The sequence below is a fragment of the Struthio camelus genome, chromosome 1 (assembly GCF_040807025.1).
Source record: "Struthio camelus isolate bStrCam1 chromosome 1, bStrCam1.hap1, whole genome shotgun sequence".
In the NCBI taxonomy this organism is placed as follows: domain Eukaryota; kingdom Metazoa; phylum Chordata; class Aves; order Struthioniformes; family Struthionidae; genus Struthio; species Struthio camelus.
The window spans coordinates 201,161,097-201,299,781 of record NC_090942.1 but is presented as its reverse complement, the minus strand read 5'-3'; the positions used below and the strand labels follow the sequence as shown (position 1 = coordinate 201,299,781).

The 138,685-nt window shown below is 40.5% G+C and overlaps 1 protein-coding gene and 1 long non-coding RNA gene across 12 annotated transcripts; both read left to right on the top strand.

The window, feature by feature from the left end:
- The first annotated feature begins 37,094 nt into the window (after nt 1–37,094).
- LOC104151597 (uncharacterized) lies at nt 37,095–43,807 on the top strand. Of its 4 annotated transcripts, none has more exons than XR_011138691.1 (4): nt 37,095–37,284; nt 37,431–37,524; nt 38,486–41,261; nt 42,446–43,807. It is a non-coding gene; the product is annotated as an uncharacterized lncRNA (long non-coding RNA). The 4 variants fall into 4 exon arrangements; XR_695816.2 differs by having other exon boundaries at nt 37,431–38,576; nt 38,775–41,261; XR_011138690.1 differs by having other exon boundaries at nt 37,431–39,461; nt 41,166–41,261.
- A 2,268-nt stretch (nt 43,808–46,075) lies between these two features.
- On the top strand, nt 46,076–127,467 carry WASF3 (WASP family member 3). 8 transcript variants are annotated; one of them, XM_068930191.1, is made up of 12 exons: nt 46,076–46,181; nt 69,670–69,767; nt 76,473–76,684; nt 76,774–76,834; nt 96,347–96,489; nt 104,804–104,938; nt 110,121–110,274; nt 112,562–112,679; nt 118,513–118,688; nt 121,684–121,947; nt 123,611–123,981; nt 124,738–127,467. In XM_068930191.1, the coding sequence occupies exons 5-12, from the start codon at nt 96,357–96,359 to the stop codon at nt 124,893–124,895; spliced, it is 1,509 nt and encodes a 502-aa protein (XP_068786292.1). In that variant the 5' UTR covers nt 46,076–46,181; nt 69,670–69,767; nt 76,473–76,684; nt 76,774–76,834; nt 96,347–96,356; the 3' UTR covers nt 124,896–127,467. The 8 variants fall into 8 exon arrangements, with proteins under 8 accessions (XP_068786292.1, XP_068786294.1, XP_068786291.1 ...); XM_068930193.1 differs by lacking the exons at nt 76,473–76,684; nt 76,774–76,834; nt 118,513–118,688 and adding an exon at nt 120,634–120,800; XM_068930190.1 differs by lacking the exons at nt 76,473–76,684; nt 76,774–76,834.
- Nucleotides 127,468–138,685: the final 11,218 nt, after the last annotated feature.

Genomic DNA, 138,685 nt, shown 5'->3' with positions numbered 1-138,685 from the left:
TTAATAAGGTATTTGCAATGAAGATGTAGCTTATCAACTGATTATAATAAAACTAAATTATACTCTACATTTAGTTCTAAATATCCTGCTATTCCATTTGCAGTAATTTCCTTCTATTCTATTCTATTCTTAGTGGCTATATTGCAAATTACTTCAACAAACAGAGATCCCATAGGGAAATCAAGTCTTAATATTGGAGTTGCGCTAATTTCTGAGTCAGCTGGTGGTTTTAGAGGATGAATTTGAGCGTTCTTTCTCTAGAACCGCAGGAAAAAAGGGGTTTCAGTGCTTGGTGTAACCTCTGATATGTGGCAAGACTGCGTGTGTTTCTACTGCAAGTAGGGAGGTTTGCCTTGGCAGGTGACCGACCACATGGGAGCCAAGTCGCTGTCCTCACATAGCAGAGCATTTGTTACCAGATTCAAGAACTTCAAAGCCTTTCATTTTTCACTAACAATTATCTGGACCAATCTGAGCATATCTCAAAGAGCTGGAGTCCTGGAGCCCGTCTCTGTTACGTGGATTAGAGTACCAATAACTTTTCTAGTGTAGCTTTATGTTGTCAATGGGCTACAAACTTAACGTGATCATAAGTATAAATATACTAGTGCACTTTCACGTTGGCATTCATGGCAAGCCTAGCTCCTTATTACAGCAGAGCTCATGGTAGGTCTGAAGTTATCATGCCTGATAAGGACCCACTATTTCTTTTGCAGTGACTCCTTTTAAAGAAGGTTTCAGCATTAATGGAGGTGGGAGGAGCAATCTGAGGAAGGAAATAAAGGACTGTGTCTATACCACGAATAGAAGAGTACTGATCTCAATAAACTCACTGAATTGCCTATGGTAGTGCCCAAATAATGCCCTGCTGCAGAGCAGGCCAGCATTCAGCTAAGTTGTTTTTCAGTTTCCTTTTTCATTCTGGAGTTACTGTGGGGCTGAGTCTGCTGTGGGTTTGAGATGATTCATTTGTGAAAGGCAAACTCCTCAAGTCCGGCATCAGCAGACCTGAGCAGGAGAGGCATGAGCAAAGCGAGCTCTTTAGATTCCTCTGTCTGTGTGTAATGCAGAGTTTTTACTTGGCTTAGGTTTCCATGCCTTCCCAGAGGAGATACTTAATGCAGGTAGCAGGTAAGTGCTATTGTCTATTAAAATGGTATTGGAGTCCATGGTGTTTTGCTTGCGCTAGATGTGCTGCTTCAAAAGAACAAGAAAGAGCAGGTTCCTTGTTACTTCATTGCTGAGGACGCTTAGCAGCCCAAGTCCTGTGTGGCTCATCGGCCCCCTTGTCTTGGGCAGCTTTGCACAAAGCTTTTTGCACGCCGTGGAACAGCGTGTTTCCGTGAGCCTCTGCTGCTCATTGACTTCCTAATGTTATTTTGCCTGAAGCAATGTAAACTAAACTCCTCCCTGCTAACTGCAAAGAGAAAAAGACAGTGAAGTGTGAGTAGAGTGTGCAGGAGTGAGCCACAGTATATTAAACAGCCTTAACTTCTGTCAAAAAGGACCTTGGAAACTGTTCCTATCATTTTCACCCTATTTTATGTCTCTTGCCGGTGCAGCCCTAAGCACAAGTGGCCAGTTAGTGAGCATAAAGGCTTGAGGTCTGCTGCAAAAGAGGATTTTATGTGAAGAAATTACTTGTGCTGTTCCCCAGTGTCCATCAATTTCTTTCTAAAATTGCTCTTTAACCGATGAGCAGCTTCTGTTCGACCCCCCAGGCCCATCTTGGCTTCACTGAAAGGCAAGCTGTGATCTCTGCCTTTCGTGTATTGTGGCTGTTGATAATAATTTTAAGAGCACGATTAGCCCGTTTCACTGCCACTGCGCGGGATAATTGGGGTGGGACGGAGCCTGCAGGATCTCCTATTGATTATTGTGTATCAGCAAGGAAAGGCACGGATTATTTCTTGGAGCCAAGTCGCGGGCCTGCTGTTGTAAGCTGAAGATGATTTCTGTGGCAGGACTGATCAACATGGTGCCTCCCCACATGCTATTTTAGTTACACCTCTAAACAAAGGAGCCCTTGGAGTCAGGTAGCGTAGCCATCTCAGCATCTCCTCAAGGCTCAGCGGTAACAGCTTCAAGAGGCTGGTTCGGATCAATAGCCAGTGTGCTTTGAGACCAAGGTAGGTAAGCTTAATTCAGCATAATTTTCTTGTCAGAGCTACGGATGAAGAAGACAGGATGAAATAATATTGCAGATGTCCAAATGATGCTGTGCACAAAACGCTGTTCTAGTAGCATGGAGGTCAAGGAAAAGGTGCCTCTCCTTCGAAAGCAAAACAGAAACAAAGCTGCTTCTTTCACCAGGGCTCATGATAAGTTCCTCTTCTCAAAGGTTTTAAGCAACCTTTATCCAGGCAGTTGGCTTGGTGGACAGCGGCATGGAGGTTTCTCCAGAGGACTGACCTTAGCTAAAAGGCTCCTGCATGCTGGAGCTTGGCGCCGGTGCTGATGTTACGGCAGTGGCTGCCCTGGTGTGACGCACACCTGCTCCAGCCCAGGACAGGAGTCTGGACAAGCTTCGTCGTTCCCTCTCTAAAAGCTGCCCTTTCAGAAAATATTGAAAAGCACTTTGCAGCCTGCCACAGTTAAGGTGGCTTTCCTTGGCTCTCACGCTGAGCTTAACTAGCCTTTGGCATTTCTGTTCCTGCTTAAGTAGGTGGGTGCTCCCCCTGAGCCAGGTGAGATGGAGAAAATGTCAATGCAAGAGTGCTTGCTATTTCAGGAGTGCGGTGCGCCAACTTGACACACAGCTGTGCTCCCAGAAAGTGAATATGCTTTTGGAAAATATTTCTTTATTTCCGTAAGTGGGGATGTGAGAAAGCCATTGTGTGCTCTGAGCAAGCCCATATTTAACAGTTGTGGCAGCTTGGGATTTGTTCAGTGCTTCACCTATCATGTTTTAGAAGTAGCAGCCTCTTTGCCACCCCACCAGATCCACACAAAAGGCAACTACCCGCCTGAGGAAGGAGGGCAGAAAAAGACAGGATTTGCCCAAGGAGAGAGCCCACTGAGATTAGAGTGAAAAGCCCCAAGCAAATGCATAAGACATTTAGCACCACTGTGCCCAAAGGCTCTGTATGAGCAGGTGAGGAGGTATTGCCCCACTTGAAGGGGCAAAGAGCCCTCCACCTTTCATGAGAGGTTGCTCCTTCTCAGGTTTGCTGTGCCAAAATCTTGCTGCTCCCTAGATGTGTGCTTTCCATGTCTGCAGGGTCACCTTCAGTGTCTAGTGGCTGTTCTTCCCAAGAGATGCTGGCGATGTGTGCATAGAGTAGTGTTTATTGATCAACTCTTTTTTACCAAACATTTTCTGCTATTTATAGTGTTCTTCAAATGTACATAGGGATCTGTAAGGCTTCCTGCACCAACCCAGCTCCACCCTAGTGAGTTCTTCCTATTAACTGGGTGAGAAAGAAAACAGACAATCTTTTGTCATGCTTCAAATTTGTTTCAGCCGTTTACCCCTATTGATTTAAATTGGAATAATGGGATACCCAGCAAGCTTCGGGGAAGAGTTCCTTAGGGAGAAATTGTGCATTTGGGTGCCAGGAACGGTCACCACGCGATCTGGGTGCCTTTAGGTGTGTTTACCTTAGTGCGGATTGCTCATATGAGGCTCAGGCCCTCCCGATGGCCTTTGGGCACAGGCTTTGCCCTGGCTCTCTGCTCCAGGTTTTTCTTCAGAAGAACGGAGAGGGCTAAGTGGGGTGTAATGCTCCAGCCCAGAAACTTAGAAATTCCTGAATTCACTGAAAAACCTGGCAGAGCATGAACAGAGGGCAAACTCACACATGACAGTGGACTCGCAAGGGGAGATCGAATAGCCCAAGGTGGGAAAGAAAAGAGGAGTCAAAATTACGGAGTACACTTGCCTCATATAGTGCCTACTTGCTTTACGTTGACTGTGTGCCGGGAGCCACGATCCTCTTCTCTCAGCCCTCACCGGGATTTGTCGCTGTGCCCTTGCACTGCAAATTTTGAAGACTGCACAATTGTGTCGCACAGTGAAATACAAGCACTTGAGAAATTGCAGAAACACATGCTAAACCACTGCTTTGAATCAATGAAAGCTGATTCGTTTACATACAAGACAGACAATTATGACCAAAAGTTTACAGAGTAGGAGATGGCTCTAAGAATGGTTTTATTCTCTAACAGAAGAGAAGAAAGTGAAAATATGATCGACATAAAACACAAACATGAAAGCAACTCTCTTTGTTTTTGTCTGTCTGTCTTATTTGTCTGTTTGTCTACATCTTTTTACAGAATCAAAAAAAAAGTATTAAATCCATTACACTAGAAACAGGAAGAGACAGTACCGCAGAGGTGTGTGTTTTAAAGAAGTAAACAGATGCTGCAACCTGCAGTATTTTTAAAACCGGTAACATATACAGACCTCTAAGGAAGGGGAAAACCGCCACACGTTTGATGAAAGCAGCCTCAGCCAACGCTTGCCCCGAGCAGCGGCCGGTTTCGCCAGGGCTGGGCGCGCGGGGCCCGCGGGGGCTGCGCGGGGCGCCTGGCTCCCGCGCGCGTCTCTGGCTTCCCCAAAACACTGCAGAACCGGGCGGGAAAGTCCCTTCTGCAAACCCGCCTCGGCAGATGCCGTTGCCGCCAGGTTTACAGCTTGGTCCTTAACTGAAGGCGTCTCTGGAGCAGAGGGTTAAACCTCCAGCCGGAGAGCAGGTCCCCTGGCTGGAAACCTCGTTCATTAACCGTAAACCTAAAAACCATTTCCCTTGGGAGAGGCAACTCATTTAGGGGAATTTATGCTCACATGTCTTTAACAAAGTCACAGTTTATAATGTTTATCATGTTTACTATTTAGAAAATTGTAACTGGTGTCCAAGAAGTGTTCTGAACAAAGCCTTGAGGACAAAGAGCAATGATCCAACTTTTCGCCAGCAAATGTGCGTTTTCCTCTGAGGCTGCTAATCCGTGTGGTAACGCATCAGTGCAGACTGCAGTACACCTTAAGGTGCTTTTTCTTTCCATCTTCACAGTTCGCCTTTTCATCAAAAATAATTTAAATCTCTGCTCTACTGAAAATAGTAGAAAATAGTAAGGAAAAGAGGATTTCTGCAGAGATTTTTGTCCGTTTTTCAGCAGCTGGAACAACAAACTGAAAGCATCACCACTTGTTTCATAATTACAGGAGCGATGTCAAAGGAAGCTGATAGTTACCGTCGAGTGCTGTACCTGAACATAACGCACAGAAGGGACGGTGATTTTGTACAGCTTTCTCTGCAAAAGACTGACACCTCCGGGAGGGAGTCTGTATGCTTCAGACAAAGACACAGGGAGAGGTTTTGCGCCTGCAACTCACAGGTCTCCGGCTGAAGCTCAGGCAGGCGATTACCGCAAACGGCCAGCGTCGGCAAATCCGAGCTGACCGCTGCTGTTTGGAGTCGGGATCCCCCAAACAAACCAGCACCAAAACCCCTCAGGGTCTGAACTCAGACGGGATGTTGCAATAGGAAACAAACCAAACCAAACCAAACCAAACCAGAAAACAAACCCAAACCTGTAAAACCACGAGGCAGAGAAGGAAAGATGCTGCTATGATGTTGATTGTGCAAGCAGCAAAGGTGAAGCCACAACTAGAGAAGGTAAGAGGCAGGGGCCGAGCCACACGGTGGGGGCAGCGGCGGCAGCGCCGGGCCGAGCGGGCGCCCCAAAGAGCAGCAGCTCCCCGGCTTGGGTACCGCGGGAAGGAAGAGGGGAGCTGCGGGCGGTGAGAGGGCCTGGCGGGAGCCAGCTGCCGGCGGCTGGGATTCCTGGCTCCCAGGGTGAGCAGCAAGCGGGTGGCCACGGCCGGCTGGGAAATCAAGACGCTGCCTTGCTGATGTTTTAGGAGGGCCCATGAGAAACTAGGAAGATGGACGGTGCTGGATCAAGCACGTGTTGCCCCCATGCGCTGCCGGCTCAGCGCTCCCCACCGTGGCCACGGCCGCTGAGCCACCACCAGCCTGGAGCCACCATCTCCCGGGGCAGGGCCAGCTGCCCGTGCGCCCCGCTGGGGCAGGCATGGCTGGCCATGATGGGCGGCCACCGGTGGAAATGTGTGAACTCGGTTGTTTGTGACAGTCCCTTGGGCTCCCGTGGCTCTTGCTGCAGTCACAGGGGCTGGACACTTGCAGGCACTTCACAACCTCCAGGTTAGCCTTGAAGGCCATGTGGGGCAAAGCCAATGCTTGCTTGGTGAGGCTTGAAAATTCACAGGCAAGCAGTCATTTTGAGGTGGGCACATACACGGTGGGGTCTGCGTGGAGGTGTCTGCTGTGCAGGGTCCCAGCTCCTGGGGAGGCACATGGAGACGTGTTGGTGCCGGCAGCGGGGCCTCGTGAGCCACCAGCTGGGACAAGGCAGCGTTAAGGAGCACCCGGCACCTGAGGGCCCGCTCACTGGTCTGACCGGGGTACAGTTCAGTGCCTAAGGCACTGGTGTCTCTTTCCTTTGGCAATAGCCCAAAATACGTGGGTGGCCTCCAGGTGCCACTCCATAGCTCCTATATTTTTTCCTTAGTGGGATCCAGCGCCTAGGTTACCTTAGGGCACTCCAAATGGCACTAGAGGTCTAAGTTTAGGAAACCGAATCCAGCTCATCATACCTTGCACCAGACCCGGGCACCAATTTGTGTAATTCAGCAAGGCTTTTGACACTGTCTCCCATCCCATCCTCCTAGGTAAGCTCAGGAAGTGTGGGTTGGATAAGTGGACAGTGAGGTGGATTGAGAACTGGCTGGATGGCCAAGCTCAGAGGGTTGTGGTGAATAGCGCAGAGTCAAGTTGGAGGCCTGTAGCTAGTGGTGTCCCCCAGGGGTCAGTGCTGGGTCCAGTCTTGTTCAATGTATCCATCAATGACCTGGCGGAAGGGACAGAGTGCACCCTCAGCACGTTTGCTGATGATACTAAACTGGGGGGAGTGGCTGACACACCAGAGGGCTGTGCTGCCATTCAGAGGGACCTGGAGAGGCTGGAGAGTTGGGCGGAGAGGAACCTCCTGAAGTTCAGCAAAGGCAAGTGCAGGGTCCTGCACCTAGGCAGGACTAACCCCAGGCACCAGGACAGGCTGGGGGTTGACCTGCTGGCAAGCAGCTCTGCTGAGAAGGACCTGGGAGTCCTGGTGGACAACAAGTTGAGCATGAGGCAGCAGTGTGCCCTTGTGGCCAAGAAGGCCAGTGGTCTCCTGGGGTGCATGAGGCAGAGTGTTGCCAGCCGGTGGAGGGAGGTGATCCTGCCCCTCTCCTCAGCCCTGGGGAGGCCTCACCTGGAGTACTGTGTCCAATTCTGGGCTCCCCAGTACAAGAGAGACATGTCACTCCTGGAGAGAGTCCAGCGGAGGGCTGCAAAGATGATTAGAGGGCTGGAGCATCTCTCCTCTGAAGAAAGGCTGAGGGAGCTGGGCCTGTTCAGCCTGGAGAAGAGAAGACTGAGAGGGGATCTCATCAACGTGTACAAGTATCTGAAGGGAGGGTGTCGAGAGGATGGGGCCAGACTCTTCTCCGTGGTGCCCAGCGACAGGACAAGAGGCAACGGGCACAAACTGAACCACAGGCAGTTCCATCTGAACCTGAGGAAAAGCTTCTTGACTGTGAGGGTGACAGAGCACTGGAAGAGGTTGCCCAGAGAGGTAGTGGAGTCTGCTTCGCTGGAGATATTCAAAAGCCGTCTAGATGTGATCCTGGACAATATGCTCTAGAGGCCCCTGCTTGAGCAGGGAGGTTGGAGTAGATGATCTCCAGAGGTCCCTTCCAACCTCAACCATTCTGTGATTCTGTAATGCAACAAACTAGCACGTCAGAGATGTGGCAATTTCCACAGCTCAAGAAAGGACAGATTGCTATCCTCAGATGTCTTTCGTCTCTTGTGTTCTGGTACAGCTCAGTGTTCATATTGGTGTTTTGGAAGTCCTATTTTTACTACTAGAAATGGCAGTAAACAGCAAAATAGAAAAACTCATCTACCAGTGTAAAGTTTTCCTTCTTACTTTACGTGTGCTCCTTCTCATTTTCCGTAGTCCCTCTCTTTCTCCTTTCCTTTCATACATTTTGTTTTCTCTCCTCTTCTCTCCCTTCCCTTCCCTTTTGTTTCCAGCCCTCCTCCCCAGCATGTGTGTGCAGCTGGTTCCCCCCTGGTGGAAAACCAGCTGCTTTCCTGGGGTCTTGATCATAGCCTTCATACTTCACATCCCCTTGCCACTACTCTCCACTAGCTTCAGAGCCTGACCCTGCCCTTTATAACATTTTCAGGAGTCCATTGCTCGTTAAACTCCCGAGTCCCCACACCTTTATTCCTCTTTGCTCCTCTCCTTTAATTCCTGTTTTTAACTTCTTATTGTCCCTGCATACCACAAGCATTGGACTTTGGTGGGATGCAGTTTCTTTTAAGATCCACCCTTGGGGAGGAGCGAGGGTGAGGCCCCACTGCAGCCGTTCCCAGGAGGGTCCTACCCTTGTGTTCGGGCTGGAGTAAGGCAGGAAGGGGACCCCGAGCAAGCATGACCGAGTTCCCCCGGATTTCTGGATTTTGGACCATTGCCGGTCCCGGGGAGATGCTGCTGCTTCTCAGCAGGGACTTTGGGCTGGCTGTTGCAGGGGCAGCTCCCTGGTCCCAGGGGGCTGGTTTTACTCTGCACGGTCAGTAAAAGCCCTGGTTCTGCGTTTTGCTTTGCCTCCTCAGCAGCTTGACTGCAGGCATTCAACAGTAACATGAGAGCTAGACAGCACACATATCCACTCCTCCCCAGCCTTTGTGACAGTAAATAGAAAATGCAACACAAAGTTAGCCTATAACAAAACAGAAATATCTGCTGGTTTCCCTTGCCACGGCTAGGCTTGCTGCTGTGGAGCAGCTGGACCTGGCGCACTCATTCTGCATGGGAGCGGGACCCCTAGCGTCACGCCACGCGGCAGCTCTGCGGCAAGCGCACTTGGCTGTTTCATGCTGCACCACATGAAAGAGAATCCAGTATGAACAAATGTACTTTAAAATCCATCTCAGGCTCTTACCTTTCAAGCCTTGCACAGAGGATGTTATTTCTAATAAATATTTTAGACAGCAAAGCTTACTTCAGAGGCAGCTGCTGCACTCCCATTGCGTGCTTTGGCTCTGGAAGAAGCCTGCATTAGCTACTTTGAGTATTCGCACACTTGATATACAGTGTCTGTTATACGGAAAAATGCCTCAGGGTGAAATGTGTTTAATAGCGAGAGGCTAATATGTTAGTGATTTATCTCATTTTGGTAAGTTCATGCCTGTAATTCAATAATCCCATGAGCTACACTTAACTATATTCAATAAAGATGATCTAAAGGAGATGTTCATGCAGGTGAAGGATTCCAGAACTGGAGGAAAGAATATTATAAATAAGTGGACTTGAAGTAAACAGGGTGCTCAGACAGAGCCCTTGCCTGTGATAAATGTCCTGAGCTTCATTAAACGAGCACAAATTACTCTGTGAGATGAATAGATTTCTTCCTCTGAAAGGAAAAAAAATTGTGAGGGAGACTTTCATCAAAAAGAAAATACCGTGCTATGCTCCAGCCATGACCCAAATCCTGCAGTGATACTTCTGCAAGCTGTGTTCTTCGGGTGCATTCCTGGAAGATTGTATTGTATAACCACAAAATAAGGTTAACCTTCCAAGCATTTCTTTAGGTCATTTTCATGACTTTCTAAATGTTTTGGTAACTTTTTTTTTTCTCAATTGGTTTAAACAAAGAATAGCATCAACGTTTTTCCAAAAGCCTTCCAAGCGGGTTTCAGAGCAGGGCTGTATGGGACCAGGAGTAGATTCTGCCCCCAAAGGCAGACGGCTTCTCATCTGTGTTGCACTTGTTTCTCAGCCTTCACAGAAAATACCTCATTGAACATTTTTTTCCTTTGGTTGTCATTCTTTTTGCTTGTTGAAATGTTTGTAGCTCCTATTTATGTAAAGCATTCTCATAATGTTTGTCACAGCTGGCTTTTCACTCAAAATCCACAGGAACAGTATGCATTATATCAAGCACTGGTCTACCACTTCTGTGAACTCCCTCCTCTGGATACTTTGCAGTCTTCTATTTACTTTGCATTTATGTTTGCCATTTTGCTTACAGATGCTGTAACTATTCTGTACCTTGTTTACCCCAGTTCCTTGCTCAGCCCCAGATCACTGCTGGCTGAGCAACATGGCGCCACACGCACGCTGCTCCCTCACTGCTGCTGGGCAATAACCGTGGCCATTTCCACTGCTGTTTGGCATCAGCACATGAGAGCAGTTTCTCCAGCAGGTTTTTCTCCAGCCGCTGAGCTGACACTGTGACGGATTGTGTGGGGGGATGAGCACAGTTGCTGGGGACGGACCAGGGTGCTGAGCTGAAGCTAAGGAGTGTGTTTTACAGTGAGTTTCCATGAGGGGCTACCTGAATTGCCCATATTCCCCACCACACATGCTTGTGCGGTCCCAACAAGCTGCGGCACCACACCGCATCGAGGTGCCCGTGTGCGTGCACATGGAGCCCAACTGTGTGGCTCTCCCACACCGCACTTGGCCCCATTTTGTCTTAGCCCTTACCACCAGCGAAGAAGGCACCGTATACCATTTCACAAACATGCAAGACTTTGCGGAGTGTAGCCAGCCACATGGTTCCCCCATGGCTGCTGCACTGGGGCGTTGAGGCAGAGACCCACGCTCCCCCGGGATGCACACGGCCTTTGGCCCATAATAGGATGCTGCCTACCAAGGTGCCCTGAAAGCTAAAGCTTGACCAGTAGTAATAACTGCTGCTCCTGAAGTACAGCACAAAGCGAGGAAAAGGCCTGAGATAACGTGAAAGACCCAGTAAAAATGACAAGTCTCTCTCTCAACGGATCTAAATAAACTAACTCTTATAAATATTCAGAGTAATAAAACCGTTAATGCGGCATGATTAAAAAGTTATGGTTCCCCCAGCAACCAGAACTCTGCTGCATCGCACATGTGGAAGGTCTGAGATTACTGGCTATGCTATTAAATTTACGCCTTCATCTATCTCTGTGCAGTGCAGCAGGGTTAGGGTTGCCATGGGAATGGGAGGTCAGATTTTGTGCTGTTACACTGGTGTGAATGTGAAGAAACTAGCTAGTCCCCTAACTTAATATTTTAGTGCTGTTACTCGCTGATGCCTTGATGGCTATGAGCTGCCTACTTCAGCAGGCTGCTCAAAACACTGCAGCTAAAAGCATCTTCTTCTCTCTTCACCCCAGCCCTGCATCCCAGCATGGGCTTACCTCTACCTTGCAGCTCAGCTTCAAATCTCTCATTTTCACCTCTTCCGAAGCTACTGTCAGAGCTCCCAGAGAATTCACACATTCTAAAATGTGACTTCTTTTGCTTTTTTAGTCCTCATTTCCTGGTGACTCGTTGCTCACTGCCTCCAGTTCTCTCCTTAATAAGCCCTCAGTCAATCTTCTTCCTCATTTCAGCCTCTTTTTCTCTCTTTTCCCTGTATTCCCTTATTGGGGGAGTAGGGGCTCAGCAAATCATTTGTATTAAAATTTATTTGAGTAATATCATAAATATTTCCACGTTTCCAGATTGTGCAGATAATTCCACGCTCCCACATGGCTTTTGCTCCACATTATTTGTGGATCTATTCCACAAACATTTAATGGTCTCTAAGTCAGTCAGACTCCAATAGTTACAACGAATTATTTGGTTTGCTTTTTGCATGGGGGCTTTGTGAACAATGAAACTAAGGAACACTGTGGAGATGAGCAAATCTAAAGTGAGAAGCCAATATGAATTTTGAGAGGATAATTAGCCTTCAGAAGATCTTAGCCAGGATATATGAGTTCTCTATCACATTAAGATTTTAATCAAGGCAGAGTATCTTCATCAAAGATTCACTCCTGCTCAACCACAAGTTATTGCGTTTGATGCAGGAATTACTGACTGCGATTTTATGGCTTATGTTATATAGGAGGTCAGACTACATGATCATAACAGCCCCCTCTGGCCTTCAAATTTATGACTCTATGAATTTCAAACTGTTCATTCAGTTGTAACATTTGTAATTTATATCAAATTGAATGTCATCCAGTCAGTGACCAGAAACAATGCCACGTGACATCGTTAACTAGCCAAAGCAGCCTGAGCTCGAAAGAATGACTTTTCAACAGACAAGTCACAACTTATTGTAAGCAGCTTTCTGATCGCTCCGGTTCTGTTAAAAGGCCACTTTGAAGGAGCTGTTCGTACCAAGAATTCTTAAAGGCCTAAACGTTCTTTCCAAATCAGAAAGGCATCTGTAGTGGTATCTTTAGACTGAGAGTTCGAACAGCTTGAACAAAATATTTGGTGACTTTCACAAAACTCTTTCTTTACTAACATTTTTTCCTCTTCCTCCCTTTCCATCTCTAGCTTCGCTAGGTGTAGGCATCCTTCTTGCATTTCTCTTAAACTGTTCTTTGTATTTTCCATGTTAAAGTATAACTTCGGTAAGATATGGGCTATGTCTACCTCTGCTTGCAAAGTGCAGCCTATGAGCTGTACCACAACTACTTACGCAGTTGCACAACATCTCTATTTTCTCCCTTTATACCTGCAGATAGCATGTATTTTACTAAACCAATTAGGTGAGAGGTGACGTGAGAGGTCCTGCTTAAATTTCACCCAAAGAGCTTACCACAAATTGTAGGTGGAAAGGGGGCCTTTGTTCTATAGAAAACACGTAGCAATGAACACTCGTTTTATTGATCAGAACAGGGAGCCCTGAGACTTCCTTGCAAATGAGGTTTCAGGAATGAACTATAGCTATCTTCCACTTTCTGCCTTGTTCTTGTGGTGATTGATGCATGTCTGAGATGAGGAATTTCACATAAAAAGCCGTGTGGATGGTACAAAGCTCACATACCAGCCATAACAAACCTGGCTAATCATGCAGTTTCTTCTGGAAGCACTAGAGGGTAGATATTTGAACAATTTTGAAGTGATTTATTTCCAAACCATTCTCTATGTCAGTGGGAAGTTAGGGACTAGTCTGCTTTTCTTGAAGTTTTAGCTGTCAAAGCCATGCCATTATATAAGAATTACAGTTTTAACTTTTTTAGAAAGGGAAATATTCAGGGAAGACTTGCAAACAGAAGATGTCACATTCATTGCTACGCCCTTTGAAACTCCTTAGTTTTATTGCTGATTCAATGTGCAGTGTCAGGAGCCTTCACACTAGATGCAGCCAAGGGCCTCGACCACAAGTCAGAACAAACTTGGAATTTCTCATATTTCATCCTTTCCTCCAGCAAAGCCCATCCCCTTGCAGGTCATGACCAGACTGGCAGGCAGAAACTGGCAGTTTTTAACACCCCTTGTTTGCCTGTGAAACATGGAAGGCATGATTTAACCCAAAAACATCCCTTAGGGTATTCAGCCACTATTCGTGTTGGGCATTTAGTGAACAGATGGACACTGCCAAAACAGAAACCCAGCTCCAAGTGCGTTTGGCTCTCCCCGTTACTCTGACTAACCACAAACCCTGTGTGAGGAAGCTCTCCCTGTGTGCCCGTTCCTGTGGGGAAGGGCCAGCCAAGGCTGCCTCAGTCACTGCAGGAGGAATAGGCACGGGAGCAGTCTGGAAAGCCTGGCAAGCAGCCAGCTGTGTTGGCCTGAAGCAGAAACAAGCCCTGGATCACTCCCAGGACCCATCGCAAAGAAAGAGCGCATGACTGCTAATAATGTATTTTAATTAGCTGTCCCGTTAGCTGAGCTGCAGGGGGACATGGTCTGGAGGATGCCCAGGAGATAGGAAGTGGAGAAGGGCTCTGTGGCAGGGGAGCAGGTCTGCCACAAGCTGGGCAGCAGATGTGCACTGCAGAGCAAGAGGCTCTGCCTCTGTGCGTGCCTGGTTTTGAGCACGGTACTCTCACCTAAACACAACTAATCTAGCTCGAAAGTGATGAGGCAAGCACCTGTGACATTTCTTCGCCTAAATTAATGTGGCCACTTTCACTATGAATTCTTGTTAACCTAGGGTGGCTGTTCTCTTTTGTAGACTGAATATTTATCAGGAACCATGGCCGCTCCTGCCTCGAGCTCTGCAAGCAGCTCTGTCACCAGCACCAGAAAGTTCTTACGTTTCACTTTTAAGATGGATACACTGATATGATAGAACTTGCTCCACAGAGGTTTCCCATTTATCAGATTGATGAAGAAAATCATGAACAGAACTGGCCCCCTACACAAGACTGCTCTGGGATTGACACGGTGGAGGCTCTGTATGTCCAGTTTGTCAGAAGAAGCATGGGGAGAACCTTGCCTTTTGGGCAAGTGGCACTGGGCAGGCCCTGGGTGCTCACCAACCTCCTGTACGGCCTGGGTGCTGCAGGAGGAAAGCTGCCTTCCTAGGCTGCTGGGAACTGCGGCACCTTCCTAACCAGGTGGTTGGGCAGCCAGGGCCATGGGGCTCACCAGCATGGCTCAGTGGGTGAGTGCTGACCCAGCCTTCCTACAGCTCTAAGGATTATTTTAGCAAGTTTGGCTGATAACCTCTTGCCCTCTGAGCAGACATCAGGTGGAGAGCTACAAGAGCTACTTTGGTGATCACAGCAGGGAGATCCTGGTCGCAGGTTTAAGCAGAAACAACCTGAGACTTCCGATATTACATCTTGTATCTCCAGCTGTTACTCACTGCTCCACCTGTTGAAGCCCCTCTTGCTGTAAGAGCAACTGCTGCTGGACAGAGGGGCTCTGGCAAGAAGGAGTGTACAGCGTTTGCAAGAGTTTTGAAGAAGTGGTGACAGCAGTGCCTCCAGAGTCAGCGCTGATGCCTGCAAAGTTAATGCTCGTGTGTCCTGTAGGCAAATAGACCTATGCTGCTCACATCCCCAGCATCTTTTCCAGGACCAGAGAGCACACCTGGAGGAGGCAGCACATGCACTAGCATGGCCACAGTCAGTGTGAATTTAGGGAAAAGGAATATTACTGGGTTTTAGGAGAAAAAGACTGCCTGGAATGCTTCATCTCACTGACTCCAGTCCTCAGCGTCATGGGCAACTGCCTCCTCTAATTTCAGTCATAAACTGAACAACCTTGACATCAGTTTCTTGTCCTCAACACTCCCTTGAGAAAATTGTTCAGAGCTTTCTCCCCCTAGTGACTTTACATCTTCTAATTTCCAGCCCATGTATAGCCATGCCCATTTTATATCCCTTCATTCTTGCATCAGTTTTGCTCACACGTTTTTTTACCTAACTCCGTGCTTACTCCCTGATGAATTAACAAGAGCTCCCAGATCACCTCTCTGCTTCACAGTTCCAAGCATCTGTACAGTAAATGTTGGAAAGCTTGGAAATAAGCACTGCAAGTGTAGTACGAAATCACACCATAAGAGGGAGATGATTCCCTATGGATTTTCCGGGGGACCTATAACCCTGTCCTGACCAGTGGGTCTCAGTGACAAGGTGGAAAAGACTGGCCACAGAGGGGTACAGAGGTCTAGCAGGAAACCAGGAAGGTGACAAATTTTGGGAATGTGTCCTCATGGACAGTGATGTCCTTGTAGTAGATGAAGCTTCCACTGGAAACACATCTGTGGAGAGCATATTTTTTCAGGCTGTTAGTTACCTTTTAACATCGACAAGAAATAGCTTATGTTTATTTTTCCCAGGCACTCCCGTTATTCCCCTTCACATACAGCATCATTTCATTTCCAGGCTAGAGCTACAAGCCCTGGGATGGTCAGAGCACAAATGAGCTCTCTGCGGGTGAGGAGGCAAGTATCTCTACAAGAAAATAGAAGGCGCTATAGACAAGAAAAGAGAAGGCGCTATAGGAGAGCAACAGCTACTGGATAAAAGTATGGAGCTGGGAAATCCTGCTTTCAGGTCTACTTAGTGCAGCTCCTTTCTTTCTCGCTTATTAAGAATGCTGCTAGGGCACGGGTAGACCAGGACAGAGAAAAGGCCTCTCCAGGGAGCTGGAAACAGGGGATCTGCCAAGCAGCTACTGAATCAAAGAAACTCTGTGTGGCTGTGTGTATGCATGTCTGTCTGTCCTGATTTGGCTCCCTTGAAATAAAAGCTAATGCTTCCCTGAATCTCTGGCAGCTAGAGCTGTGTTTATCTCAGGAGGCAGGTTTTCAGTAGGTATGGGGTTTAAGAGAGGCTATTACACCTGAAAGAGAATTTCAGGTATTCTAATACATTTCAATACAAAAGGGGCTACAAATCACTTCCAACCAAATCGTTTTACATCTTATTCTGTGTAAAGCCAGTTTCTAACAGCATAATAGAAGAAAGAGTAAACTTTGTCACGAAACTCAGTTTCTCCCTTTGGCAAGGAACATTTTTTGCAGTATGTGAAGTACATAATTATGCCTTTTGACCATATTTCTAGAACTGCCTCAAAAGAAGAGGAAAAAAAGATCATGCAAAGTACATACCAGTGAGGGTATCTTGCATTATCACTCAAGCCTGTCTCATTCATCAGTGTTCAGCTGATGTTTCATTCATCAGCGTTCAGTTCTGGGACAGATTTGGATTCAGGCACAAGGTATGAGATATTTTGAAAAGTTTTCATTCAAATGCTGAGCTATTTCACACCTCCTCCTTGTCACACCCTTTTTTTCTTCTTTTTCTCCAAGTCTTGCTCAGGAGATTAAGCAGCAGAATCACATCAACTCTGTTTTCTTCCTGTCCACATCAGTCTCCTGAGCTTCAGGAATTATTTTTGCTTATTTGAAACTGTAAGGGATCTGAACTTGTAAAGTTCAGAATTTTCCATAACAGCCCTAAGAATAGACTTTAGTGTCAAATACAGCTCAGTAACCCCCTATTCCGCCTGCACTCAAACAGAGCCCTAGCATTATTGGCTTACACTTGGAACCACAAAAAGCTTGTTTGATCTTGCTGTTGTCTACTTTGCTCAGTGCGGTCTCACATCATGCCCACAAAAGGGATACACGTCCATGCTAGGACAGGGTAGAGGGAAGGGAAGAAATCTGCTAGCAGAGGCTACAGAGTAAGCCACGTAGCACCTCTGCTGGGCAAAGGCTTCAGGGCTGCCATGCCCTCTGGTGATGTGTGAGAAGGGCAAGAAGGAATCAAGAGCTGCCAGAGAAAGCTAGTGGGCAAGCAAGGGGTCTCCTGCCAGGATAGAAGCATGCTGACTGGCCTTTACAAAGAGGGATGGGAGCAGGGATGTAGTGGATGGATCCATCCAATCCCTTACTTCAGCATAGGACTAGAAGAAAAGAGTGGAGCAGAACTCCATTTAGGGTTGGTCACCCTCTTTTCAAAAAGTGGAGGCTGGTGTACCATAGATGGTAGCAAGTTTGCTGAGGGTAATGACGACAAACTCAGAGATTTCTTCCAAGGGCTTCAGATGACCCTGTAGTTCACACATGAGGTAATGGAAAAGATAGTGGGCCAGAAACACCAGGGCACCACTGACAGCACCTTGCAGTTCATCTGTTACACCTTAAAAAAGAACAATGTCGGGGGAGAGGGAAAACAGTAAACGAGAAGACGATGGGCAGCAGGACGGAGGGAACCAACCAGCAAAGGCTGCGTGACTTCAGCTCTCTCTTTCCCTGAGGCAAGATTGAGGCAAGTCTAATCTTTGCTAAGAGTTATAAATATTCCTGAAGCTCTTTGGCTGCCACCACTTTGACCCCTTGGGAAAGGTAAGTAGTTCAGTATTCATTAACTTATCAGTCAAGGGAGACTTATACACCATTTGCCGTTCTGTGGTATTGCTCCCTCCTCCTTCTTTCTGGGAGAGCAAAAGAACAGGAACAGAGCAGCTCTAGGAAGGTCCAAGGACAAACACTCTCCAAATAGGACATCTGGTTTGGCAGGAGAGCAATTGGAAGTTTCCCATGGCTCTCAAGGTAGGACAACTCAATAGGAACAGTAACGCAATTACAAATTGTTTAGAAACAGGATTAATCCACCTCTCTGCAGAAATCTTGTATGCCCAAAGTCTTTTCCTTCAGGAAAGACTTATTTATTGCAGAAATCATGGGCCTGCTTCTCCTGACTCCTTCCAAAGGCTTAGACACACATGTTGCTTTACATAGGTCAGTTGTTCCAGATTCTGCTTATGTTTGTGAACTGTGCTGGATGTGGCCTTTCTCCAAGAGAAGAAGTTCCTCCAAAGAAGAATCTTTCACAGCATGATCCGGGAACATCTATCAAGTCTTAAGGCAAGAGAAAACTCTTTGGCACCATATCAAAAAAACTCAGGTCTCTAGGCAGGATCCTTCAATAGGCTTCAAAGAGAAGAAGCTTACCTGGACCACTCTCATGTCCCTCAGTCAGCATTATTAATCTGTTCAGTTCATCATATTTCTCTCCAAATGGTTGTCGTCTCCCTGCAGGACTCCTTCCAGTTCATGAGAAGTTTCTGCTTCATCTCCCTGAGGACAAATCAGAAAAGGAAAGACTTGGACTTGCTTTCCTTTCACGACCACGAAGTCATAGAGTTGTGATCACTTATTCTGTAGAGCTACAAACTGGCATCACTAAGTGTGTAGTTAGAGACAGTGACTGAGTAAGCAACTGGAAGAAAGTTTCTCAAATGATAGGATCATCCTGTTCCTCTAGTAAGCATCTGCCTAAACCAGAACTCCATTATGTCAGGCACTTTACAAAAAAACAATTGCTATTCCAAAGAGTTGATGGTTCTCCTAGACAAGACAAAGTGACAGAAGGAAAAAAAAAACCACAGGACAAATGGCATTTCCAGACTTCCTCAGAGGTACTCCAATACTACTCTAACCAATATGCTGGCTTCCCTTGGCACATCGAGGAAGTTCTTGGGGGTAATTTAGTCAGTCATGTAGGGAGATATACCCTGCCCCTTCCAGATTATCTCAGGAATCAGAGATGAGGTGGTCTAAAATGGTTTGAGGAGTTTCCTTCCTTTCTGGAAGGAAAAATTAACAACTTTCCTCTTATTAGACAGTAGAGATTTTATGTATAAGAAAGATATTGAGAATCAGGATTGATTAGTTCCCTGGCTCACACAATTCTTTGATTTAGGTGATTAGAAAAATCTTCTTGGCACTCTTATTATCTGACTGTCTTTAGATAATACTTAAGTATTTAACTTGTACTAAAGTGCAAGTCTTTAGATAATGCTGACTTGTATTCCATTTCCATGGTCAACTGAGAAAATTCGCATTTTTAAAAAATCCACTAGTACTAATTTATTACGACAAAATGGAAAAAGACTTTGCATCAGTTGGTGTGTAATATTGTCTTCTTCATTCTTTCTTCTTATATTTCTTCTTATATTTCTTTTTGGGATTCCTTCTGAAAAGAAAAAACACAGCCTCATTATGCTAGGTGCTGTACAAATATTGAACAAAGAGATAGTCCCTATTGTAGGGTGCTTACAATCTGCATGCATGAAAAGGGACAAAACGTGTATGTGCAAGGGGCTTGCTGAAGAACTAGGAAGATGAAGGCTGTAGACAGAGCAGTTTGGGAACTAATGACAGTGCCATTTTTCTTTCCCAGAAATGTATTGTTTTCAAGGGCATGTGGTAAAGATGGAATTACTGATCCGAATTGTGGATCAGTAGAGCTTGCTTCAGTCAGACAGAGCTATGTTTTTTTGCGCAAAGTTGAATCATCTTTACAGAGGAAATGAGAAAAGAGGCTGATTGACCTTTTGGTGCACACAGTCAGAGCACTCACGTAGAGTCCCAGCATCAGCTTCCTCTGGCAAAAAGGGGGAAGAGGACCTCCTCCAAACCCCACACAGAAAAAAATCTAAAATTCAACATCCTTTGTCTTTTGACATTGATCTTCTTACTGAATGTAGGTTAATTTTCAGTGATGTTTTGAGCGCAAAGAAATTACATTTCTTTTGAAGAAAACATTTTCATTTTACTGTGCAGGGGAATACTGGATAAATTGGTTTCCACTGAAAATCTCTCTTTTCTGACAATTTTGTATGCAAAATAAAATGGAATGGGAAGCCAGCAAGCTTTCTCAGCAAGCTGTAGTGTTTACATCAAATTCCCCCTTCCAGCTTTGCCCTTGGCCCAGTTAAGGAATCATGAGAGTTGTTCAATAGTCTGTCAGCTGGATCGGAGCTCTGGTGACCCTGGGCTTTATCTCATGTCCATGAGGAAACAGTCAACTCTGCCCTTGCTTGAGTCGAGAGCCACGGCGTTCACAGGAGAAAGTATACAGCTTTCTAGGAATGACACAGCTATTTGTCAAGCTCATTTGTGATCCAAACTAAAACACTAGTGTAGACAGATCCTTTGCAGGTACTAAGCATCTAAATTAGCTAAGCCAAGCTAAACTAAATGCCTACTTCAAGAGGTGTTGAATTGCCCTCTATATCCACAAACTGTATTTGCTAGAAATACCTTGGCTGTAAAGAACATCAGGCATCTTGCTCACAGGCAGATCCCTGCAAGGGAACACACAAATATCATGAGTCCTTACTTCACTCTCATTGGAAGCATATTGCGTTGCCATGAAGAATCTGTTGGTGTGCCAGTCAAGGCAAGAAAGGTCCTGCAAGCTGGAATAGGCTTTAATTCCCCTTGCCATGCATTGGGAGCAAGTGTCTTGTGCCTGTGTTAGCTCTGCTGCAAAGAGATTGTCACTCCTACTGGGTGCATCATACTGGCTGGGGGAGAGAACCCAGAAGGATCCAAGCCTCTCCCCATGATCTGTTGGAAGCTAGAGACACATGCTGGCATGCTACAGGCAAGAGAAGCAGGGAAAACAAGTATGGGGAAGTAGGGATGACTATGATGGTTGTGTTCAAGGACAACCTTGAACGTCAAGCTACCATGGCAGTACAGTAATACACTATGTTATAAAATAACAGGAACGGCTTGGCTGCCCAGAGCTTCTGTAGAGGATGCTTTCTTCTGCTGTATCCGAAGCAAAACCATTGGTGTAGCCTATGTCCTTGTCCAAATAAAACCTTTTTCCTTGACTCTTCTTTCAAGACTCAGTTTCAAATATCCCACAGTCAAATAATTGTATCACAGAATCACAGAATACTTGAACTTGGAAGGAACCTCTGGAGATTATACACTCTCACCCCCCTGCTCAAAGTGGAATTAACTAGAGCAGGTTGCCCAGGGCCATGGGAGCCCAGGACTGGACGCAGCACACCAGACGTGGCCTCACCAGTGCTGGGCAGAGGGGAAGGATCACCTCCCTCAGACTGCTGAAAACACTTCTCCTGATGCAGCCCAGGATGCCGTTGGCCACCTTTGCCACAAGAGCGCATTGCTGGCTCTTCTTCAATGTGTTGTCCACCAGGATCCCCAGGTTCTTCTCTCCAGAGCTGCTTTCCAGCAGGTCAGTTCCCAGCCTGTACTGGTACATGGAGTTATTCCTCTCCAGGTGCAGGACTTGGCATTGCCCATTGTTGAACCTCATGAGGTTCCTGTTGACCCACTTCTCCTACATGTTGGGGCCCCTTTGACTTGCAGCACAACTTTCTGATGTATCACTCCCTCCTCCCGGTTTTGTATTACCTGCAAACTTGCTGAGGGTGCTTTCTGTCCCATCGTCCAGGTTGTTAATGAAGATGTTAAGGACTGGCCCAATATCAGTCCCTGGGGGATACCAGTACTGCTCTATCAGTGCTGCAGTAGAGGCAAGAAAGTGCATCAGTGGGGAGGCACATGTGTAACCAGATGACTTCCTCTCCTAGCTTTTACTCAATGGGATTCTTACCTAAAGAAGAAGCAGAAATGTGCTGGTCATTTAACCTATTGTGAGAGTTCCCGGAGCTGCCTGATTGTCATTCACCTGCTCATCAGGGCAGTTCCTTGTGGTGTTTCCTGCAGTTTTTGATTTCTGCATTAAAATCTGAAGGACCTGAATTGCAAAGAAGCTTCTGTCAAGAATCCTTCACAGTTCCCCTGTGTCACTGTGACTGAACATAAGTTTACATGAGAGTCCTTATGCTCTTGGACCTACAGTACCTTACAGAGTGGCAAAATACTCTCCTTGTCCAGAATGGAGCTTTGGGGGGCAAAATTCTTGACAAAACTACAAGTACATGATCTTGCATTGTTCCAGCTTTCTTTTTAGGGAGAAAAATGAAGCACTTCTTCATGAAATTCCCCAGACCCAGTTAAGCAGCGGCATCTTTGTTTTGCTGCCATGGGGGAAGCAGGGATTGGCATTGACCTGTCCCCTGGCTACCGTTTCTGCAGAAGGCAGCTGATAACTGCCTCTGGGCAATAGTGAGATGGGCCAGGTACTGCATCACAGACAAACTGTTTCAGGTTGCTGTGCCCAGCAGCTGGCAGATAATTATATTTCTGGTCTATTAGGATTTCTGGCATTTGAATGGAAAAAGACAAGAAAGAAAGCTTCTTTGCATCCTTTCCTAATGCTTTGCTGAACCCAAGCACAGCTATCTGGCAGATGAGCAGTTGCTTGCTTGACAGTTTGTCAAGATCTACACCTAAACGTCGCCACTACCATTCTGTGCAAGTCTCAGCTCATATTTGGGTGCGCCCATTATCCTAGGCCATCTCTCTCACACTAGACACTCTATGTCATTGCATGTGCCTGATTCCAGCTGTGTTTTCAACTCATGCTTTTGTGCACACCCAGAGCACCGACAACTTTCACACAGAATACTCTGAACAACTCTGACTGTGTGCCTGAAATGATGCAAGAGCAGAACAAAACATACTCTTCAAACCCTCTGAAGACACCATGCAAGGGCATACCTGTGCAAGGGCACTAGAATCTTTCCAGATGAGCTGAGCTCCCCAGGACAGTTTTCCTTGCCTCCATTCTCCTCATTTCCCATAGAAGAGGACCTTTTCCTAAATTAAGGTGTGTAAGCCTTTCACAGCCTGAAACTGTGGCTGTGATCCGGACTAGTTCACTTGCCCTGGGGATGGTGTCAGCTCCTCTTGGTGTTGTCTGAGCAGGAGAGTCTTAGAGAAACAATCTGCTCTATGTCTCTGGAGAAACAGCAAGAGATCTTGTCCACTGTATAAGACAGCCACATAGCCTAGTAAATAGGGAACCACCGTGTCTATCAGTAGGCCACAGGCTTTAGCAGTAACTGAACAATAGCCTTTGTCCAGACTAGCTGTAATCTGCCTGGAGCTTGAGTTAGCTTATTTAGCTGTAACAGCAGTTTTCTAACAACCAAGTGACTATTACCATCCTTGTCTGAGCTTTAGTTTCACTTTGTGCAAATGAGTGTAACATTTAGTGTTATCCTAAGTGTGACAGATTTCCCTCCCTAATAGATGGGACTAGCAAGTCATTATTCCATGCTGAGTGAACTCCCTGTGACCCTACATGGTGCTGTTTTGCTGGAGAGCTATTTTATTCTGTGTATGTGAAAGGTGTTTGTCTCCATAGCAAATGCTGTGCAGAAGTGGCAGTTCTTATTTCTTATCTTTTTATTATATAAAGTTTTTATTTAAATGGGCTTGTAGACAGAGCTAAACGAAGAAGACTCTCTGGAGTCCATTAATTAACAGCATTATGTCATAAGAGTGCAGTAGATCAGTGCTTTGCAAGTGTTCTCTCAGCATTACAAAGTCTCAAAGCACAATAATTTTGCTTTAGTTAAGAAAAATCCGGCTCTCTAGGATTGCTGTCTGCTAATAACGGTTCTGCTAATGCACAAAACTCGGTGATCTAGTTATTCCTGCCTTTTATTTGAAAGTTTATGTAACAGCAAGTCAGAGTTTCTTTTCAAAGTGTTTGAATGGTATCTCTTCAAGGGGTCAAGCAAGAAACTGGAGATAATAGAACAATACCAAATCAGAATCAGCTGCTTTCAAGGGCATCCAAGGGTTATAGTAGCCTGAGTGTGATTTGGGAACTGAGGGGTTTCTCAGTAGCCTGAAACTAGTGTAGTAAGAGAGGCAAAGATATAGGAGGGAACTTTTGTACAGAAATAATAGGGCTGTGCTGGCTGCTGCTAATATAGGAGCCTTATCCTTCCTGGTGCTCTAGGTTGGTTTATGCTGGAGAAGCTATCCTGTATATCTATTCACTGAAGATTATAGCTGTGCTGATGAAACAGTATTTCTGAAACCCTTCTAGCTGCATCAAGCAGTACAATATACTATATAACCCACATAGCCTCTCTTTTTCTAATACAGGTGTAAACATGTGAGTGCTTTTAAATTGTGGATGCAGTGTTCAAACTAAGAGGTGGGGGAGAAGTTCGCATCCATTAACCAACCTACAAAAATCAAAGTAGTAAAACTTACATAGACACTCAGAGCCTATAATTCTTTCAGCTGCATATTATCCAAGGGAATTTATATACATTTACCAGTGAAGCATCAGCCAGGAAATTTGTCTGTTAAAACCAGCCTTTTCAAAACATTATTATTTCTCTCTATCGACCATGCAGAGAGTTTGGGGCACGGTCAGATGGTACAACTGAGCTGCTGAGATAGCTCACCGCTGCTGAAACAAGAACTCCCTGTCCCCGCTTTACCTGTTCTCTGCTGTTGCACCCTCTAGGAGGATGGTGCGCTCTTGTCCCCTCTCCTTTGCAGCACCCATCTGTGCCCTCCCAGAGCCAGTTAACCTCTCTGGGCTGTCAAAAAAACATTTACTGCTTGCTTAGCCTGTGAAGACTGACTTTAGAACCTGGAAGATGGGAGGAGGTGAGGTCTGCATGCCCGACTCGTTTCATACTATCATTTTCAGTCAAAGTGGTCTAGAGATTTCACCTTGACTTGTTAACCACATTTGATTCATGTTTATTCAGCTGGGCTAACTTTCCTCCTTAGCAATGCCCTATAGCTGCAGCCCATTGATGTTATTTGGGCTGCTTCATACTATCAGAAAAAAGATCTTCAGGAGCTCTGACAGCGGGTTGTGATATTTGCTGGAGGAGAGAACAAAATAAGACAACATTAAAATGGATGTTTGAGTTGTGAGCATACAGCAATTTGCATAAGCTTCACAACTTTTTTGCTGTGATCAATGACAAGTAAAGTATATGATAGCAATGCATCATGTTATCTAACTGAGAGATGAGGAAAGACGATCCACAGACAATTAATGTGGTTTTCTTATCCAGACTGTTTCCTTTTAAATACTCTCCTCAGCATTTGCCCTTATAGCTCTGACTCCGGTCTATAAACCAGAGCTGTTCTGGGGAAGAGGTCTGCTGAAAGTGGCACTGTAAGTTTATCTTCTAATAGCCGAGATGATACATCCTAGGCAGCCTAGGCAGGAGCATCAAAGCACATCATTGTGCTGCAGGGGTGAGATTAGAAGTGTTTTTATGCTTTGCTGGATTATTTAGTTTACAATCTTTTAGCTAAAACCTAACCTTATCTCTTGCTGGATAAATCTTTCTTTGTCTCATTTGTGGTATCTCTGTTTACTGTGGAGGTAGGGTTGGCCATATGAGGGAGGGGTGCTAATTTGCAGATATCACAAACACTTAATAAGATAGAGGACAGATGAGAGGAAGCCTTAACCCAGACATGCGATTGGGTCCCTAAGGACTGACAAAATATCTACAGAAAGCCATTATTAGGGCTGGTATCACTTAATGCTGAGTTCTGAGGGGAAACTGTCTTTTAGTAGGTATGAGCCTCTTTCCCAGTTTCCCTTCTCCTTCCAGGAGCTATTAGCTGAAATGTCCCCTACTGTTAATGTTAATCCTGAAGTATCAGGCTATCTAATCACATTAATTCATGCTATGAGTAAACTATATTAAATGCTCCTCTAAGTCCAGAGCCTTGTGAAAAGAGGTCTGTGCACTTCTCTGAAGTGCATCCCAATCTCAGAGATTTGCATGGTGCCATTGTGAGAGTCAGTCTGTCTTTCATCAAGAGCTATTGTTTCCCTGAGGAGCTCTGATAGCTGCAATCTTTATCCACATAGGAGAAAGAAATCATTGCTCACTGGCCCTGGAAGGAGCTTTTGTGTGGCCGGTCACGCAACCAGGAAAGAAAGAACGGTAATTATTCTGCAGCAATTTTTTTTTTTTGGTGACATGTTTTTTTCTTGTAGGTTCCACGATTTCTTCTGTAGTTCCCTGCTGCTGCTGAGATCTTTCCAAGTTGAAGAAGGACTGGCAATAGCCAGAATATAGAGGCTGATGAAACAGAGCTAGCTGGCCAGAGATGTTTGAGGTACGCTTGGCTGCATGTGCCACAGAACTGAGAAGACTGTGACCACCATATCCTAAAGAAACCAAATAAAGTTATATTTTCAGGATATGTTAGAAGTACAGTAAAGTATATTGTATTCATGAAATTACTTTTACATGTAAATATTAATAATAAAAGGGAAAAAAAACACTCAGAGGACACTTCTTACTTCTGTTACATTGCAATGAGATAAGGCCTGGGTAACATTTTGCTGGATTTATTCCTGGCCAGTCACACTAAAATTATTGAAAGAGGTTGCAGGTTTCTTTAAGAACTCACAAAGCAAAGCAAGGATTTTCTGCTACTAGTTTTTTTAAGTACTCTCACAAAGTCTTAAGCACTTTCACAGTCTTGCTCTCAGTTTCTCTTTTTTATGCTGTTGAACTTCTTGGCCTTGCAAAACAAGATGGCAATACATTTTGAAAGAATTTTTCAGCCAAAGAATTGTTCTGCAAATATGACTTTTTCTAAATGAGACTTTCTCATCTGTATATTTATTTAATCCTACATATGTATAAAACAATCTGTCCGGAAAAGCATGTGGAAGGTTTTTATAATATTGATTAACTATGAACGCTCTTGTAATTATATCATTTCTGCACTTAACATCCTTAGGGTCACATTGACTTTACAATATCTTACCAAAATCATTCTTGATAAAGAAAGCCAAGTTCACAAATGTTATGTCAAGCAACCTTATTGCCCAGTCTAAGTTCATCCCACTCAAAGAAATCAGTACACTACAAGTCTTTATTGTCCTATGTCCTGTTGTTCAGCTAAATATAGCTATTAATTGGCAGCAAAAGTAAATCATTCCTACTGCTGTTTCTGTTTCACCAGCTAATACAGATTCTACCACTGTGGCCTCTCAAGAGCTCTGTTTCTTTTGATACTTGTTACAAGAGTTAGCAGAAGCTTTCATCTGATGAACAAAAGCCATGTTTAAGAGTACCACCCACTATCTACCATTTTGCATCGAAGTTCTCCATGAGGTCAGATGAGTGGTTTAGCTTGTATGACCCTCTCTTTGTCTTAGCACTAAGATTAGAAGAAAGACATGGGATATAAGGCAGTGGAGTTCAGGTTACAGTATAAAGTGTATTTTTAAAGCCAAAGGATAAAATCATATATTAGGCTCTTCAAAAAGGAAATAGTGTATTTCCATAGTACAAGAAAAATGGGAAGGATTGGAAATTATTTCTATAGAGGAAAAGTGTATTGCTGTTAGGGAAAAGAAGCAAGCAAAAACTATAGCGCAAAAGAGGAAAATCGTAACCATTTGAATATAACACTCCAGATGACATATTGGGTACTGATACGTTCCAGAAGTACATGAACAATCTGGGAGCCGAGTACAATTTCACAGATCCTGAGCAATTGCGTACGGTCTGTGAATAATCGCCTTGTAGCATAGCTGAGTGCTCCTCCTTCCTCAAGAGGCCTTTGATGACACAAAATAATGCTTATGGAAGGAGTCATTGATGGGAAAACTCAGTAAGACCAATATCACAAATCAAAATGAATTAACAGAAAACCTTGGATCTGGCAGATCTGAATCCTAGCTGGATTTGACCATTGTGGTAATTAGAAGCAGGCTTCAGCATCTAGCCTAAAGAAACAGCAAACCCCTTCGCTTTGAATACTATCTGCAAAATGTGATGATGCTCTTTGCATACCCCCATCCCTCCTCAGAGATAAGAGGCAATGTGTATCTTGCCTGGGAAAGCAGTGAAGTGCAAATTCTTTAGCAGAGAAATGGCTTTTGTTGTGAGGGTACACTTTCTGAATTTATTCGGCGCTGAAAAAGACTATACACTGTTAGCTGAGCCTTAGACTGCTTTGGGTAAAGACTGCCCATTTAATCCAAATCATCTCCAGACAGCTTTCTCAGGACAAAGCTTTGAGACCTGGAAAGGAAAAGTACATTGTGAGACAATGAATCACATATCTACATTTTCCTCACTAAAACAGCTTATATAGTTATTTAAAAGATGGCAAACAACAGGTTTGAGTCACTGCTGAACAGCTGGATTATAAAATTACTAATCTAAGGACTAATTGCACTGAGGGTTTATTATATCAAATTGTATTAAACGTGCGTACTTTATTTGTTGCCTAATAGAAATGAAATGATTTTTCCTGGCACTTCCCACTCATACCTTGTATCTACTACCGCTAGCGACATAAAAAAGAGCTGTAGTAATAAAATTTTAAATATTCTTACTGTAATCTCTTGCTTGCAGGGCTAACAGTGATAAACACAGAAATCTTTGTAAAGTATTACATGTCTTGAAGGATGATCTGCAAGAAAAGAATTGAAGTAACAATACCATTATCACAAATTGCAAACCTCTTCAGAATCATGTTTGGCAGCAAATTATAGACTGTCTGCAATGTTCTTTCTGCAGCTGTGAACTATTTGAACATGCAACCTTAAATGAAAGGGCAGACATAAAGATGGGAAACACAAGTAAAATATATATACAACATAGAGGCATTTACACTGTGCACAGGGGGTTGGCTCCTCTGTGGCCAACAACCATCCTTTCCTCATTCAAATTCAGCTTTGTTTCACTTCTGAAAAGGATTTAGGCTAATTTGCTAATGAAAACTTTTTTAAAAAATTAATAATTACATTTTTTCAAAGCAACCAAAAATCTATGTGGCAGATGATAGACTTTGCATCCTCTTCTCTAGGGGATACTGTATCTATCAGAGTTACTCTTTCATTTCATTTACTGTTATCTTCTCCTGATTGTCTGTAGCTTGTTGATTTTTCACAGCTGGACTTTCAGAGGCACTGAATTCCCACTGGAGCTCCTGAGATTAAGTGTGATTTGCAGGTAACAGCTTTGGAAATCCAGTGGATTATCTAGATGATTACAGAAGGAGATGCTGGAATTTTGTCTTCCACATTCATTCATTTCAGCAAAGGTCTGGAAATTTCTCAGCAAATGTCAGAAGTGCTGAAATAATCAGGGGAAAAGCAACTCAAAAGACTTAGTAGTAGAGGGAGGAGTATCTCAAGGAGCGTGGGGCAGTTTCGGTAAGGTTATACTTCCGTCTAGGTGCTCAAATCCCTTTCAAAGTCCAGGCCACTGGCTGCATTTCTTGGTGATGCTGTACCTGCTTTAAATGACTTTCCTCAGGCAAAATAACTATACAAATCAGCATAGTTAAGAACTGTCTTTGCCTCTGCGGGGAAGAAACTGGATCCTCCAATACCAATACCAGCTGGGGTTTTCTCGTGCTCTTTGATGCTTGGCTGAAGACTGTCTTCAGAAAGTGCTCAGTCACTTTGTCATAGTGCAGAAACAAGGATGCTAGGGGCTATCTCAGGCTTTTCAAAACCTACTTCTGTCATATGCGAAACTCGGAAAAGCAGGAAGTGCACGTTAAAACACATCAGCATAGGGCTGGTAATAGTCAATGGGAGTCACCCGCATACACTGCAGAGTCATGTGAAAGAGTAATGCTTCTGGCAGGAGCTGGCAATCCTTTATACTAATAGCGGTTATGTAGGCTCTCAGTTAAGGTGCTTCTCTGGGTGAGTGAACGTAATGGATGCTCTACGACTGCTAAGTGTCTCTTTCCTTCTCTTACTCGCATTGCTCTGGTAGAACAGCGATAATGTCAGTGCCTTCAGGTGTCTGGTGAACATAATTGTTAGCAGAGACAAATCTGAAATTGTCTGAGTCCCCAGATCATCATGGATTTATTACATGATTCAAGCTCAAAATCTTGTGATGGGCAAAAAGGAAATACACTTTAAGCACAGAGCTAAGAATTTATTGCTAGTATAATTGAAATCTTAACAATCCAATGAAAATTTTTCATTAGTTCAGGTCTAAATATTACAGAAAAATAAAGAAAAAAAAGCAAAGAATACTGTTAAAGAAGAAGTCTTAGTAATAATATTACAGCTAAAATGATTAAACACACACTTGTAGTATCTAGCCCCTTTTCCAGTGCTATGCAACGCCTTCCACTGCTCTTGGTCCTAACATGGATGACTTCAGTGTAAGTGAAGTGTTACCAGGATCCCCAAGTCGTTTGCCAGAAAGAGTATAATGCTGATGGTTTCTTCTTTCTCTCTCTAGGATCCAGGTGGAGTCAACTTTATATGTTTGCTTATATGCTTTACACCTTCGTTTGTGGTTCCACTTTACATCTGAATTTCCTATAATATGGTATGTATTACATATTTTAGATACTTGTTCTTTGCTCTCTTTGCTACTCCTAGAATATGCTTTGTCCAGCTCCCAGATCGGTGTTTCTTTAGCTGACCATTGGTAAGTTGTTCATAGCCCTCGAGTCTGTCGTGTCAGCCTGTGCCCTTCTTTTATCATCCCATGTCTGCACTCCTCTGTGCTGTGCGCTATGTCCCGACGTTCAGGACCACCACTAGCACGTCAGCCCTGTATTCCTCTGTGCTACATAACTGTTAGTCATAAATATGTCATTCTGAGGAAAATAACGGTTTGTTGTGACTATCAATGTAAACATTACGGTTGTACCATACAAATATAAGCAAAAGTAAAACAAATTAGGCATAGCCACTGGTCATCAGAAAAATTGCCAATATGGATAAACAAGCGAAAACAAAGTTCCAAGTGGATTCAGACAAGTTCAGATAAAGTAAGCCTGATGAACCTTAGTCCTGAGGCCTCATAAACTCAGTAGAAAGCCTGTGGTCTGCTACTAGCAGTTGACAATACTGCATTTACCGTGCTGCAGGGCTACATGTGGTGGTACTTGAAACGTTTAATCCTCTCAGGAAAGCTTAGTGCATGTGCCTCACTCTTCATCCTCAACTTCATCCTCCTTTGTGATACAGTCCCTCCCCGAGCTGTTACCTCACTGGTATATAGACGCTTGCTTTTTGCCACATTCTGCTGCCTCGATCCTTAGTGGCAAGGCAGATTTTTAACTTGGTAATACCAGGCTCGTTTCCTGGGCTTTTCCCCTTCTCACTCAAGTGGGCTCCTGGCTGCTGTCTTTTCTGAGTCGCCTTGCTGATGTCAGCCTTTTCCCTCTGCTCCCCATATTTGCCCAGGATTTCCAAAGTGTAGGCTGCAACGATTGTAGACATTTCCATGTGAATTGCATTCATGGTCATCCCAAATCCTGACTCCTTTGAAGGGTGAGCAGAGAAAAGAGCTCAGATCACATGTGGGGTGGAAAGACTACTTAACTCCTCACACTTATATGGGATGGACCACTGGAAGGTGATCCCGCATCTGCAGGGTAGAAAGGCCCTCGCAGATTTTGGCTGTGACAAGCTAGAGAAGGAAGTGGTATAAAGATGGGTGTAGAGCGACTTTGAAATCATCGCTCTCATGCTGCATTAACCTCTCCACGGCAGAAGGTGCTTATCAGGACCAGTTTGGTGCACAAACAGTTGCATACCACATGGATATAATATAGTAAGCTAACAGTAGCATAATAATAACATTTCCATTTCTAAAATGAAAGTGTGTTAGGTATACACAAAAAATCCAAAGAGGAAGGAAGGAGAAGCTGACTAGTCATTCGAATGCTGAAGGGGGAAGAAAGACAAGATTTTCTAACAGATAAAGCAGTTCAGGAAACACAACTGAGAAAAGGTTATTATCTTTTTGCCCATCGATCTGCATTTCTGAAGCAGCTAGCTGCTTGGATGTAGGAGTGAGGATAGCAGATGTACCACGGGCCATTAGACTTCTAGAAGTGGAAAAATAAGTGCCCAAGAGGTCTAGTCCACCAGCAGAATAGTTAATAAAGAAGTAAAAGTCTCTAGGACACTCTCAGAGAATTCAGATCAGACTAGCTTCTCTGTAAAGTGCACAGAAATGGCAGCAAAGGAGGTCAGAAAAATTCTGATCAAAATGTGACATTCAAAATTCATTGGATCTGCAACACTGGCTGGGAACAAATGTTGCACACATGAAAAGAAGGCTTCTGAGAAACTCTGGGAACTTGTGTTTGGGTTTAGCATGTGATCTTTAATTCAAATTACTTGCAGGAACCTGTCTCATTAAAACAGAATACTTAGAGGGGCTGTCTGAGACACAAATATTTTCTTTAGTCAGCTGGTAATGTAGGTGCTCAGCTGACAGAATAAGTTAAACTTCCTGAGAGTCACATTGGCAAAGCAGAAATTGTCAAACGCTCCAGGACCACTCCAGGTTTCAGCAGTCAGCTGTGCTGCCCCTCCGAGAGCTGGACTTCATTGCTACTGCTTTGTGCTAGAGATGCTGGAAGTCCTTTCAGGCACTGTGGGCAAGTCCATCTCACGCCTCTGCCCACGGCAACCTGTAATACAGCCCTGCCATGTCCATGGGGAGGAAAGGGAAGCTCTATTCAGCCCTTTCTCAAGGATGCTGGCAGGGAGAGGGGACCTAGGGGGCAGCCATTCTTCTGAAGACAAAAATAGCTATTGAAAGGGAAGACAATTACAAAGCTAAACTGGTAGAAGGAATCTGTGCTTCTGTGTGCTTTCTTGGAAAACTTTCAAAGGCTTTTTAAGCAACTGGCATGAAGCTTTCTGTTGGCTATGTCTCTTTTGAGAATCATCTCCCATTCGTAATTTTACATTTCATCCTTCTAATAGAAATATTGTACCCCTTAAAAGCACAGGCTTGCTTGGCAAGAGAATGGAATTAAGATCTGGCAACATTCGTAGGGGTCTGTGCATTATTCGTGCCCTGTGTGTGCCAAACTGCCTCAAAAAAGGTATCCTGAGGTGAAAATGCAGATCTGTCTGTAAGGTTGTTCCAGTCCTTGGCCTTTCTACTGGTCAGGTATGAAATTAATTTGGGTTGTTATCATGGTTCCGATACTGATATCTGTCTAGAGGGTGCAGCACATGGCCAATAACCTAATTTCACACTCACACTCGTTAGATAGTAAGATTAGATGACTATCATCCTTGGCTGAATTTAAACCAGCAACCATGACCATGATTCAGAAGGCATTCTTATTAGGAAACCATTTAAGTGTGTGTTATACTTTACATATGCTTCTGCTTCACTGAAGCCAGTGGGATTTCTGCCTGTACTTGAAAGCTCCTCTGAATAAGGATGGATTTAAGGGTGTGTTTAAGTACTTTTCCAAAAGTGGAACTCCAAGTTCTAGCTACAGAATGCTACTTGACACTTCCTCTTCCATTTCTTTCTTGATGCTTTGCACGACCTCAGAGCTGGAAATTTAGCCAGAATTTTAGCTAGAACTAACTAAATCTCAGAGGTGGTGAACTGGGCTGTACACCAGCACCATCCAGACTGGCCGCCTCAGCATATACTTAGGGTTTCCCTATGCTGTAGCAATCCCAGGTGCCAAATTGCCTCTGAAACAGCTGAAAATAAATCAGAGTAGGCCTGAGGCTTCTCTACTCTCTTCAGTCATCTTTTTAGCTAGCTAGGCTACATCTGCAATCAGCGGAGAAAGAGTAGGACAATAAGCTAGACTCCTGCTTAGGCTCAGTTTTGGGAGAAGCTGGTGTCTCTCCACTCAGTATAGCCAAAGTCTAATTAGACATGCTAACGGAGTTGCCTAAAATTGTGTGGTTGTGAGCATCCCTCCTGTGTTCCCAGTCGCACTTGCATGCCAAGCCCAGCTTGAATAATCTGGGCCTCTGTATTCTATTAACAATCGTTTAAGCTCTTCCATCTTCTCTTTTGAATGTAATCTATTTTTCATAATGCAAACATGAAGTACATAATTGAATGCATATGTTTTGGGAGTAGGGAGTCTATGGGAATGCCAAATAAATCAATAAAGGTTTAGCACATCATTTTTCATTTGCTGGGATACCATGAGGCATTTATGCATGCCTTTTGGTGGGGAAGAAGAAAAAAAGAGGAAACCCATTATAAATGTATAGCAAAATTTAATTCGAGAGGAAGAGTTTGCATCTGAATTTCATGAAGTCTATTAATATTTTGGTCTTCTTTAGGGTAATACGATTATGCCATTCCCAAACTGATTGTTTCCAAGCAACGATGCGGATCCCTGTATATGTTTGCTTATCTCTTTAGTTTGCTGCTGAACCAGAGAGGCTTTCAAAAATAGCTGCGCAACTGATGATATCAGGTGCCATACATAATTTCAAGACTGTGATATTGTTTTAAAAAGATGTTGCATATTTTCTGTCTTTGGAAGTTTTCTTAAAAAGTGCATTGGGGCTTATGTAAGGTATTGGCAAGTGATTTTTTTTTTCAGAATAAGGGGCATAGGGATATGATACCCAATGCCACCAACGTGGCATGATCCAATATGTCATTTTCATTTGGACACTAAGCTGTTGAAACTTTACTGTGGTCAGAGGATAAAATAAAATTGCTCTCTCAGAGGAACAAATCCTAAATTGCAGCTATGAATAACAGTGCAGGTCTTTAGAAACGGTGGTTCAGCAAGAAATTGCTTTTCAAATGTTCTCAAGTGTGACTGTCTAAAGGGCCAAATCTTCCACGCTTTGCTAATTGAAAGCTCCCTTCATGTATTATAAGGGAATGCACAGTTACATAGCTGTGTATAATAAATAATAAATAGCCAGTTGCAAATGGCATTGTTATTTTATATTCAGAAATCTACAAATTGTGTGGAAATTGTGAAAGGTGCATTAAGAGGAAATTAGAGTATTTTCCCCCTTTCATGCCTGCTTTTGGCTTTGATGACATCATGGGATAAATACGACTTAGGAGCCAATGTTTACTATTTTGGCTTTCAAAAAGGCTGCCTTAAGAGCTCAATTGTTAAATGGCATTAATGCATTTTCTTTAGAATAAGACAATTTAGCACTTACACATAATTTAATATAAAAAAAGGGCTTTATAGAGTTCTCTGATAGCTACATGAAGTATATAATGCAGCTCTCTGTACCTCTGAATTTCCGTAAAAGGAAACTGATCACCTCAGAAGAGAACTCTATCTGCTATTTAACAGTGCACAGCAATGAAGCACAAAGTTTAGGACTGGAAGTGAAAAATACTATTATTGGTAGAAATTTCAGAAAGAATTCATTGGGGCAGAATGTAATTACCAACTGGATGGAATGCTGTGATTTATATTTGTGCTCATGTGAAAATGCTTTGAGACGATTAATAACCGGTTCAGTCTGTTATATCCATAACAACACTTCTGGCAGGGCACAATAGCACTGTAATGATCTGCCACTCGGGCTATTATATTATTGGATACATAAGATCTCCTGCATTAAGCTAGCTTGGAGTCTCTGGGAAAGGGAGCAGGCAGATGCTCCTCCGATACTATTTGCATTGCAGTATTCTCTGTTACTATTTGCACTGGAGTGTTACCAGAGGTCCTGAGAGGGATCAGAAGGCTCTGAAGCCCTTGGTGGGCTAGACATTGTACAGTACTTGAAAGGAAAGATGCCTTTCCCTTTCAGAGTTCACGATTTAATTATATGATGGGAATCAATAGACACATAGAGCAGAGTAGGAGGGGTGCATCACAACAGTTGTTACACTTCCTATAATAAACGCCAGTCAGAGCCCTTCATCTGCCTACATCTCTTAAAAGATAACTGTTCGATAGAAAATGAAATTATCTTGTGTGTAAGTTGAAGAGAGATAATTTCTTCTCATTTGTACTTCTTTAGCAGCCAAAGATCTATGGAGCTCGTGCCGTTCGGAGGCAATCCTTGGCACAGTGACTTGCAGTCGAGATGAGTCAAACATAAAGAGAGAGGCCTTGAACATATCACGAAGAATGTGACGTTTTTCACCTTAGTTTGGCTCCATGAATTCCTGGCTGCAGTGAGGCAGTGAGGAAAAAGCTTGATAGGCATGATAATTTTCTGTTCCTTGGCTGGATTAATCGGGGTGCAGGATAACTAAATAGAAAAAACAAACTGAGAAAGACGGTACATATGTAAGAGACGACAGGGTAGCAGAGAATGAGGCAGAGATTCAGGTAAGGAGAGTGAAGCTGGGATGAAGACTTCGGAGGGGTTTGTGAAAGGCCTATGAGCAGAGATGGAGACCCTCCAAAGGGAAATTAGCAGTATAATGACACCCAATATCTGACCATCTTTGGAGACTCTTTGCGTTTGTTTCAGCCACCTTGGGTCTCCTGGCCTCGAGGCTGGTATTCCCTGTGCTGAACAACGGGACTTGACATCTACATGCAAAATTACATGGCTTCTCAAAGGAGAAAAATCACGTGCAGGATTTTCTCCAGGGCTAGGGAAAGAAACGAGTATCTGTCAGATAAGGGAACAATACAGCGAAAGAAGCAGCAAACATTTTGTCGTAAAAGCAAAAAATCTTTATAAAGTCACCAGGGTCACATTCGACCTGTCTGGCGCTGATGCAGATCTGGAAAGGGAGCCCAGCGATACCGAGCGAGGTACCTCCTTTTACACCAGTGGAACGGAAAGAAAAACTCGGCTCGATTACCGAAGTTCGCCCCTCACGGAGACAGCAGCGGTGAGCAGCTGGGCGGTTTGAGCGGACCCAGAACGGGCTTTATTTCGCGCGTGCCACCCGTTGAGGCCTCCTTCCTCGCCTGGGTGCACGCTGCCCTGTGTCTTTCCCTTATTTTTGTGCTTTGCCCATGTTCACGTCTCCTCCCTCCTCCCCCTTGGCCAAGCCGCCAGGCTGCAAGATGCGAAGCGTTAAGGGGGGAGGGGGGGGGAACCAAAGCAAATCAAACCAAAGCACAACCCCAAACGAATTTCAGATTGCCCTTTTCAAAGGGCACGAGAACAAAACGGAGCCTTGGCTGTAAAGGAGAGAAAGACGCGCGTCAGGAAGCCGGCTGACGCTCGCGGCGCGCTGCGGGGCCCGCGGCCGGCGGCGGCCCTGGCCCGGGGAGGCGCCTGCCGTCAGCGCGGCGGCGGCCGCCGTGAGGGGGGCGCCGCGAGGGGCCGCCGGCCGCCATTAGAGGGCCGCCCTGCCGCCGCCGTGAGGCGCCGCCGCCAGCCGCGCTGACGGCCGTTTCCCGCCGGCGGCGGCGGGCGGGCGGCGGGCGGGGCGCGCCCTGTCCGTGGTGCTGAGGCGCCGGTGGCCGCCGTCAAGAGAGAAAATCCTGGAGTGACATTTTCCTGCGGGCTACGTGGGCTTTCACCTTGAACTCCTGCGCAACAGATGTGTGCCAGCCTGGGTGTCCCTCTTTTAGCCCTCCTAAGAAGCCAGGGGGATTAATTAAAGCCGGAGCGCCCGCAGGTGAACGGCTCTGCGCGCGTTGGCGGGGGCGACGGCGCTTTTGCTGTTTTGCCTTTGTCACTTGCTCGCACCGGACGGAGGATTAGCTCAACACCGGAAAATGGCTTCTGTTTCCATTTGTTTATGTATTTCTTTTTAATTTTTAGGATAGCTGCAGAAATAATGAGAAACAGCAGGGACCAGGCAGCTGACTGAGACTGATCGTTATGTGTATTCGGCTGATGATGACCTTTGAGGAAAGTGGGTATTTAATTTTTACTGCTGTTGTAAAGGCACAGACAAAGTCCTGACCTTTCGGATGCAGGGTGACCACCATGAGCATCCCACCGAGAATTAATTACGATTGCCTGGAGCTGCTCCAAGAAGCATTTATGGGAGTACTATAAATGTGGTAAAAGCGATCAGTATGCCTGGGAGAAGCCATGCCATGTGCCCACTGTGATATCTAAAAGAAGCTCAGACTTGTCGGCTTGTTTTTTTGTTTCGCTGTTCATTAACAAGGCGGAAATAGGAGAGGCAGTGGTTGAACTGCAGGGCAAGTGCTTCCCGCCGTACTGCTCCCCGCGCAGATGCTTTTGTGTTAGATTAAGGGGCAATGGATAGAACTAGGCAGAATAAAAATCAAATGTCTCCCCAAGAGACAGGGCACGGTGCAATGCTCTGAGTGCACAAAGCAGAACGCGACAGCTCCTTCCAGTAGCCTCCTATACATGTAGAGTAGAAGTTAACAGAAAGCTCCACACAGGAACTCTGTACAAGCAGTTTTTTTTAAGATTCAAGGTATGCTACGATGCCTTTGTACTTCAGCATCCAGCACAAAGCTGGGGCTATTAGTCACGTGGGAGTTTGCAGTCCTTTCCTCCAGAGATCGGTTTAAAGATGGAAAATTGTATATGTGTAGAAAGTTTAGGCAGAAGTAATTCATATAAGAGATGATGAATTTGTCAGATTCTTTGCCAGGAGAACTGGAATTGAATACAAAGGTTTGAATAAAAATTGTAAAACCATCTAAATTTGTGTTGGAGAAGGATTTAATTAGGAATGATGATGAAAAAAACAGAAATGTGGATTAACCTAAAATGGAAAGAGCAGCCAAGTTACAGCAGATGGCTTTTTCTTGTTCTTAAAGTGCCTCATAATCAGGAAAATATGCTGTATAATGAAAGTTGTTTCTAAACTGATTTTTTTTTTTTTTGGTAAGGTTTCCCATGAGGCACGAGTTGAAAAGGAGAATCAAAAAAAACAACTGCAGACAGTCTGTATTGAACTGTTTTGGTTCCTGAGTTCCGGAGGTCAGTTTGATGTATGGTAGGAAAGACAGCCATCTCAGATTCCAGTTAAAACTAAATGAGCAGATAGCCTTTATTCCTCCCTTCCGCCTTGCCTCCCTGAGCATCTACATTTCATAAGGGCTCTATTGCTCTGCTTCTCTCATAGAGCTTCCCAATCATCCTTTCTGTGGATTAACTAAGATTTCTTTATTTTGACAGGTGTTTTGTGCTGTCCTGCTGAGGTTGCTAGTTCTTTCTCTCCTGTATCAGTTAAGGATTCCTTCTCTAATGTTATTATCCAAACAACAGATTTTTCTACAGTGCAGTATCTGCTGTTAAGATTTTCTTAAAATCTTCCCTTTACTCTATTTGTGGATTCCTTTCTACCCAAAATAGGAGGGGGAGGAGGGGGAAGGGAAGCAGAAGAGACAGCATATTGTATATGACATATGCTTGATTTCCCAGTAAAGCTTAATTACCGTACGGGGTTTTGCACTCCTGTTCCTTTTGATGCACTGAGCATTCTTAGAGTGCACTGCAAAGCCTATTGCCTATTCCATTTTGAATGCACTTGGGTAGGGTTTGCTTGTGCACTGGGGCAAATGAATGTGAATTGTATATGGGAATGGAGTTAGGAATGTAGTCGTCTTTCCTGAAGACTGTAGGCGTCTGTGCAGCTTTCAGGCACAGTTAAAACCCACAGAAGATGTTGTCTTTCCTGTTTTTTTAATGTAAAGATTAATCCTACAAAGAGTTGAGCATATCAACCCGGAAAGTACTGGTGAAACTTTAATCCCACAAGTAGCTCGACCAAAGGCCCTAAGATAACAGAAGGGCAAGGGAGCTTTGCAGTTAGCAGGACTGAACTCATGACTGATATCTGAAGAGATTGATGCCTCATGCTCTGTGAGTACACAAGTGTAATTGCAGTCAATGGGCGGCTTGGGATATAATGTGCAAGAGAGAGACCTAACACGGTGATTTATTTTCAGCTCCTCATATTAAAATGTGCATTGTGTTTTGAGGAAGAGAATGATTTCTAATGTAAAACATAGCTAAATTGTATTAGCTTCAGCCAAAAAGCGGTATAAAAGGTACAGAATATAAATGATAAAGTTATGTTAAGGACAATTAAAAATACACGTCACAGAACAAATCTGAGCAATATAGCAGTCTCAACTCCATTGCAAAGAAAGACTGTGATTTCAAGATTAAAAGTGTGTTTATTTGTGAAAATAAGCCCCCTTTTCTCTGTTTTCAAGCTCTATATTTTAAACTATCATCAGCTTCATCTCACCCTTAGCTAATTTCAATAACATTCCAGACTGCTGGGGAAGAGGAGTATCCTATTAGAAGAAGCAGTAGCAAGTAGCTGAAATATATCTTGTTAATTGAACAGTTTAGCTTTATATTTATTTGCTGAAAAATCCCCCAGTGGCATATTAATTATGCATAAAGCCTTGCCTTGTAAAAAAGTTGGTTGGTTTTCAAATACCCATCTCATCTCCTTTTATTTTTAGTAAGCTGTTCTTTCAAACTGACAGCATTTCAACTATTTTAATACTTTGATGAATATCTAACTTTCATTCTGATTATGGTTCAAAATTAATATCTAGTGTGTTTTTTGATCAAAACAGAATCGACGGTACTGCTGAAGCAGGAAATAGCTTTGCTGTTAATCTTGATCTTTATTCAGCTTTCCCTATTTGAGGCACCTTCTTTCACCAGAGCTGCTCAAAAGAGGAGTTCACTCTATAGTGTCTGGAGCTGCCAAAGGAAGAAACCTTTGGAGGGCTTATGGTGGAAGAGAATATTTAGAGTAATATAGCCGTTTGAGAGGGCTGGGGGAAGTAGTGAAGCTCCCTGAAGAAAGCTGAAGTCCCTCTCTTATACAGAGATCACTGACCAGTCCGTACTCCTTATGAAGTCTGAGCAAAACGTGGTCAACTAACTCATTGCGCATCTCTAAGCCAATATTTTCAATGAATACACTATTGCTAGATACATTATTGAGGTATACCAAGGAAGCATAGGGGAATGATAATATGGCATACAAGAGATGAGAGGGGGCCTTCCACTCTATGTATATTGATCCTCAGTCTTGCGGGCAAACACTCAAATATCAATTACTTACTGCATGCTCAAAATTGAACGGTCTTATGTGAATGCAAATTGACCTTTGCTTCCTGGTGTCCGAACTGCCCAGCTCTTTCACTGGCAATTCTCAAAACATCATTTTGTGTCTCTTGTACAAATATGTGTCATTTTCCAGATGCAAGAGAAAAGTAATCAACTTTAATATATCAAATACATGAACAATACAAAAGTGTTTAACTTCAGTTCCCTTGAAAATGCTGGCATAAATAAGAGTTTTACATTGCTATATGACATAAACAAGCTGGAGAAAACCTGACTAGATGACATTCCAAGCAAGCTGGAGAAAATTGGTCGGAAAACAGTAATCAGAGAATAATTGTCAAAGGTTTGCTGTTACACTGGAAAATGGTTGGCTGAGATTCTGGCTGGGATGTGTGCTGTGCTGGGTAATTTTTAACATTTTCTTCAGTGACCTAGATGATGAAATATAAAGTATATTTATTACTTTTGCAGATGTCACAAACCTGGTGGAGTAGCAGTCAAAATGATCTTGACAAATGAGACAGCTGGTCTGGAAAACAGGATGAACTTCAAAAAGGAGAATGCAAGGTCTGCATGTAATCTGGAAAAATCAAGTGCATTAATATAAGATGGGAAAGAGCTGACTAGGCAGAAGTTTTGCTGAAAAAGATGTTGAGGTTATAGCAACTCACAAGTTGAATATTTATCAACAGTGTTATACTATTATTGGAAAAGCACCCATGCTTGTGTCATCGCTGCTCTTCTGTCATATAACAGGATGTGCGCTTATCAGAGGACTCCTAAGGGGCCTCCTACATTGGGCCAGGGAAAGTTCGGTAGTGTTTTTGCTAGATGTTGTGCCCGCTTATACACACATTTGTCCCCTGCCATGAGAAGAATGTAATCCAATGGTAATCCTACAAATGATCATGCATGTTTAGAATTTGATTCCTATGAGAAAGACATTGAGGTCAGTAATTAAGATGTTCCAATGACAGTCTTTTTCTGATGAGTTTTGCATACTTTTATGGTTGAAACACAGTCCTTCACATCTGGCATATATTTTTTAATTTTTGATGGTACTCTCCAAGTTTCCTTGCTATAGAACGTGTGTCCCAACAATTCCATGAACGTTTGTTATTGGTACCTATTGTGATTTTTTTATAGTTGAGTAAAAACAAAGAGGGAAAATCTTTTAACATAGCTAACTCTGCCCTCACAGCTCTCTCTTTCAGTACTCTTCTTTCACCCTATCTTATACCATAGACTGTAGCTAATGTCCAAAGAGCTTGGACACTGCTGTGACATTGCAAGATCTTGAAAAAGGGTCTGGATCTAAAATCTTGCTGGATAAACCAAGGTATCTCTGATCCCTGTAGTTCCCTGCTGCACCTTCCTAAGGTTGTTCTGAACCTCAAAAAATGGCAATACCGTAGTTTTTGACTCACTTGACTGATAACTTCATTAGCCATGGCAAACCTAAAGCCTTGAGCATGCAGCAGAAAAAAGAAACAGAGAGAAACAGAGAACCACTCGATCCAGTTCTCAGAGTCCCAGCTATTTTTGTGAGTTTACCTTCCTTTCTGCATTTTCAGACTAGATCTTCAGTCTTTTTCCTTACTTAGCTTCAACCTATTAGTCCTTACTGTACCCTTCATACTACAGCTGCTAAATCATCACTCTCATTACTAGTTACAACTTTCTGTATTTCTTTTTTTTTAACATTCTCATGAACTTGGAATAATGTCTTTTGTGTGTTTATTTTTTAAAAGGGAGCTTCTTCAACTGACAATGTTGTCAAATCATTGAGAATCTATGTCCACTCGTGCTACAGATCACCAGTCCTTCTGATGATACCCTAACATACTGCTGTACCAAAGTGTCAGAGCCAGCAAAGAAAAATGAGTGTTTTACATGGCAAATACCTTTTATGACTTACGGTTAATGGACCTTACTATTAATTGGCAGAACTACAACTCTTGTTTAGTTGATGAAAGCAGCTGTCTTGAAAAGTCATTAGCCTTCCTTTTGTTCTTGTTTTTCTGCATTTTTTTCACAAGATTGATTACACGGAATGCTTCTTTGAACTTACATTGAATGTTTTCTTTGAGGATCTACTTGCATCTTTGTTTCATATATTTTGCTAGTTTTTCAGTATTCCAACAACACATATGTGTTAAAAGGAAAAACAAAAAAAAAAGTGGAATAGTTAATAGTCTCAGGAAAAGATTCCTGAAAAATATCAATAGTATGAAAATATCAATAATGAATATAATATTAAAAATATGAATAGTATGAGAAATACGTGCATAGACTTATGAAGGCTAACTAGTTATGCAGCAATGGAAAAGAAACTCCATTAACAGAAACGTAGTAACCCATAAAGGATCTTGTGTTGTGCATTTCATGTATCCTCTAACGGGCCTAAATCAATTACTTCAGTTAAGACATGGAGGCCTTTTTTATTGGGTGCGGCTATGGCTGGAGAGTAAGCAATTTATTTCAAAAGCTGATTCAGCAAGAAACTCTTCAGGGACCTATCAATGTTCCATTAATAATCAGAGATGCTGTAATGATTATCGGTGGCATTGTAAATCATTTCGCATAAGACTATTTATTTTAACATTACTCAGCAATGCTGTGTTTCCTAAAAGACAAAAAGATTTCCATATCATGAAGCCAGGTCTTCAGGAGTCAGCAACAATATGTGTAATAGACTTTCCAAATGCTATTTCTTCTTATGTTGTATTTTTTTGGTGGGAAGTTAAGTATTCAAGACAGGAAGGTCCTTATAAATTTGACCTAAGCCAGTGATAGCATGAGCAGATATTATGAAAATTTTATGCTGACTTCTGCTAATTCATCTTGACTTCAGTCTCCAATATCCCTGCATTTTCATTATCCTCTCAAAGCTGATTCTGTGTCCAAGTGAAATTAATAGGAGAAAGATCAATCCTGGACATTTCTTGATGTGTCAGTCCAATTCCGAATCCACTGGTTTTCCAAGACATGATTTCATTCAAAAACAATAACGGTTAAGACAAAAGTTGATTGAATTATTCATTACAGATAACAACCTTTTTTTTGGTCCCTTAATGTAAACTTAAAGCAGATTAAATATAAATGGTTTGGCAGATTTGCCTTATTTGCAAATTCTTAGACAAGGTCAAAATAGCAGTAAAAACTCTGTCTGAGTTCCATTTTTACACGACTTAGACATTGTTAAAATAGCTATTGGTGTCACAGTGTCACGAATACAGAGGAGAAAAATAAAGGTGAGAAGGGATCCAAGAGATTGGAAAGCAGGTAGAACAAAATAAATGTTCATTAATATATTGCATCACACAGGACACCTGTAGCGATGGAGCAGAAAAAAAAATTACTGGTAGTAATAGGTCTGTCTGAAAATAATATTTCTCAAACCTCAAGATCTCATTTTCAGTATGAAAAAGTATTACTGAATGAGTATTAATGCAGCAGTGTTTTAATAATGCTAGGTCATTTTCCATCAGTTTTATTTTACAGTCTCTGAAGAGAGATTGTAAGTCTGAAGAGAGACTTGCTACCTATACGTGTTAGGGAAAATAATCTCCTTTTGATTAGAATGGCTTTTCCTCAAAACCCAGAGACTATTCTTGCTTATGATTTTTGTCCTAGCAGGCCCTTATATTGAAGAAAAGACTGTTGCTTCCTTCTTTTAGGTTTGTGTTGCTTAATGATTTCTAATTTTCTGTTTGCTTTGCTAGTGATCTTAAAACTGTCACCATCTGCACTTAACAGTGTAAGAAAACCACTCTACTTATTGCTTTTTGCCATGAACCTTGAATGATTACAGCAGTGGTTTTCCACTGCTGCTTCTTAGCACTGTTGATATTAGTATCCTAAATAGAAATCATTTTTCTAAAATTAATATCAATATTGATTTTTTTGTGAAAAGGAGGTGATTGTGAACAAGCCTATGCCTTTGCTTTATTCTCCTATAAGGCAAAGTGTGCATAACTGAATGGAGGCCGTGGTACAGTTGGTCTTGAGTTCAGTAAACTTGCAGTTGCCAGACAGGACTGGGCACTTATTGACTTAAGATTGCGTTCAATGACCTCTATTTTCAGCTGTGATTACTTATTGAATCACCCTGGGCCACTGAAGTTCATTTGGCAATTGTTCCATTCCCCCCCCCCCTCCAAAATCGTATTCACGTGATAAAGTCCGAATTATTTTTTCAAAAGGGTTTGCGGCGGAGAAACAAAAGCCCCAGTTACAGGCATAACCACAAAGGACGAAACCTCGGCGCAGGAGGGCAGGGCACATTGTTCAGGCTATGTCAGCAGCTGCCGCTCTCACAGTGCAATCTGCCTGGGCAGGGCAAAGGCCCCCAGACCCTCCAGCCCCCCACCACTGTTCACCCAGCAAGTCGGGCTGATCTCGTGTGTGCATGTGTGCGTGTGAACCTATCTGGGCCCTGGTGACCAGAAGCTGGGTTCCTCAGTAACGGGGTTGCAAGGGTGGGCAAGGGGCAGAGTCATTGCTGTCGAGGGGAAGCCAGTGAGGCAAGGAGCTGCGGGATCGCGGCTGTCGGGGCGAGGCCAGCGAGGTGCTGTGGGATGCCTGCTTAGAGCTGGGCCAAGGCAGCTGTGGCTGCCTCCTCTGCGCGGAGCAGGGGCTGCCGTGGGAGAGCTCCGTGGGACAACAGGCCGCGGTACGCGGGAGGCGCAAGACGGCCCCTGTCACGGGGCGAGACTGCGTGTGAGGGTGTCCCTACCCCACTCGGGGTGTGGGGCAGGGCGGCAGGGCTGAGGAGGGCCCAGCGGACACTCAGCTGTGCCCCCCCGGGGCTACGGGCCCGCCTGAGGGCAGAGGCACTTGCCAGGGGGCGGCCGGTGGGGTGCCCCCGCGGCCCGGCTGCATCGCTGCGCCGCCTCTTCGGGAGCGGAGGCGCCGCCGGTGCGGCGGGAAGAGAAGCGCGCTGGAAGGGGCCGACGTGGCGTCGGGGGAAGAGCCGGAGGGGCGGGAGGCGGCTGCTGCCGCGGGGCGCTGGAGGGAAGGGGTCGGTGCCGGCGGCGGGCAGCGCCGCGGCGGCCGGGCCGGGCCGGGCCGGGCCGGGCCGGGCCGAGCGAATCCGGGGGCGGCGGCGGCGACGGCACTGAGGGCCAGCGGGGGCGCGGGCAGCTCCCTCCCCCCGTGCCAAGACGGCCTCTCACGGACCCCAGCTGGCGGCCGTTGATTGACAGCCCGCCCCTCCTTCCTGGCTTTTCTATTGGACGTTCTACACGCCGATCAGCAGTGCTGGCGGAGAGATACTGGTTCCCATTGGCGGGCCTCGCCCCGCCCCCTTGGCACAGGGAAAAGGGATGGGAGGGGGCGGGGCGAGGGCGGCCGAGGGGGCGGGGCGAGGGCGGTGGAGCGGGGCGCGGAGGCGTAGCCCGCCGAGGCGCCCGCGCGGCGGCGGCGGCGGTCGGCGCGGGATGGGACGGGGACGGAGCGGGAGCGGGAGCGCCAGCGCGGCGCCAGGTGGGTGCCGGCGGGCAGCGCGCATGGCTGGCGGCGCCCGGGGGTCGGTGCCCCGGCGGCCCCTGCCTCCCTGAGCGCCCGGCGGCCGCCGGGAGGGGCGCTGAGGGGAGCTGGCCGCTCTTGAGCGCTGCCCGCCGCCGGCGATAATCCCCGTCGCTGCCCGGCGGGAGCCCCTCAGGGCCGCGCTGGTGCCCTGCGGCCGCGGCGCGGGTCCCTGCTGCGGGGTGGAGCGGCGGCGAGCCCCGGCCCGCCGGGGGTGGGGGGGGGGATCGGCGGGGGGAGCTTTGTGTGGAGCCCTCGGCTGCGTGGGGGGCGGGGGCGCGGCCCCGCCGCCCCGTCTCCCTCGGGGGGCGGTTGCACAACGACGCCGCCGCCCGGGTCAGGCGGCCGCTTCGCAAAGTTGGAAATGTCGGGGCGGGGAGAGGCGGTTGGCGGCGGCTGCTCGATCCTGCGCGTGGGCCGTGGGCCCCCGGGCGGGGCGGCTGCCTCCCAGCCGCCTCACGCGTGTTTCCCTCCGCGAGTGGCCCCTCTCCTACCGCCCCGCGACCGCTGGGTGACACCGGCGCGTCTCCTCGGGTGTCCCGTAGCCTTCAAGTGCTGAAAAATAATCGTCTTTGGCTTTACAGGACGCTGGAAGTCCTTGACAGCTCAGGAACTTTTTTAGCCTTTTTTTTTTTTTTTTAAACCCCTCCTCGTGTGTTTGCAGAAAAATTTCTGTCAGTTGTTTTTCCCTTTTCTTTTTTACATGAACATGTCACAGGAAAAAAAGAAAAAAAACAGGGGTTTGAGTAACTGCAGACGTGGAGAGGCAGGGATTTGTCGCAACTCCTGAATGCCCAACGCAATCTGAACAGTGATTAAGAAGTGGGTTTTTTTTCTTCTAGTTTTTGATGCAGTTTAGTAGTCATTGCAGATAACTAAGGGAGACTGATATTTTCAGTCTGAGCAGCAATCTGTGTACTTGAGTGATGGGTTTTGGATGCAGTTTTGAGATTGCTTGATAGAAGGTTTAGTTTTTGCACTTTGTGCGAGAATAGACTAGCTGCAGTTTTTTGTGCTTTTTCTGTAAGCTACAGGCAATGAGGGGAAAGTATTCCTTTAGAAAAAGATGGGGGCAAGTTATGAAAGCAGCCAGAAACTTCAAGAGACTTTAAACCTGAGGGTAAGAAGGTCATTTTGACTTGTATGTCATGTAAGGCTAGCTTTTTTTTTTTTTTATAAAGTTTTGTACAGGGAATCAAAAAATACATTATGATTATACAAGGCTGACTGTTGTTTTGACCTTGCCTGATACTATATTTCCCGTGGCAGCTAATAGCATGTTTTTGAAGAAGGGAATGAAGTAATGAGACCAGGTTGTATTTCTTGTTCTCCAGTATGGTCTCCCAGACCACAGTAATCTGTTTTTCAGATGTTCAGTTGTGTCGCTTCTGATGTATAGAGGTTAACATGATGGAGAACAATACCCCAGTTGGAAACCTGTTAGCATAAACCTACAAGTTACAATGCTCGCAGACTTTGCGAATCAAGGATTAAACCTCATATTTGACTCAAGGAATTGTTTTGTTAGGCACTATGTTCAGTCACAGGTCATTTTGCATTTCCTCATTAGAGGAGGATAATGTACTAAGCTGGAAGGACGATTCTCTTTCTACACTAAATTAAAGACCCTAGGTCATTGTCACTTTGCAAGAAAGTGGCTTAAATAAGTCCACTAAAAAGGATGTTCTCTCTGCAGCTCTTCAGTTTGAGACCAGAACATCAACTTCCATATTTCTCATGAGCAGTATGGAAGCTAGATTTATTTCCAGCAGAATTTTTGAGATGAGTTGTTCAAAGCAAACTTTTGTTATTGCTTGCTGAAGGGTTAGTTTTGAGTTTCTGTGACTAGTGGAAAAGTGAATGTGGTTAGTGAATGTGGTGGTGAACGCAGAGGTTTTGTTGTACATAATATATGATTGAATCTGTCCTCTTTCTTCTTTTCCACAGCAATTTTCTTTAAATAAAGAAAAAATAGAAAACACTTTTTAATCAAACAGTTACTGAAACAATAGTCTTGATTATGCACAATAGTTACTGAAATACAATCTTTGCTAATCTTTCTATTTGCCCATGGAAGTAGTAAAAGAAGATTTTTGCAGAAATATTTTTTGTCAGAAACAGACATGTATGTGTCAGAGATTGATTGTGCTTTTAAAGAGGGACTTTCATTGCAGGAGTAAGTTATCAAGCTTTATGTTTGATTTCTGCAGTTCAACACTTACGACGTTCTACAGTTGATAACAGCATAAACCTGCTCTGTTTTTCAGTGTATGCCTTGTCTGTACAACCTGTAATGAAAGATTATGATTTTAGGAGTGATAACATGAATTTTCCAACCGTTGGCTCTTTGGTGTGACTGCTTTAGCTCAGGTTTATATAACATGTATCTTCTGACTGAAGAATGAGCTGTACCTCTGTATGAGCTAAGGATAGTAGTCTCTGCAAACAATATTCCTCTGTGGAGGAAAAAGGAAGAAAAGCCATCATATGAGAGATGTTACTCATGTTGCTTTGAAGTTTCTTGTGTACACTGATTAGCAGGACAATATTCCTAAAAAACCAAACCGAGCTAGAGTACACAAGACACTCTGGAGAAGATGCATAAAAGAGCTAATGGCGACTGAGCGTTTAACTCATGAGAGCAGTGACAGCTGGATAGTGAACTAGCTTTCATGCCTTTAGAAATCTTCCTTTTTGGATTAAGTTTCCTGCATGAGCAGTTAGACCTTAGTGTGATTCATAGTAACTGAAGTAGGAAACAGTCTTGAGAGCTCTGCATGGGGAGCTCATGATTTAAAAAAAAAAAAAAAAAAAGAGTATACATGCAGTTAAATCTTTGTTCTTTCAAGCCCTCCTATCGCACCATCTGCCAAAACTCTCTTGACTGCTTTTAGGAAAGAATGAGCAAGAAATGTTGTAGAAGTTCAGTTAATTGCACTCTGTTCTGGCAGGCCTGTCTTTTAGTTGGGGTCTACTTAATATGGTCTTTTAACTGAACCTGAATCTGAAGTAGATTGTATGATATATAAGTTTTTGGCCTTTCTTATTTCAAAGGTCAGTACCTCCCTGATTCACGCGCAGCACCAATTAAGATATATGGGCTTCTCGTGGTCATAGCTGTGGGTTTTTTCGTGGCATAGGACATTGAGCTGTAGGATATAGGTCAGATGAATTACACTACTAGTGTAAGTTCATAATTAGGCTGTGTGTATCCAGTGGGTGATTGCTGTAAAAGATACTAACTTTTGTTTACTGCTTCAGTAGCAGGAAGATGTCCTGGTGGGGAGCCCTGATTGGATCAGAAGTAATGATTGGGAGAAGTTGTTTTTTTCATGCTCGTGTTCCAATTCTGCAGTTTAAAGGATGTGTGAAGATCATTAATAGGATCAGCTTACAAATATGTGTTTTCCAGTGTTCTGTGCAGCTGTGTTTTGCATTCAGGAGCTTCCTTGTACCACGAGCAGTGCAGGTCATAGACAGTAACTGCCCCAAAGGGCTTATTCTTATATTAGAACAGGCAGAAAAAGAGGTAGAAGGTGAGTATTAATTTCTTAGCTCTTTGGAGGACTCAGATACAGAGTACCTGTAGTGAAAGAAAATCAGGGACTGGGCGAGGAATTAAACTGCGGCATCTTGAGTCTGAGCTCTGTGTAGAGCTGCTGTCGTATTTACGTTTGCTCTTGAGAATTTAGTGCATGTTTAGAGGTAATAATGAAAATAATATGAAGTTACACTGGATTTATTTGAGTTACTTTAACTTGTGAATAGTTTCCTTCACACTTACTGTTATTTAAAAATTGCTAGAAATTGCTAGATCTGACAGTTCAGAAACCACCCTATTATACAAGATGTTGAAATGCAGCATTTAATTATTTTTTTTTTTATTTGAGAAAGAAGTGGGGTTTTTTTCCCCCTCTATTTGAAACTCAGGTGCTGAAACATTTTTAGCTGCTGATAGAAGTCATTTCTTCTCTGCCAAAAGGAGGAACAGAGCATTTGGGAAGAAATTAAGAAATTTGTCTATAAAGACAGTTGAAGATCAAAATGGAAGTCTTTGTGCTCATTTAAAGTGTAAACTAGGATTGCAGCTTGTTTTATTTATTTATTTTTGGCAGATGAGGTTGCTGGAGAACTTTTTGTTCAAGGCTTGCTAATGTGGTAGCTACGCATTAAGTTGGTTTTTTTGAAAACAAACCCCAGCTTATTTTTGGGGGGGATTTACAAATATTCTTCCTTTACAAGCTTCATAAATCAGTTTGTTTGACATATACTGAAATATTCTGCCATTAAACTATTGTTACTTAATGTATTCTTTTATATCTAATGGTGTTTGCCAAGGGACTAGAGTCAATTACTGTATGTGTTTGGGTTTTTTGATGGACCTTTCTATTCGCTGGAATTTTTCTTACTCTTTTACAGGATTTTTGGAGTATTTATAAAGAAACCTGTTGATTATAAATACTATCTCTTTCTTGTCGTTGATATGCATGGCAGCCAAATTAAAGCCATAAGGACCAAGATATAGGACAAAGTGTGGTTCTATTAGGTATCTTTATACCAAGCTCATAAAACAATTTTTCTGAATAGCCGTTAATAGCCACTTGAGAAGGCATATTGTAACTGAGTTAATCATCTTTTATGTTTTAAATTGGGAGGTATTCAAGTTGAGCTTGATTTGTGTTGGTGTTTTTTAAACTCGGAAGGCAATCTGTCTCAAACATAAAAACATTGCAAAGCAGAATATTTCCTCATTGTTTGTACACTCCTAAGCAGATTATATTTAAAATGTGTAGGTTTTCTTCTGATCATTCATAATTGCAACTCCTGTTGCAAAAGATTTTTGTTTTTTATCAGAAGTATTGGAAAGAACCAGCACGAAGACTATTGAGTGCTGAGTTAGAAATTGGCTAATCATTAGTTTTATGTCTTGGATGTGGCCATTATACAAATATTTTTACTTTAGTTCTTGAATTAATCCTGCATTCTGTAGATATTTAGAGTTTATAATAGTCTTCAGAATATGATGCAAATTTAAAATGCTGTTAACTGGCATAGATAAAGTATGTATACATTTCAGTGGTAATTTGAATCTGTTTTAAGTTCATAATCTGTAGTTATCACGGTTGATAAAAACAGGAGTAGTCTGTGCTAAGGCAGCCTTAGCTTCCATTAATCTATCAAAGCCAAAATTTTAGGTTGACTTAAATGTGTTTTTTTTTCTCCAGGATAAGAGGAAGAAAATTAAAACAAAAAAAGGAGAGAGAGAGATGTTCAAACGTGCAGAGAATTATAGCCTTGACTTGTTTTCTAATTCTGTAAATCAAAACTCTATTTTACTGTTTTTTTCTTGGCGTGACCTTTTGTTGCAGATCCCTACTGCTGAAGACTGATGCAGAAGCTTTAAGATAATTTCTTTCACTCTTTGAACATGCCGAGCATTATTCACTTACACAGTGGTATGCACAGATACCTTCACATTAATGATAAATATTCGTCACCATTAAGTTCGAATGAGACAAATTTTTGAAGCTTATGCCATGGTTATACGTTTCCTGTTGTAACAGCAGAGTTAAGTTTTATTTGGCTTCCGTAATTATGAGTTTCTGTCCATAAATGTCTTGTGTCTCTGAATGCGCGTTTGCTTTACAGTTCTAGATACTACACTGACTCCCAAGTCCTCTATCAGCCTTGTGGTGTTTGCTGATAGAACTTCAAAACTGGGAAAGAAAGTGTATTGTAAATAGTGGAAATACTATTTCATGCATGATGTAAATGAAATTGATAGAATCATTTTTCCTCTAGCTTGGTAACAAGTATTGCTGATGGCTATAATTTTTCAGACTTTTGAAATTTCAATTGTTCTATATTTGATAATGTAGATAAAGAATACTGAAATATTTTCCTGTAATTTTTTTTTCTTTTTTAACTTTAACCTTTTCTTGAGACTAGTTCCTTCAGTCTTTCTAAGGTACTGTTGTCCTGTTTTCACCTGCCTGGCTCATCTGTGAGCACATTTAATTGTATTGTGTTTATGTTTAAGCTGTTTGTTGAACTGTTTAATATTAAAACAGACTGCTGTTCGGACTGGGGCTATGCTAGTAAGGTGCAGAGGCTGCTATGTCTTGTTAACTTAGTGTTCTGTTTGAATGGCCATGCTTCGAAGGATGTCTTGTGTATTCTTATAGCTAGGTTGGTAAGACTAGAAGCCCCTTAACGTTGTCCTACTGTAATCCTGTTGAAGAGATTCCATATTCAAGGAACACTTCTATGTGGTTGTTAAGAATTGGGCTGATGGCATATTTTCTTGGCATGGTAACCTGCTACTTCTGCTCCTGTCTGTCTTTGTTCTTTCAGAGTTTATTTTACTGTATTTTGAATTAAAAAAATGAAGTAATATATTTAAGATGTGTTACTTTTGAATATAGCAATGACACACAAGGTATGCAAAATGATCTTTTTTTTTTGTAGCAACCCATCACCCAGAGAAGGTAGTAGTGCACTTTCCTGAGGAGACTCTGCTAGCGGCTTATACACAGTGTATGGCATGGTGATAGGTGATAAAAATTAATAGAGCTCTGTCATGTCAGTCTGTAGAGTGGAATTGCAATACGATGGTCACAGGTGCTTAATACTGGGCCTTAATGTGCATATTAATACAGTGCATAGCTAGGAGCGCTAGCAGTGGGGCTGGAATTTCTGTGGGGATCAGCGAGGAGCTTGCCCTCTTCTGCTGGTGTCCACCAGTTGCTGGCACCATTTGTTCAGAAATGTTTTCTTTACTTTCTTGTCCTTTTCAGTTGCTGGGTAATTAGTGTGCTTTTAGTGCAACAGCAGTATTATGCGTAAAATTAGCTTACTTTCTTAATGGTGTATTAAGCCTGTTTAATGTTCTTAATGTGTTGGTAGAGAACAGAGTTAGAGGCAGAGGTTTCCAGAACTGTGCTGTGGTCATTGATGGAATAAGTACCCCAACAGTGGCTATTTAATGTCAAAGGTATTACATAATATCACTGGGCAGGCCTTTAGAGGTAAGCTAGAGTTTCACTGACTGTTTAGTGTGTGCAGTATGGATGATGATAAAATAATTTGAAAATCAGAAGTTTCTGATCTGGGACATATTAGAATCTTCTCTTTCCAGTATCATGGATGTTAGTGGAGTGTTGTCTTCAGCAGGAGGTTACTCTATAGTCAGCTGGCCTCACTTCTGCAACTGAATACCTGACAAAAGAAAGTTCAGTTTTACTCCAAGCAAGTTAAGACTAGCTTTTCCACGTGTACTTGGCCAATTGAAGACAGTGAGGGTTTCTTAAATGCTGCGGTTCAAACTGTCTCTATGTGCTGCATATAATGTATATGAAGAGAAGACGCCATGTATTTAGAAGTCTAGTATAGATAGCCATGCAATAGGACGTGGCAAACAGAAGAGCTAGTGGATGCTTGTGTCTCTACGTCCTTGAATTGTGAGGTTGTTTTCTGAGATCCCTGAAGCAGTACAGTGTGTTAATGTAACAAAAACTTATTTACCTATGGTAAAATCTGTAAAAATATTTTTCTCTTATTGTTCGTGTATTCATAGTTCAGTTTTAGTTTCTAAGAACCATATCAGTGAAGGCTGCAAAAAGCCTATTTAATCCTATCAAAGTGTTTCATGTGGGTGTAGTTGCCAGTGCAAAATGGACATAGTGTAAGGCTGTGCATAAAGAAAAATGAGCGTAAGTTGGGAGTAATTGGAGCACTGTCATGATTAATGCACGGAGAATGTTACATAAGCTGTGACCATAGGCACTTTCTTCTATGGACTGATTAACCAGTTTTCTGTTTATCACTGGGAATAGAGAAGGATAGCCCTGGCAGGGCCTGTTGGTAGAAGCTGGGGTTCAAAATGAATCTGGGGCTGCAGCTTGTTTGTGCTGATGCTGATGGCTGAGATGGCCAGCAGAAGTTTGAGCATCCCCTTATTTCAATGTTCTTTTTTAACTTGTTTTTTTAAAGTGTTAATTTTTTCAACTTGTTACAATACTTGTAAATTGTAGTTATCCTGCAGTTGTAATTGATATATGCAGCTGTTGCACGCTTGTTCCTCTCCAGTAACTTCACTTGCAGCCTAGAACTGCTCTTCTTGTTGCTACATCTTCCTTTGGAGGTTAGAAAGATAAACATTTGACAAAAGGGCTAAATAACCCTTATTTTCTGTTTTCTGCTTCTGATGCCCTGTGGTTTGGTTAGGACAGTAGTTTTTTGGTCAGTGGTGTGCAGTTGAGCAGAGAGGCCTTTTAAAGCAAGCGAGCGGTACATAACCCTTATATGCAATAACTCTTCTTATGAAAAAAAGACAGGGCAGGTGAAAACACAGTCTCTTCTGCATTCCTGTGACATGGAAAACTAAATTGCAGGACATGTGCTTTCTTCGTAACCTGAGCTCTCAGTTCTTTAGCTGATGGATCCCAGCAATCTTGTGTATTTTCCTGGTGGCAACTGCTTTATATTAGTTCAAAGTAATGTTCCGGAGCATGTTAATGGTGTTCCCAATGAATTTTGGGATTGGTTTATTGATTTTTTTTTTTTTAATGCTTATTTATTTTTAATCCCTTTGTGGAGAGGTCAATATTCCATGATGCTGAGGAAAAACATTCATCTGCCATGGACTTGATTCTCCTCACAGGGCAACAAGCACCACTGGGGACTGGTGTGCTACAAGGAAAGGCCTGGGAAGCTTTTGCTTTGTTTCGAAACTTGAAACTGCCTTTGGAAACATTTGAGTTGTTCTTCTGCATCATTACATGTGAATGAAGGAATTTGAACTTCTGAATTAAAAGTTGGGCTTTAGTGAGAATGTGGCTTTTTAGTTGTATGGCAGTTAGAGCTTGCTGCTTTGTTTTCTAGGGAATTTTGGACTCTGGAATTCATAGCAGCAGAGACTTATTGTAGAACTATTTCCTGGGAAAATCCTGTTTGTTTTGTTTTTGTTTTTTTGAAATTTGACTGCTGCTTTGAATGCTTCAACAGCCGCAGGCGTGGAGGTGATAACACATCACTTCATATGAAGCCTGTATTTGATTGTTTCAACTTTATAGCGAGTATGAAGGCGTTTTCTAACTTGTATTAATGCTTGCTTGCACACAGTTTGAATACTGAAACTACTTCCAACTCTGTGCGTGCCAACTGGGGCGCTGAAATGGGGTGGTAGTTGGCTGTGAACCATGTTTAAACAGGACCTCTTGCCACTGTAGTACGAGTGGTTCAGGGTCCATTTCAGGTTATCCAGCTGTGTGATAGGAGAAAGGTATTTGATAACCTATCATAGACAAGAAGACCTGTAGGTATAGAGAAAACCACATGCTTTTTGCCCGCCTTTCTTCTTATGGAGGAGTTGGAACTAGTGCTTTTCTTACAGATGGGTTTTTTCCTAGACGGAGGATCCTGTCTTCCTCCAGCTCAGCCAGCTTGCTTCTGCGCTCCCATACGTGACGCTCTCCGTCCTGCAGATCCTAATGATCTTGCCCAGTTTCGTCGCAGCAACCGCTTTATGACAAGTACAGAGTTGGTGAGCTTGTGTGTGGCAAGCGTGAAATACCTGTATGCTGAAGTGATGAGATACAAATGCCTTCCAGAGGAGAGTCTGGGAATGCAGTGGGGTATAGTCTTCTAGTCCTCACATGAACTGTAGCTTTTATGACTGTTGTATATGTTGTCAAACACTGATTTAGCTCCTAGTCTGGGGGAACCACCTATCTTGAAATTTCAAGGATCGTTTGACTCAGGCTAGGGATTTCTGTACAGGTATGTGGACTGGATAAGGAGCAGCACTGAGTGATACCTCAAGCTAATAATGCTGTAAAGACAGACCTATTTAGCTGCTGAATTTCTATGATGTATTTACGCTACTGGTGGCAGCAAAAAATTTCATTTTGGCAGACTAACAAGCAGCTGGGTTTTTATCTTCAGGATATTTATTAGCCTGAAATAGCTGCATCTGAAATGCTACTGTGAGATCTTTGGGACTGTGACCTTGTTTTTCTAAAGTTTGTCATGTTGATCAATGCTGTATTAAGAGTACTGGCGAAGGTAAAGCTTTACAATGCCATTATTCTGATTGCCATCCTGTGAATTCTGAGGGCCTCTAAATTCAGACCCATCTGCATCTTGCTGTCAAGTAGAATAATGTATTTTTTTCTTGGTCGCTCATAGCTGGCCTGATGCTAGAACAGGTTTGGCAGCCTTCAGGACTTTTTGTGTCGTAGTATGTAATGGCAGGATTCTGTTCAATGGGATTCATTACTCTATTTGCAACCCTGCTGGAAAACATTAACTAAAATTCTGTATTTAGGGAAAATTCCAGAACTTTCGTTGTCTTAGAAGATATGTCAACAACTAAATATTTTATATTACTTAGTAAACCAGTCCAGTTACTGTTTCTGTGAGTAATTAGTTTCCAGAAATACTAATGAAGGATAAAGTAAAATATTTTACTAGCTTGAATTATTGTCTTAAATTGTAGCATACTGAAACATATAGAGAACAATAGCGTTATGACTTATACAGTTCAATCTTTGTGAATGTTGCCCGTTCTGCTTTTAATCTGAAACTATGGAGGCAGCAGCGAAATAAGCACATTTAGGGGGCAGGTTATGTTTTTGTTGCCAGTGGCAACAGCAGCTGAAAACTCCAAATACAATCTCCTTTTCTCCCAGTTCTACATTTTAAAAAGAAGCAGTCTTGTTTTGTGTTGTTTCTTCGTTTGGATTTCTGTTTCACTTCCTCGTGGTGCAAACTCTCTCCTATATATTTCTTCTGAATTCTTCTTTTACTTCCCTTTCAAACTTTCTTTTCTATCCTAGTACTCCCCTAGGAAAAATGCATTATGGTAAACTTCTGCTTCATCTAATTCCTGCTAAAACCTATGAATGCTTTTTTTGGAAATGCTCAGGGTTATAAAATACTCTGCCTGCCACATTCATCAGTGCACCGTCACAATCCCAAAAGAAACTTAAAATGGAGGGAAGTAGATGTAAGACATGAAATTTCTTGCCAAACGTAAACCCCTCTTATCCTTTCAGCTCAGTGAACTGCCTATTATCAGATGTCGTTAAACCACAGAATGTTATTTTTGGCAAGAACATCAGAAGGAGTATTCTTTCTTCTAAACAGTTGTTGTTTGGAAAACAAGCATATGTCTGGCATCATCATGGATTTCTAAAAGGAGAAAAAGTGATTTTATTTTCAAAACATGTAGTAAAACTGTATTTTCAGCAGAATCAAATGTTAAATGCTTTTGGAAGCTTAAATTTAATGGCGTGTCATTACAGTTAGTTGTCAAGGTTGAAACAACAAGCACAGTTAGCCCTTAAGCTCCTCAGTGCTAATCATAGCATGGCAAGAGTTTTCCTCAGCTAAGTTACTGGCCTCTGGAGGAGCACACAATCAGTCTGTAGTAATTTTTAGTAACTTTCAAAGCTAAATTTAAATATTGAGACTCAATATAAACAAATAAGGCTTCATTTTATGGTGGTTATAATCATTAACTGGAAAACCAATGGCTATAAATCTGTAGTTTGAGCACCCCCGATTTTATTTAGTTTGGTTAGAACTATAGTTGTTAATGCCTTTGAAAACGAGATATTAGAAAGTATATTGAAGCAAGTTTTGTAAAAGATGGCTGTCTAAACAATGAACAGCTTTGGTTTGTTGGTCTGTTTTCTTTATGCCTTATTACAGATCTGTGGATACAGCATATAACAGTCTCGGATATCCAGAGAAGTTAGTTTAGGTTCCTTCCGTTACAGGGGTAGGATGAGAACGGGGAAAAATAACATGCTTTAGCACCAGGTAGGAATCTTAGGGAGATTTAACTGGGAAGAGAAGAAATAGGGGAGGAAATGTAGATGTTGAATCTGGAGAATAAAAACCGTGAAGTTAACTGAGATTTATTGGAAGTGGTTTTATTCTCTTTAAGAAGTTCAACCTCCTGGAATTAAAACTAAAATGGATGGGGGAAATCTTGCAACTAAAACTTGACAGAAATATAAAGCTCGAAGAACTAGTTTTCTTTTGTCAGAAGCGTATTGTTGAGTCTTCTAAGTCTGCTTTGAACAAAATATTTACGTAACCAAAATTGTAGGGAAGGATAAAATGGAAAAAACAACTGAATCCTATTATGAAATAGTTGATCTGTATGATATTAAGTGTTTTACACAATACAAGACTTCAGTGCATTTTTGCTCATTTCCATAGGTGTACCATTAAGTGTTGGTCCTGTTTTGTAGTTCAAAGCATGCAGGATTTACTGACTTTAATTCTCACAGTGTTAAATCTGGAAGGCTTGAATATGATGTTTTTCTGTGGGCTAGAATGTTTGCTTTTCTGTAACAGCTTTTGGTGATTTTGAGCAGTAGAACATATGACTCATGGAGCAGCTGGCCCATAAAGATCAAGTAGCTGCAGGTATCCTTCCCTAGCCTGCCTGCCTTGTTTCCCCCCTTCTCCCCCCCCCCCCCCCCAAGAATATTTTTTTGTTTTTAGCTGTATTGTGTAAGCTTGAACTTGGCAGCAGTTTATCCAGGAACAGATACTGATACTCTAGAGGCTTAGGAGAAAGCGAAGCTCTCTTCCCTGTCAGTGTCATCTCTGCCAGAGAGTTTCTTAGTAGCCAGAGAGAGACTTCATAAATCACTCAGCTGGGCTTGTAATGGTTTCTACCCACTCTTGCTATATTTTTAATACCTTTTGTTAGTAACCAACCAATACATTGCCCTAGGGCTAGTTACACTTCAGAATGAAAATTATTTCCTGTTGGTAGCGTAGTATCACTTCCAGGCGTGAAATCAGTGTTCTCTTCAGAACGCTGAATTCAGAAAGAAATACCAAATAATGTAAGTTGCAAGGGATCGTGCAGTCTGAAAACATGCTTTTGTGTGTGTTTTTATATACTTTTGTTTGAATTCTGGCTAATCTTTTATTTTGCTTCCTGTTTCTTCAAAAGAGCATCTGGTATCAATATTTAATGTTAAACTCATTTCTCGTAAGTTCCTCCGTATCATTTAATGAAGTAGTAGTATGTGGTAGAGAAATGTTTATCAAGTGTATTGTTTCTGTTGCAGGAACTTGGAAAGTTTAGTCTTTGGCCTACTTAATTGTATCTTAGTTTAGTGAGCCTAGTTTTAAAAAAGGCTGGGGGGAGGTTTTTGTTTGTGGGGATGGGTATTGCACGGGATCCCATTGCCACTTCAGTGCCGCTGTGTGTAGTAGTCTCTGTTTTGGGTTTTTTTCACAAGAACAAGTCCTGACCTGCCTTCTGGCAAATTCAGTTTTATACATAGCAAGAAGCTGGTGTGGGGAAGAGAGTTTTGTTTGCCCCTGGAATCCCATTGCCCACTTGTCCAAAAATCTGTCAAATTGCAGTACTATTTTGCCGTTATTCAAATGGTAATGTCCATTACTAGTTGTTTATTACTTGAACAAAATCAGAAGGGGAGACTCACCAGTAAAGATGAGATGCAGGGAGACTGATGGAGAAGGGGCTTTGATTAGTTGTATAATCCAAGCTAACTTCTTTCTTACAAATAACCCATGATTTATCTGCATGAAGAACAAAGCAAAAATGTGACACTAGTGGAGGGCTACTCCTAGTGGGTAGCGGGTTATTTATTTTGCGTTTGCTTTTATTTGTTTGGGTTTTTTTTTTGAGGATATCACTATTTTAGTCTTTGGTATGATTATATCTGGAAAGTTGTCTTGGGATCCAAACTGTAAAAAACTTCAGTTTTCCAGTGATTCTCATTAGTTCGAACATTGTTGTATGGATACTGCTTATTGTTACCCTGACTCTTTTACTGAAAAGATGCCTCCCCCACCATTGCCTGCTAAGCCTTGATGATTACTTGTTTTTTTGAACATTTGGACATGAGTCTGTTGGCTTGTACTAGTAATAGGTTAAGTTATCCTTTCTTGAGTGCACTTTAAAGTTGCAAGATGCCCTTTTAAAATAGTAGCTTTGATGCAGATTTTTTAATATTTACAGGCTAACCTGATAATGGGCTACCCCTGAACAGAAGTCTCTCTCAAGGGCAGAGCCTCTGTATGCTACTGTCATGCTTGAAAATGAACTCAGTGGAACATTTTGTTCCCTTCGGTTTTCTTTCATGTATGCCTGCGGCATGAATAAATCTCACTTTCTGGAAGTCACTTAAAAAAAATGTTTTTAAGACATCAAGTATATAGTTAGTGGACTAGTAAAACGTCCAGACAAGTATTTCTAGATGCCAATTGTAGTTTCCATTGGTATGAATGTCCCAAATATGTAAAGGGAGGAAAATTAAAGCTTAATTGTTTGCAATTCTGGGAGCTGCACTTGAATCTTTGCTGTGTGTCAAAGGAGAGTGAAAATCATTAATGATACTGGGTTGGAAGTTTTTGTTTTTTCTAAAGTAGACCTGCATAGCAGGAGTAAAACTGGTGAAAGAGGAAGTGTGCTGCCAGTCATTTATGTGAAAATACCATTATTTCTGCTTTCAGTAATTTGAAAACATGTAATTTTAAAAGCTTTTGGGGCAATAACTTAAAAAACAACAAAAAAAAAAGTAGAATTCCTGTGGGAATCTGTAACAAGACTGCTAAAATAAGAAGCCAGTATGCATCTACAGTATGTTAAAAGAAAAATTTATTATGTGGGATCAGGTGACACAGTACTTACCTTACGAAATGCTAACTTAAAGCTTTTAAAAAAAAAAAAGTTGAAATAAGGTTCCATAACTTCTTGGATAATCTGATTTAGTTCATTGGTCACAATGCAGAATTTACCAGAAATTTTATAGCCTCTGTGATACGTGAGGTCAGCCCAGATGACTGTGGTGGTTGTACCACCTCACCACATTTTAGTCACAGAGTGGGCCTAGAAGGAACTTTCTGAACACTTAAACCAAGATCACTTGTGACAGATGGCTGAAGATTTGATAAAGCATCGAGTTCTTAATTTGGTACAAGTTCCTGTGCTGGCATTCTCATAGCTGCACTGTGCGTGCCTGTGTTTTTGAGCAAAAGCTTAGCACGGTTGATATCAGCAGTTTTCAGACTTTTAATTGAACCTCCCTTCTTTTTTGTAGCCGTTTGTTCCTCTGCTGCTCTTCCTCCAACACTGAGCAGCTGTTAAACCAAGGGAGAAAGAGGAAGCAGGAGGTCGCAGCTGTCTCTCTGGCCCTGCCTGGGGAGTGGAGCTCTGAAGCATCCTGCAGCTTTTGCTCTCAGATACAGAGATGGGACGAGATAGAGCTGAAACTATGCTAGACTTGCTGCTAACTCTTCCCTCCCCTAGAGCGGAGTGGTCAGCAGTAACCAAAATAGCTGCTTGCTTCCACTCCCGAGCATAAGCCACACACTGGCTTTTGAGCTACCTGGGCAGGCATGGTATTACGCTGGATACTTGGGGACTTTCTTGTGATACGTTCTGTGCCTCCGCTCCTATCTGCATAATAGTAAAAAGAGTGGCTTTTGCTCTTCAAATGACAAAATAGTGTGGATTTCTTGAAGGCATAAGTCTTTTAGCAGCCAGTTGTCACTGTTTCAACAACTTTTAAAGGCTGTTTTTCCAAAGTCAGGATGTCTTGCATCTTTACATGGTGTAGGTTTACATTTAGTTCCTGAAAATCATCCACATTGTTGTCCTTTTTAAAACGTACGAGAGGAATAAAATGTGCACTGGGAACAGGATTTGAAAATGGATATTGTTATAGTGGTTGGAAGACTGAGGAAGGGACATAGGCAAGAAGCTGAGGGAGAATAGGATAGCATACATGGGACCATATTAATAGTTGAGCTGTGAGGAGAGTTGTGGACGTTTTAGGTGTTCTTTCCATCGGTGGAACATTAGACTTTGTTGTCATGTCCAATTTTTTCCCCATTATTTTAAATCTCTTTTTTAAATAATGCATTTGAGGCAACTAATTGCTTACTCTGGTATTTGGGGTACTTAAAATACTGGTCTATAGGGAGAAACAGGCACCTGAAAAACTTATTCTTGCAAAAAATGCTTAAAGTGGGGAATGAAAGAATAGCATTTGCTGTGATAGCTTTTTCTAAGTTTAAAATGTTAGCAGTTAGCTGGTAGTATTGAGGGATATGTAGTCAATGAAAATCTCCATTTGGTCCTGCTGGTGACGTGGATGACTGGTGTACGTGGATTATTCACAATTTGTACAGAAGGCACAAGATTCTTTATTAAAAAAAAATTGTCCTACTAATTAACTCTGGGTTAAATCATAATACTCTCCCTCCCCCATCCGTGGATTTGTATCAAGGATCTGATTATTTGCAAGTGCTGTCTTGGAAATCTGGAGTAAATATCCTTTACACAAACTTTTCAACAATACTGTCTGTAGACCCTGCCAGGAAGTAAAATTGCGTGAAGAGAACGCTTTTGTTTACTTCTGAAGTAAAATTTAAAAAAATGCCAAAATCTCCAAAATAAAATCCTTGGCAGTCACACTATAAAGGTTAAGAAATCACTTCTGGACTGTGCGTTCTTAAAGATAATTAGACATAGAGGATCCTGAGGAATATAAGGACTCAGTATTAATGTTGGTAGTTGGGTGATGTATCTTCCATGAATGTCATCAGTGAAATGCAAGATTAAAAGTTTGTACAGACTTTTAGGCATTTAAGCAAACTAGCTTTCAGATGAAAATCACTCACAAAGGTTTTGATGCCAGCCTGGACTGCTTTGTCACTACTGAAGAGGATAATGGAATAGAAAATACTGCGGGTTGTGAAAATGGTACCAAGTAACCTCAATGATAAAATTAAATTTACTGAGATTATGAAGATACTCAGTGGGAACGGGCAAATCTAATCTCATGGGTTAGTATTTGGAAGAGAACTGATTGGGGTTGAGGCTGATGTGAAAGCATCAGAGAACCTGGAGGGATTTGGTGATTAGGATAATGAAGTTCACAAGGTTTCTTTTCTGTTCTTCTCCTACTTTAAGGAGTGTAAAGCAGAAATAGTTTTAAAATTCATCTTTATGAAAACAGAGTTTTATTAAAACCGTAAAATCTATGGTAACAGCATACATGGCTTATGAAGCCACTTCAGTCATTTTACTGAAAGAGGAAATGGACTTCACCTCAAATACTCATGAATTTCTGTGATTTGTTTGATCTTCATGAACTGCATTCAATGAGGCTCTTGAGGCCATAGATCCATGCAAAATGGCTTTAGTTTAACAGGCTTATAATAAGCAGAAATATTGGTAATAAAAAAGGACCCAACAGAAATGAACAAAAAACCTGGTTCATCTAGCCCTTTAAAAACGGTAGTAGGAAGAAAAAAAACCTTGAGAAATGAGGATGAACTTGAACCATGTAGTTAATATTAGAGCGGGCTAATTTCTCTTTCAAGAATAGCTCTCTAGCTAGGGCGTAAAAAGAAAAATTAAATACCCAAATATTTCACCTGTTAAATGCTTTGATTCCTCTTCCTTCCTCCCTCCCTCCCTTCCCCCCTCCACCTTATTCCTCTACACAGTAGTGCCCTGAATTGAGCCGCATAGATTGACTCTAATGAGGCACTACCCGTTTTGTTCTGTTCGGATACAATCTTACAAGTGGTGGCTCTTTACTGATTAATCAGTATGATGCATAAGGCTGTTTAAGAACAATGAAGATCTTTTTCAGGTTGAAAATTTCAAAGAACTTCTACACTTTTCAGATGTCTTCCAGTGTGTCTTCTACTAATTTTGGTGCTAAATAATGATGTAAACTGTTAACAAAATTGTAGAATAAATGTAGTGAGGGAATTTCCAGAGATTTCTTTATCAAGGAAAATGTGTTTTAGAAGGCACTTATATAAAGAAAAGAGGAAAAGTAATGAGTAGAGATTGTTTGTTTTTTTTAAAACGAAGAAAAAATACTTCTTATTCTGATCTCTTCCCTTGTTTACTCATATTGGTGATAAATGCCGTTATAAGGTTTGTGCAGAAAACTTTTCTGCCTGCTGGGATGAAGGTTCTAGCTCCTGTTTTCCAAACGTTGCTGAAGTCTGTATGCTTTTCTGTTTTTTCCACTTCTTTTATTTCCAGACTATGGGAGAATTAGCCAGGGAGTGATATGAGCAGTAACTTTTAGCCAAATGCAGGTGTAAAAATGTCTCGCTCCTGGATGGGGCGTGCAAGGGAGAACAGCCGCTTTCCTGATGCGGCCTGTAGCCATCTGCATAATCCTGATTCCATGGAGTTGAAGCAGGCTGTCTTCTAGGGTGGTGGTAAGAAAGTTACAATGTAGTAAGACCGTTACCACCTCCTTTCCTGCTGCATTTCTTCATACATCTGACGATATTTAAAAATGAAAAATAAATATTGGTTCTGCTTTTTGGATTTGTTCATTTTGTTTCTTAGTCGTTCTGCAGCCTTCTGCGTTTCATTTGATGTTCTTATTTGCGAGGGATCTCATTTTAGGGGAACATGCGTTCGTGTCATGATGTTTTTCCGTGGGGCTCTGTGTCTTGTGCTGCTTCATGCTTCCTGTGTTCTGCCGCTTCTCTCCAATGTTATGCAGCAGTGGGTAACCAACTGCGTGACCCACTGCTACTTACGAAGGAGTTTGATCTAAACAAAATCTTAATTTTGGTGGGGGAAAAAAATCTACTGTTTGCTTTGTATGCTAATATCTAACTGTTTTCTGTTACTCATGTCACCATATCCATTACTTCTTTAATGGTGGATTTCAAACTTAAAGGCTTCTGCTCTTGTCTTTCCCAGCCAGTCTTGGACTCATTTCTGCAATGATCCCACAGCTTTCCGTTCTGGCTGGGGTACTTATGCCTACCAAGCATCTCTCTGCACGTTCATGCTTTGCAGCAATATTTGCTAACTGCAAGGTAGGAAGCTGAATGCTCCAGAAAGTAGAATTTCATGGGACTTTTTGATTTTAGGGATCATGTTCTAAAACCTTATTAACAGACAAACTGTGCTATGTAATGCCCTCACTTGGATGGAGAGGCAACAACTGATAATACAGAGAAGCAGACTGCCGAAGAGGATCGTCATCAGGGCTGTCGCTCAAGTGGATCTCCACTGTGGTGTAAAGCCAGCACTGCTCTTTTAAGCAGAACACTAGGGAGACATCTCTGGGCCCTGAGTGTGGCCCTTAGGGGGAACTCTTTGCCTTTCCATAAAGACACATACAACAGGTTCTCTGGAGAAGAAAGCTGGCTGTATTGACAGAAGGAGCAGGCTATAGCACAGAAAACTCATACTGTGAGGTCTGGATTTTTACCTGTGAAGATTTAGGGACAGTAAATAACTGCCAGTAAAGATTTTAGGTGTTTGAAAACATCTTAATATTGACATCCCAGCTGAAATTGTTCCTTCTTAGCGGTATTAGGTTTATTTTTTTGTAAGTGATTGGAGAATACTTTCTTTTTAGAACTAAGCTGATAAAGTAAAAGAGCTACTTCCTGCCTGTTGCGATTGGTACTAGTCTAGTAAAAGACCTGCAAGATGCTCCTGTTTGTGGTATAGCGTTATGGTTAGACTTGGCTTCATTCACAGCAAAGAATTAGTGCGGACTGTTAAGGAAGAGCGTATTGTCCTTGTCCCTTACCACTGAGGTACCAAAGAGGTGACATCTGGGGGCTGATGAATGCTGGTATGCTTAACATCAGGAATATCTGGCATACCAGGGGTCTTATGGGATGGTTTCATAGCCTTGGCGGGCTGTCTTTTGTAGATTGTGGAATCTTTGGAGATTGAGAGTTTAACCTCTGGTGGATTCCACAAGCTGTTTAGCTGTCTTCTGGTGTCCAGTTTAAACAGATCTCCTCAATCTAAAAGTTAAGGAATGCTATACTCAAACTGTAAATGTTTCTACCATAATCTAAAGAGTGAAAATGAAGAAAAAGGTTGCCAGGTGCTCCAGAAGTTGGATATTTTTACACTAAATTGTCTTCCTATGTTTTAAGGAAAAATTGCGGATACTTAAACTAGTTTGGAAGAAATTGGTGGATCAGCCACCCTGGATGCTGTGACCAAGTGTCTGACCAGCAAAGTGATTCTCTGAAAGGTGCAGAGTATGAAGTAATCCTTTGAGGGCTTGGAACAGTTTAGGGAGAGGGCAGACTGCTCTCTGCACTCCAAGGATGACGTATGCCCTAGCTAAGTCCTCATCTCTGCATGTCTGTGGAGCCTCAGAGCTCCACAGCTCTGAGGAGCTTGAACTGGACAAGAGAAACAGAATCTTGCATGAAAAAGCACTTGGAAAGCAGTGCAAAGGAACACATAGCAGCTCCTGCTACTGTGATATGTCAGAGTTTAAACCTGAGATCTAGAACAGGCCAAGTCTAGCGGTGAGGAACTTTCTAGCTGTCTTGCTCAATCCATGAAAGTTGATGTCAGACTAGACCAAATTTGACTGCTTTTAGACACGCTGACTACTGTTTCTGCTCCCCCTTTTTGTTCTTCCAGTAGGTTTAGGAAGGTAGACCATCCGTGCAGATGCTCTACCCAAGCCTGGATTCAGTCCCTTTAGCTGCTGAGAAGGGACTACCAAGAAGCCCCATGGTTCTGAGTAATTGATTTATGGCCCTTTTACAGAAGAGGTTCTTCCAAAAGCCCCTTGTCCCACTACAGAAGTACCTAAGATTGCAAGTGGGACCTAACTAATAATTGGCATATGGTTGTGCTCTTCAAAGACTCCAGCTTTATGTCCCCTGAATGAAGGGAACAAGACAATTCAGTATTATAGATTTAAAATGCTTCTTTTTTTTGTGTGCATAAGAGTTACTATTTTTAATTCAAACTACAATAGTAAGCTTTGGATCTCCGTATCTGAAACCACATTTTAAAAACCCTCCCCCCATGTAAGAAACCAGACCTTCAAATAAGTAAAGTCCTTTTTTTCACTATTTTGATGAAGAATGCCTATTTGGATATTTTTAATCCTCAATCTGTCTAAAAGTTATGCCTTGCATTAAATCCTGTATGTTTTTCCCCCTGTGGATTTCTGAAGTAATCCTCTGTATGCCAGATAGCTCATTCATTAAATTGCTTGCATATCATCTCCTTTCTAGGAGTCATGTTTAGAAAGTTTAAAAACATTGATTTTAAACAAAACTCAGCTGGCTATACATTTTTAACCAGACATGAGTGTTATACTTTCTGCTTTTCTGCAGTGTTATCCTGTGGAAAGTGTTCAGCCCTTCTGTTGTTTAGTCAGTGACTATGAGTCAAATGGGGCACTTGGCAGAGGAGTCAGTGATATACTAGGTAACAAGTGAGAATTATTTATTATGACTTTTGTTGAGGTTTCTTTCCTCATGAAGATTTTACGGGAAGGAAGGAATCTATTCTAAAGGGAATGCGTATATTCAGTTATGTCAATAAATAGGCAGTGCTTGGGTGTTAACAGTGAGCTGAAATTTTATTTTTGTTTATATCTCATGTTGCATGCATCTGCAATGTATTTTTCATCGTAGCTGTGTATCTTAAATATAGAACATGTGGTGGGACAGTTCAGCATTTCTCTTTTCATTCCCTCTCTGTGTTCTCTGGCTTATCCTTGGTTTTTATTTAATATTTCACTTAAAAAACCCAAAGATATAAAGCTGCTTGATATTGGCTATGTCTTGATGTCTGTCTTTAACTACCCTGACATATATTCCAGCGATCAATACAAATCCTTACATGGTTAATCTCATTTCACCACCAAAACTGTGCAAGATTCTCATCCGTGCTGCAATTCCTGTCCTCTCCGCGTCCCTGTGCAGGTTGTTCGTTGTAGTGATCTGAGTTAAGAGTAAGTGTCGCTTCTGCAGTTTCTTCATCACAGGATAGATTCAGTGATCCTGTACATCAAGGACAGCTGTTGTCTAGTGCAGCACTCCAGTTGTGTTTATGTAGTTGATGGAGGTGGTGAACTGAGAAACTCATGAGCTGCCTTTGCTGCCAAGATGAATGTAACATGTAAATATATCCTCAGCCTCCTGCTAGCATGCTACTAAGTGTTTGAGTTCTTTATAAGGTTCCAGTCCCCTTGTACTAGCTTCATGCTGTATGATATCTATTTTATAGCGTTTTTGATACAGTACTAATTGTCCTGAAGTATATTTACTGCCTCTTGAGCCGCAGGTATGACTGAAGAAATCAGAGCCTTGATTCAAATCACTTACGTTAATAGGATCGTGCCTGACATAATTTTAGTCAGCATTGGAAAGCTGCATTTGGAAGACGCCTTCTTCCTTGCACAGTGCACCTGTCCTGGTGATAGGATAGGCAGACCACTGAGTATGAATGAACTATGTGCCTGAGCCTCTTAACGTATTCCTTAATGATACTCTGTGTAAGCGTCTAAGTGAGAAAGAGCTTGGCTAACTGGTAAAGCTTGGTAGCAAACTAATTGGAGGGTAATATTATGCTTGGGATAGGTGACGACTGCACCAAGGCTTTCTGGAGTTGGCTCGGGGGCGCTGTCTTGCTGGAGTCCTAGTCTTCTGATGGACCATAAAGGAAATTTAGGGAGAGTGGGGACAGCTGCCAAGAGGTGTTGTTTAGGACCCTGATGTTTTCCTTTGAGAAGTCTGTGTGTGGTGACTTTAAAGAAGTGTCTTATTCTTCTAGATGCTTTGACTGTGTTTTAGAGCCTGTTTAATAAATTTGTCCTTGCAGTAGCAGAGTGGTGTGGTTTTTTTTTTTTTAAACTTCTCTTGTAAATTTGTATCAACTAAAGTAGGCTCTAATCATGTCATGTCAAGGCATAGCTGCAGCCTTTTAAAATGTGGCTGTACTGTTAAGTCTGTCTCGGTCAAACAGGATGTATTTTGGAGATGATCTTCCTGCAGATTTTTGCGGAAAGGACTGCTGTATTTAAAACTACTGCAAGGACTTTGTTTATAAAACAGTATATGACTAAATGTTCATCTCTAAAAATAATTATTCTCTGGATTAGAAATGTTACAGCTAAGAGCTGTAATATTTTTGTGGAGACTTGTCTCAATACTTGATTTTTGCCAGAGATTCTATTTGCTTTTTTAGTGGATTTGTTTCGTGATATTTAGTTATACTTGATCTATTGTGAAGTATCTCAGTGCGACTCAAACCTGATGCTTTATTATGCTTTACTATAGGCCATTTTCTTATGTTTTCCCCTCCCCGCAGTTTTTAAGTGGGTGACTGTTACCTTATCTGCAGATATTTCCAGTTAAAAGCAGGTGCATTAACTTAAAATTACATAAGCTTCTTGCTTGTCTTGAAAAACTATAATTAAGCTCTGACACAGTATTAACGTCCGTCTCAAAACAGTTAAAAGTGTGTGTAGAAACTCATGCATGTTTTTAGTATTTTTTTTTCTTTTAACTGGTCCCTGATCCTATTTTTTTTTTTAATGCATTTCGTCAGTTCATCATTCTGTTATTGAAGAGCGAAGCTGAAAATTCTATATTGATGATTTTGTCTTTCCGTTTGCAGATACGGCCACCTGAGTGTGCTGGCAAGTTACAGAACAGCTGTCTTCTCACACTTGTAAACAGGAAGGATATTCTCACCTCCCCCCCTTTTTTTTAATGGTAAGTTGTTCAAGGGAACCCTTATTCTTATTGCACATACTTTGTCGTTTAGTTCATGTTTGGGAATCTATCACGAATAACTTTGAAAAAAATTTTTAAGTCCCTAAACTGAAGACTAAATGATAAAGTTTGGAAACTGTCTAGAAGGTTTTGAGTTAGGATTTGGAAGGAGAATTCTATTTCTCTGAAGTTGAAAATTTGCTATGTTAGGCCCTGAAACGAATGTCAAAATCTCTGCTAGACCAGGAAACCACTATCCATTTAAACGCTAATCTTATTGTGCGGAAAACAGAAATAAATTTGTTTTATTCCTGGATGTTCATAATATACTGGATTAAAATCTGCATCTGTTAATTACTTTTGCCCTGTGTAATCTGTACTTTGCTGACATCTCTCCTTAGAGAGAGATTTGAACTCAATCTGCTGAGGTTACATGTTTGACATTTTGCTTCAAATCTCTTATTATCAGTTATACTTCTTACATTTATTGATATTAAATCAGTGATTAGGAAGAAGCTTTTTGTGGGAAAGTTTTCCCTCTGCCAGTCCCTCTTTCCACTGTGCTGCCACACGCACACCAGAGATTTGTAGATGGGAGAATAGCTGTTGTCTTGGTAGGAGAGTGAGAACAGCTATGTAGTGCTTCCATCATCATGTGACAAAAGACGTGCATTGCATGGTATTAATGGGAGTTCAGACAATTTAGTTAGCATTAGTAAATTTTTGTTTTTTGCTTTTTTCTTCCCCTGAAGATAAAGGGCTAGATCTTGTCTGCTTCTGCAGTGGAAAGGAGAGAAAACTTGTGAGCATGGGGAGAACCTGGAGAGCAGGTTTACTGTTCTTGCTTCTGAGAGAATGAGAAGGTTAAAAAGTGGTATTAGCTACTTGTAGGAGGGACTGCTTTCCTCCTTCACTGCACTACGGTGCCTTCCTTGGCAGCAACAGCAGCCAGCCTTACTTTCAAGGTCTCCGAAATAAGCAAAGTATGCAGTACTGCCTTAGGATACTGTTGTCTTTGTCTGTGTTTCGAGAGCTGACCTTGGCTATGACCTCTTTGGCACATTCTGTCCCCTAAGCTGTCTTAAAAATTCATGTGTGGTTATTTTGGTTTTGAGTTCTGCTCATATGCTTGATGATATTCCGATAGCAAATCAACATATGTCCTGAAAGTAGTTGAAGCCTAAATTAGGAAAAAAGCAAAAGAAAGGAGTTCTGGAAAACTCTTCTGTATGTGGTTGTATCTACAATGTCAAGTATCTGTTTTTGTGGGCATGCTGAAAGAAACTTTATTTTGAGGGGGAAGGTGTGAGGAAGCAGTATAGCACATGAAGAGTCATGTGGGCAACAGCTTTAGAAGGAAAAGGATGGAAGAAAACTCATTTGCTCTTGTATGTGTGTATATGTATATAGTTAAATAGTAAGATAACTTGACTGTTGTCTACATAGCTAGATAGCCAGGCTTGAAGTTCACTAGCAAATTAAAAACATGCTCAGAGGATTGAAGTTCTCTAGGGAAATACAGACATACCCTGGTCTTCTGTGATAGTCCTGAGAGCAGCTGAGTCTGGGTGCACTTATGTCCCTCATGAGGTTATTGGGGTTCCTCTGCTCCTTGCCAAGACGTAGTGTTTATTGTGATTAACCCTTGATCACATAACACTGTATTTACTAGCTTTTCTCCTTGATGAAACTGGGTTGCAAGCAATGATGTACAGAAATATTTCGTTGTCTTTTAAAAAAAAAAAAAAAAAAAAACAACTCAGAAATGGAATCTTAGAGAATGAGCTTTGTTGCAGTATTCCCTTCAAAGTGATGCACTAGATGGAAAGGTAAAAAAGAACATTAAAAACTAATTGTAGTAAACATAATAAATTGTAACTCTTAGTTGAATACTGATCATTCATGTATCACAAATGTTCTAATATGACACAATTTGGAAACTACCTGGTCAATAAAATGACAAACCTGTATTCAAATTAATTACTATAGTCTACAGAAAATAATCTGATTTTATTTTAATTTCTCCTTTGAAGCATTTCAGATAAATAATAATAATAAAATAATTTGTTGACTTAATTGTTCTACTATGCATGTATGTTAAATCATTTTCATTTTAAATCAAGCCCTTATCTGTGTCACTTGGATTATAATTGTTCCTAATCTTTTTTTGTTTCTCTGGATATCTTGGTCTGTTTTGGTATATATGAATATGACATTACTAATTCCTTAATATACAGTCTTACGTATGTCATATGCACTACTCTTTCTAAACCTTTATTGTAACTGTACAATACTAGACAACAAACGTCTACCTCAAAGAACGGTAGAGAGCGTGTAGTCAAGAAAGAAACATCAAATATAGGGCTTGGAAAATCACCCTGATGTTTACCAACCTGGAACGTCAATGTATTAGACTGGCTGAAAAACTCCTTTGTCATCACATAAGCAATTTGAAGGAACGCATGATTGCAGTTAGTTTGGCTCTACCTGTAGAGCCAAATGTTGCATATTCAGTTAAAGCTAAATTTGTGGTGGCTGCGTGGATAAAACTGTTCCAGTCTTTAGAAATATTTCTGTAATGAAAGCAAATTAGATATCTTTAGTCATGGTTAAGCCAAATTTATTTGTAGACTTTTTGCCTGTGTTATGTGACTGTTTAGTCATATAACCTGTATCCTTAGTGGCTGGCAGGTACATAGAATAATTCATTATCTTGCACCCATGATTTAAAACAAACAATTAAGAAACATTCCCTTCACGTTTTCTTCTGAGGACTAAAGTTTAGATTTTCCCGGAAGGGTGGAGAAGCCTTTCAGAACTGAAGAGAATAGATATGAAAGAAAGGTAAGGTAGGAGAGAGAAATAGGCTTCTAGAGAATGGTAGGAGGCTTTTGGACTATTCGGCCATCCAAAAGCTGAAGAGCACTGATTTCATAGGAGCGGGTGGAATAAGCAGGACAGGTATCCCAAATGATGTTCTGGTTTAAAAAAATAAAAGCCATATGAGAGAGAAAGTATCCCAGGATCCTTGCATTTTACAAGTAGTAAAGTCAAAATGCGGTGTAGCTACTTTTGGGAGAGACTGACTCAAAACTTGACAGAGAAGACTGATCTCTGATTCTAGTCTTATTTGAGAGGTGCATGCGTTTTCCTTGAGCGTGCTTTGCTGTTTCCTGTCTGATTTTTCGTATTAAAGAGACCGAGTATTTGAGTTCAACTATTGGCTGTATTGGATGAGAACTCTATTCAGTCTGCATTTAATTTTGAGGCTTGGAGTTGAGTGACTTTGTATTTTTCAGTTGCAGCCTGACGAAATGGAATTGATGGTAGTACACAAGGAGGAGTGATTTGGTAAATCTGGCATCTGTGCAGTGAGAGATTTCGTATGCCCATCCTTTTCAAAACAGCAGTATAAACGCATACAGAAATATTCTTTATTATGACTGTCTGAAGCTACTTGGGCAATTCAATGCCGCTTCGATACTGCAACTAAACACTGTCATTGGCCTCTTATCTGGATTTTATCTGTGACTGTGATTGGCATTGTAGTAATTTCCCTACTGAATTGTGCAGTCAGTGTGTAGGGATCTGTTTGAAGATGAGGTTTAAGTCTTGGTTATCTACAATGATTAACTAAATCAGTTTCTAAATTTAACTGATGTAGTTAAATTGCTTTTTGAACCGCATGTAGGTTAGTCTCTAATGGCTTGGTTTTCCATACATGCAGGATGTAGTCTGTAGATTACATCAACTGACTATTTTAAAGTGTAATTTAAAGCAATCTAAGTATTGATTGTTTTTTTTTTTTAATAATATGGAGGGGGGTGGGGAAGGTGCATGTAATCCTAAATAACTTTAAATAATGTTCTCTGTGAATCAGGGTCAATTCCTGTATGTGCCTGATGTTAATTTAGCAGTCCATGAAAACTCTGGTTGCCAGCGCTCAAGTTTTGCTCAGCTTGGTGTGATTCTCGAGCAGGATCCTAGGCAGGGTGCCAACAAAGCGCAGCCTTGCCTCCTGGAGCCTTGCTGCAGATGTGGCAGCAGCAATCGTCTTACTGCTCAGCAGCCAGCTGCTTAGAGCTGCTGTCCAGAAATTGCTTCCTCTTTGATTGTGGGGCCTCTTCAACTCAATGGGGTTTAACGTAATAGAGCATTTCCCATGGGAAAATTATGTTACTCTGCAGGATGACGGCAGTGTTGGGATGGAGGCACTCTCTATGCTTTGAGGCTGAGAAGTCAGCAATGCGTTGGTTGAAGGGGAAGAGGAGGACCTGACTCTGCTGCCTGTTGGTGAGCGGAGTCCTGGCCTCTGATCTCTGTTCCTAGAACTGTTGTTCAAGCATTCTTGTCTTTAGTAATGCAATGTTTAGATAAAGATGCTGAAGTAGCCTTGGAAAAAGGAGTGTGTAGGGGCTTTGTTTGTTTGTTTGTTTTTTAATGATTGAAAGGAGAGTGGAAGGCTGAAATTCTCTAATCAGGTAGTAAGACATGAAGTTTGTAAAACATGTTTTGCCCAGGAGATGAAGGTGGAAATGTATCGCTATTACAAGCGGTGACTAAAAGCAGCTGTTCAGAGGTTTGAAACATGGACAAGATGAGAGAATAGAGTTTGGGGGAAGTGAGCAAAGATGCACAATACAGTTAGAAAGTAGTGATGATTGTCTACGACATGTTATACGAAAAGAAGAAAAGGGTGAGGAAGGTGCTGATTATCATGTTGCATCATTTTTGGGAAACTTTTGTTTTGAAAGGCATGCATTTCGCTTTTAAGGGGAAACTATTTCTGCACTTTAATGACAAGTTTTCTGTTATAGGGTTTATATACTAACCCAAGCCATAAAGATGAGATTCTCTGAGTACTGTGTGCATCCGGTGGAGACTTTCTGTCTAGGTCAGTTGAGTAAAGAAAAACTGGGATATATCATATCAGATATGACTGAGTAGAGATTAAATATTTCTGGGCTTTGAACAGAAGACTGTAGGATAATATGAAGCTTAGACTTACAGGAATATTGATATTTTCCATTAACTGTATTTTTCCCACAAGTCTTAAATTGCTATTTGAGTGCTAGTTATGTTTTGTTTGACAAATTAATACAGTATAATGCATTTTTAAAAAATAGTTTGTCTCACTGCTTGCAGTGTCTAGTACTGAAGGCACAGCTAATTTTAAGGAGTTTTGAGATAATAGAAGTAAAGAATTTGATAGGCACTCCAGTGAATGTGTTTGGTTGTGTGTGTTTCTATTGACTTCTTCATAAAGCTACACAGCGGCAATGTATACTGTAATGCCCAAATCTGCATCAGCTCGTAAGCACAGAACAATCGAGCTGGTATCGATGCGGCAAATCAAACTGAAATGATTAAACATCTTAAATGAGAGCGGTTTCTATAACATGAAGTGGTTAACTATCAGAAGGAGAAAAAGTTTTAAAGGGCAAGTTTATAGCAAGAATGCTCACTTCATAATTTTGCCTTTTCTGTTGTTTTTGTTTCTCACAAAGTGTGGTGGTTTAAGAAAAAAATGTCGTAGACATCAACATTGTAGGATTTGATTTCTTTTGTTTTTTCAGTGTGTCACTTCAGCATGTTTAGATTCAGAATAATCTACTTACTGGTGTTAAGAATGAACATTTGTTTATAGGAAAACTTTTCTGTTTGAAACTGTTAAATGTCAGATCAGTATCAAAAATGTTTTGATGCAATATGGAAAATATTTTGAAGCAAATTCATGACAAACTTTGGAACTGACCACAGTGGAACTGGAGTGGGAAAAGATAGTCAGACAGTTTTCTTTAAGATCGGTGTTTGAAATTAATTTTAAACTACTTTCTTTAAGTTCCCAGGAGCCTGCTGTGATTTTTGAGATGTAGATGGTTCCTCCTTCCTTTTTAACTTCAGAAGCAAAATGTAAAATTAAAACATGTGTTTCATCAAAATTAATTGCAGTCAGATGTCTTTTCTTGTGGATAAAAAACTAACTTGTAAAACTTCCTCTTTTTTCTATGTAATTTGTGTTATATGTTTATAGGATTAAATAGATGCTCTTAAACTCTGTTGTTGATCTGATTGCGGCCGCAAAGCTTCTTTATGTAGCAGCCTCAGCTATACATTAAAACACGTTAAGAATAGGTGTTAATGAGTCCTATAAAAAATAAAAAAAGGATTAATTTAGCATTGAAATTTTACCGGGAAGCTGCCTAAACTAAAGTCTGCCAGTATTCAGTTAGCTGGGTTCATATGCTTTTGGGGAAAGGCTGCATCTACTTCTGCTTTCTCTTCCTTTTCTCTTTTGTGAAAAGAGATGGCATATATCATATGGCCTGTTAGAGGAGAATTTGTGTTTAAATAAGAACGTGGTGTTTGAACAAGATACTTCATCCTTGATGGTTTAAGGGGAGTTCAGGAAGGGTGTGGGGAAGGAATAGGAAAGGGAAAGGCAGGAGCAACTACCTATGTAACTTTTTTTTTTAATATGAGAAACAGTCTTTAGAATCAGTCTATGATTAGTACACATTCCCAATAAAAATTTAGTCAGATACAGTGCAAAGAACAAGGTTTTGAACCAAATAGGCCTCATAGGCAAGCACTGTAATATAAAAATACTTAAAAAGGAAAGAGCAGGAGGAGGTGAGGCTATGAAGAATCATTAGTTATACCTCCCGCCTCAGATAATATCAGCTGGGACTCTTGTTGAACCAGACAGCAACTTCTAAAGCAGTAGTGGGACATGACAGCGCCAAAAGCAGGATGTGCAAAGAGGAGACCGAGCTAGTAAACTCTGCCAGGTGGAGTGAAGAGGCTGTAGGACACAACAGCAGCCTTTCTTGTACTGGAAACTGGAGTAACAGAAGGCAGTGGTTGCAGAAGTGAAGAGAAGAGAAAGCGCTGTCAGAATGGCTCCTATAAAGGAGGTAAGTTGGACTATTACTCTAAAATGTGGGCCAGGGCATTGCAAGTTCAGGTACTAGAATAAAACTGATTGGCTTCTCTTACTTCTCAGATGTTCGGTTACTGAATTTGGATAGATGAGCGCTTCCCTCTGAAAGTACAGAATATGAAAGGTTTGATCAGTTCAACATTTAATACATTCATATACTATTTAAAGACATTTAAAGTTGAAATAATGGGAAACAAGTTGTGCCTAGGAGTATATGTAAAATGTTCTATTCTCTATGAATTGTAAGAGTTAGGACTTGAGAAATGTATACATTTCAAAACATATAGAAAGTGGGTTCCCTTGGATGTTTTTTGGTATGGTTTATCTTGTGGTTTATTCGATCTTACTCATTTGAAAAGGGAGAAAAAAGACCTTCTTGGGATGTGATGCTGCCTTTCATCTCACCAGTGACATGTTTCTGAGGAGCAGAGCATGACTTTCTGCTCTTCGTATCTCCCTCTTCTTTCAGAGCATTTTATATTTGTAAAAATTATTCTTCAGTGCTCTGTACTTTTAAAATGAGTTTAATCTTAAATGTTTGTATATGCTGCTTTTTCTCTGTGAAAGGAAGCCACAGAAACTAATGTATACCAACTTAGCATTCTTCAAAAGCATCTATTCTTATGGAAATGATGCGGTCATAAATCACTTGGGTGGCGAACAAATAGAATTTGTAATGCATGCATGAGAAATGTCATGTAATACAGTCCTTAAAACATGACAGATGTCTTTGAGCCTGAGTAATAAATATATAAGAAATGACTTTGTTTTGTTTTATGAGATTGATAGGCCTTTTCTGAGTTTACTGGGGTTTCTTGTCGATTTTGGGGAGGATGACAAGGAAAAATGCAACCGTGAACAATTTTTGCATGGTTTTGTGTTCTTGCCAATAAGATGGGCTAGACCTACAGCCTCTTTCTGTGACAGTGCTGATGCTCTGTTTCTTTCCTGCCGAAAGCAGCTATTAGTCTCCCAGCCCAATGTATCTTTCAGATCTGGTTACCTCATTTTAAGTAATTTCTTTTGCTTAGCTTGCTGGCTACCCACAAAACTAAAGGTTACAACTGACCATTTGCATGCCTCTATTTATTTAAGTATGAAGTGAGACGTTAGCGTGAATAACCATTATTCTTCCTTTATATTGAAGCAAATTGAATGCTTTCACTACCACTTACATGGTCTCAGTTATAAGGGCAGTAATTCCTTAAAAAGCTTTGAATTCTTTCCTCAGGGTTATATTTCTGCTCGTTTACATCTTATTCCAGTCCTGAAAGTACTTCAGACAGGACCAACAGCTGTAATAGCAGAAACGCTGAAGCGGGGAATGGGGAAACGAATCCATTTAATTGCATCAAGGAGTGGTTGGCTTACAGCTGAGTTAAAAAGCGCAACTTTGCGGAGTAGATCCTAAGGCGCAACAGCTGGATTTTGCTTCCGAGAAGGAAAAGTAACTCGTGTCATGATTGAAGCATTTGTTGCCAAGTATTGATGTGATCTGGGTCCAATTTCTGGTCCTTCTACAGGCTACGTGTGCCTTTAAGCATGGTTACAAGAGTTTTGTGCCTTTCAACTATAAGATTGAGCTGTAGCTTTCCTTTGTCAAGTTCAGAGGGTAACTGTAATGTCTAGGTGTCCGGATATTGTAGCAACACAGGTGCTATGCAACCTTATTGTAGTAGGCGTTCTGATGCTGTTTTGCAATTGTAACCTTGTTAGGCTTAGGCAAGCCACCACTTCTTCAGTGTGTTTTCACTGGCCGTGTTGCCAAGATCTAGGATGTGATTGACTGCTGACAAGATGGGTGCCAGCCAGTGGGGAAGGTATCTTAGCTATATATTCTTCCCTAAGTATTTGGTGACTGAGTATGCTCTAGGGAAAGAGTGGATAGACGAAACTGTGACTCTTGTGCATAGAGTGTCCTTATTCCCTCGCTTCCTGTGGAGCCTGGATCTACAAACGTTGGAGGAAGGCATAATTCAAAGGTAGTTTGTGACAGGTTTTCAGCTTTTGAAAAGAGTAGGTTTTTCAACCAATATAAAACACTTATTTTTAGACTTTTATGTACTGAATGAAGACACCCTAAGGCTTTTTAGGTTGCATTACACTATTACCTTAGTTTGGATCAGGAGTATGTTTGTGATGTAAATCTCCCAATTGCCAAGTACACGAACTATTTTCTGTTTCAATTAATCTGAAACAAAATGGTGCTCTCTATGAGCATACCTGATGGTGTTCGGCATCTAATAGGCATTCAGTTCGTGAGGCCAGGCTAGAGCTAATTTGGAATAAATTCATCCCTCACCTTCCAAAAAAGTATGCATAATACTGACACAGTATCATCAGCACCAACTATTTTGCTCTGCAGGTCTGTCTGCTCCCGTTGTACCACAGAATTTGCTAATGTAGTCTTAGCCTTAATTGCTGTTTTGCTAATTCCTTTTAAAGTCTGTGAATATCCCTGGTGACCCAAAAGTGGAAAACCACTGATGGATAGTGATGTTTTCTTTCTTGTGGAGTCCATCTCATTAGTTCACTTCTGCGTTTATTCGATTTTCTGCTGTTCTCTTTTCCTTCCAACTTACCTGCACTTGGCATTGACTGAAAGAGTAGAATTATAAAAATAGCTGTAAATCAATATGATGCTTCCAAATCCTCAGTGTTGAGTTCTGAAATTTCACAAACTCTTAAAAAGCAACGTTTGCATTTTCAAGACTGATTTTAAAAAAGAGAAGATTCTACCCATGTATATAAAACTGTTCTGCAAAGGATGTTCAAAATCACTTATTTGAAATGCGAGAAGAAAGTTGACTTTTTAAAATTTTCAGTGTTGTCATTGGTAAGCTGTGCATCTCCAGTGATCTCAGCTAAGATTTGATGATTTTAATTGAAAAAAAAGTTGCTTAAGCTTCTTTTTAGTGTTTGATTATATATGATGAGAACGCTTTTTTTTCCTTGAATCTATTTTCTGGAACACTTCTACCCTGCCAGCTCCATGGAGAGCTGTTGATACAATGCCAGATTTCATGGAACAAAGCTTTTCAGGCTTCAGGTTTTGAAAGGAGATTTTTAGAGAATACTAACTGGTATATTCAGTTTAAGACTTACTAAGGTTTTACAGAAGCTTATTTGTCTCCTAATGTGAGTTACTGTCTGTGCAATGATGAAATCTCTTAAGTGCTGCAAATAAGGCATTGTAAGCCAATACTATGATATCAAAACATGTTTTTTTAACTAATGTCTGACATTCATTTTAAGGTTTTATTTTCAAAAACTTCTGAGACAAGGATTGTAGATTGGGCAGAACTTTCTGACATCTGAATTTGGGATACTAGTAAAAGGGAGACTCTATAACAAAACGAACCAGAGATGCCAGGGAAGGTAATGTCTTATACTTGAGGAAATGTAGCTGCTTTAAGTCTTATGTGCTGCATATATTAATAAACAATATTTCCAATGTTTTCAGAGTTTTTTGTATTTTACTGCAGTTTTATTTCTCATGTTTTTTTTTTTTTTTTCCTGCTGAAAGATATAAATGAGTACCTGTCCAGGTAACTTAGGTTAGCTAAGGAGACTGAACCTGGTGGCCTGATGGGGTGAGGCTGCTGCAGCTCTGTGCCCAGGTCCAACCAGTAGCAAGGCTGAGAATGTTTTCCTAGTAGGTACTCGCACAAACACACATATACAACATACATGTACACAGCTGGCCACACAGATCAATATGACAGGTACACTCGGCACTTGCACAAACACCACGAATGACCTCATCCTCTTCCCCTCTCTGGCTGACCGGGAGGAAGGTCCATTAGTGGGACATATGTGTATATGTGCAACGTGGATCCATCCAGCAGCTGAGCTTAGACATTCAGTCCAACCAGTAACTGGCCTGGCATCCCCTGTCTCCCCCATTGGTGGCAACGAGACATATGAGCCCCCGAGGCCTGCAGCCCCGTTCCTGTTGCTGATGCAGACGCCCCCTGAGACACCCTATGGATCCCCTAGCAACTGGCCTTGGACATATAGTCCATGCTGTGGCTGCTCCTCGATGCTCGCTCTTCAAGACCCCTCACCCCTAGAGGCATGCATGCGCAAGTGGATCTCAGTTGAGGCTCAGACCCCAGGGTCTGCCTGGCCATTGACTGGGACTCCCTGGTCCCTCTGGTGGCCACCTCACTGGGGTCTTGCCCTTAGTGACACACGCACACATGCCTCTTTCCCAGGTCACTTCAGCTGCTCACTGGCTAGTCTGACTTGATGTTTGCTAGCGATTGCACACTCACTTGCACACCCTCACTCACTCTGGTTATGGATACCGCAGATGCATGGGCCCTCTCATGTGTGGTCTGACTCCATTTGCTGACACTTAGACCTCCATGCACGCATACACACACATGCGCAGAGAATAGAGAGTCCCTAACCCAGGAAAATTGTTAGAAAGGAATTTAATAAGAGGACAGGGCAGACTGTCTGGCCAGACAAGCTTACTGGCCAGTCCTGTTTACATGCCACTGGACTTTTTATCTTCCGGGAGTAATGCTCACCTGGGATACCCTATCTGGTCCCCGCCCAGGGCTACTTGTTCCTCTCAGTAGGTAATTTAGGTTCCCCCATGTGCCATTGTGCCTCTGTGTTCCTCTGCGCTTGCAGGGATGAGCCCTTACTGGGCTATGTGCTCTTCTGGGATGGGCTGGGAGCAGCAGGGGTAGGTGCTCTTCGGGTTCCCTCACCTGCTGTTGTCTTGCTATGCTTGTGGAGATGGGCTTTTATCACATAACCGAACAACGTAATTTTGAAAAGTGTCTTGAGTACCGATGAGGCAAGGAAAGGAGCATGATCCAATTTGATTTATGTTGGACCCTGTGTGTGTTGTTTGCTCATAATTCAATTCTAGGAGTATGTGGATCTCATGTACTTCTGATAACTGATATTCTGGCATGTCATCTGTGGCTATTACTGTTTTAACTGAGTTGAAATAATTTCCATTTTGAGTGATTTGATATTCAAGCCGTTCTGGGAGATGTTTGTCTCGATTCTCTGCTCCTTGGGTACTGACTTTGCCTAGTTTATCTTTTTTTCCTGACTTCTTAATAGATATGGACTTCACAGGGTTGTACTGAAACTACTTACAAACTGGAAGTGTTTGAGTTGTGAAGACGACGAAGTAGAATTTTTAACATACGACTTATTTCCCTGGTTGTGCTTGGATTAAATACTTCTCTGTAGGATTTTTTGTGAATTTTTCAAACACTTTATCATGCTACCTACAAGTTATGTTAATTGGGAAGTAGTTAAAGTCTACACTACACTTATTTTTTTCTCTAATAAAGATACAGAATAACTTAATAATTAGTGTTCTGAGAAAATTGACCACTTTTAGCTGTACTTTAAATGTAAATTTAAACTTTTATTAAATTATTTATTAAATTTTTAAAAAGTAAATGTAGGCTCTGCTTTACATTCTTAGAATGAGAATGTAAAAATAAACAGTCCTACCACTTATTCCAATATCTTCAACTGCATCCATAAGGATATTTTGAATATTTTGAAAAACTGATTTAGATGGTTGTCAGGTCACCTCTGTTCTTTTGTTACTTTTGCCTAGTTTCTGCCAAATTCGTAATTGCAAGAGGAAAGGACAACATGGGAAGAGGAGGAGGGAGGATTGAAAATTCACAAGCATGGAAGCTTTTTTACCAGACAAAGCCAACCACAAAACAGAAGAGGTGTTAATGTCAGAAGGATTTAGTTTTATATGCAACCATTAAACATGGTAAAATCCTAAATTTCTAATTTATTGTCTATCAAAGATGAATGATTTCTGTGATTATCTTGAAGAGAGTAGCCAGATATAAGAGAGAGGGAGGTGGCCTGATAGAGAGAAATTGCAGCACTGGTGCTTAAGTTACCAAACATGGCAAATACATGTAGCAGAGAGCTATAAATGTGTCCTCACTCCAGGAAAGTTTTTAATCAGAGCTCAGCCCTCCTTAGGCATCAAAGTGAAATAATCACAACACACAAACCTGCAGGATGCCTGGCTGCATCAGTTTGGGTGCTTTAGCAGGCTGCTTGCATTTCTGGTTTGTGCCACTGTCGTGCAACCATTGTACTTCCATCACCCCCAGGGGCTTTGCTGACACAAGTACCAGTCCTTGGTCACGTGGCGCATCGTGGGATGCTGTCGTACGGTAGTCACCAGAAGATGGACTTCACAGGAACAGATGGCATGCTTGGCTCAGGCTGACAGTAGTCAGAAAGCTTTATGTTAGTTCGTTTAGACTCAGCTGTTAATGCTTGGGTCCAAACACAAAATATTTTGTTCATTTTTTCCTTAAAATGCAGCCAGAATATCTGTTTTTTCCCTCATGGGCTAGCTCCCTCTTCCAGGTTTCTGATATATAGGGAAAATAAAATATTGACATAAGCTTCATAAACAGGAGGCTTGGAGAAATCCTGAGTTTAGTGCTGTAATTTATTGGGGGTGGGGGAAGCTCCAACTTGAAGACTTCCAGGGATGTCAATTTATTTTATCTTTACTTAAATCTTTACAGGCTGCCTGTGTGCTGGGAACACGTGCCAGGAGATTTATGTCTCTGTTGCAAAGAACCTAGCTGTTCAGGCAGGCATTGAAGTTACATGACTGCAAGGTATTTTATGAATAGCGATATGCAGTGGTAGCCCAACCACCCCAAATCTGGCAAAATATCATTACAGTTGTTTCCCAGTGGGAAAGTCTGTCCTGGTGAGAAGAATGAGGACACCTGAACTGGAAGTCCAGGAGGCACATTAGGAGTTTAGGCAAATATTTTGAAACAAAATATTTTTCTTTTGGGATTTGACTTATATTATTGCTCTCTTCCATCATCACTGGATGTTATGTATGTAATATGTTTATACACACACACGTGTGTGTGTATGTGTGTGTATATATATATATATAAATAAAAAATATGATTTTTGTTGTTGTCGTTATGGAGAAGAACTGTGAGAAAACTTAATGCTTCCCCTCCCCTTGACACTTTAGATATTAGATTAATTGCTGGAGGAAAAAAAGAGGTTAAGAGCATGACTTTTTTTTCTGAAAAAAAGTGTAATGAAGGGATTTTAACTGTGAATAAATATTAGATGACAAGGGAAACAGGAGCACTGTGCAATGCTATAAAATTGATGTTATTGGACACAAAGGGGATCTTTCTTCACTTTCCTACTTTTCCCTCCGAATCAAGGTTAATTGGAATTCTAAGAAACGAATTACTGAATTTACTTCTGTTTTAGCTTAAGGTCATTTGAGGATTGGAACTGCATGTTCTTACTGCAGGCTGGATCCTGAAGGCCTTAACAATTGGCGGTTGTCACATGGGCTGTGACCCAGACAGATATTTCAAGCGCTTTAAATCCAATAAGGCTCTGTTAAATGGGATGAACGTAAGTCAGCAAGGCGTAACCGCAATTTACGTTTTTTTAAATAATCAAGGATTTTAGCTTCTGATACACTCACTGTTTGTGAAGGAGGAAAACCATTGTAAATGCATTCTAAATAGTCTCTAACAGCTGTAAGGAAGATGCTGTCTGCATTATTGTAGTTTAAACATTAATAAAAGGTGTTTTTAGTTGCAGACTTTTAATATTCATTGTCACAGAAATTGCTATAGCATCAAATTGTCTAATGTGGCATAAAACGTATCATCCAATAATGATGTTACTTACGTTCTTGTATTACACTGTGCTGCATTGCAAATTATTGCATTTCTGTAATGTAGATAAAAAGTTAGCTTTTCATAATTTGAGCTAAACTAGTAGAAGAGTATGTATTGGAGTGCTTGCTTTGAATCTGTTTTGGATGCCTAAGATGTATATGCCCATCATTCAAGATAGCTTACTGAAAGGCTATTATAACAGCCTCTTAAATTGGAAAAAGATAAGCCACTCTGTACACGCTCTTATTTTAATCATCAGATTGATGAGGTGGGAATTTGTGTGTTTGTAATGATGCTTTTTGGACTGTAGTCTTGTCGGGTCCAGGTGATGCTAGGACTGTGTCTGAACAAGAAAGGAACGTTCTCTAGGTGGAAAATAACCTGGTGTGGTTGAGTTAACTAGTAGTATTCATTAAATAGCAGTTCTTTTTTGTCAGTTTTTCATTGTACTGCCCTATTGTACTAGGATAAACAGCATGTGCTAGAGAAATGGAGAGGTACTGGGTAAGTGGGAATCATTAGTGTAAGTAGACTGCAAGATGCTTTGACCGTACCTTACTTCAAGGCTAGATTCTTCTTAGCTGTTTCATGGGAATACTTCTGCTGGTTGCTAGGGAAAGAACGGTGGATAGTCACTTCTCCGTATATCTACGCTGCTGCGTTTGACAGTGGAGTGTGAGCTGTGCGGCTGTAGCTACAGTTACAGTTAGCTCTCCTCTAACACGATGAGATCCAAGCCAGATGACATGTGAAAACAATTTTGACGTGTTAGTGACTATTCATGACCTAATTAGCCTGGCTTTATAACTCTCTCACCGCTGCTTTATGTTTATACCCCTCACTGAATGTTGCTCCTCTAGAATTAACCGAATACCATATAAAGGCTAAAATAAAATTAGATTTTACAAGATGCTGTTTTTAAAATGGATATTCTTTTCAGCACTTCCAAATTTTCCTATATGTAATCATTGGTTATTCAAAGTCTGAAGAGAACTGAATAACTTCAGTTCGGCAGCAGTATGGTTCACACATGTGAAGATGATACAAAAGAGAGAAAGTTATCAATCTAAGTCGTCTTTCCCCCCGTGGTGTAGGACAAAGCACTTCTTCCACTGCTGAACACAATCTGGAGTTCCTTCTCCTTGTTATGGCTGAGTGCTCCTTTTGAAGACATGATATTTTTAAAGGGTAAATGTTGTTTGAGAGGTAGGCTGTAAATGATAGTAGGGTATTTGTCTTTGCATTTATTTCTTTCAACTCTGTGCTTAAAAACCAAAAGGCTATTGCTCTTTTTGCATATGCACAAAGGAAGTATTTTGAGCTACTATGCCGAACTGCTGGGATAGAATTTGAACAAGCTCCAACAAATGCACAACGTGTATCTTTTCAGTAAAGACAAACAAATAAAACTGAAGGAAAACAAATGCTGACTCAGTTCGGTTCTGTTTGTCTGAGTAGGAGAAGGGACAATAATAAATTCTTGGAATAAAAGAAAGATTTGGAGAAAGGTCATAGGATAGAAAACTGTTTTCAGCGCAGTGTAAATACTTGCTTATTGAAACAAGTCCGTTTTTAAGATAGCAAAAACTAAACAAGTGCTGTTATGTTACTGAAAAGACATTTTTTCTTTCTTTCTCTTGTATTCTCATAACATTTATACATAGTACTATTGAGCTGGTATAGTGAAATTGATAGTGGCCTTCAAGGGGCAGGGGGTGTGTGTGTTTTGATGTCTAAAGGCAGTTGAGCAGCTGTTGAGAGCAGTGTGGAGTAGCCTCCCGTCCCCATACCAGCGGTCCCTTTCACACCGAGCCATCTGGAGCGGGCGGTGAGCAGGGTGAGCAGCCATCACAGTCGGGACAAGATTAACGCGGGAGCACTTCAAACCGGCCTCCGTTTGTTCAGGAGGGAGCTACAACATGCGTTGTCGTTGTGCGTAGCTGTCCGTACGGACTGGGAAAGAAGACAGAAGAGAAATCACGGTGTGTATAGAGCAATTAATAAATTGAATGATGGTCAATCTGTATTTGAGCCCCTGCAGGCACAGTTTGACTTTTTTGCCCTCTGGCATAGGACAGTGAAGTGAGTGACAACCCTTCACCCTTAAGCACTCTGTCAAGTAACATGTTGTTCTGTAAAACCAGCTTTGAATTCACCTGTTTGTTCAGCCTCAGCCAAAGCCTCTGTACACGTTTTTCCAGAGTGTTTCAGTCCATGCTCCTCGTGTCCTGTGTCACAGGTTTATTTTTTTAACCTAATTTTTACCAGCCACAAATATACCACGTGTAGGTGCCCCCTAGCTTAACTGATTTGATTTCTTTAGCACATTCTAGTCTTTTTTTCTTTTGAGAGAAAGAATTTGGCTTAGTGAATAAGAGATCCGTTAGAGAAAGGACAGCTTATGATCTAGAAACGAGAGGCTGTAGTCATGTGTGAAGGTGTCCTGCATCGTCTGTTTTCTGATGCAGGGTGAGCAGAAGGGGGGGGGGGGTGGAACCGGCACCGGCAGAGCCCCTGAGCTGCCTGCAGCAAGCTGTTGTGCAGTTTGTGAACCTCTATGTTAAATTTCAGGTAAGCGATTTTTTTTTTTCTTAAATAGATATTTTAGTAAAATTGAGTGTAACAAGAAAGATAAGAATACATTCGTGAAGGACAAATCTTAATATTTTAAAAAGTTTAACAACTAACTTCAGTGGGACCACAGTATATTTCTTCAGTAGTTTTGTTTCTTTTTGGGAAGAGACTGTTAGGCACAGGAGCCTGACATTAGTTTCAGAGGCCACTTGAAAATCAGAGGTTTTAAAGCCCCAGACTGCTACTGTAGGTGAGAAGGTGAATCAGGGGGTGATGCAGCCAAACAAATACCTGGGGTAACTTTCAGGGGAAAGATCGGCATGCAAGAAAAGGAAAGGTTAAGACTAGTTGAGGGATAGTCACAAATATTCCGGGGAAAGTTGGTCCCTGCAGAAGCAATGGGAATCATGAAATTAAGGTCTCTGAAATGGTTACAGTATTACATTTATAAAAATAACAGTATGTCAACGTGAAAAAATAGTAGGTATGTATTTTTCTGTATTTTCAGAGCAATAATAAAGCATCTTTAGAATGATTTAAGAGACAGGAAAAAAAATCCAAACTAATTTACCAGCAGAGTATTTTGTGCGTTGGTCAGAGTGATGAAATGCTGTGAACAGAAATTGTAAAATTCATTAATGTGGACACTGAGAAAACTTAATACAGAAATAGTGATATTCTATAAATATATAGTTGAGTAAGAGAAGAACTGTAGTGGTGTTCTGCAGAAATTAAGAGGAATAATGCACTAGCCCCAGTTACACTGGCGATTGTCTGTGTATTTCCTTAGTTAACAGAGAGCAAGAAAAAACTTTTATTTCTTCCTTTAGCAGTGGTGAAATAATTTAATTGCATCGGCTTTATATTATCTTTTTTTGGAGCAAAAGATTTAATCTTTATCATGAGCTCTGTGTGTACTTCATAATGGTATGTGATTTTTATCTGCTTGGAAGCTATGGGGGAAAAATGTTATGATGGAGAAGAGTCGGTGTTGGGATTATAGTTCTGGAATATTCACTTTCTGTTGGGAAGGGGAACAAAACTTGAGCAACAGCATCCCCCTCAACCTTGTTCCTTGAGGCATGCTTATTCAGTGGAGAGCTGTGAAGGCAAGTAGTTACCTGGAAGTTGATGAACCTTTTGACGCTGTAACAAAATGGCAGTAACTGAAATACCTTTCTGAACCACAATCAACAGGTAATGCAAAAATGAGGTTTCAGAACAAAAGCAGAAATCATACTGTCCAACACGCTTGGGAGAAAATAAGGCAGATTTCTAACTTGTCTTCAAAGTTGTTTTGAAACCTCTTTTGTATTATAATCTATACTTTCATAGAAGGAAAGACTGTCTAACATATTTCAGGGCAGATCATTCTTAGGACTTTTGTTTCCTGCGTAAATGAATGTCATCTGTGTGCACGTCCTTGGAATTAATGTGAACGTGAAATTTTCATGAGAAGTAAGTTTATTTAACGAATTACAGAAACTGTTCAGCCCTGTGGAGACCCATTTATTCTTTTATCCTCAGGCTTTTTAATAAGAGGAAATTTCTAAATTAATGCGTTCACCTTTATTCATGGTTTTGTAAACTTTTTGTGTTGCTGACCTGCAGTGTTAGTAGAAGTGACAAAAAGTTTAAGGCGGTAGTTACACTGTTCATGGCATTTTTGGAGATGCAGAGGGTTGGCTAGGGAAACCTGAGCCCATAAAACGTATTTATGTTGCACAGAAACCCAAAGCAAACAACACCCCCTCCTCTGTTCTCTTTTTTCTTGTGCATTACTTATTGTCTTGATTTCCTTCATAACATCACTGTACCATAAAATCTGCCCTGAAAAGCTCAAGAGAAACAAAAAACAACCAAATTAAAACAAACAAAAACAGCTATCTAAGTTTGTAAACCTTCAGAAATAGTTTGTCACAACAGAAATTAACTTAAGACCTGTATTAAAGAAACAAAATCGCTTTAGGGATATCTGTACTAATTTCATACTGACTAATATTCAGATTGATGGGACATGAAAGGAAGTTCAGAAATGTTGGTGTGATGCTAAGAAAGAAACCCTCGTGTTCATTCCAGCCATGACTGTCGTGCCTGTCTTTTCAGGCAGATTTGTTATTCAGGAGAAAGATCTGTGGAAATGCTGTTGATAAAGAGTTGCTTGTATATGGAAAATATACTCTCTGGAATGAGAATTTTCTAGACATTTCTCTGTACATGTACTGGGTCTCGTTGAAAGATGTGGCTTGCTGGGGATAAGACAAAATTCTGGTTGTTCTTGATATTTACTTATCTTTTAGGAACAAAACTATATTAGACGTTGTACATGTATTTAGCAAAGGCTGCCCTTGTGTCAGAAAATTCAATATAAAAATCTGAGGAAGTTTAATTAAAAAAATAGGGGAAATACGAGAAAACAGCATATTAACTAATACAGTGGGCTCCAGTTTAAAAATAAATACCCTGTTTTCCCTTCAACTATAAATTGATATCTCTAGTAGTAGTTTAGTAATGATGTTTAGTAAAACAATTTATTATTTTATTTTCATATTTTTTCCATAATAACATGACTGAGAGAATAATTGTATACTTTTTAGCACTGTGAACAACTAGAAGATGCTGTCAAAATTAGGCAATTCCAGATAATTTTTATATGTTTTTTAGATGCTTAAGGGAGTGCTATACTGCAAAAGAATATAAAATATTTAACATCTAATTAGTGTATGTGAAATGTTGATTCAAACTTGGCTTAGAATGAAGCCAGTTTAAAAAAGCTGTGTAAGTACGGATGAATGACATTATACGGATCATGAACTTAAAAGAATGATTTCCAGATTCTGTGCTAGCTCAAGTTTTTTATTTGCTTTTAACTTCTTCCCTATTGAGATAGAAATAGGTGACATTCACAGATGATAGTAAAGAGGAAAAATTTCCAAACATCAGATTCCTAATCCTCATCATCTAGGATAAAGAGAAAAAATTTGAAGGGGCATGTGCATAAAGGGGCTTTTATTCCTTTCCCTCCCTTGAACTAAGACAGCAGTGTCTGCTGTCCATGTACCCCATTCTTTATGCTCTGTAGCAAAGGAAGAAGCCTTTTGGAGAAGAGGACGATCTGAGCTGATGGTGACCCTATTAAAAAAAGATGGTAGTGAAGGACATCTGTGAAATCAGTGTTTTGGGTCTTTCCATCACGTTACTTTACCTTTCCCTTCTCTTCCTGTTCACTGCATACATGTACATTGAATGTGGGATGATTCCTGGGTGTCTAGAATTACAAGCTTGAATAGGAAAATGGGCAATGTTACCAAACTGGATGTGGTTCAGAGATGAAAACATAGGGTGTTGATTTGAGTGTTAAGACATTAGGTGTGGGAAAATTTAACTGCCTGCAGAAATTTGAAGTAGTGAAATACCCCAGGTAAAGAGACAATATCATTAGTGAGAGGTAGTGTAATTTGATTATGGGCCTAGGGGTAGGGAGACCTACAACATTTCTCCCTTTTTAATGAGGTGGAATTTACTTCTAGATCCAGATACCTAATTTTGGGAAAATGCATAAGGGTGCTTGCACATGGCCTAGGCGTTTGAGTTCCTCTTATCATTCTTGAAGAGGTAGCCAGATAGATACAGTGTTTTTGTTGCTCTCTGGGCTTCTACGAAGCTCTCATGAGGGACACCAAACTCACGTTTGTGTAGATATATGCATTTAGGCGTTTAACTTTTGAGTGGAATCCCATCCCGTACATGACTTTTGACAAGTCACATATTTAATCTCTCTCTTGTTTCTCTTCTCCATAAAAAGAGAATTGTGATAGTTACTGTGTTTTATAGAGGTCTTGGAGATTCATCAATAAAAAGCTCTAGATCTCCCTGAAAATAATAGAGTCTATACAGCGAGAATTTAGGATGAATATATGGAAAACTCTGTTTTGTGGTAAATCTGTTTAGCTTTGTTATATTTTGCTAGGGGATATACAGAACAAACTTCCTCTTGAGGGTTTAAAAAAGTGATTGAACAAAATCTTTGAGCAAATGTCATAAGGAAACATTCACGATGGAGGGGCTGTTTAATGAATTGGAATTCATTTCGTAGTATTAGTGAGTGTGTAAAGAACACTAACGTTATAAAAAACATGAAATTTAGCTATATATTTTTGATGCCAGAGGAATATTTTTAGTGTAAATTATAGCGCCTTTTGGGGGGAAGTGAAAGGGCAAAAGGCCAGTTTTAGGAACAGCTGCTGATCTGAGTTTTTGCCAGTTGTTCAAAGCCTTGAAAACTCAGCTTACCTCTTATGATAGCCATGGTCTACTGTTATTTAAAAAAGTTGTACATTGTGTTCAGCTTCTTCTATGTTTGTTACTGCACATCTGCTTTCCCCTTGATTTTTAAATCTGACTTGCCAGGACAATGTCATACTTTTTACACGCAATTTAGCAGTTTGTGAACTTTACAGCCACCCACAGAAAGGTCGTCTAAGCTGTTCTGGAAACATGCTCCTCAAACAGCAAGAAAAGCATAGAAAGAAAAGCAAAAATTTGTCACTTACTGCTTTAATGTAAGAAGGGTAAAGAAAGTGATAACTGTTGGATAAGTGCCTTCTAATTTTAAAACAGAAGACAGTTATGCAAGTTGTTACGGAAAAAAAGAAAAAGGAAAGTGAGAGTAGTGAGGGAACACACCTCATGTGATTTTTTTTAACGGACTGGTCTGAGCGAATTCAAGTTCCTGGTGTTCTGTCCTTTTAGAATGTGCATGGAAATTAAACATATGTATAATTAACTGTGCACTTGCTCATGTCTGTAGGGTTTGGAAAGCAACGTCCATTTGTGCTCCAAACCAGCCTCCAGAGTATCACAGTTCAGTCCAGCAAGATGTTGCACCTGATCCAACACACCATTACGCATAAGCCACACATGCATTTAGTGAGGTGTTAAGTGACATTTAACACTCTTTGTTTTCTTCCTACCCCCTTGACTCCTGCTCCCACTTTCCTTCTGTGGTGCTAACACCTGATTCGTTTCTGATGCAGTCCTATAAGGTTCTTTCCAGAACCTTAATCTCTCGTGCCAGATGTAGCTGGTGGCTTTCAGGCCAGCTGCATCTGGCATATACGGTTTGACCCCGGAAATGACCGACTGCAGGATGCAGCCGCCTGCCCTGTGTGGGCATGGCCTTCAGATGCAGCCGGCCCTCATGCCTGGACACCCGAGGGATTCTCCGTGTGTGGCCTGACGTGGGAGCATCTTCCCAAAGGTCTGAATGTTGCTGCGCTGCTGCTTAGCCTATCGCATTCTTCTGTGGCCACTCCAGTGAGCTTAACTTGAAGCAGATGAGTCAACTCATGTCTTCAGTGTGACTAAATTGTACTCACGGTTCGGGCACACTGCTAGTTTTCTGAATTATGGACTGTATGATGTCAGATTGAAGCTTTGACCTATTTTTCCTATCTGTAAGTGTATGATCATGCTATCTATTTAGCCAGAGTAAAATATTCAAGATATTGATCAACCGTGATTGGTCACAGTCTTGTGAACTGCTAGTTCTTGGAAGTGATCATAAATGCATGACAAATAGTTGTTTTTTCTGCTTATTTGGGGATGGGAGGGAAGAAGCTGTGTTGCAGAATCTTAAGATTTATCAAAAATCTGAATCAGTGTATTTAATACAGGGACAAAGGGTGTAGACTTCATTATGGATGTCTTTGCTACGAATAATAAGCTCAGGCTGTAGAGTGACTTAAGTGAAAAAGGAATGTGGAACGCAATTGAAGACAGCTCATAAGACTTAAGAAATTGTAAGATTAGAGCTAGTTTTAAACTACCTAATTTACTGCGTAATGCTGGCCAAAGGAAGTTTCTTTTTAATTCCCTGATATGTTTTTTTTTTATGGAAAACAGCCTCTGTGTGGTTTCCGTTTTCTGGAAAATATGATAACCCGGCCTGCTTAGTGACTCCTAATATATGAATTAGTAGGGAATAATATTGTTGTTATTTGTTTGGATATAATCGCTAATTCCTTTTAGTGCAAAAAGAGTTACCAGCAAGCTTCATTCTAGCAGATTGGACTCTATAATAAAATAGAGCTAAAGAAAATGTCTTATCTTTGCATCTCTATCTTCCATCAGGTTATTCTTTTTGGTTTGAGGATGGTTCTGTGCAGTTTGTTTATGAAACGGCTTGGTATTCTACATTAAATAGTTAGTTACATGATTACTGAAACGCTTTTATTTTCTTTCCGCACTGTGCAGCATGCTTCTTGCCCCAGTCTGAACTGAGCCCTGGTAATTCAGAGGCTTATTTTGTCTTTATTTCATCTTCTGCCTCCTATTACATGTATTTTGAAAAGATTTTAGCCCCACTTCTGATGAAAATGTAAAATTTGCCTTAAACGGTTCTTTGAGTTGTGTACAGGGGAGAAAAGGGCAGTAGTACTTTAATGGCAAGGAAACAATAAAAGAGATATTTTTACTTACCGATGGGTTATATGTTACCGTGTTTTATTTAAGATGATAAATAAATGTGAAGGGCAGCTGTATTTCTAGTAGGGCAATACAAAAATTTGCAAGATGGTGATAACTGCCACTACTACTATCTGGTAGTTAAGGTCAGAAGTTTAAAAAATATGAAATGTGTACTTTAAAGCTGAATAACTTTGTGAGTGTTGATTCAAACAGCTGTAGGTTTTGAATTAGAGGAAATTCATAATCTCAATTTCATGCCTTTTTTTCTGGTCTTGAAGCATTAAATCATAATGCATTGCTTATTCTATTGAATATATCTAATGATCAGTGTTAAGTTTACATTTTGGAATTTAACTTCACAGTCATATGAGGTGGATACTTAATTAATAATTTAAACGATGCATTCAAAAATGGAATTTGTTTTTTCCATACTCCTAGAACTGGTATGTGTTTTAGCCTGATTTTTAAGGAAATTAAATCTCTTGGGTTACTCTGTCTCTACCCTGTTAGCTTTTGAACACATTGGACAATCTCACAAAGAATTGAGGAGAAAATGGAGCACTCAAACTACACTTCTGCGTTTTCTGCAAACTGGAGTCGGGTTTAGAGGGGAGGAAGAACGTAATGGGGAGGAGGGACTCAAATCAGTGCCCCTGACGAAAGGGATTAGGTATTTCATGAGGTGGCAGGCAGCTGGCCCCACAGCGTCCACACGGCTTCCGACTGGCCACAGCACGTTGCACAGGGCAGTGGGAAAAGCTGGGTGTCCTGCAAAAGGTGAGGAGGGGACCCAGCTCGGAGGATGCTAGACAGATAGCCACAGGACACCAGGTTTTGTCCTGCTGGTGATCTAATCTTTTCATACAATAATTTAAGTAAGCTCAGTCAAAAGAGGAAATCCAGAGTGAGAAACAGATGTGTAGAAAACCAAATTCCTAATGGCATCCTGTGTGTTGGACTAATAGTAAGATTTGGAATTGGCTGTTATAACACTAATTTATGTGCCTACTGATCTACTTCTTCCCAATCATGTGTATGAGCATTTCTTTGCACAGTTAAATAATTCCTCATAATAGCTTTTATGTCCTCCATAATTGCAATGCAGTACCCTGTTTACAGTGTGGTATTGCTAAGGTACACTTTAATAATTACAAATTTCCAGTTTTTACCTATTTTTTGATCCAGTTCAGAAAACTGGCTGCATTGGATACTACAGAATATTTTAAAAATACATCTTTTTGTAGAGGAATACAAAAAGTAGAAATAAGAAGCGTATTTAGTGGTCTACTGCAGAATAGAAAAAGTTTTCCTATATTACCTCTGATTATTATTTAAAAATCATCAGACTCAACTGGCTTTTAAGTATGGCATATTCAAATAAGCTGTCTCATATTAAGAAAGGTATAAAGTAAAATTCAAGACCACTGTTTGGAAGTTGGGAGCCAGTTTCTCCCTGGCCTATTCTGAAATCATCTTAAAGTTGAATAATTTACTTTTTTAGTAGCTAGTTAGGAGTTCTTGAGGTATTCTTTAGAATTATTATTGAGAAGAAAATGCTTTAAACCTTCAGGGAAAAGTCAGTACTAAAATTATTATATAACACCTGAAAAGCAAAAAGGTCTTTTTAAGTTACTAACATGATTTTAATAAGAGAAATGGAAAGGTTACTTTAATCACTTTAGTGCAATTAAAAAGAAATTTTAAATTAAGTCTTCCAAATGCCAGCACGGTGAGTTTGTCATTCCAGGATATGTTGGTGCTGCAATATCTTTAAGCAGATTATTATTCTCAAGTAGTCCATGCGTGTTGACTTGTCAGTGTTCAAAAAAAAAAAACCGAATCTAGTTGTCTCATAATTGTGTTAAGCAGTTTTCTTTTTAAATGGCATTAAAAACTGTTTATATTATACAGTCTTCCTTCGTTTTTTGGAGATTTCTAACCAAACTTGGCATCTTTACTTTCAAGGCTGGTTTTTTTGATGCTATTATCTCCCGTTTGTTATCCGTTAAGATCTCTTTTTGTATTTGTTTTCCCCGTTGTAGTCTTTATTTTTCCAAGATACCAATCCTAACAGCATTTGTTTTATCTGCTGAATATGTCCTCCCAAGTTTGGCATATGTTTCCAAAATATGTTAAATACACACTCTTACCTAACTCAAATTGTCATTCAACAGCATTTCTGGGAGACAATCTTCTTCCCACCGTTAAAAAAACAACCACAACCCCCACTGAAACTTGATCTTTTTGGATATGTGGGTTCTAATGCCTTCAACTAATTACTTGTGCAATATTGCATTTGTAACTTGTTTCCTTCTCTCCTCCCATCACATTGATTAGATGCTAGCCCCTTATTTGTCAGAGGAGTCCTCATTTTGATGGAAAACTCTCAGAGGAAGGATTGGTCAATACCTGATGTAATTATGGGACAAACGTAAGGGGAGTTGGTGCGTGGCTGTGGTCAGACCCTCCTTGCCAAGACCCAGCTCGTTCCGGGCAGGGCTTTTTCCTGTGGCCCCCTTGGGATTTGGCATTTCCAAATAAATGCAAATGTGCACTGAAATGCAGTGATCCTGTACACCACAGGTATACTATACAACAGATCTGGTTGTGCTGTAAAACTTAACGTGTTTTGCCTTGGACTTGGTGCACGTACATCAACCCTATCTTCTGTGCTCATATGCCGTGCTTACAAATCTTGTCGTGTTCTGGCTTGGGCATACGACTCCGGTGCCTCTGTAGAAATTGCATGATATCTTATAACAGGGAGGCTGAAGCAACGGTTGGAAAATAAGAGTAGTGAAGTATTTTTTTGTAGCAAATAAGTGGACGTGTGCTGTACAGATTTATAGCTCTTATTTCTGTTGTTGTAAATATAACACACATTTTTCCCTAAATTCCAGATTGTGAGCCATGCCTTTGGTGAAAAGGAACATTGAGCCGAGGCACCTCTGCCGAGGAGCTCTGCCTGAGGGAATTACCAGTGAACTGGAATGTGTAACTAACAGTACTCTTGCTGCTATCATACGCCAGCTAAGCAGCTTAAGTAAGTACCCGCAACTTCCTGCAAATACTTGTTTTTTAATGAAAAATTGAATTAATGAAAGGTTTTAGTATGGCTGTTTTTTAACAGGCAAAATATGATAGAGGACACTGCTGCTTATGTAATATGCTCATATAATGCTACTTCATTGTTTTTGTGCTATTCTATATTTAGAAGTTTATATGAGCGGTGATTCTCTAACTAATATTTACAAGGGTAGGAATTGTGGCCTAGAAAACTTCAGTGATTTTTCTAAGGTGAAACTAATTGGTGCAGGAAGCAAGACTAGCACTTGAGTTGTGGGTTCTTGCTTTTCGGTTGTACGAGATGATTCAAGCTCTTCTGCCTCTTGGCACCAAATGACACGTTTGACCGAAATAATTTCAATTTGTCTTAAGATGTTATTGTTTCTTAGACCTTTTCTTTATATATGTGTGAGCCATTAATATGAATGTAATTAAGCACATATGTCAAAGTGAATTTAGTAGGGAAGCTGAATTTTCCACAGAAGTCACTTGAGGTTAATGAAGACTAAGGAATTACCAGTTTTTTATTGGAGGCTAGTCTTAAACAGTGGAGTATATGCCTATGCTTTTGTTAAAGGAAAAACATGTGTGATATACTCTGCAGATTTTTCCATAAGGTTGTTACTGTGGCCTTTGACAGAAGTGTTTTTTTGGAAGTGCCCTAATGCTAGGGCAGTATCCTTGATTCTGTGTGGAAGACTGGCTGTGTGAACCATTTGATTCTTTTATTGACATCGGAGGAGATATCAAAACTGCCTGGTATTTAAGAGCTTCATGGGAAACGAATCTCTTGTGGCTGTTCTGTCTCCCAGTGGGCAGTTTCAGCCACATTAAGAAGAGGGATAAAAGTCTCAAACATCATTATTTATTTTAAATTTTGAGAAAAGTGACAGTAGGTAGAGTGGAAGAAATTAATATTCCTGCTGAAGAAAAGATAGACCTAACTTAGCTGTTAACACAGTGGTTGGCAGTAGCCAGCTAGCAAAACAGCGTACTTGTTCAGGCCAGTAGGTCAGCGCAGAGTAGTTCTTGGCCAGCGTTCGGATAGAACCCAGAATTGCTTAGGAAAACTCACTTAGTCCTTTCTTCTTCCCACAAAACAACTTGGCCCATGAGCGATGCTATGCTCTGCCCCTTGCTTATAGGGTGAAAGAACAATGAATTTTTGACTATAAGATCCTCAGCTTTACGTATCCCTCACCTTTAGGGATAGCCTAAGTGTTAGTTGATTTTTTTTGGATGTTTGGTTAGAGTGTGCACCAGTAAAGCTGTTGCTGTCTTCCTTTTGTCTAAAGAATCCCCTCTGAGACTCTACACTATGTTATTTTTTGTTTATATTAAAGCTGTTAGAAATATTAGTTGTCAGTTTTCAAATAACTCCTTATGCCTAAACTATCTTTGGTTTTGCATTGTTTAAAGTTTATATTTGATGACTGTATTTAAAATCTGTATATGCTGAGCAAGCAACACTTTCCAGGATAATTTTCATATTGTTGGGTTATTCTTAATAAGAGGGAGAGACTTCACAAGGTGCTAAGGATGTATCTGTATTTATTTAGCTGAGAATCAGTGTGTCGTTGGTATGCACACCAAAGCAATATTCATATCTAGTTTAGATGAGACCTTCTTTAGAAGCCAATCAGCCCAGTTCTGTGGTGCAGTTCAGGAAACTAGTTGTGTACCATCACTAGCAACACAGTTCACCTGAAAAAGACATTGCACAGGGCCAGCTCCTGCTGTGACTCTCTGTTTTTGGAAATTATGAGGTGCTGGTGGATCCAGTATGGTGGCGGCTTCAGTGTTAGTGATGCTGCTGGTATCAGTAGCCTTTAGCACTCCAGTGCTCCTTACAAAACAGCCTAGCTAGTACACGTTTTGGTAGATTCAACAACTAGCAGTCTAGAAGCATGCCTGGCGTGCTTGCAAGAAGAATTAATATTTCTCAGTGAATAAGAAGAGAGATTTCCTCAGAGAGTTTTGAACAGTCAACCATTGTTATCTGTACTGGTAGCTCTGGTCCTGGACAAGAAATGTTCACTTCATTAGTTTCTTCGCTTTGTAAACATAAATGGTTTAAGAACGTAAGAAGATCTGTATGGAGTGTAGAGTAGGGGGTCCCACTCGCCTGGTGTTCAGTTTGTGATGGTAGTGCTTAGGGAACAAGTGTAAGAAATAAGGCTTGTTCTACTTTTCGGCAGTCAGGGGTTTAAGGACCTTCTGACCTGGAAGACCACTTGAATCATCATATGTAACAAGCATTCATAGACCTATAATCTGTGGAACTGTTCAGACGTTCAGGTAAGGATTATACTTTTGTGTTGCACGATGACCTGTGGCAGAGTGTCTTGCAACGTAAGTTGTTCTGTTTCTTCCTTTAGATTCCTTCCAGTTCTTACGTATGGAAAACAATGAAAAGTGATTTCCGTTTGCATTTCTCCATACTATCTGTGATTTTATAAATCATTATTGTGTCCTACTAACAATGTATTTTCCAAGCTGGAGTGCCCTGATCTGTTAAAACTCTTTTTTTTTTTCTTTTTTTTTTTTGGATCAAAACCATTTTGTATTTCTGATCATTGTTATTTCTGCATTGGATCTTTAAGTTAGAGGCTTTTTTTTGAGGTAGAATCTGAAGGACTTCACATCATAATCAAAACATAGTGTCACAGTGACGTTTTCTATTTTATCATTAGTTCCCTAAGAATTTATAAAATGTTGCTATTTGATTACTGCTAGACACTGAGTTGACACTTTCAGAGAAGTTTCCAGGTGATTCTCTGATCTTGAGTAAGCAATTCAGAGCCTAAAGATATTTATAGTTCATGTGTATTACTCTGTATTTGTTGTCATTGAATGTCAATTGCCATTTTATCAGTCAGTTGCTCAGTTTCAGGAAGTTGAGAAGCATGGCTAATATCTCTTCCTTATGTTCAGCCAAGAAAAGCTGGTAAAATCTCTTTCTGACTTTGTACAAAGTGTGGATAATACACTTTTGACTTTTTTTGACCAGTTAAATCTTGCTAGGAATGCCTAGCTGTCCTTTCTCCAGGTTTGGTCTTGGGGCAAATCTATGCATCACCTTGCGTATTCAGATTCTGTTATGACTGTTACTGAAGAACTGGCTACTTGCCCAATTTATGTCCTACTATTTTCATTTCACAAGTCATCAGAACTCTCTTTAGACAACCCTAATGTACTGTATTAGTGCCAAGCTAAAGATCTGTGCAAATAAAACAAAGGACACATCCTTTAACATTTGTATGCAAGGTTTTTAATACGAGAGTGCAGTCTGCCAGCAGACTTGTCCATAGCCAAACAGTAAGAACCGTCCTGTTTGCACAGCTTTTGCAGACGGCCCTTGCTTTGCCTGTGTTTCAAGCCAACTGGAAGCAAGCAAGAGCTGATAGAGAACTGCTGTGCTTGAGCTAATGTAGTCGGTCCTGCTGGGAGCATCAGAGCTGGCTGGTGTTCCCACAGCTTGAAGCACAGAGAGAGCAAGCACAGGTCTATCCTGCAGTCAAACTGTTTTTTAATGTTACATTGCAACATTGCACCATTGTCTGGTGTGAATTTTGAAACTGGCAAATCTGACTGTTGCATACAAATTTGGCTGCTTCTGTCTCTGCTCTCTTTTTGGGAGACGTGAGCAAGTTCCTATCCAAATGGAATGTGCGGTCGGTGCGGCGTGTTTGTTTTGTTTTGGTTGGTTTGTTTGTTTTGTTTTGTTTGCAGCCAGGTTGAAGCACAGGCAGAGTGAGCAAAGATCTGTATGAAATTGTGCAGACCCTTCCACACTTTTACATAAAGCAAAGTATTAACTAAGGCTTTACGTCTGCTTAGAAGAAGAGAATCTCCAGTGTGGGAAGACGGGGAGCTTTTACATCCCTTACTTGTAAATAGCAGCACTCATGGAGCAAAGGCTTTGAAGCAACAGCTTCCACAAATACTCCCTAACTTTTGGCAGTGGAGGTCAGTCTGATGACAGCAGGACTCTAGCCAGTTAAAAGAGATCTCTGGAAAAGCATCTATGGTACCATGTTATTTTCCTTAGTTTTGCATATGTATATATACCTAGGGAAGAAATAATAAGTTGCATCTGATTATCTTTGAAAATTAAATTTTAAAAGCTGTGAGCGTACTTCTGCGTTGGTTGTTTCTTAATCTGATTTCAGCCTGTACATTAACATGCTCCCTGTACATTAGCATATACATCATTTAAAATTGTTGAATGAACCAGTCCTTAACTTCTTACCTTTCATATGTTTATTTCTTTGTAACTTCTCCTCCATTGATTTAGATCCTAGATATCAGGCTGAAATCTTATTTCTAGATGAACATAAACTATATCTAGTATGTGGATACAGAGTATCTTTGACTATTCTTTGACTCATATGCAAGCGATACCAAAAGTCTTTTGCACCACTAGTGACTGTTCAGCGTAAAAAGGGAGGAAGCATGATATGTGAGGCTTTGGAAGTCTTTGCTTCTTTCATGCAAAGAGCCATGTCCGTCAACTTGCCTCCTAATGCTTTCTTCAGCAGATTGACCGTTGTCTCAGAATCTCACTAGCCTGCATACAGATCTGAGCATTCTGTATCCTGCTTTGTGTGACTCTGCTCTTAACCACAGCTAAGTTGGACCAAGTTATGAAGTTAGCTTTTTTTAGCGTTGGTGCAGTACTGTAGGTGCTATGAGGTGGGTAATAATCAAGACCTAGCTGGTAGTAGCCTACCACTTTTGCTGATTATTTAACAAACAAACAAAATCCCACAGCATGATTCCAATGCGGATTAATCCAATTACAAATGGGTGGTTGGATCACTTGTTTCCTGCTCCAATGGTCGTGTCCTGGATGAATTCCAACTTACAAAGCATCAGCTGGCTCTGTGGGGCCATTCAGAGCCTTACCTTGGATCCTGAAGAGCATTAATGCAGCACTGACTCACTTGGGGACAGTCCTAGTGTCATCTTTTTTTCCGTGTCTTTTAAAGCTGACACCTGAATACCGGGTATTGGCATTACTTACCTATTGTCTTTGATGATGTATGTTCATGGTGTGAAAAGTTGTAGCACTTTTAATGCACTGTAAATCTTTCTATAATTTGAAATTCTTCTTTCATGTACTTGTGCTACGCCAGGATCTTTAATCAATACAAAGGAATGCTGTGCCTTTAAGATTCAAATATACTAAAAGGAGATAGGCAACCTAATAAGCACATTTGGGTTTCTGGCCTTCAGAAAAACCAGCACCATTGTTTGATTTCTCTTCTGTTACAGCACTGAGTGTTTTGACTGTTGACAAAAAGATGGCTTCGGGGCAATGGATTCAGTGTGTTAATGCAAACCTTTTTGTGCAGTATGTCAAAATCAATTGTAATTAATTCAGATTGTGCCTAGTCTCTACTAGAGATGTTATAAGCTGATGTTTGCAAGATGATGTTCCATATATTTATTATAGAACTTGAGTAGAAGTATTATGATTTCAATTATTTGTGAATTACTGTCTCCAGAAATGTCTCAAAATGGTTGGAAATGGATTTTGCAAGCAATCAGGCATAGAGTCCTATGAAGGTGATCTGTGGAAGCGCTTAGATAGATGCGTTGCTGTTAGTTGACATCAAAACCTACTGGGGGCAGAGACTGGGCTGGGCAGTATCATGACCAGATTTCCCTCAACTAGTCCTGTTGGTGAAGGGAGCTTTAGAATGAAAAACAGATATATCACCTCTACTTAGAAAAACCTTGTTCCAAATATAACGGCTGTGCAATTGGGTATTGGAGCTTGACTCTTGGAATAATGAAATACATAATTCCTTTAGTGATTTTAAATGAGTATTTAGAATGCCTGTATGTTGGGCAGCAATTTTTTTTTAATAGCTGTCTTACTGTACCAAAATCGTCCCATAAGTTGAAAGATATGATCTTATATATTAAAATAGTTTTTCTGCTTGTTTCTGCGTTGTTAAAAAAGTAGTTTAAAAGGTAGTAATACTGAGAACACTAGAGAAATATTACTGAAATGCTGAGTAGCATGGCGGTGCCATGTCATTGTTTCTTTTACTGACAGAAAATTAACAACCCGTCTTGCACTTGTTTTAGCAAGTGTTGTCTTTTAAAAAAATCAGTGTTAAAAGAAGTATATTCACAAATCAACTTCAATGACTTATTTTGCCTTTTGCAAGATAATCGACAAGCATCTTTCTGCACTACGTGACTTCTCTAAGGGTAGTATGTTTTGTCCTAGTTTGCAGCAGTCCTCGGCTCAGCATGCTCATTGCAGGAAAGTAACGCAAACTAAAATCCGTTACAATTTGTTGAGCTCTGAACACTGGTGGCTGAAGAATGTAATACCTCCTTGATTTAGCTGAAGAATTGAAGAGCTTTCTTGTTCCATAGCTTGGAGAGAATAACCTCTTCATTTGTAGCAGCTAAATCAAATAGGGATTATAACTGAATCCCAGTCAGCGACTTCGGTTTTTGAGAGGCAGGAGGTTAGGAGGAAATCGGCAGCGTGCCTTTCTCTGCCACCTTCCACATATATATGAAGCAGAGCTTAGATGCACCTAAGTAACCTGTTGGATTAGTTTTCGACTTGATTTTACGTTTAGTGAAGAATCGCTTACTGGAAAAGTCCTCTGCTCAAAGAGAGAAAATCAAATCAAATTTGAAATGAATGCTCTTTCATTCCTAATTCACAAAGAGTGTTTTCAGATACTGTTTTAGTAGGTGTTTTTCCCAAATAAATGATACAGGAAAGGGACATATCCTGTTGCGTTCTCGAATTTTTAATGATTATTTTTAATTTTGTATTATCTCCAAATGTTTGCAGGGTGTGATTTTTGACTGAAATTTTCATTATGTCTGTACTTTTCCATCTAAAGTCTTAAGGCTGGTTACAGGACCCAGTTTAAAATTTCAACATAAATGTTATTCTTTTGGAATTCGCTGTCATTTAAGTTGTCATTCCATATTGTTCCAAATATCAGATAAGTTTCGCTTTCCCTCTCCTTTCCATTTCTGCTCTTCAGGTTCATCTTGTTACAGTTCATATGCCAAGATGAGTTTAATTCCTAAGTAGAGTTTTAAAATTTGTTTAAAAACCTTAGTTAGATGTAGGAGGTAGGATTTGCTTTTGCTTGGAGAACTAATGGAGCGTAGCTGTCGTAACAGAGATGTTGGCTACGGAAAGCAGTGCATTTGTGGCGGGAGAGAATGTTAAATGAAGTCAGCAGCAGCACTATTTAGGTAGAGTAGAAGGAGGAAGGACCAAGACACAAGTAGGTGCCAGGTACTGTGATTTTGGTGACCCAGAGCAATGAGTTTGATTGGAATTTGAAAGCTGGAGGGGAAATTCTGGGGCAGGAGAAGTGTTAAACTGAGGGTTCTCATTTATGGTGATTGAAATATTCAGCCTGGGGCAGAGGGAGAAATGGATGAGGGTGCTGTGTACTTTGGAAAGAGGGAATTCTAGGGAGGGAATGGACAGGTGCAAGGTTCTCTGGACCGAGAGGGGACTGTGTTTGTCATGTGGCACTCACTCCTGTCCACTGTAGTCCTTTTGACTATGATTTTTGGCTGCTGTTGCACTGGACTGACCACCATTGCAGTGATTGTTAAAATATGGCAGCTGAAAGGGAGGCTGAAAAGGTTCTAGGCTCCTCTCTTCTGTGCTATGTCAAGTCCAGAGTGGCCTTGGATGAATGTGATCAATATGGTCTTACCCAATCTCACAAATGACTTCAGTGGCAGAGCAGCGTCTCTAGTGCGTATTTGTAGAGAGGTAAGTGGGCAGTTGGTTATGAGGATCCATTTTTTTTAATTGCCTGTTTCACTTTTCCTTCATTTTGGTGTTGCCTTATGTTCATACTTATAATTAAATAAATCTTTACAACTTTGGTTATTAGATTTTGGTTTGCAGAATTAACTTCAGAAGCTGTTAAAGATAGCAATAACTTTGATGGGTCTTTATTTTTGTCATAGAGACTAGTTTGAATGATAGTTGCATATCTGTTGGCAGCAGCTCAAATAATTAAGGATTAAAATTTGAAAGTCTCCCTGTTTTTAAGTAAGACACCAACCAAGATGTCCAGAAAAATAGCTTTGAGTCAGAATTTAGGGCTTATATTGAGATTTTTGTCTGAATCTTTTGCCCAAAATTTTGCTGAATGAAGAGCTATGCTGTTATAATCCTATACATCATGTGTTTTATAATAACTTCGTGGTACTGAAGTCATTTCTCATGTGTTTTAAGTCTTTAACAAAGAGATTTAGCTGCCTATTTTCCTCCATAGGCAAACATGCTGAAGACATATTTGGCGAGTTGTTTAATGAGGCCAACAGCTTCTACATCAGAGCAAATTCTCTTCAAGACAGAATTGATCGCCTTGCTGTCAAAGTTACCCAGCTGGATTCCACAGTAGAAGAGGGTAGGTAATATCATGAAAACATTGAGCCAGAAGTGATGTTGACAAGACCACAGTATTTACACAGTAAACTCTGTCTTAATTCTGAGTTGATATTTAATCTTGCTTTCTTAGTGAGGTGAGTTGGGAAAAATCATGTTAGCGGACTGAGGAAAAATGTTGTTGAGTCATGTAACTGTCTTCACTTTTGACTCAAGAAGCCGTCAAGAAGTCACTAAGTAACCTTTTTTATAGGAAAAACTTTTAACCTCTGAATGTAGTAAATCAGAAGTGAATAAATGAGGACCTTACTAGAAATAAATCAGAAAATCAGAAAAAAGTTCGAAACATTAAAATTATTTTTCAGGATAGGATGGTAACCAGCTTTGTTAGTAGTTATCTCTCCAGGATCACTGTTTGCAGTGATCTGAGCTCTTACAATACTCTCCCTAAACAAAGCACTGCATTTGTGCATAAACTAGCTGAAATTCTGTGGGTGGTTCTAGCTAGAATCATTATTTCCTTGAACTGCTGTTACATCCTTGCTTGCTTACATGTTTGGTCATTCACTTCATAAATATGTAATAAAACCAAAGAATTCGAGTAAGATCATTACGCTGTTTGAAAGCACTTCATTCAGGTAAGTAATGTATCTCTGTTTAGCCTTTAAAGCTGTAATATGCGTCTTTGCTTTTATATCCAGTTACGTGTTGAGGTCTGAACTAACGATTGCCTATAATCTGTTCAGATAACTTCTTCTGTGTTCCAAGAAATTGCAATTCCTGACTCTTAGTAAAATGTCAAAAAGTGAAAAGTAAAAAGCTTGTTAGATCAGGAGAGTAGTGTGATCACCTAGATCTGTAGAATATGTTAGAGCAGGATTGCGGTGTGATATTTCCAGGAATATTCAATCTTCTTACTAATACACTTAGTCATTACATAGTTTATAGACTATATTTAATATTAATATTATTACTAATATTTAATAATGTGATATCTAGCTTTCCATTTCTAGTTTGTTATTGCTGAAAGTCATTACATTTTGTTTTTTCTCTTTTAAAAGTTATAGTGTAGAGTACCACAGCTGATACTAGCATCTTTCTTTTGCCACCTTAGAAAAGATGCCAAGAGCTGTATGGGAACAGAAACTAAGCTTAAGTTTTGAGCTGTGTTGTGGCGCTAACATGAGCAAAATAAGTGATAGTCATACTAGACTTGCTCTGTGCTGAGATGGGTGAAGTCAGTCTTCATGACTTTGAAATACAACATTTTTGGAAATGCTATCCTCACTAGAGGATTTTTTGTGGTTTTATTTTCTTTAACATCTCTTCTGTATTACAGAATACCTTCTGATTAGTTTCTAGAGTTTGGTGAGTTATTATAATCAGTCTTTTGGAAGGGGAAACTAGTGTAGGGACTGAGTTTTTCAAGATATTTTATTTTAAATTGACCTCAGTTATTATTCCTGTATTGCTAATTGTCTTTCAAATTAATAAGCTATATATACAAACGGATGTGACTTTCCTGTCAGTAGGAAATCTAATTAGCTATTTGGCTCTAGAAACTGAAATTTTTGTAATAATTCATTGCAAGTTGGATGTCAGTAATTCTCAATTTATATTTCTGGGTAGCTTAATCATTTAAATAGAAAATAATTTGCTAGGCCAGTTTTAAAAACCTTTAGATTTAATTGTGTCATTGATTTCCAACATTCTTAGCAAAATCATATAACTAATGCTGCAGTTGAAAAAAAAACTGTTTAAAATAAACAATTGAAGTTAAAATCTCAAAGGCATATAAAAAACTTACACTCGTAAGCCCCAATAAAAGTCAGATTTATGCTCTTTTGAAAGTATTCCCTCAAACGAAAAGGTACCTATTTAAACATGTGTATCTGAAAAAACTCCCTGAATTTATCTCACTGATTCACTTACAGTCAGATTTAAACAGAAATTAATTGTCAAAAATGGCATTTTCATACTTTCCGTAAACTGGACAGGGGAAGGATGACTCAAATTTTATTTTTCTAGTTCTAATTCTTAACCATTTTAAAGGCTACTGAAGAATCTAAGGGGTTTTGGAATGAGAGGCAGGGCCTCACCACAGATCAAAAAGATCTGTGCAGGGATGTGACAAGGAAAGCTAAGGCCCATTTGGAATTAAATTTGGCAAGGGATGTCAAGGACAACAAGAAGGGGTTCTTCAAATACATCAAGAGCAAAAGGAAGACTAGGGAAAATAGTCCCTTCCTGCCCTGGTGACAAAGGATACAGAGAAGGCAGAGTTGCTGAATGCCGCCTTTGCTTCAGTCTTCACTGCTAAGGCCAGCCCTCAGGCATTCCAGATGCTGGGGACAAGAGAGGAAGTCTGGAGAAAGGAAGACTCCCTTGGTTGAGGAGGATCAGCTTAGAGCTCTTTTGTCCAAACTTGACATCCATAAATCCATGGGCCCCGATGGGATGCACCCGCGAGTGCCGAGGGAGCTGGCGGATGTTATCGCTAGGCCACTCTCCATCCTCTTGGAAAGGTCCTGGAGATCAGGAGAGGTGCCTGAGGACCGGAAGAAAGCTAATGTCACTCCAGTCTTCAAGAAGGGCAAGAAGGAGGAGCCTGGAAACTACAGGCCTGTCAGCCTCACCTCCATCCCTGGAAAGGTGATGGAACAGCTCCTCCTGGAGGTCCTCACTAAGCATGTGGAGGACAAGAAGGTGATCAGGAGTAGTCAGCATGGATTCACCAAAGGGGAATCATGCTTGACCAATCTGATAGCCTTCTGTGATGGAATGCCTGGCTGGGTAGATGAGGGGAGAGCAGTGGATGTTGTCTCCCTGGACTTGAGCAAGGCTTTGGACACTGTCTCCCATCCCATCCTCCTAGGTAAGCTCAGGACATGTGAATTGGATGAGTGGACGGTGAGGTGGCTTGAGAACTGGCTGGATGGCCGAGCTCAGAGGGTTGTGGTGAATGGTGCAGAGTCAAGTTGGAGGCCTGTAGCTAGTGGTGTCCCCCAGGGGTCAGTGCTGGGTCCAGTCTTGTTCAATGTATCCATCAATGACCTGGAGGAAGGGACAGAGTGCACCCTCAGCACGTTTGCTGATGATACTAAACTGGGGGGAGTGGCTGACACACCAGAGGGCTGTGCTGCCATTCAGAGGGACCTGGAGAGCTGGGCGGAGAGGAACCTCCTGAAGTTCAACAAAGGCAAGTGCAGGGTCCTGCCCCTCGGGAGGACTAACCCCAGGCAGCAGAACAGGCTGGGGGTTGACCTGCTGGAAAGTAGCTCTGCAGAGAAGGACCTGGGAGTGCTGGTGGACAACAAGTTGAGCATGAGGCAGCAGTGTGCCCTTGTGGCCAAGAAGGCCAGTGGTCTCCTGGGGTGCATTAGGCAGAGTGTTGCCAGCCGGTGGAGGGAGGTGATCCTGCCCCTCTCCTCAGCCCTGGGGAGGCCTCACCTGGAGTCCTGTGTGCAGTGCTGGGCTCCCCAGGACAAGAGAGACATGTCACTCCTGGAGAGAGTCCAGCGGAGGGCTGCAAAGATGATTAGAGGGCTGGAGCACCTCTCCTCTGAAGAAAGGCTGAGGGAGCTGGGCCTGTTCAGCCTGGGGAAGAGAAGACTGAGAGGCGATCTCATCAACGTGTACAAGTATCTGAAGGGAGGGTGTCGAGAGGATGGGGCCAGCCTCTTCTCCGTGGTGCCCAGCGACAGGACAAGAGGCAACGGGCAGAAACTGAACCACAGGAAGTTCCATCTGAACCTGAGGAAAAACTTCTTTCCTGTGAGGGTGACAGAGCATTGGAACAGGTTGCCCAGAGAGGTGGTGGAGTCTGCTTCGCTGGAGATATTCAAAAGCCGTCTGGATGCGATCCTGGACAATGTGCTCTAGAGGCCCCTGCTTGAGCGGGGGGGTTGGACTAGATGATCTCCAGAGGTCCCTTCCAACCTCAACCATTCTGTGATTCTGTGATACGTGGTAGAGAAGTCTCAGTGGGATTCAGCTTTCATCATACGAAAGGACAGGGTATTTTATGGGGTCTGCTTATAAGTTGATGCCTTTTCCTTTTACACATCACCTATACATCAAATTTTTGCCTGTGATTGTTCAGTTAATATGCTAAATTCTCACTGTTTGTTCTTGAGACTTGATAATTTAGATGAAGGGACAAGTAATATTAGATGAAAATGTTAATAGAAATAAAAAGAAAACAAAGCAGGGCATTTTGGAGGAAAATGTTTGTACTACTCCTATGGCTTGCAATATTCCTGAATAGTTATATCAGTCAAAAGTTATATCAGGCCAGTGAAGACTTCTGCTCTTTGTTCAACTGCACTCAAAAACTAATGTATTGGGTTACCTAAAAATGGAAGATAGCTTACTGCTACTTTTAAATCAGTGATTGGCATTATGTGGATATTGTTTTAGCAGCCATCACTCCATTTCAAGAAAACCATGTTAAAAATGAAAGAAAGTCTAGCTAAAATTGACAGGAACAACTAAAAGCACTAGAAGTGATAGGAACAACTAAAAGCAACTTAAATCTTTCATTTGAGAAAAAAAATTGGAAAGATTGATATTGTTATCCCAGAATTATGTACGTGAGCAGATATAATAAAAATGTTATTGAACTGTATAAGGAAGGTATTTCTCTCCATAGAGAAATGAGGAAAACTTAAGATTAGAGGGATGTTCAATTTATGGAATGACTGTGAATTGAAATAAGGTAGATGATGTGGGGAACTCACTCTCACAGAAGGCTCTTGAGGCCATAATTTAATAACAATTAAAACGGAGTTGGATGTGTCTGTATGGAATGATCACCCACGATTGTAATTATAAAACATGCTGTGACAGAGGAGTATCAAACCTTGCGTTTCAGATATGACCAATCCAGGTGAAACCTGGTAAGAAGGGCAGATTACAGCGTATTTGTTTGCCACAGGATTTTTGCACCATCTTCCAAGACAAACAGCTTGTGGTCTCATTATTTTAAATGAGATTTTGGACTGCGTGGGTCTCAGATCTGGTTCTGTATGACAATTTTTACATGCTGTTGTGCTTAAATATCATGATTGTCTGTGAAAGTTAAATATTTTGGTTTTTCTTATATATTTTGCTGAAAATATTTTAAATAACTAGCATAGAATAGATTTTATTTTTCATTTATGTTAAATTTTGACCTATGATAAATACATTTTTGTTTCTAATAGTATCATTACAAGACATCAACATGAAAAAAGCATTCAAGAGTTCAACAATTCAAGATCAGCAGGTAGTTTCAAAGAACAGTATTCCTAACCCAGTGGCTGATATTTATAATCAGAGTGACAAACCACCTCCTCTGAATATTCTTTCGCCTTATAGGTATGGAAACATTAATTGCATACATTCTTGTACTTTGCTATTTGTCTCTTAGTTGTATGTGGGAGTGATTACAGCATAAGGGAAGAGCTGTGTTAGTTATTGAGGTTTGGTTTGTTGAATATTTCAGTGATTTCTCTGTTCGTGAATACGAAAGCTGTTATCGTACTTACAGTCATAAGTTGTACCTAACCCTGCAGTCTAATAAAAATCATCATGTTTCAGCATAATAATATTACATGGCAGCATGGGAGCTAAAAGCGAGTGCCGTTGATTATGTAAAAAGTGAAAAGAAAATTAATAAGATAGTAAAAAAGTCTTTAGTTTATTTATCTTGAAAGCTGGGTTTTGTTGCCTTTTCTTCCCTCATCTCCTGCAGATGTGTGGTGTGCACCTGCACACACAAGCGCGCACATGTGCAACGTGCATGCTCCTACACAAGCGCACATGCATAAACGCACACTTTACCCTTCTTTTTCCTGGCTACTGACTGGTGAAGAAAACAGCAGCAAGCAGGACTTCATTTTCTGGTTTTTGTTAAATTTATGATTGTTTGTAAAATTAATCTCACTTGTTTTTCTTGAAGGTGTAAACAACATGTTTTCACTGCGTCCCTTAAATTTAGGGAGGTACTAGATTGCAAAACTAAGGAAGATAATTCAATATAATTAACATTGGTTACAGCTATAACAGGAAGTCTAATATTTATATCATGAAGTATCTGGCTAAATGGATTCGGTTTGCAGTAACTTATGTGTAAAATTTTTTAGGAATGACTTAGTGTATTTGCAGAGTATTTTTCTACAGCTTTTACTTGGAAGGTAAAATTTAGATTTATAGTTGAAGTATACTTTTCTACCTGCTGCTACATACAGTTGTGTGGTTTTTTTATGGGTGGTCAGCTAATAAGAGTTGTTTCAGTCAACTGTTCTGCGTAGTTATGTCCTAATAATATATCTGGATGACAATAGCAGTGAGCTTTATTGTCTTTTTCCAGTTTTATTAGGGATGCACTAGTGAAATATACTTACTTGAGTTGTATTTCTTGGTAAATCTTTTAGATCTACTGAAGTTAAATTGCTTGTATTTGCCCTATCACTGTTACGATGAAAAAAGTACTAAGTTTAAACTAACCTCAAACTGTAGTCTGACCAAAGCTGGAGGTATGGGAGAATAACCCCTTCAAAATCTCAGAATTTCGTAGCAAAGAGATCTAACACCCAAAACTAAGGGACTTAGGGCGATATGATCAGACAATACATAGGAACTGCTGTCTGTTCCCTGCTCCAGTGGTTGCACGGTTTCTATATGCTGGATCTCCATCACTGTTGATCCTGCAGGAAGACATTTGGGTTCAGCTGCCATCAGAATTTGTGTAGGAAGAAATTAGGATCCACAGCCAAAAGGGATGCTGAAGGACACCATTTTAGGAAGCTAGACTGGGATCACCTTCACATACTGTTTGGACTGTGCCGGCTGCCCTGCTGTGTTGAATCCCCCTGTCCCTGTTCCTTTCCAAACATGTAGGATTTCAGAAGATTCCCTGTTTCTAAGCCATGGCATCAAGTGTTTACTCCACCCCAAATTAGGAATTGATAGCATATCCTTTCAGGGGCTCCTTAACCTAAGTGACCCTGTTTCCAGGAGGTTCTCTGCTGCCAAGTGGAGCCAGCAAGCCCAAATCAGCTCAGTCCCAAACCGTCCTAGGGCAGTGCAGTGGAATTCAGTTTTCTGTTCTCCAGCCCTTTCCTAGCGCTCCTCCTGAGTTGGAAGAGCCCATTTTAAGTAGTGCTGTCCTGTTCTTCCTGCCATAAGGCCAAAGGTTCTCAGACCTACCCTGTTCCCAAATTCAGATCGTAAGACTTGTCTGGATTTAGCCAAATCCTCCTCTTCTAGTCTTTCTGAATCAGTTGAGTTGCATTCGTAACTGAGGCTACTCCATCCCCTGCACGTCCTGTCTCGACACTGATCATCTTGCAACATCAGGGAATTTCAGTCCAGTGAGGAAGACTGTGCAGGAGCCCAGACAGCTCCCCCTGAGGTCTGATGAGGCATAATCCGGAAGCATGCTGCCCAAAAGGCAGCAGATTGCACCCCTTTTCCCTGGAATCCTTGGCATGAACCAAACAAACAGCAAGCTGTAATTAGCAAGAGTGCTATGTAGTACACTTGGCATGCTGTCATCCTGTAGTACAAAGAGATTAAGCTCAAACGATCCTCAAAGGTTAGCTTTGTTAGTTTAAAAATACTAATTCATATTTTCTTAGTTTGTATTCTACTGTATTTGCAGGGATGATAAGAAAGATGGATTGAAGTTCTATACTGATCCTTCCTATTTTTTTGATCTGTGGAAAGAAAAAATGTTACAAGATACTGAAGATAAGCGAAAAGAGAAGAGGAGACAGAAGGTAAAAGCAAAAACATAATAGAAAATATATGTATTATACTTTCATGTATGCTTGTTCAGGCATAAAGAATTGCTAGATCCTACTCAGTTTATATGTGTGGAAAGGCAGTTCCTTTTAGACATGGCTGTAGATTTAGAGTTGGTTCAGTTTTTATAGTTCATGCTGTCTATTTTAAGAAGCTGGCAAACTGAATGTTAGGATAACTGTAGTTATCTTTCATCATAACTTCTTTAATCTCTTGCCAGTATCTGCTTATTAATACTTAGACAAATAGCCCTGCTCTACTTCAAAGAAAAGACTATATGATTTAGAGAACAAAGGAACTTGAATTACAGTTTTCTTTATTTTCATAATTTTTTATCCAGCAGCATCAACTCCTATAGCAAAACAGGGACTTACTCAGCAATGCATATTCTGTTGGGGTTTTAATTTCTTTGTAGTAACTCTTTGCTTTTCTAAACTTATTAGAAGTGAGTAATAGATAACAGATAACAAATTTATTCTGCAGTTCAGCAACAAGAGCTTTAGGAGAAATGTTCTTTGTTTCTGCAAAGTTTAAGAAACAAAAAAAGGCTTTTTCATAGGAAAGTGTCTTTAGTCCTTCTGCAATCTGTTCAGCAGGCTGATCAGAGATGTATATTCTAATGCTCTGAAGATACTGTAAAAATGGATTTTAGTTTTGAATAATAATTTTGTTTCTATGTACTTCTGCAGCTTTTTTGCTTTTTTTTTTTTTTAATCAAATCTTACAAGGCCATAAGATTCTTTAAGATAGGCCTAAGAAAAAGGGAAGAAGGAAGGCTTGATGGAGCAGCAACTGCCTATCTTATCTGGCAGGTAGCTGCCCTTGTAGATAGGTTCAGTGAGAAGTATGGAATTTAAAAATAAAACCAAGATGAACAGGCTACTTAAAGGAATTAGAAGACAGTTGCTTAGTTTTGCAGTATATGCTAAATATAAATATATTAATGTATATAATACCAGCTTAGACATGAGAATACAGAACGTGCTTGAGAAGCTTTAGTGTTCTGATTTTATTAAGTGAAATTTGTTCCTTGTTCAGGTTGCTAGACAAGAATTTCTGTCTACAACATTTTAAAGCAAAAGATGGTTTAACTAAAGCATTTAGTGAATTCATGTTTTAAAAAGTTTTGCAAAATTAAATCAAATTTTCCTAATTGGACTCCAATTCAAGAAGGTTTTCTGTTTTGACAGATATCTCAGTATTGAAATAGGAAATAAAAGTTGAAAAAGCTGAGTAAACATCTTCCATAGAAGAAACTCAATCTGAAGCAAAATATTGGGAAATGCTCTTTTATTTTTTGGTATTATTCTATACAAATTTATATGCAAAGTTATGATCCCACTATATTCTCAGTATCATAAGTCATAGAGCTGATTAAAGGATGGGAAACAATTATGACAGATTTTAAAGCAACTTTCATTGTCCAGTTTAGTCGTTTCTTTTTTAATTTTATTCGCTGTTTCTCTGTGGAAAAATCTATATAGATAATTACAACTTTGGTTTTTTTTCTCCCTAGCCTTTTTTTTTTTTCCTTTCAAATGTAGAGCTTGTCACTAGGGAGAGGGATACAAACTGAAGAGCTAATTTCTTCATTCTGGTTTGATATTAGAAAGCAAAACAGCTAGGGGAAAATCACACAACTTTTTTTTTTTTTTTTTTTAAAGACCACCTCTGTAACCAAGTTTCACTTGAAAAAAATTTGATAGAGATTTTCATAAAATGACTTTTTATAAACTTGTTTTCAGACTATATTTTAAATAATACGTGTCACCTGTTTCTGTCCATGGTATATTTTGTGTAGATTTTAATCGTCACAGTATACAAAATAGAAAATGTTTTCAATCCCAATCATATAGAATTGAGTTAAATATGAAAAAAACCACCTAACAAGAACAGATACGAATTTGCATAGATTGGTCTGACTTTATGCGGTAGGTAGAAATCTATCTTTTAGCTTTGCAGAAGTTGGTGGGCAAGCATGCATGTTGTCATCTGGAAGCTTAAGAGAGCTGGAGGGCAGCGGCTGAAACATCTCTCAGACCCTGTTAGTTCCAGAGGTTGCTTAACACACTGTCATTTTCTTCTGTCCTTGTCCTTACAATAGTAGTGACTGGTAATGAATCTGAAGCATCTATTATGTTTATCGTGGCTGAAATTATATTTTGAATCTACTAACTGAGAATTCCTCAAACAATTTGTATTTTACAGAAGCACAAAATATACAAGTTGTTGAGAGACTGTGTGCAGATGAAGATGTATCATTTAGGATATTATAAGCTAGATATCCAAATGCAGTGCTACTCAGCTGACCAAATATAGCTGGTTTTTAGCCACAACTTCTTGTGCGGTCACTGAAGATTAAGAATATTCCTTGCCTCAGAGGATTTGTTTTCCAGTATCATTTTGCTTATTTGCCTTAAATGCTTGAGCAACAGGAAATCTGTGAGGTGTTTCATTCTGTCACCTTTAAATATCATACTTATTTGTTGTTGCAGTATTCAATTGAATTGGAGGAATTTAATACAGACTTTCTCTGATTCGCGTCTTTCAGCTGAACATTTTCTCCAAAGAAAACTGTGATTTTTATTCTTTTTAAATTTAAAACCTATGGTATATTCTAGAATATACCTATGGTATATTCTATGGTATATTCTGTTCTTTACATGGTAAGCTTTCAGTATGTCACTGTATAAGAGTTCAGTGTGGTTGGTTTTGACTTTTACGTTTATCAGCAGTATTCTGAATTGAGTCACCTTAGACCAGTTGTTAACCAAAGCAAAGTTGTTCCACCTTGCTTTTTATTGTTCCCCATTTTTTTTCCTGCGGAATGAGTATAGTTATTTAAATAGTTGGATTTTTTTTTTTAATTTTTGGCTTTTGTATACTTGCATCTTAAAAATCATTCTTGATGACTTGTAACTGATAGAATGGGAAATTTGGAAAGTCAGAAAAATACACTAGGCTCAAGCTTTTAGTTTCCTGAAAGTGTTGCAAATTCTTGCTGAAGCTACTTTCTGTTATTAGCTCTTATTCTGTATTAAGATGCTTTAAATACCATTTGCTAACTCTTGGTGCAAATGTAAAAACGGAATTAACTTGCCCCTGTTTGATGGCTCTAACTCTGTTTGCTGTGTTTACTGAAATCATTTCCTGCCAATAGTTGAACAACGTACCTGTTTTCTGGCCTACCCTACAGCATCCGCTTGTCTACCACAGTTTCTATTAACTGTCAGTTATAAGGAAGTACATGTTTTATATTTGCTTAGCTTTCCTAAGAAAGATATTTCTAGTCGTAGCTATTTTTAAAGCTTCCCTAGAACTCTGTTGTCAATGCCCTAGGTACTTAAAACTAGAGTTGTCACCACTGTTTGCCAAGGTAATGAAACTATTTGTCCAGTATACAAGTGCTAATGAAAACCTTCAGTGTTACTGAAATAAGATAAAACTACTTTGTTACAGACTTATAGTTTTTTTTCTGCTGCTGCAAATAGGTCTGCTTCGTTATTTTGGAAGAAATGTTTTAGAGATGTGTTTGTATAATATTTAACTAAAAAATTCAAAAAGTAGATTAAAATAATTAAAAATAGATTTTAAAAGTTTAAAAAGTAGAGTTAAGTGCTGTTCAAGTAAAAAGGATATATTTGTTCATTTGCATACCTACATGTTTTTATTTATTTATACATGCATACATAGATACATGTATTTATATTTTTCATAGAAACATAGTGATCACTTAAAAACTTAAATCGATGGTTACATATAAACAGGTATAAGTACTAGATGGATTACATATAAACACATAAGCACTCCTGATTGTGCCGTAGTTGTATTGAAGTCATTATCTTCCAGAGAGGAGCCAGCGTGCATTGTTCAGAAGGCTGATGTTTACTTTTTCTGAAAACTTACAAGTAATACATAATATTAATGAATCCTAGAGGATGGAGTTAGTAATCTGTGAGAAGAAAAAACTAAAGCATGCTTTCAATTAACTCAAAGGATTACTAGTACTTTTCTCACAAATCTCTTATGAGTAGGTAACAAAATCTAAATAAATGAACCAAGATAAAATTCAGAAATTAAAACCAATTAAATCTTGCAGTGATAAATGAAAAAGATGTCAAGCATTTAGAAAGCATATCTTCAGCCATGGAAATGAGCAAAACTACATATACTCAAAATAAAGCGTGACTGAATCTATTTCCCTTCTGCTCTGATTCCTATATTGGGAAATTTTGATGTGAAGAAACGGTATTAAAGGAGATGGTAAAGCACTACGTAACCTGAACACAAAAGAGGGTGATTCTAAAAGAAGTTTGGGGAGGGAAAAGAATTAATAGGTGGTAATTCAGAACCAAGGTAATGACTCTTGTTTGACATTTATTGCATCAATCACTGCAGGGTCCGGGAATGAACAAGTGTTGTTAGGAACAATTGGATGTTTAACTTCAAAAAGTTGTCTCCTTTATTGTGAACGGTGACAAATGTGGATCGGCAGGTGCCTCACATGGACACGCCTGGGACAAGCAGGAGATCCAAAAAGAGGGCAAGCAAGCCATTTAATGGTTGTTAGTTGTGTAAAGCCAAATAAACTGTCTCAGTATTATTTATCAGTGCTATTTGACAGTGGCAGGAAATTATTCTTGTTCATCCATGTGACATGCCTTTTTTCTCCTCGTTTTGGGGAGAAGAAAATGCTTAGATGTTGGCATTTTACTGGACTCCTTATTCAATAGAATTGAATACGACTGTAGTTCTTAGATAGGAATATAATTCTTTTTCAAGAGACTATATTTTTCTAAAAACCAAAAGTCTAATACCAAATTATTAATAGAAAAACACATCTTCAGCCTACTTATGAGGTAGTATTGTAAGGTATGGGTTCTAGAGCCAGCAGAAAATCCAAGGCCCTTGTTAGGTTTGTGAAAAGGAGTAGGACATAAATACCTTTTTGAGTTTGGATAGTGCAAACTTGCCTTTTGTCATACTGGAGCTCAGTATGATTTTATTTGTACTGAGTAGTCAGAGGGTGAGGAGAGGGAGCCGTTTCAGAGGTGCGAAAGCCTCGAATGCCATTATTAGAAGATCTAGTTGATACATAAACATTGACATTCATTGCGCCTGAAATTTTATTGAAAGATTTTCAAAAACTAAATTGACTGATTTGTTGTGACGCTATCAAGCTGCAGTAGATCACTGACCTGAATATTACTGATATATTGCTGAGAAGATTAGTGTCATTCATTTTGTGTAAGATAATAGGAAACAAGGGCGAGAAGAAAGTGAGAGGAATTGTGGTTGTTTGTTATCAGATCTAAGAAGGGAGAGTAAGTTAGAAAAGTGAAACTAATTTCATAGAATGTGAAATTAATTGGATAGTGTTACCATTTCTTCCACATATTTTTCCAAGGCCTGAGCAAATTCAACGTATTCTCATAGTATTGGTTTGCAGGAGAAAAAAATTAAAAGCCCTTCAGGACGGTCTAAATAAATAACATACGATGTCAGGAGAAGTTAAGCGTTCTTGCTAGCTTTTAAAATCAGTGAATTCTGTTTGTGTTGGGGAAGAAGAGCAGATCAGTATCACAACTAGCATCTACATCTTTCAGAAAAAGGACAAGGCAACAGTCTTGCTTCCAAATGAAGTTCATAGCTTAAGGAGTCATTTGTAGTGTAGAGAAATTTTATGTAAACTTATCTTCATCTGTAAACCTAGTCTTATTTTCATGCGCTCTAACTGCATTTTAACCTGCTTTTCCCTTTCCTTTTTTTCTCTCTTTGCATGCTATATTTCTTTTGTTTGAACATTAGGAGCAAAAGCGTATAGATGGCACCACCCGTGAGGTGAAAAAGGTTAGAAAAGCCAGGAACAGACGCCAGGAGTGGAATATGATGGCATATGACAAAGAGCTTAGACCTGACAACAGGTTGTCTCAAAATGTGTACCATGGAGCGTCTTCCGAGGGATCACTGTCCCCAGATACTAGGTCTGTTTACAATAAAGCCTTTTGTTTTACTGCAGTTGTACATTCACAAATACTGAGTAGATTTAGGTGTTTTTATAGGTTGGGAATGTAGCAGATTAGACAACGCATACAATAAATGTTTTAAAGCTCTTCTCAAAATTCTCTTAAAGTGCATATAATGTAGTGAATTATATAATTAATGAAATTTTTCTTCCTCTACCTCCGATGAGCGTTTTGTCATCATAATTCAGCAGTTATTTCATATGTGACATATGCTTTGTATTTGATCTTGAGTAGCTGTAGTGGCAGTAGCATTTAAATCTGTATTTACTAGCGAATATCAATACCTCTTCTTTCATCTATAGTTTGTCATATGTTATGCTGCTGATAGCTTAATATATATTTTTCTATGAACAATGACGTAATCATTTCAGGATTTAGCCTCTCTGAGATCTTCAAATATTTTTCTCTTTACACAAGAACTGCACAAGAAATTATTCAGGTAATCAACTCAATCAGGTGTACAGGGAACAGTTCTGCTTTATCACTCTTCTACTTGTCTATAAAGCAAGCTATAAAACCAGATGCAACATTATTGCTTGAAACAGATCACTTTGAATGAAAATGTCTGCTTAGAGACACACAGCAGAGTTGGTCTTCGTCGTTCCTCTCCCGAAATGTGTATGAGATTCTCTTTGAGCTCAGTGGGAGATACCCTCTCTTGGTATGCACAGCTCTTCTGAGTCTGTTCACTAAGCTGGTCTCACTAGAGAATTTTCCCTCTTATTTTCTTTTCCTCTGTGCGTTATGGTTAATTGCTAGCTGAAATGTAAGGAATAAACAATCTAGTAAAAAACTGTTTCACGATTTAGTTTGTATTTAAATTGTGGAATAGGTAGGATAAGGAAACAGACTCCATTGCAAGAGGGTGGACTGATATCTTTAGTCCACTGTCCAGCTGAGGTTAATGAAAAAGATCTGCTCAGAACTTTATAGAACTATTGTTTCAGACTCTGTGAACTGTAGTTGTCTTGTAGTTGAAACAAAAATTTTAAAGGAAATTCCTACTGCTGTTTCAATAGCATGTCCAGACCCCCTCTCTGTCTAGAATACTTTACCACTAATTTTTTTTAGTGAGCTATATTTTCTAATGCAAAATGTTATCTCCTTCTTGTCGGTCTGTAATGTTTCATTAAGACTGCTTTCCAAAGGTTGATCTTCTGAGATGACATTGGTGTCCAGCTGTCAAATGCCAGATGTGGATTTTTCATCTCTGAGCTCTGCCTTTCACACATTTTAAGTCTTTTTCTGGCCTTAGCACCTTGCTTCCAGGATTCCTGAGTTTGAACAGTCACATTGAAGCGATTTGTCTTTTTATCTCCCCCCAGTGTCAAAATGTGTTTGATTATTTGCAGATACCCATAGTAGTTGCAATGTGTAACGTTTCCTTAAGCAGAAATTGTAAAGATGCATCATTATGTTGGGTATGGATTTTATGATGTGACAGACATACTGTACTTATTATAAAACTTCAAAGGTTTATATCTGAAAAATTTAAAATTTCAGTGGACCAAATACCAGAGATTGAACCCTGCAGTCTGTGTTTTACATGCATCAAGAGTTTTTAGTTTTGTGACTAGTGGGGAGAAGGTTTTCTATTTTTATCTTGGTGTAGTCTTAATTGTAGGAGCTAAGCTATAAAAAGCCTAAAAAGCATGATGTGTGTAGAAGTGAGTCCGGTTTTCAGATATGTTCTTGTATGGACAGCTACTGCATAAGCATTGTGTTTTAAATAATGTCCTAAGGAAATGTCTGTAGTTATATCATGTTTTTTTATGTTAAAAGAAAAAAAATGCTCATATTCCTCGTAGTTTGATAATTGCAGAACTTAAGTATTAAAGGTTGAAATCTAGGTCTCCAGACTGTGGCCATTTACAATGTATTTGTTATACTTATTGCACTTCAGAGAGAGAAACACAAGCTGAATCCAAACAGAAACCAGCAAATTAATGTGAGGAAAGTAAGAACAAGAAAAGAAGAGTGGGAGAGAAGGAAAATGGGCATTGAGTTCATGAGTGACGCAAAGAAAATGGAGCAGGCAGGAAGCATGAAAGAGGACAAAATGCCCAAAGGGTTTGTCATTTTGTTTTACTCAAAGCCCTGGCTTTTTGTTGCTTGCCTTGCTTCCAGTCTTAAAGATAAGTGCATCAGTTTATTCTGTTCACTAAAAGCCAGCCTGCACGATTGTTCATTACTAATACAATACAGCTTTGTGCAGTAACAGGATGAAGAGATCCTTTTGCTCCCTCTCTTGGGCTTATTTGACAGAGCATCCTAGACTTTGTATCTTTATGAACTCTCTGCTCAACTAATATTTACATTTCTCAGTTTCTCTAAGCTTTTCCAAGAAAACTATTTGTGCAAACAAAGCAAAAAGCATTTTCTAACTTCTGAAATTGGTTCTCTTTGCTTTGGTGGAATCGGTTCTCTTTGCTTTGGTGAAATATAATCTTCTGCATAACTGTGAGTGCTTGCAATGTTGCTTTCATTTTCTGCTGTCACTGTTAACTTAAGGCCAACCTGATAACTACTATCATTTCAAACAATGGCCTGTCAAAACCATCCCCCAAAACAATTTGCTTCCTTCTGGCTACTAAAGAAGTCTAAAACCCAGAGAAAGCTCTCTTTTTTTCTTTCTTAAAGTTTGTGCTATAAGAGGACATTCCACTGCAGAGTTAATATGCCAAAATATTGAAGTCATTCAATTTTAGTCTGCCTATGCCAATTTTTGAGACTGATTTATTTTCAAGGCATGTGAAACTAAACCATGATACTTTTTGTTGCTTTTGTTGTCTTTTCCATGGGCTGACAAGGGAATGGTGCTTCATAATTAGGGAGTCATGTTGCAAGAAAAATTATTCCAATTACATTTTTAGCTTTACTGGTGAGCTATTTAGCTAGTATTCTGCCAGACTCATATAATATGTTCTCCTGCATCCATTTACTTTAATTTTAGGTCCCATGCATCTGATGTTACAGATTATTCTTATCCTGCTACTCCGAATCATTCCCTCCATCAGCAGATATCAATGCCTTCATATGGAACAGGAGATGGTCCACAGTATATGGGAGTATCCCAAAGCCACGAGCATGAATACAGGCCGCCTTCTACCACAGTACGACATGCTACTTTAAACAGACCTCAGCAACCACCTCCACCTCCACCCCAGCCTTCAGACAGCCAACATAGTTCAGTACCTGTGGTACCAGCAGAATATGGGTAAAGCTCCTGATTTACTCCAGTGCATTCTTGACAAAAGTAGAAGAATATAGGTTTTTCGTAACCATCATAACACATGATGTATACGTTGTACAAAAATAGCAAATCCCTCTAGTTATCTCACAGAGGACAGAGGAAAATTAATATGATCTTCATGTATGAACTGAACTCAGATGAGCAAATGGTGAAAGGAGGAATCATGAACTGTGTATTGAATGTAGTGAAAGCAATATGCTTGTAAAATATGAAAGGTCCCTAATGTAATATTAAAAAGGGGATACATTTCCTTTATAATGAAAAGTAGTTACAGTATAATTAATTGAATAATATTTCTGACTGCAAGAAAGGTGCAGAAAAAGGATCTTTAAATGTGATTGACATGGCAGTCTCTGTGTTGCATCCCTGGAATGATTTGGAAAGGAGCTTATGATGAGAGTAGAAGGGATCTCCTCAGACACTGAATCTAGTCCCCTGCTGCCACAGACATCTCCATAATTCCACTTATGAATTTATCAGATTCCTATGTAGACATTTTGCCTGAAATTTTGAAGGAGGGTTTGCTCCATAGCATTGGTTCTCTGACAGGAAGAAATCATTTCTTTTTCATCCTGAATCTATTTCTAGCCAATCTGTACCTATGCATTCTTGTGTCAACATTGTCCTTTTGCTTAAATAGCTTAAACTTTCCAGAGGCAGCCCTAGTGCAGTTGTATCTGTTCTTGCCTGTGTTTTGTTAAGCTAGGCTAGCCAAGCTTTTTCACCTTCAGATGGTGCATCCTCGGATAGCATTTACCCTTTTCATGCTGTAGATGACTCACAGTTATACTGTGATGGACTGTGCCAGCCCACTTCTTCTCTGTTATTTCCAGCTAATCATTTCCCAAGTTATCACCGAAATTCCTGTGATTAGTCCCTAGGTACATGCATACCCAGCATTCACTTTGTTTCACTGAATGTTATTAACTTCCCTGTAATGCCTGTCCCCTTTATACAGTTCTTTACATATTTCAGAATACTTGTACTAATTTTCCTTTTTAACAGTTATGTTAATGACATTTTACAAAGTAAATTAGATTTTCCCTATTCCTTTGAAGTATCAATTTAATCAAATTTATCAGTTTAATTAAATAACGTTTAAATTGACAAACTTGGTTAAAGAAGTACGTGAGATGCACGATATACCTTTGGGTAAATCCTTCCATTCCTACCTTCTGTTTTCCCCCTGTCTTTTATTATTTCTTGACAGTTGTTCTAAAGCCCTGTGTTTGGTGGAAGTGATAATCATAGTCTAATAGTGTTATTGCTTTCTTCTTAATCATCGGCATTGTGCTTAATATTCTCACGGAGCAATGTTTAGTAACATATGGCGGTATACTTAACTGGGTAGGACTAGTAAGATAAAATCTTACTTTGTTTGCGAACTGGCTTGATATGAAGAGAGCTGAAAAAGGATTGTCCTTAAATATGTCATCTGCCTTAAATCAGAATATATTACCTCAATATTAGGAATTTCCTGTATTTGTAGTTGTTTTTATATTTAATGCATCAGTTTAAATTCCTTTCAATTTTTGTTTTAGCTGAGGTTGGAGAACAGTCTAAGGGATTGTGATTCTGTAAGTCCTAACTTTCAGTGCAACAGTCTTTTTTATTCTCTTTTACCTAGGATGCTTCCAGCTCAGATGGTGGATTATTACAATCCTACAGGTCCTCCTCCCCCGCCCCCTCCCCCTATGATTCCTTCAGCACAAACTGCATTTGTTAGTCCCCTCCAGGTTCCTCTGCCAGCTTCCCATTCTGGACTGGTGACTGGCCCCACCTATGCTGCTACTCATCCTCCTCCTTCTAGTGGGCTTGTTGTCACAGCTCCTCCTCCTCCTGGCCCACCTCCTCCCCCTCCAGGCCCCCCTGCTGCAGGGTCATCCCTCTCTTCCTCCCCAATGCATGCTCCTCTAGCTGCTGAGGCAAAGCGTCATGAACCTGCACAGCCGCCAATAAGTGATGCACGAAGTGATCTTCTCGCTGCCATTCGTATGGGTAAGTGGACATGGAGTTTTAGCAATTCCTTTTCTTCAGTGTAAGCACTGTATTTTCCAGAGATCTGAGTTCAGGGGCCCTGTTCCCAGCTAGGCAGAATTTCAGTGTGAGAATTAGTTAACCACAGGTACCACAGACCTATTCTAACACTTTCTGCTTTTCAGGGTACTAATCCTTGTCAACCCTGGCTTCAGACCTATTCCTGAAGCCTAGGTTCCCAGATGTAGAGCTTTGTAAATGTATTCTAGTGTTTGTGTGAACACAATCAAATGAAAACAGTGCTTAAGTTCATTATATGGAGTCTCCATTAGAAGTACATGGATTCTTGGTTTCTTCGGAAGAACTGAGTTGTCCAAAACCATGTTTCAGGATGTAGCTTTGAAAGCCATTATTAGTCAAGGACTAATGGCTATCTCTTACTTTGTTTAGACCATAGAGCTGTAGTTCTTACAGTGTTTCCAGACACAATTTTGAAATCCTCCTTCTTCAGATCAAAAGAACTTGTACAGTCTTCAGTGTTTAGTTTTAACTATGGTTGATAATTTTAGAAGACTAGAAGCACTTAGTCTCTGATTACGAATTCCAGTCTACTTTTTTTGTCTGTTTCTCTTTACCGCTCTTCGTTGCTCAGGAAGGCTAACTTAATGGTTTCTTTTTTTCTTCCTGGATATGTTATTAGACTATAAAACTCATAACAATGTGGAACGAAAATTTTTTTGTACAGAGAACTTTGTCTGACAATAACTGTCTCTACAGGAATTCAACTGAAGAAGGTGCAGGAGCAACGCGAGCAAGAAGCAAAGCGAGAACCTGTTGGAAATGATGTGGCAACCATCCTTTCAAGACGCATTGCTGTGGAATACAGTGATTCTGATGATGACTCAGAATTTGATGAAAATGACTGGTCAGATTGAAGCCTAGTTTAAGCACAGTGGCAAGTTCATGGAAGCACGTGGCTTCAGTGATCGCTTTCTTAGCAAGATGTAAAGCAGGATGTTGGTGTGCATTAAGGCTAGTGATTGAAGCGCTAAAATTGAATTGGTGTTATTCAGAATGCTGTAGCTTAGCAACTCTGGTAATAATGATGTGGTTGTGCTTCTGCAGATCTGAAACTTGTCTTACTTTCAGTATTTACCACATAAGTATACTTAAGTGCCACTAAATGTAGCAAATCATGTGCTGCATGCAAAATATGCTGCAGTTGTTGCACTGTTACAGAAACCAGCATTTTATTTTATTTTCCTGATCTATAAGGTGTACGGTATATATTTTTTTGACTTTGCATCTTATTCTTTTAATTTTGCAAACAACTTAGGTTACTTGTGAAGTGGTCTGGTTGTTGGTCTTTGAGGAGATTTAACTGTATGATTGGGTGTAGTCTTGAGATACATAAATATATGATTTTTAGCTTTATTTTTTCAGATACTAATTATGCCCACCTTAAAATACAGTAGATAGCAACTAAATATCTATTTAGTCTATTTTTAGTCACATCTAGGCTTGGCTTTTTAGCTTAGCTTAGGAAACAGGTTTGAGTTTGTAGAATTTAACTGTTCTTTTTTCCTTAAAAATGTAGAGATAATAAAAAGTATGCTTTGAGGACCAAATCCACATGATCCCTGTAGTTAATTTTTTGAGCAAATTGGAAAAGTTTGTAGTAGTAATAGCTCTAGGTTGCTGACTGCTTATTGGGTAGAATGCTGGGAAGTCTCAGGTAGGTAGTAAATGCATGTCCATATTACAAATGAAAGTTAAAATCCCTGTACAGCTTTTCAGTTTTACGATAGGGGTCAGCTAGATTCAAAGACTTCATGGTAGACCTGATTGAAGCCATACCATCACAGCAGTGTAGACAAGTTACTCTGCTACTACTAAAGAATGAAACCACGACAGTACAGTTCTAGCAGTCAGATACATTTCACAAGTATTAAACTTGATTCTTATTCCAGTAGGTATAAATGTTTGTGAATAAGTTTTTGATTGATTTGTGTATATATATACATATATATATATATATAGTCATGAAAGTTCATTTTTAGTTTCCTGTAGCACACTTACTCAAATTACTGTTACTTTGAACATTTTTCTCTCCCAGTACCTCCCATTTATGTAACATTGGCAATTAAAACAGTTTAATGACTGTTTAGGTACTGTGCCATATATATATAGATATACGTGTGTGTGTGTGTGTGATATGTATGTATACACACACTTTTTTCTCTTTCTCTAGCAAAAGTTGCTGCCATACAGTCTGCTTTTGCTGTCTCTGTTTTCTTTAAAGTAACTCATAACTTTTTTTGCAGTGCAGTATTAGAATGTTCTTTTTTTCTTCTTGACTGTGAGTCAGACTGCTGCTTTGCCTAATGAGGCTTTTTAAAATGTATTCATAAGAGGGGGAAGAGTTCTTTCCTTACCACATTGCAGTTTTAATCTTTTTAACAGAAGTCTATGTAATTCCAGGTCTAACATTTCGTAAAGCTCCTTTGTTCTGTAAGACCTATCTGTTTTTTAAAATGTATTAAATAAAAAAAAAAGGAATGGAAGATCTTTATCTAACGTGTGTTTACGCAGTAAACAGTTTTAGTCCCCAGAATATAACCAGTCTAATGCAATATTTGCATGCAAACTATTGGCTACTTTATTGCTGTTTAATCTGCATATGTTATTTCAATCTATGACAGTTGTTTTTATGGTAGTGTGGCAAAATGCTTGCCTCAGTATTTGTGTTAAAGATTTATCTTATGAAGTGCAACCAAACTCTGCATAATGGTGAGCAACTGCAGCTCTCGTTAATGAGTGGCAGCTAAAGGTACTCATCTCCTTTTCAGCTGGATCTGTTTTAGTCTTTGCCTTAAAATACAGAGCTAAATTCTGCTTTATTTTGTGCACTGGAGTCTGAGATTTGTGCATCCACAGCAAAGGATGGAATTTAGGCTATAGCTTGATGATGGCTTTCATTAATATATGAGAGATGGTTTGCTTTGGTCATAAGGATAGACTTACACACTGGCTTCCAGAAGGTTTAGTTGGGTGAGTCAAATAAAAGCGCAACTCAGACTGCAGCGTTACGTCGGTATATAGGTAGGGAGAGTACCCTCAGTATTCTTTTGATACATGGTGAAATGAAATATCTCAGCAGAAAATTCTTTCCATTCTACTGAAATTTGATATGATAGAAGATATATTTTATGAACACAGAAGCTGAGTGTATCTGGAATTTTGTAATCTGCATTCATTTTAAATAAGAAACATAAAACAAGTGATCAGTTTTGACCAGTTAAGGTAATGTAGATTTTTCAGTCATAGTAGCCAATCTGTTTTTCTGAACCTGGATTGCTGTCATTTTCCTTTTAGTATTTTATCAATAAAATTGTGAATTGATTTAGTGATGTAAACTAACAGTATTCTAGGCCATTTTATCAATTTAATCTTACTTTGGGTTGTGAATTAGTATCAAATATGAATAAAAACTCACTTTTGAACCTGTCTGGCTTTCCTTATGTTAGTAAGATTTTTGCCGTTACTCTTTACTCCTTATTGGTAAGTAACAGAAATGAAAATGTAACACTTCCAAATGTTATCTGTAGATAACACTTGGACCCCAGGAAACACCATTTTACTGTGGCGTAGGCTGGCGTCTGCATAACCCGACTCCTGTAAGGCACTGCTCCTCCTCCTAGCCTGCATACTCCTTTGGTCTTGTTCCTTTTGCAGCCTCAGTATGAGCTCTAAGTCAAAGTTCCTGGTTGGTATTAAGAGGTATTAATTTCCCTACTGATAGTTTTAAATTCTGCCCAGGTCTTTCAGGGAGCAAAGATGTTGCTTAGTGTGTTTCAGTGAAAAGTTATTTACCAGCTGTATTAGCTGGTAGGCTCCCCCACCCTTTTTCTTTTCAAGGAAGAGATGTTTGTAGGTTAATGACACCAAGCACAGTTTTGTAAAATGCAAGCTCATGTCTGTCTGTCCGCTACAGAAATCTTTTAATTCACCTTCCTTGTAAAATATGCCAGGAGTGCCAAAGCCTAGGCTAAAACCCCTTGTGGTAACAGGAGAGGCTTTTCATGGTATTGGGAAGAACTCACAGATTAGTTGTGAAATACAGTAGCCAAATTGTAACTTTAACAGAGTTACTTAGGCACCTTAGGTGGGCTTGATTGTTTCCTGGGAAAATGAATTCATCTTTACTCTGTTAAACTGAATGTTTCTGTCCCTCTAGCATACAGCTCTTACTTCACTGAAATATTCCATCTGTAATTTTAACTTAATTCAGGTAATTTAGACACCAATTCTAAATAGAGATTGAGCATATGAACTGGCAGTTTTTGTTCAAAGGCTATTTTGTAGTAAAGCAAGCTGGTCTCTCCTTTTTAGCAATGTAAATGCTTATTCATCAGTTGGGCTTGGAGTTAGGATTAGTGATTATGCTGAAAGTATCACTCAGCATACTACCTTTTACAGCTTTAATTGTTATTTTCTTGAATAGTAAAGAATCTATTTCCATATAACTGCACTGATCAGTAGGATTTTAGGTATTTCAGATTCCCCCTTATTAACTAAGATGAACTGAATGAAGAAGAAAAAAATCTTATTGTAACAAGAGGTGTATGCTGTTCAGAACAAGCTCAAAAACTGAACTAGGTTTTGCTGTATGCAAATAAAGTTGAAAGGATGGGAAATTACTCTTTGGAAATATTATTGTGATGTATTTTGCAAATGTTATTTCTCTGTTGTGCTAGGCATTGCGTGTTAAATAAGGAGATGTTGCCTTCCACTTGAAGTTGTGCAGCTAAGGATATGACAAATGTGTACTTCTAAGAATGTTTAAAATATCGCTATTGAGCTGCACTGAGTACAAATACGATAGTAACAGGAATTTCATGAAAGTCTTGGGCCTAGAAGCGGAAGTTACACAAATTCAGTCCTGAACTCTGATACTATTTCCTAGCAGCGGGATAAAATGAATATTAGGACAGCTTATCCAAAGATGTCTTTGACAACGATGTTTTTAAGACGAACATTGCACTTTTTCCTCCTTAAAGCAAGCAAACGAACAAGAATTCAACCTGGTCTGATCTACTTTGGGAAAAATTCCGTGTTCTGTGGAGGGCAGCCAACCTGGCTGCATTGTTAATTCTGAGTCCGAATTTTGAGATTCTTCTGGTAGCAGTGCATATATATATATATAAATATATCTATTTATGTATATATACATATGTTTATATATATATTTATGTATATTTTTATATATATATTAAAAAAACAGTGCACACAAGTCCAAGGATTTCAGCAGCTCGAGGCAGCTTTGTATTCATGTTCTGAAGCACTGTCAGTGTGCTCAGTGATGTACGGGGAATGGAAATAAATGACAATCCCTACTAGAATCCCTCAGGCCGTGGCATCTGCCACAAAACAGGAGTGATTTGTGAAGGTTGTTCAATGACAAGCTCAATTCTCTTGGCCTTCAAAAGAACTGTGGGAACTCTGGAAGGACTTTAGGTTTCCAGCCAGCCACTGTCTTTTATTAGAGAGGAGAGCAGAAAGAATGGGAACTCTGAAGAAAAATATCCTTTAAATACAGAACAGTGAGAAGGAGTTTTGTGTTTTGCCTTGTGTAGGAATAGGAAGAAGCAAAGGGTAGTTTTGCATGTGCTGTCATGTATCTGTAGATTTCTTTGGAGAAATGTGTTCCTGTCGGTGGGTGACATAAGTAAATGCTCATATTTGCGGAGAGCCCTCTCATATGTTTGTGCTGGACTGGGCTTTTTTCCGTTACCTAAAAAAAACCCAAGTAGCCTTCAGGAGATTCTTAGCTAAATATAGTAGTCTCTTTGGAGATTAATTCTTAATGTTGGAGTTAAATAAGGAAGTTCTTATCTGATTAGCTGGAGCTGGGAGTACTTCTGTGGTTTTCTCTTGGAGAGAGGTCATATGCAAAGTGCTTTGGAGATTAGGGCTGAGCGCAACTGTTTCTAAGATGTCTCGACAGCTTGTCTCTGTTTTTATGTGGTATGACAATGTGGCAGTAACTGAAAATGCTGAGTGACTCGGGAAGGCAGCACATCTGTCTGTTGCGTTCAGCCGTCACTCATGGCAATGCAATGTAGGTGTTAGACGAAGGAAAAGAGGGCTAAAGATTTGACAAAGTTACCCTAATGCTGATTAATATTAGGCGATCTGTCAGTCTGTCTTTGAGAGAACACTACTAAACTGGGACCCTACCAAGTATTACTGGGGGAGATGGCAGAACTCATCTAACTAGGTCTTCTCCATTTCTCTTAAAAATTGGACAGTCTCTTAATGTCAATCAGTGTTCTTAATGTCAATCAGTGTTGACTCTCTTACTCAAGTTTACTAAGCCATTCTGCTATTAATGTTCTATTCTCTAGCAAATTTAACTTCCTGCTTCTTTATCAATTTCTAACTTGTTGAGTTGCCTGGGTCCGTTGCCTTTTATCTTTGCAAATTGGATGCAGTCACCAGACACTGTAAAATGCCTTTGCTCTTCTGAAGTCAATAAGCCAGTGCTGATTTTCATCAGCTGCAGCCTGTCCCATTGCATCAGTCTCTTCTGGTTCTCTTACTTCCTTTTATTTTTTTTTAATAGCTAATTTGCATGTTACCACCTGTTTACTGCTTCAGCAGGATTTTCGGTTTAATATGGTTGGTTGGTTGGCTGTGGTTTCTTTCCCGTGAATGACTTCTTGTTCTGTGGTTGTTCTGATAATAGTGGATGTATGATGTGCCACTAGAGGGGCGTCCAGGATTATTTCAAATTTCCGCGGTTAGTTGCACTGAACTCGAGAGATGATCAGTTGTCAGATATAAGAGTTTATTCAGTTCAGTTCAGCAGTTCTACACATATGACGGACACTGGACAACACTAAACAATTAACAGCAGACAATCTACAAGTATAACAAAGCTAAGAAGTATAGTAAAGAACTAAAACCAGAAAACACATATCAGAGCTCTATGGTTAAGCCACAGAAGCACAGTACAATGGCTGTTCTCGGATGCACAATATAATGACCGCTCTCAGCCTTTCCTTGTCCTTATAGGCCACCCCTCCGGTATAGTTTTCCTCGAATTGTTCTCACCATGCTCGAGCTGCACCAAGACGATTCAGGTTCTCCCTGGCAGTTGGCGTCAGGGGCATCCCTGCTGATGGGTGAGTTGTCAGGTCCGCAGGCCAGCTGACGGTGAGTCCGAGTCCACACAGAGGTACGTTGGTTACTTTCTTTTATCCTTCCCAGGCTGAGTTCATTATTCAGTCAATCAATGCCAGACCATAGTTGGACAATGTAGCAGATGGCCTCAGTCATAACAGTTTGGATACCAACAGGATGGTCAACAGTGTACTCAGCAGTACAATCAACAGATAACAGTACGCACATTCAACAGCTGTCACTATGCGTATTCAACAGATAACAGTACGAAATTCCAAGGTACATAGATGCTTACAGAGTGAGTCTGCAGTGTCACTTCTCCTTTGCTAACTAGGTTTGCTCTACACTCATGGGGTCACTGGAGGGCTACGGCAACCCTGCAGTGTGGTGGCTCTGGCCGTGGTGCATCCGGGGGTTCCTAAACTCTTGGGGAGCACCCCAGAGCAAACCCCTCTTCTCTGGGCTGCACTCTCCTAGAGTCTCACGCTTGCCTGTGTGGCGCCTATCAGGATGTTACAGGGAATGCCCTTTCCAGCTTACAAGGTCCTTTTTCCTTCACTGAGAAGGATGGTTGCTGTAGTAGTAGGATAAATTAATCCAAGCTTAACTTAATGATGAAACATAAATCTTTCCAAAGTTTCTGCTTATTCCAACAATGTGAGGCCTTACCCTAACTTCACCTGGGACGTTCTTTCAGATTTCTTTGTATTCTTTTTCTCTGGTCTGTTTTGGTGGCGTTTCCAAATGGCTTGGCTCAGTTTTCTGTTCCTGGCTATTCTTCCAAATTTGGTGCGCTGTCATAAGCTTTCTTTTTCTTAAGGTCCCTTCAAACTACTACTAATTGCCATTACATTATTTGCTTATTTGAGTCTGAAGGATATTCTTCTGTGTGCTTCATACGCTCCGAATGACCATCAAAGTAACACTTTCTAGGCTGGCTAGAGAAGCTCTACTGAATTTATTTTATGTGATTTCTGTTTATAGCAAATTTTGCCTTAATCACAGAATCACAGAATGGCTTAGGTTGGAAGGGACCTCTGGAGATCATCTAGTCCAACCTCCCTGCTCAAGCAGGGGCCTCTAGAGCATATTGCCCAGGATCACATCCAGACGGGTTTTGAGTATCTCCAGGGAAGGAGACTCCACCACCTCTCTGGGCAACCTGTCCCAGTGCTCTGTCACCCTCACAGTCAAGAAGTTTTTCCTCAGGTTCAGATGGAACTTCCTGTGGTTCAGTTTCTGCCCATTGCCTCTTGTCCTGTTGCTGGGCACCACGGAGAAGAGGCTGGCCTCATCCTCTTGACACTCCCCCTTCAGATACTTGTACACGTTGATGAGATCCCCTCTCAGTCTTCTCTTCTCCAGGCTGAACAGGCCCAGCTTAATAAAGTTTGGAAGTGTGCTTACAGCAGTTAGAGAATTTTTAGATTGCTGAGATCTCTGGAGTAGGTTCATCAAAATATTTAATCTCACTGTGACTACAGAACTTTTCTGCATTAAGGTATGTAATGTATTAAGTGTATTTACATTGAAATACTGATATATACCCAGCTCTTGATTATTTATAAAATGTCAGCAGTTCCTGGGAATGTTTGGAGTGTATTTAAATCTGTAGATCCTGCTTTTAGCTCACTGCTTCTCCCAGTAATGGATTACTGATTTTCCTTGACTGTTGCAAATCACTGCTACTACATTTCTTTTCAGAAGGCTGTTTTGTTTTTATATTTCCCTTTATTTTGCCTTTTTTTTTTTTTTTTGTATCCAGCTAACTTAGGTAAGACATTCTTACCTGAAAAAAAATTAGTTATCATATTTTGGTTCATCTGATGTGTATTCTCTTCAAAACTTCCAGTGACTGTCAAGTCACTCTTTGCTTTATAAATGATTTAAAGAGCCGTTTTCATTCTTTAAATTGACATAGTTTGTCTAAGAAACTGAATTCAAGTCCATCATGTGCTTTAAGTAAAGGAAATTCCATCCGTCTCCTGTGGTGCCCCTCTTGACTTATATTCCTTGCTATGTTTCTAGGATTTATATGAATTATTTATGTAGCATGACAGATTTACTTCATAGTTTGCTGAAAGAGATGATAAATCCTCACTGTAGGGATTTTCAAATCTAGTTAAAACATGCCAAATTATGAGGCAGCTGCTAACCACTAAAATTATTTGAGATAAGAGATATGGGGCTTGTCTAGCTATAACATTGCTTCTTGCTTATTGTGTTACCTGAGAAAAGCTATTTAACTGCAGGATGCCTCACTTAAACGAGGAGAATAACAGTGCAGATCTGTGGAGTTCTTTTGACTCTTTAATACATAGGAGATAGGAAAATTGAGACTTTAGGTCAGAGATGGGAAAGATGAGAAAGGGCAGGGTTTTTTTACTGTGCTAAATAATAGGAGAAAATGTTTCAGTGAATAATTGATGATATGTCACTTTGTATTTATGTTTTATTTTATCTATATACAGAGGTACCCTTTGAGTGGGAAGGCTAAGTTTTAGCCTTCTTCCTGAAGATCATCTTCCCTATTTTATTCTCTTCAGCTTATCAGTTCCAGTATGTAATGACCTTTCTTTTCTATTCAGCCATCCGCCTGTTTCCACTGGTATTTCCTTCATTGATCAGAAGAGACATGAGAGTACAAACAGCACTGGCAGCTCTGCTGGCCTTCCTTCCTCATTGGCATGAATAAGCTTATGTTGGTATTTAAATAGTGCATTAGTCTTTTTAATATTTCTTGTATTCATGAATTTTAAAAAGGAATTTAGTGAACTGAGAATGTCTTCTGCTCAGAAAATAGAACATGGATATTCAGGATAGTGGAAGATTTAAGGAATATATGAGTAAAGCATGCTTGTAAACTACAGCTCTAGTTCAAGGCTTCCAAGTGTGCGCTTTGTACAGCTGTAATTACCAGCCTGCTGCAGGTGTTCCTTTTCTCTGTTTTTTCAGGGCAATCATTTTTTCTTGCCCATCTGTTTACTGAATGCTAACAGGGATCCCAATGCTGTACAAGAGAGAGAACGTAGGAAAACGAATTGACTCAAGGAGCTTATGTGGAATGGAAACAGAAATGTCCTGGAAAGCTAAGAGCAAAATTTACCCCCTGGAATATCTGTTTTTTTTGGCAGGTTAGAACTGAATTTACTGATGTCGTCACTAATTTGTAACTATAGAAGCTAAGGAAAATAATGTAGATTTGAAAAGTCCTGGATCTTTAGATATGTGGCATGAGGACTGTCTCACCTAATCAGACTTCATACCTCAATTTTTCCTTTTGGTACCCAAACTGGAGAGACAGAAGGCAAGGAGAGTAGCTTATAATGTTATTTTCCTTCCACTAGAATTGCTTTGAGATCTATGAAAGACGAGTGCGCTACCGGAAATAGGTGAAACCGCTGTCTAAACAGCCATGATGTCAGCTACTAGGTCAGACTGTTTGCGTTAGCAAGAAGTGCACCTCAGAGGGAGTGGGTCCATCGAAGGCAGCAGCGAGTAATGATCACCACTCTCCGCATTTCAGGGCTTATGCCTCGTGCTGGCTTTAATCTGGTCCCGGGAACTAGATGCCTGTTCACAGTGGGAGCGTATCTTCTGTTTAGTTTCTTTGGGAAGGAAACCGCTCTGAGATTGCTCCATGATGCCAGGTAAAGCATGGCAAGTGGGAATGAGCAGAGGATTTGCTTCAAAAGTGCACTTTTAAATGGTGATTAAAAGGAATAGTTAAACTATGATACATGTGTGACTTTACCAAATACCTCTGATTTTGCATCTGTTTACCCTTCTGCCTACACAATCACTCACTCTCATCCACTACTATTATGTCATTCTTTGGCCATCATATCACTAGGGGGAAAGGCACAGACCTGCAGATGATGTGCTGGGTGTCTAGTGAACTGGCATTTGGTGAAGAAATATTACTAATGAGTGAGTGTTTCTGAAAGCAGAGCAGTGCAGCATAGCTCTCCTACACAATTTTTATAGCAGCCTAAACAGGCAGCTTCTCTGGAGCTAATCCTAGAAAATGAGCCAAGTAGGATTAACTAGATAGGAAAAATCTAACATCTAGCAATTATACTTTAGTATTTGATTAAAATACAAGGCTGGTTATTGCAGAAGGCATGGAAATACTTGAACACATTTATTCATCACTTGTGGAATTCCCTGTCCAACTAGATGTGTTACTTTAGAGTGGAGCTAGACATTTGACTTTCGAAGGATATTTACACTCTACAACGGTGGCAGGAAAGCTGAGGGAGGGGCCTAAAAGCCTTTGCCCTGCTTGCTGGAGCTTGCTTAATGTCTGGGAAAACACCAAATTTGAGGCTCATTCAATTCTTCATGTGACCTCATTAAGTCCTAACCTGAGTTGGGAATGGACGTGTGATAGGGGGTCTTCCTGGTGAACTCTACCAGTCATCTATCTTCAGCCCATTGTACCAGAAGCTTTAAATTCTGTGACAGGAAAATCAGGTGCTGCTGTGAGAGTACTGTCCCCTGCAGCCACAGCAGGTGAGAGGAACTGTATTTCTGTAGAAAGATACTGACCTCCAGTGGACAAATGGGGCAATCATATAAGAGTTTATTCTAATTGAAATTTAGCCATGTGAGAATCCAGAAAAGAGATGAAGAAATTGAAGATATGGAGATCCAGGCACTTCACAACTCCCCAGACTCTCAATGTCTTTATTGAATTTTATTATACAACCATACAGTATATATTCCTACAAAACTTGATGAGATTTCAGTGCCTTCAGAATTGCTGATTGTCTCAACAAAACAGCATCTCTTTAACATCTTTCCCCCTGTCTTTTGTGGAAGCATTGACCAGCACAGATAAGCTTCCTGAAATAAGAGAAATACATCTATTAAGATATGACCTAATGTGAGCTATGCTTAACTAATTTGATAGCTCTAAGAGGATAAAGAAAGATACTAGGAACTGTCATGTGGAGATGATTTTAACTGTTTGATTGTCAGTAACTGAGTGGGCATTGTGATAAAAGTGTGCATTGCAAAGAAATGGCAAAATCTCAGTGCATGTGGAGCTGTGCTGGCGTCTGGAGGCTGAGTTCTTTGGTTTGCGATGAAGCTAGAGGCCATCTCTGAAACCTAAAATAGCAATGAAGCTAAAAGCTCTGAAGTGGCGAGATAAGGCAATTGAAGGAGTTACTGCACCTGTGCTGAGCTCCTACCAGTAAATGTCCTTACAAATACTCTGAGCCTGCCCCAGTTGTGAAGTGATTTGACTTTGGCCACCTGTGAAGAGAAGGCCTCCATGAAAGAGACTTAAGCTAAAGTGTTTTACTCCGGAGGTTGAGGTGGAGCTAATTACAGCAGCTTGGTGTTGAACGTTTTAAGTTTTTCACTCATTTGTGTGTCTGAGCCTTAGGGAAGCCGAGTATGTATGCTCACAGACTGTGTTGCTGTAAACATATGATGCTTGAGTTGGAAATGACAGAAGTGCCTCTTTGTACAGGGGAAATCGGCATGGCTGGCAACGGATATTTGTTCTGCTTCTCAGCTACCAGGTAATAAAAATCACAATCCTAATTAAAATAATTAAAGTTGTACACACTGCATTTGCAGAGCAGGTCTCATTGTCAGACTTTTGATGGGCTTATGCCTAAGCCTAAGACGCTCAAAGGCAAAAACCTTGGTTATTCCTCTCCAGCCTGGCTTGAGAGATATGTTGTGAGTCTTACCATGCTGAGAGATCATCTTATTCCCATTGGCAGCCTGTTGAGAGATATCCTGTGGGACCTTGTTCAACTTGACAAGATGATTTTTCAACGAGGAAGAGAGTGTTTAATGGATGCCTTTTAGAAAAGGATCGGAGGTGCAGAGTTTTGTCTGGTCTAATTTCCCATTTTTTACTGAGCAAGCACAGTTTTGGAGAGAGTGGTAGCTGGGAACCCATCTCCTAGCCAAGAAAGGAGCAATGTCTAACAGCAATAGTTAATGCTTTCTCTTCCCTTCAATTCCGGTATTTCTCTGTGTGATGGAAGTGAGTCCTAGCAGAGAGCCTTTCCTCTTTCATCAGGTCACAGAGAAATTCAGGTTGGAGGTATCTAGTCCAACTCCTGCTCACAGCAAGGTCAGCTGTGAGATCGGATCGGGATGCTCAGGGCTTGATCCCATCTTTGGTGCCTCTGGTGAGATTTTTTTTTTTCCAGTGTGTCACAAGGATCTTCAAGATGGAGCTTAGCTTTCCCTTCCCAAAGTGCAGCGACTGATTAGTTGTGGATGTCTCTACATCCTGCTGCTATCTCCACCATCATCCTGAAAATGAGAAAGCAGAATGTTTCAAGGTCTCCAAAGGCGGTGAGTGTGGGAAACTCACTGTCTCTCAGGAGCGCTCAGAGCTTTTCGCAGAGTGAGAGTTCCCTGCTCCTCAGGCCATGCTGTTACCAGTGAAGCCAGCTGGGATGTTGTTTTCTGAAACATACTCTGATTTATTTTGTGTGAAAAATCTTAGTGCATTTATCTTTCTTTCTCTCTTCTGGAATTTTTACAGATATTCAAAGGACTTGAAAAGTTGGTAGATGAAGACATACGGGCATCCTTCCCCTATCTCCTGTTGAAAAGAAAGCGGATACATCATAGCCTGAAACAATGAAGGTGATTCATGCTATTTGCAGTGTCACTATATACACCACTCTTTCTCTGGTGAGAATTCTGTCCCACATTTTCCTTACAATATTTGATGATGTGTATGCATATGTTAATGCACAAAGGCTCAGCTAGATTTCCTTAGGTGTGTTATTGTCTGGAAGTTGTCAATAAATCAGCCTGTTGGCAGAAGAATAGATGAAAGCTTGAATGACAGTTAGTCTATATTGTAAAATATATAATAGAATCTTTAATTTACATAGAGATGAAGCCTGCATACAGTGAATGGAAATCAATAGTGGCTTTTATATCATGCTCTGGGCAGAATATTAAATGTGGAATCTGTAATAACTAAGCTGCACCAAGAGATTACAAGCCAATAGTGCTAACAGCATAAAAAGGATCAGGTTTTCCATTCTAAATAAACTTGATATAGCTGTAGTTTCCAGACAGTGTTTTTAAGGTGTTTTGTTTCAGAACAATGTATATGTTGCACACACTGTCATTTGATTAGTATTTGAAGTTATGGCTAGCCGCTCACGATGCCAGGTATTGTATAAACACAGAAAGAAAAGAAAATCCTTGCCATCTAACTTGAATTTGAGAGATAATTGGCAGTTACTTGAACAGGAGCCTTGGCCATTTCTTAATCAAAGGGCCTTCCCATGAACAGAGAGATTTGCCATAGACCAAACTATACCAAATGTGATGGTATAATAATATACCATCATTATATAGTAATATACCACCATTTTGGGAGGAATACAGGGACGTTGTCAGAGTGTGCAGGGATGCGACAAGGAAGGCTAAGGCCCAGTTGGAATTAAATCTGGCAAGGGATGTCAAGGACAACAAGAAGGGGTTCTTCAAATACATCAAGAGCAAAAGGAAGACTAGGGAAAACGTGGGCCCGCTGCTGAATGGG

Bases quoted from the DNA above. Each gene is read 5' to 3' on its own strand.
- WASF3 (XM_068930190.1), top strand. From the start codon at position 96,357: ATGCCTTTGGTGAAAAGGAACATTGAGCCGAGGCACCTCTGCCGAGGA. The intron at 104,939-110,120 runs GTAGGTAATATC...TGTTTCTAATAG, and splicing joins GGATTCCACAGTAGAAGAGG to TATCATTACAAGACATCAAC. The intron at 112,680-118,512 runs GTAAAAGCAAAA...TTTGAACATTAG, and splicing joins AAGAGAAGAGGAGACAGAAG to GAGCAAAAGCGTATAGATGG.